Here is a 122,216-nt window from a genome sequence, read left to right on the forward strand (position 1 = left end):
TTAATTGTATTTTTCAGGCAAATATTTGAGACTTCAGCTGTCATACAGAGACTTGCTGGAATGCATTAACAACAAAATCAAAAGCGACAACAATTAAAATTACAAATTCAGTGGAAATATTTGTCCATCTTTCCACCATCTTGTCAATGTTGCGGAAATTAAAGTGATTTATTAAAGGGACTGTGTGAAGTAATTTGTAAGTGGTTCCTTTTTTATATAAAGTAATGTGAAAATATTTATCATTATGTGTTACAATACGGCAAAGTAACAGGGGTTCTTCACTCCAGAAGGAAACTTCAATCTTCAATACATCAAAATTACTTCTGTCACTTACATATAAAGATTTTAGACAGAGAGCTATTCTTTAACAGGGTTTAAACACAAAATGCACTGACAACTCTCTTCAAACTAAGATTACCTATTGTATATCTATTTGGGTACATGGAGCTTGTCGGCCTGAGAAAGCAGTCCATCTAAGAGAGGGAAAACTCTGATTTCAAACCTCCGCTGCCTTGCGGCCATACCCACTCATGGGAAAGGCTTCGGGAGTAAACCCTGAGGACAAATCCAGAGCTGAAGTCCCTAGGGCAGTCCGACGTTGCCTTCAACCTCGCTCTGGCAACTCCTGCGATGACACTGGTGCCAAGCTGTATCGGCCCTTGCCCTTCCCTTGGATAACATTGGTGGCATGGAGAGGGGAAACTTGCTGCATGGGCAACTGCCAGTCTTCCATACAAACTTGCTCAGGCCTGCGCACTGGAGAGGACGCAGATCCATGGTTTCATGAGACTAATAGATGCCACACACATCTATTCATTCATTTAACATTACATGCCAGGAAGGAGGAAGCTGTGGTTGTGTCTATTTAAGTTGACTGTGTTTTTTACAGAGGGAGCTGGGGTATATTGTTGAACCAAGTTTAAAAAGTAAAGAACAATTGCTGCATAAATGTATTAAGGTCATTTGAATGATTTTGTATTTTTCAACACAAACAAAGAGCCAAGCAGTACAGAGACGTGAGTGGTCGACTCATGCCTTTGGTGCTATTTAGCCAGTCATTTAGGTAATGGTTCATCAGCATCTTAACTCATCTTCATTCCAATCCCTTAATTAGTTAACTTATCAAAAAGTCGATCAACCTCCGTTTAGAAAATTTTAATTCAAACCCCCACCCCACCCCCAGCCTGGCCAGTTTACTTGGGAAGAGACTTCCTGAATCCTGTCGTACATGGCCTAGAGTTAATTTAAAGGTTAAAGCTGAGGCATTCTCCGATATTGTAAAAGGCAATTTAAGCCAATGATGCAAGGTCTGCCTGCTGCTACAAAGTTCGTCATTCCATGGAACCCAAGGTAGGTCACACCTTTGGGACTTGGGTTCTGGTGTAGTTGTGTAAAGGTAAACTGGAAAATTCATTTATTGTCACTTGTACCAAGGTACAGTGAAACATTTGTCTTGCATACTGTCCACTCCAGGTATTCAAGGTATCCAAGATTCTTTAACATCATTTCCAGGTGTAAAGGAGAACAAAATAATTGTTACTTCAGATCCAGTGCAGCACCAAAAAAAAGATAAAGATCACATTAATAAAAATAAATATAAATACATAAGATAGCTGATATACAGTACATATTTTGATCATGTCATAGATAATGTGATTCTATAATTGTCCATAAAGTGATGCTAAGCACAGGAGTGTCTGTACATAAGGTGACTGACAGGAAATGATAAAGTAGTGCTGGTGGGGGGATAGGCTAGAGTGAGTTCATGGGTGGAGGTGTTGATCAGTGTTACTGCTTGGGGAACATAATTGTTTTTGAGTCTGGTGGATCTGGTATGGAGGTTACGTGGGAAACTCCTGATGGGAGTGGGACAAACAATTCATGAGCAGGGTGGGTGAGATCCTTCATGATATTACTGCCCTTTTTCCAGCAACTTTCTGTATATATGTCATTGAAGGCAGTCAGGATAGTGAAGCATTGGGCAGTTTTGACTACCCATTGTAGAACCTTCCTGTCTGCTGCAGTGCAGTTTGCATACCATGCAGTGATGCAGCTTGGTAGAATGTCGACTGTTTACTCCTTTCCAGAGATGCTGCCTGGCCTGCTGAGTTCCTCCAGCATTTTGTGTGTGGTGCTTTGGGTTTCCAGCACCTGCAGAGTTCTTCGTGTTTGTTCTAGATCTATGCCACAGCTTTTGAACCCCAGAATCATTCACCACCATTGTGAATAAGGGCACATTTTCCAGAACATATGGGCTAAACAATCAAGCAGGTAGGTTGCCCAAGATACTACACACCTGAGGTGCACCATTAAATACACATTCGATCTGGTTGGTCAGAATCCTTGCATGGCCCAGGCACTGCTTGGCCAGGATATTACAAGCCTGAAGTACAGCATCACCTGGGCATTGAATATGCAAGATACTGCATGAACACAATATTGAATACCTAAGGAACAACGTCGCATGCAATACACAAGCAAGGCACTGAAGGTCTGAAGAACTGCTGCACAAACACCGAGTGCTCAAGTTAACGGAATGAATGATAAACATACTCAATGGCACTGCAAGGTTAGGATGCAAGTCACTATTAAAGCTGAAAGACAAGGACAACGGATGCCCAAAGCTTCTGCATAGCCAAGATACTGAGCACCCAAAGTCCCAGAATGGTCATGACAATGAATGCTCATTACTCTGCATGGCAGGACACTACAAATCTGAGGCAACACCTGACTGGAGCACTACGTGCCTTATGGTATAGCGTTACCAAAAACCTAGATACCCAGAGCAATCCACATCCCCAACAGTAAATTCTTTACGTATTGCATGGTCAGGGGATTATATACTAAGTGGTACAGCATTACCAAGACACCGTGTGCCCAGTGGCACAGCTTGGTCATGTTACAAAATTACTGGGGGACTCCATGGCTAAGAGGTGAATGGTTAACAGCCTGGTAATGCATGGTCAGGACACATGATGGCTAGAGCTTCACAGACCTGAGTAACTGCATGCTCTGGTCATGAATGATTGAAGGCACAAAATAGTTCAAAGAAGATGTGCAAGGCACAGTATGGTCAGAACACTAAATGTCCAAAGGCCAGGAAACAACAACTTCAAGGCACAATATTCCCATTGCACTCATGCCCAAGAATTGAAACTGAGGCCTCCGTCAGTCAGAGTTTCATACCAGCTGTCTAGATACACAAACCTGGGCAGTACGATATGGAGAGCAAGCTGTTGCCCATGTTGCAAACTCTTCCTCTCCATGCATCTGATAAACCCAAAGGAACGGTAGAGACTGATACAGTTTGGTACCAGCAGCATCGCAGGAGTTGACAGTCAACATTGAACCCAATATAGGACTGCCTTAGGGACTTCATCTCTGGATTTTTCCCTAGGGGATTACTCACAAAGCCTTCACCATGGCTGGGTATAGCCGCAAGGCAGCAGACGTTTGAGATCAGAGTTTTCCTTCTCCTAGATGAGCTGCCAACCATGGCTGATGAGCCCCATCTGCCCTTGGCGATTGCTTTTAAGGTGCCAGTAACCTGCCTTTGCCCCTTCTCTTGTCAGTCAAAATGGTCTGCAAGGCTTAGTAGTTAAGCCACACATGAAGACCAGGAGCTGGACTTAGTTGTCAGAGGCTATTTGAGGTGCACACAATTGGGAGCATTTAAGAGGTAGTGGGAGCTTGTTCCCATTACCACCCATGTCTATAAAAACCTTAAGGAACCAAGATACTATATGTCCAATAGTACAGAGTACCAGTGGAACTGCAAGGCCAGGACAATGCACACCCAAAGTCCTAGAATAGCCTTTGAAATGAACAATCATTCAGAAAGAGCAAACAGTCAATGTTTTGAGCTGAGATTCAGGCTTTCTCTGCTTACTCTTTTCCATAGATGCTGCCTGGCTAGCTGAGTTCCTCCAGCATTTTGTGTGTGTTGCTTGGACTTCCAGCATCTGCAGATTTTTTCATTTGTTCATCTCTTAGTTTAGCATCTGCAACATCCTTCATCCTCTTTAATATTTTCCTGTAAACTTTTCCTGGGACTGACATAACTGTGATGCTTCTGTAGCTGGAGCAGTTGCTAACCTTCTTTTTGCATGGATATCTCTCACAAGGATGTTAATAACTCTCTCAGGATATGCTTCTAGGATGTTCTGGAATATGTTGTAGAAAACGTCTATGGTTTCTTCGTTACTGCCGCTACTTGGCGCATTACTGATGCACCATCAATAACTCTGGGTGACATGAGGCGAGATATAGGCTTTTATCGGCTGGAAGAAAGAACAAGCAGCAATTGACCACCACACTACATCCTGGAGACTGAGGCCGGGGCTGTGTCTCCAATCGCCTTTATACCGGGGTCTGTGGGAGGAGCCACGGTCAGTGGGCGTGGCCACAGGAGCAGTCAGCAGGGGGCGTGTCCAGACAGGTATATGTAGTTCACCACATTCACCCCCACTTTGTTTTAAAAGAGAGTCCCCATGGGGCGAAGTTTCTTACAAGTATATTTACAGGTTAAGTCTATCAGGTGGTCGAATCTGTCGCTGCGATCTACGTAGCACCGGCTGTGATTGCACAGGTGCCGGTGGTGATTGCACCGGAGACGGTGGTTGTGCTGGTTCCGGCCTGACTGGAGGTGTCAGCCCACTAGGCGTCAGTGATCCCTCATGCGTGTGTGAGGCACGCCTGGTATATGCGTGTGCGAGACGCCCGGTATAGGAGTGTCGTGAGGAGTCTGTGTAGGGCTTGGTGTGCGCAGTGTCACCTCGGGTACAGGGTTCATAGTTACCGTGGAGTGTTCGGGGTAGTGGTCTGCTGCTCCTGCGGGCATCAGGTCGCGGACGGAGACCGTGTCCTCCCGCCCATCAGGTAAGACCACGTAGGCATACTGGGGGTTCACATGTAGTAGGTGAACCCTCTCGACCAGCGGGGAGTATTTATTGCTCCTCGCATGTTTCCGGAGCAGCACTGGCCCTGGGGATGTCAGCCAAGCTGGTAGGGTGGTCCCAGTGGCAGACTTCCTGGGAAAGGAAAATAGGCGCTCATGAGGAGTGGCATTGGTGGACGTACATAACAGGGAGCGGATAGAGTGGAGTGCCTCAGGGAGGACCTCCTGCCATCGAGAGACCAGCAACCCTTTTGACTTAAGGGCTAAAAGTGTGGCCTTCCACACTGTGGCATTCTCCCTCTCCACCTGTCCATTTCCCCGGGGATTATAGCTTGTGGTCCTACTAGTAGCAATGCCCCTAGCCAGCAGGTACTGGTGCAGCTCGTCACTCATAAAGGAGGACCCTCTATCACTGTGGATATAGCAGAGATATCCGAACAGAGTGAAGAGCTGGCGCAGGGCTTTTATGACGGACGTGGCAGTGGTGTCGGGGCAGGGGATGGCAAAGGGGAACCGCGAGTACTCGTTGATAATGTTAAGGAAGTAGACATTGCAGTCGGTGGAGGGAAGAGGACCCTTAAAGTCAACACTCAGTCGCTCAAAGGGGCGGGTGGCCTTGATAAGTTGTGCCTTTTCAGGACGGTAGAACTGCGGTTTGCACTCAGCGCAGACTTGGCAGTCCCTGGTCATCATCCTGATGTCCTCAAGGGAGTAAGGCAGATTCCGGGCTTTCACGAAATGGTAAAATCGGGTGACCCCCGGGTGGCAAAGATCTGCATGGAGGGCGTATAGCTGGTCGAGCTGTGCGCTGGCACACACTCCCCGGGATAGGGCATCTGGGGGCTCATTGAGCCTTCCAGGCCGGTACAGGATATCATAGTTGTAGGTGGAGAGTTCTATTCTCCACCGCAGAATTTTATCATTTTTGATTTTGCCCCGCTGTCGGTTGCTGAACATGAACGCAACCGAGCGCTGGTCGGTCAGCAAGGTGAACCTTTTGCCGGCGAGATTGTGCCTCCAGTGCCTAATAGCTTCCACTATGGCCTGGGCTTCTTTCTCCACCGCGGAGTGCCGAATTTCAGGGCCTTGAAGGGTACGAGAAAAGAATGCTACTGGCCTGCCTGCCTGATTGAGGGTTGCAGCCAGCGCGAAATCAGAGGCGTCACTCTCTACTTGGAAGGGAATGGTCTCGTCCACCGCATGCATCGTTGCTTTGGCAATGTCCCCTTTAATGCGGCTGAAGGCCACGCGGGCCTCAGCAGAGAGGGGAAATGTGGTAGACTTGACCAGGGAGCGGGCCTTGTCTGCGTAATGGGGGACCCATTGGGCGTAATAGGAAAAGAAGCCCAGGCACCATCTGAGAGCTTTGAGAGTGGTGGGAAGAGGGAGTTCTAACAGGGGGCTCATACGGTCAGGATCAGGGCCAATGACCCTGTTCTCCATGACATACCCAAGGATAGCAAGTCGGGTGGTTCCGAACACACACTTGTTCCTGTTATAAGTAAGGTTCAGGGCTTTGGCCACTTGGAAAAATCGTTGGAGGTTGGCGTTATGATCCGGCCAGTCGTGACCACAGATGGTGATGTTATCCAGGTAGGGAAATGTGGCCTTCAGTTGGGACTGGTCCACCATCCGGTCCATTTCCCTCTGGAAGACAGAGACACCATTTGTGACACCGAAGGGGATGTGCAGGAAGTGATGGAGCCTGCCACCCGCCTCGAAGGCGGTGTAGGGGCGGTCCTCTGGGCGGATGGGGAGCTGCTGATAAGCGGGTTCCAGATCTATTGTCGAGTACACCTTGTACTGAGCTATCTGGTTGACCATATCCGCGATGCGGGGTAGGGGGTACGCGTCAAGCTGCGTGAACCTATTGATGGTCTGGCTATAGTCCACGACCATCCTATTTTTCTGCCCGGTCTGAACAACAACCACCTGGGCCCTCCAAGAACTTGTGCTTGGCTCAATGATCCCCTCCCTGAGCAGCCGCTGCACCTCTGACTGAATGAAGGCCCTGTCCCCCACACAGTACCTCCTGCTTTTAGTTGCCACAGGTTTACAGTCAGGGGTCAGGTTGGCGAACAGCGGTGGGGGAGGGATCTTGAGGGTGGAGAGGCTGCAAGTGGTGTCAGTAGCGCAGCTGTTGGCATGGTGCTGGGTGGGATGTGTGGGTCGGTGTGTGTGTGTGGTCAGTAGTGGGGTATATGACGAAGTCCCACAAAACTGAGGATTCCTGACAGTGAGTGGTGGGAGAGGCCATATGCCATAGTCACACTTTTGAGGTGGCTCTGGAAATCCAGCCCCAATAGCACAGGCACGCACAGTTGAGGCAAGACCAGTAGCGCAAAGTCCTGATATTCTGTGCCCTGCACCACCAATGTCGCTACACAACCCACCCGGATGTCTGTGGAATGCGACCCAGAAGTCATGGTGACCCTCTGGCTTACCGGCCGTGTCACGAGTCCACAGTGTTGCACTGTGTCCGGGTCAATAAAACTCTCAGTGCTGCCTGTGTCAAACAGGCAGCTCGTCCTGTGCCCCTCCACCAGGATGTCCATCATTGACCTTGCAAGCTGGTGTGGGGCGCTTTGATCGAGGGTTACGGAGGCCAGAGTTGAATCGCCGTCTTGGTGCCCGGTAAGCACCGGTGGGGCGGGGCGAGGTGGCGCCGACAAAGATGGCCGCCCCCATGTCTCATACGAGGTGGGCAGGCAAGATGGCGATCTCCATGCCTCACACGCAGCGCTGCCCAACCCCGCTCGTGGTTCCGACTTACAGACCTTGGTGAAATGGCCCTTCTTCCCACAGCTGGAGCAGGTCACTTCTCGAGCCGGGCAGCGTTTTCGGGGGTGCTTTTTGAGTCGCAAAAGTAACACTGCATGGACTTGCGACTGGCAGCAGCTGTGGTCGGTTTCGGGGAGTTCGTGGACTCACGACTGGCAGCGGCGGTGGTGGATCCGGGTGGCGGCGGGGTCTGAGGTGTCCACAGAACCAGCGGGGGATCGCGCGGCTAGACAGCGTCAGCGTTGTGCAGAGCAGCCTCCAGCGTGTCGGCCGTCTCGATCGCTGAGCATAAGGTAAGATCGGCATTTTCCAGCAGCCGCTGGTGCACGTACACTGACCTGATCCCCGTAACGAAGGTGTCTCGTACTAGCAGCTCCACATGTTGTTCCGCCGTCAGTCCCTTGCAGTCGCAAGCCCGCATGAGTGTCTGTAGGGCTGAGAGAAACTCCCTGCTCGACTCGCCAGGTCGCTGTCACCGCGTCACTAAGCGATGTCTTGCATAGACGGTGTTCACCAGCCACAGGTACTGCCTTTTGAGGGCGTCCAGTGCCCCTTGGTAGGTTGGCAGGTCTCTGATAAGGGAGAATACTTTCGGGCTTACTCTGGATAGGAGGATTTTGTACATTGTGGCAGGCTCAGTCACTGGAATTGCTTCCAAGTATGATTAGAAGCATGCAAGCCAGAGTTCAAAGGCAAGAGCTGCTTCTGGAGCTTGGGGGTCCAAGTCTAATTTTTCCGGACATAAAATACTCTCCATGTTTTAAAACTTTCAGCCAATAAGATTGATGCACCATCAATAACTCTCAGAGACGTGAGGCGAGATATAGGCTTTTATTGGCTGGAAGAAAGAACAAGCAGCAATTGACCACCACACTGCATCCTGGAGACTGAGGCCGGGGCTGTGTCTCCAATCGCCTTTATACCGGGGTCCGTGGGAAGAGCCACAGGAGCAGTCAGCAGGGGGGCATGTCCAGACAAGTATATGTAGTTTACCACAATTACGCTGCATGATGTACTTCTTTATCTTTATCTTCTTTGTTCTAAAGGATGCCTAGGTGATGTGGCGACCAATCCTATCAATGCCTTCTGCACTACCTTTGATAGCATGAATGCTTCTCCCTGTGTGTGTGAGGCATCATCTTCCTCATGTCCTGTTAAAGCAGTAGTTCCCCTGTCATGAGCTGCCTCTGTGCAGACCATGTCCATCTTGTCCCGCTGATGCCGAGCAGGCTCAGAGTGCTGTTCTTCATTTCGGCCACCACTTCTGCTGTCTTTCCACTTTCATACATGGTCTTTACATTCCAGGCTCCAATGATGGCCGTCCTGGATGCTAGCAGGATGATCAGTCCTGTGGCTGCCATGGACTTACAGCTTTTATCACGGGACTTCAAATGTCTTCTAGGCAAAGATCCTTTCTCTCCCAGGATGAGGTCTTTGGAACTTCTGTTGGCATTTCTGCTGCTCTCTGTTTACGGAAAGAGGTTTCTAGCCCCATGCCCAACCTTTCTCCTTTCGCAGCCGGGCTTGGGACCATCCATGGCACAGTTGTGAATCTCATCTTAGAGGAGATAAATGATTTTGACGTAAAACTTGTGGGCCCCACTGTCTATGTTTTGGCCTTAAACAAAGAACCACCAGTACTCCACTCTAGTAACACACTGCATAACTTGAGGCCAAAGAAGACAATTTATTACACAGAACAGATGAGCATGGTGGAGTTTAAACTTCTTATTTGTAACTGCATGCCAATCTATTTGCTCAGTTCCCCAGTAAGTAACCAGGCCTGAGATATGGCACAACATGTTGATCAATCTGCATGACCCAGACACTGCCTGATTAAGACACATCCAAGACTGTACACACTGCTTTGGGCATGAAATGCATTTTTCCCAACACTCAGCCCACATAAAATAAAGGTAATTTGCACATGTCACAATGGAGCTTGTTTTTTCTAAAAACTTTCCAGTCAATATGTCATCCAATTTACAATCAGATTAAAGTTCAAGGTAAAAACTTTAAAAGAAAGTAAATGTTCAAAAGTCTTTATGTTGTTATCTAGCTGTTTAATTAAATATATGGAAATTGGAATTAGGTTTGTTATCTCTCCCAGTCAATCTGACCGAGAGTTAAATTTACAATAGGTTATGCACTGATTTAGCTGAACTAACGAAATGTAAACTATGAGAGATCATTGCATTTTTATTGTGATAAGAATTGTGATAGTCACCGATGGCTAGTTAGGTGTTGAAAGATTTCCATGAAGCTTATGAGAGACTGAGTGTCAAGACAAATTTTTTCCTGATTTATGTAGCTTCCAGTCATCCAAAGGCATGTAAGGAAGTTTTCCTAATCTGTCTTTCAGTTCAGAATTGTGCACTGGTGACTGATAGGCGCTTAGAGCTTGTTTGGAAATGCAAGACAAAAACATGGCATTTTAGCCAGCAGTTTAGGAAAGGAGGTTACATGCCATCTGACATGATTACATTCCCTAATTCTTGGCCTTGTGAAAAACTGTTGCCCTATAGGTTTCGATTTGGGCCACAACTGGATAATTGTACACAATTCTGATCCTAACATTACAGGGACAATTTAAGTACACCAAAAATGAATCAGAGTAGATTTTAAAAGAAGTTGAGTCATTGGGAAAGTTTACCTACACTAGGATTGCTCTCTTTCATACAGAGGGAATCACTTTCTGACAACAGCTAGTCTATCTGCCATCCATATTGCACAGAGGAGCATGATGGAATATTCTCAATTGCCTACACAAATGTAATGCTAACAATTCTCAAGATGTTTAACACCATCTATGGCAAATCAACCATTTAATTGGAGCCTCAATAACCTCTTATTCTCTCCAGAACAGCTGAACAGTGGATGTACTATATACCAACAGCAAAATGCATCACAGTTACTTGCCCAGGCTACTTAAAGAATATATTCCAAACCCATCAAGAAGGACAAGTCAGCAATTACAAAGGAACACCACCACCTGCAGGTTCCTCTCCATGTCACATGTCATCCTGACTTGGAAATACTGTATATCATAAGACTTTCATCATCTCCAGGTCCAGACTTTGGAAGCACTTCTGCAATGGGACTGTGGAGAATAGCTTAACCAGATGGGCTACATACAATCATCATCTCAAAAGCAATTAACAATGGGCACTAAATGCTGATGTCACCAGTGACAGCGGCAAGGCAACGATGTGATCTGGAAATTGGATCAGGAGTTTGGAATTGAGGTCTTGTGAAGTAGCATTTCAAAAGCCCAGATTAATAGCCAAGTACCCACCTCTGTTATCCTATAACCATATACTATCAGATTCCAAAATAATGAGTGCATAACACAGAATGCTTGTCTCCAACCATACTATAGTATCAGGTTATATTGAATTGTTGCTGGGCTGGAATCAGCTATTGAAACTTTGGACGGTCTCAAAACCTCTACACACTTACTGGGCTTAAGAAAGGCCCACCTGCCAACATTACCATTATATGGAGTGCAACAGCAGGATTGATGTTGCTGAGAGTATCCTACATTTAGAGGGAGAATTATCCCAATCACCTCATGCCAGGTGAGATCTAGCACAGGATATGAGAACCTTAGATGAAAAGGATTTTCTAATCTTCAAGTTTGGTGTACCAATAGCAAGTAGTGTTTATTAATTATTTGATTACAGCTTAGTGAAATGTCAGAGACATTTACCATCACTAAAATGCAACAGTATTGACAGAATCTGAAATACTGCCGTCTTTACCTTCCTGCCAAAGCTGTTTGGGGTGCATTGGGTGCCTAACTTCCTTACTATGCTGTCCCAGATCAAGTCTTCATTGAACCCTCCTCACCCAATGAAGATCCAATGTGGAACCAAGATATGACCTTTAGATCCAAGCTAAATAAGCACAAGCAGAGAAGATCCCCTTGATGGCAGCTCCAGGCAAAAGGCTGTGATTAGCAAGTTCCATATCAAATATCCAGCAGACACAAAATGCAATAAATGCCTGGTTATATTACAAACATGAGAGATTCTGCAGATGCTGGAAATCCAGAGTAACACATGCAAAGTGCTAGAGGAACTCAGCAGGTCAGACAGCATCTATGGAAATGAATAAACAGTCGGCATATCAGGCCCAGACCCTTAATCAGGACATCAGGTGTTCAGAAGCTTCCCACATGTTTCTCCAGTAGTCTGCGTGGTCTTGATGTTATGAAGGCCCACCTTGAGACTCAGTCAGAAGTGAATAGGGCAGTGACTGGCAACACTATAAAAGCTGAAGAATTCACATGAAAACTGCTGGGAAATTTTGTCCATCGGTGGAAAATCCATTACTATCTTGTACAGCAGACTTCCAAATAATGTGGGTAAGTAATGCCCTGTAAGAAATGTTCAGGTGAACCTTTCTTCAGTAAGGAACTGCTTTCCTTGTCCAGGTCACACTGCTTCATTGTTATGCTACTAGGTTGCAGCAGCAACTTTCTGCTTTGTACTCCTATTGATGTTGCATAGATCTCACAAACACAGCAACATGTAAACTATGTGATGTATTAACTACTCCAGGAGGTGCTGTTTATACTGCAAACCAATCATATGACATTTAGGTGGCATGGTGACATTGCTAGTAGAGTCACTGCCCCACAACTCCAGCAACTTGGATTTGATTCTAACCTCTGGTTCTGTCTGCATGGAGTTTACATGTCCTCCTCAAATGAAGATCTTAAGCCCGATCTGAATAAGATAATTACAGGCACCCTCACTAAAGGGAGGTTATACTGTCGCCACCTACTCTTCAAAGGATAGACCACTTCCCTGTTTACGCTCCATGATGATTTAGCTGCAAATACCCACTATTTCAGCAGTGGGTCCCTCCTCCCTACCAAGGATGAGATACTTACTGCTAACAAAGTAGTATAAACACAGTTCATTTAATTTTAGTGACACATGTTTAAATTTAGATAAAATTATTCAAACACATTTAAAACTCACGGAAGTTTTCTATCTTATAAAATATTTCCAAATTGCAAATGATTTTTAAAACACAGAGGAATTCCAAAACACAGGTACAATTCTTATAAGCTAAAAGACATGTAAATGAGTCACAGGTGAATATATCACAGAAAGCGAAGGCAGAGGAAGAGATTCTAGTCCCCCATTTTTCTGTCATTCTCTTTAATGTTCTTCAACCATTCCTAACTAGCCTGGCTGTGCTCTTACATTTATACTGGGGTTTCTTTGCCACTTGGGTGACTTCACAACATGAGAAGATTTATCATTTAACTTTTCACACAGATGGTCTAAAAGCTTCTGGGGACAGATATCCCAAACACCAAAAATGAATGCAGTGAATGCTGACTTTCTGAGTACACTTATCTTCCAACTATTGATAGACCAGCTAGTTGATGTGCTATCAATCTGGTCTGCAAGCTTAATAACTTAGCCAATGTTGTCTTGTTTGATACTCACTTGTCCTATACTGCATCTCTTGAGCTATCAACCCCATGCTGTGGGCCAGCACCCTGTACCCTATAAACAGTGCTGTTTGTTTGCAAATCTGTTCTTTTAACTTCAGACTGATTATTGCTTGCAATTTACATTAAGGATTGAAGACCGGCTCCCATTTGTGACAAGAAGCTGAACAAAGAATATTCTGAACAAAGAGTTTAACTTCCTCAAAACAATCCTTTAATCTCTAGAAGTGTCAGTTGATGTTAGAAAGCTGAGGTTGGCAAGAATGCCCTCTGGCTCTGGACAGTGAATATCCACCATAGCACCAAAAAGTTACCATTCAGGCACAGCAAGTAACTAGTAAAGGTAATGGAATATAAAAGGTATGGAGTATGAAAGCAGAAAAATCTTGAAGGGTATTTACAGGGCCCTGGTGAGACCACATGTAGAGGGTTGCATATAGTTTTGATCTCTATGTGAGGAAGGATATACTTTTTAGCAATACTCGATAACTCAAACCTTCTGACATCCTCTAATGCCTCAGAGGATGGCATTTCCAAAAATTTATCAACATCCATTGCTGCTGATTTTCTACTCAAGCAAATCAAAAGGAATATCCCCAATCAGATTGATAATTAATCAACCAATTAAGCCCTCCAAACAATTTTAAAATGGCTCCAAACAATTTGTTTATATCCCAGACAAGCCCCCAATTATGTTACGTACGCACAACCCTGTGAAAGTATCAGCAGCAATAGAACACACCTGGAGTCTGGTGTTGCTGTTAACAAATCACTATTTTATTAGTAACTACATAATACAGTAACTTAAAACCAAGAGTTAGCAGTGTTATGCATATATAGGTGTAAAAATAAAGTTCCCAAACTCATTCAAGCTCAGGTGGCAAGAGTTACAGTCTTACGATGGTATGTAAGAAAGTTCAGTTCAATCCACAGAATTAAGGTGAGAGAGAGGTATTTGTAATCCAAATAAACAGGTGTCATCGATCTTCCCATTGACCTTCGAATCCTTCAAGTCAGCCAAATGTGACTCCACTAAGGGTAATGTCTTCAAATGGTAAAGCTACCAACCCAGGCAAGGGTTAGACACACTGGTAGTTCCCACAAGGTCACCCTTACACACACTGTGTTAGCCGTTGATCCAGTTCCACGATATACGAAGTAACTCCAACAGTGATTTGCCACAGGGGTGCCTTCTTCAGTGAAATACCACACCCAGACAAGGGTAAACACACAAGTGGTATTCAAAAAGGTTTCCCCCTCACCAGAGAACCCATTCCTGTGAATTAACTATGTGACAATCACACTTTTATATTTGAATGGAATCAAACTCACCCTTGCGGGCTACTTGGCTAGAGTCCAGACAGTGATCTCTTTGTCACTAGGTTTCTTCTGTTTAAAACCTTCCTCTCCTCTCCTCTCTGCAAACTTCTTCTAGTTGCAGCACTTGTGAGAGTCATTTATCAATACTCTGGATCGATCTTAACTCACCCCTTTGGGCTACTGAAAGTTTAAACCACTGTTTAAATCACTCACTGTTGTCTTTGATTGATCAAAACCATCTCGACTGTGTGTGTCTTTGTGTCCTTGTATATTCAAAACAAGCTGCAGAAATAAATGTAAACATCCAAATGTATATAAAACTTTAAAGGTAATGCAAAGAATGCTCACTTGGCTGATTAATAGGATGAAGGAATTGCACAAATAAAGTTTAATCAGTTTGAGACTAAACTCATTAGACAAATGAAAGGTTTCTAATAGAAACACATAAGATGATGATTAGGATTGACAGTTTGCAGGCTGAAAGATTACTTCCCCTCATAGGATTACCTAGAATTATGGTAGCTTTAGAATAAAGATAATCCATTTAAGGCAATTAAGGAGGAATTTCTTCTTTCAGAGGGTTGTGAATTTTAGGAACTCTCTTCATTTTTTCATTTTTAGAATCTTTTTATTGGTACATAATCTTCGACAGCTATAAAATGATACAAAAATTCAACAAATTAATATATATACAATTAATAAAGCTGAAGAAAATAGAAGCTGATTGTAATATATAAAAATGGAAAAAAATTATATATAAGGAAAAGAAGGGAAAAAAGAACCCCATCTAACTAAGAAAAAAAACCCACTGACTACAAAAAAGGGGGAAAACCCCATTGGGAATCAACCCCCAGAGCAATACATCTTACCATCATCTATATATATAAAGAAAAAGAATCATCAACCGCCAATTCATATTTATATAGAATAAGATTGGAAGGAAACCATATAAAATAGTTCAAATTAATTGATAATATTTGGCAAAAGAGCCCCATCTTCTCTCAAAATCGAATCAGGGATCAAAAGTTCTACTTCTAATTTGTTTCAAACTGAGACATAACATTACTTGAGAAAACCATTCAATTAATGTAGGGTCAGAGGTATCTTTCCATTTTAATAAAATAGCCCTTCTTGCCAATAATGTAACAAATGCAATTTCATGTTGATCTGAAGATGAAATACCCTGAATATGATGCAGAACTATTCCAAATAGAACAGTCAATCTGTTAGGTTGTAAATTAATTTTCAGAGCTTTAGAAGTTGTAGAAAATAAAGATTTCCAAAACAATTTTAATAAAGAACATGACCAGAACATATGTGACAAAGTAGCTACTTCAGTTTTACACCTATAGTAGTAGTTGTCTATACTAGGAAATATTTTAGATAGTCTCTCCTTTGTTAAATGATAACGGTGAACAATTTTAAACTGAATTAAACAGTGATTGGCACATATAGAAGAAGAATTTACATTTTTCAAAACTCACAACCAATCTTCATTAACAAAGGTCATATTAAGTTCTCTCTCCTAATCTTGTTTAATCTTTAGTGAGAGGTTCTCTTTTTGTAACAAAAATAAATTATAAATTCTGTTAATGGAACCTCTCACTAAAGGATTCAACCTCAAAATGGTATCCAACAAATCAGATTCTTGCAAATATGGAAACTTAGATAAATATTGTTGTAAAAAATGTCTAACCTGAAGATATCGCAGAAAATGTGTATGAGCAAGAGAATATTTGTTAATTAACTCTTCAAAAGTCATCAATCGACATCACAAAATAGATCTGTAAAAGAACGGATCCCTTTATTTCTCCATAGGAGAAAAATGGGATTGGTTATTGAAGGTTTAAATAAAAAAAGTTTCGATATAAAAAACCAGACAACTTAAATTGTTTAAAATTTTAAAAATTGTGAAACTGAAACCAAATCCATAAGGACTGTTTAATAACAGGGTAAAGATATAAATTTGGAATTTTAGGTATTGTAAAGGTAATGGAGCTCCTAATATTGAAGTTAAGTGAAATTGTTTAACAGCTTTTAACTCCAAATCAACCCATAGTGGTTTTTGGCTCTTGTTGAGCCAATATAGCCAAATACATAATTGTCTGATATTAACAGCCCAATAATACAGTCTTAAATTAGGAAGTGCAAGTCCACCATCTTTTTTAGATTTTTGTAAATAATACTTTTTAATTCTTGGTCTCTTATTGTTCCAAATAAAGGAAGAAATAACAGAATCAGTTTGATCAAAATTTTTTTTTAGTTAAAAAGATAGGTATATTTTGGAAAATATATAAAAATCTAGATAAAATCATCATTTTCACAGCATGGATATGACCTATTAAAGAGAGAGTAAATGGACTCCATCTAGAAAATAGTTGTTTCATGGAGTCCATTAAAGTAACTATATTAGTTTATAAAGATCTTTATATTTTTTAGTAATTATAATACCAAATATTTAAAAGTATTAACAATTCTAAAAGGAATATCATTATATATAAAAACAGGAGCATTTAATGGAAACAATTCACTTTTATTCGTTACATTTATATCCTGAAAATTTACCAAAATCTTTCAGTGTTTCCAAAAGATTAGGAATTGACTCCTCAGGATTTGAAATGAAAACCAAAAGATCACCTGCATAAAGAGAAATCTTATGTATGGTTCCATTCATAGAGATACCATGAACTCTCTACCACAGAGAGCTAAACAGATGAAGTCATTGAAAATACTCAAGACAATAATTGCAAGGCATTTATACTTCAGAGAGTCGAGATCTGAGGAAAGAGTGGGAGAGAAGTGTTGAAGTCAAGACCAGCTTAGTAAAAATCCTATTGAATGGCTAGACCCATTGAAGGAGTTGACTGGCAAGCTTCTGTACCTGTCTCTTGTGCTTATATGGTGCACAAATGAACTTCTAGGCTATAGGTGAATTAGGTAAAGTCAAAAGTGGGGATTGATAAATATTACAGACATGAATAAAGAATTCTAGAGAAACATGTATACAGTGAATGATTACAGTGTAGAAATTTCAGCTGGTTGTGGTAGCTAGGATACAAAGAGAGATTTATCAATCTATCGTTCTTATTTATTAAAAAAAATATAATATATTTGATTCTTTAATGTGTGAATCTCAAAACTAAAACAGAGATATAGAAATGACAGAAAACATTTTAATGAACAATTTAATGGATTTTCTCTAGTGTGTCAGCAAAAATAATGCTACTCACTTTAAATCTACAGCTATAGATGATATACCTCAACATAACTTTATTATTTAAAGAGGCTATGTACAAATTATTTGCTAACATAAACTTGTTTTTCTGAACCATAGAGAATTACAGTAAAAAAAACAGAAATCAGATGAAGAATATAAAATGATTGTTCGGAATAAAGAAAGTAAGAATACTTCTAACAAACACCTAATGTTTCAAAAATATTATCTTCATGAATCGCAATATCAAAACATGCATCAAATACACAAAAAAAATTGTTGAACCTGTGGAAGACTGTGTCACATTATTATTAAGGCAGTAAAGGGTACTCGTTTCAAATCCAAGGCAATGGTTTGCAATCAGATGCTCAAACTTACCTGGCAGAGTTACTATTTTTAAATCATCATTGTATTGCAAAATATAATCTAATACGGTGAAGTGATAACTCGAAGTGCTGAGCAGTATTATAGAGAGAATTAAATACTTCCTATCCATTACACCTTCACTGTGTCCAATGTGAAGGGGAAAAAAACAACCTCCTCACCCACACATTACACCTGGGCCCCAAGTTTAACCACTCAAAGAGAGAAGAAAGAGATAGCACCTAAATTGAGAACTTAAGTTATCTTCAAGTTAATTGTGCAAATTTAAGATCCTATATCTGTGAAATCAGTAGATGAAACTTCTAAAGATGAGATGTGTATTAAGTACATAAGCATCATAATTTAATTCTTCTGCTTTGGCAGCTTCATTCAATTTTCAACATTCATAGTGCAATCTTTTGTGTTCTGTAGAGAAATACAGAAAAATATTTGGATGCAGCTTTCAATTAGTTTTATCTTACTTAAAGCTTCACTGCAGAATGTAAACACAAGGGATTCTGCAGATGCTGGAACTCAAGGGCAACTCACACAAAATGGTGGAGGATCTCAGCAGTTCAGACAGCATCTATGGAAAGGAATAAACTGTTGTAATTTCAAGCTGAGACCTTTCATCAGGACTGGAAAGGAAGAGGAAATGAGCAAGAATAAGAAGGTGGAGAAGGGGAAAGAGTATAAGCTGGAAGATGATTGTTGAAGCCAAGTAAGGTAGGTGGGTGTGAGAGGGAGAATGAAGTGAGAAGCTGGGAGATGATAGGTGGCAATTTTGAATAGACAAGTCACCATTACTTGTGATATTACTCCAATTTGCTTCAATTCCCATAATATCATTAATTACTTGTTTAATATTTGGATTTTAAACTGCCTTCATGATTGGCAAACATTATTAACTTGACAATAATCTAAAAAACCATGAAAGATAACAGTCTAAATTAAAACGATGGAGATACACAGCAAGTCATTCAGCATCTACAACAACCCAAGCTAATTTCAACATTTCAGATAAGTTACATGTAATCAGGCTTGATTTTCGTAGATGGCTTTTCTCTTTCCACAATTACTGCTTGACCTGCTGAGTATCTCCAACATCTTGTTTTTTTTTGTTTCAACTTGACCTTTGATTTGAAAAGGCAGTCTTTCCAATCTTGACATCTGCAAAGTAAGATTATAGATTCTGCAGCTTTTTTTCATTCTTTCCTGTAGCTTGGGATAATTTCCTTTGAAAAGGGCATGCTTCACTTTTCATTTAAGTCAGTGAATTTTGCTTTACTGTCTATTATACGGTTGTTATCATTTTATAATTTCATGAAACACTCAGTGTTTCAGGAAAATCTTCCCCTCCACCATCAGATTTCTGAATAGTCAATGAACTCATGAACACTACCTCACTAATTTGTTCTCTTTCTGCATTATCCATTTATATTTTCATATATTTTTATTTGTAACTTATTGTAATTTTTTTTTACATCTTACACTGATCTGCTGCCATAAAACAACAAATTTCACGACATTATGTCTATGATTAAAAAAAACCTTATTCTTATTCTGACTCTTTGGTTATAAATCAGAGATCTTAATTTTTAACCCAGAGTACACTTTATTTTCGTTTGATATATGTATAAACTAAGCAAAATGAAGTTAACTAACAGTATTCCTATTGTTCTTTCTTCTCAGACCCAGCTTGAAAGCTGTCATTATACCGTAATGAGGGACCAATTATCCAAAGACATATTTTTGATGTGGATTCTTGTTTAAATATCCAGGTATAGTAACTTCATCAGTGTGCACATACACTTTACAGTAATGGGCCACATATATCATTCGGGGCACCTTTACTTGCAGAATCAAGTGCATTCTAAATTCCCTATTACCAGATGAGATAGAGGTTCAAATGTGGTAATAAGACTTAACGAGGAATGTCTCCAGACTATTTTGTTTAAAACAGACAACTTTAGAACTATAGAATCATTGCACCATACAACTGTACAGTACAGAAGCAAGCTCTAACCCACCTCATCAATGCTGACCGTACACTACTTCCATTTGCCTGGATTAGTCCCATGTCCCTCTATGCCTTTCTTATCTAACTACCTGTCCAAATAAGATGTTGGACGTATTCAGCATGTAGCAGCTGTGGAGTGAAACCACACCTTTGGGGAAGAAAAGGACTGATCGAAGAAAATAGATCTAAAATACTTACCGTTTCTGTTGTCTTAGATGCTGCCTGAGTATCTTCAGTATTTTAGTTTAGATTTTCATCAGGCAGGTTTTTATCTTCAGTTTTTATGGCAACATCCATAAACTTTGTGGGCCGAAGGGCCTGTATTGTGCTGTAGGTTTTCTATGTTTCGATCCAAGAAGGACATCCTCAAGAAGGATTGAGGTGCAACTGTTGTCATTAGCTTCCACTCTCCAGATGAAAATGAGAAAAGGTATCCCAGAGATTTTGATTTGATCTGGTTCAGCCTTACCAAATTCAGGAATGCATTTTGGCTGTTCAGTAACTCCTGCTCAGATACCCTGCATTTTTCAACATCGCTGCTATCTGAGCACATGTAAAGAGAGTCAGAAGGGTGGAAGTATCCTTATAGAACTGTAATCCAGTACGAGAAACTGTCTTCAGAGAGGGAGAGATAAAAGCAAAAAAATAAATCTCACTTCATACATAGGCAATATGTTCAAGACTAAATGTCACTAAGTTTAAGTAAATAATTCCCTCTAACCAATCAAGTACTTTAATCAAACAGTATTAAAAATCTCATTCCTAATTTGTCTTTGTCAAAAGTATTGGAAAGATTCCAGAATTAATGTTTGGAATCTATATCCAGCTATAACTTTAAAGAAAGAATTCCATTACCTTCCTTTTATCAACAGAGTCGGAATAGAACAGGAGCTAAAATCCAAGTGGCTTACCAAACTTAAATCCACCACTTAAATTAGTAGATTTAGTCCATCAACCTCCAGTCATTCATCTCACTCTCTTTAGGGCAGCATGAACTTCTACAGATAGGAGCTTCAGGACTTTCTGTAAACCAGGGGTGTATGAGAAAATAACTGCAATTTTAATAGTGCCTTTAGCAGAGCATCGACAAAAACCACATAGCAGAGAATCAGAGCTTAAAATTTGTTCAAATGACACTGATAAAAAAAAAGCTTACATCAAAGAAACCAGCAGGGCCAGTTGGGTTACTCAGTGCTCTCAACATCACCAGAGCCATTGGCCTGAGGATTTTGAGCCCGAGTTTTGGAAAAAAACAAGACCAGTCAGATCATTAAGCACTCATGAGGTCATTGAATAATTAGGTGTTTGGCAAGGGCTAATGAAAAGAAGGTAAGTTTAAGCAGAGTGGCCATTGTAAGAGCAGCCATAGTTGGAGTGGGACAATATGAGAATGGTTTAGCTCAAGAGGCTTCAGCAAGGAGAGGCAGGTTTCTGATAAGTTTCTTTCTTCCTTTGTCTAACACTGTGTAGTAGAGTAGTGAGAATGGGCCCAGGGTCAGTAGTGTGTTCTTTATATCAAATGTGGGTGTTCTGGGAGACCTCCAGTCTCCCTGATAACTACACCTACATGAAGTGCATCCAGCTGCAGCTCCTTGCAAACTTTCGACTCATACAGGAAAATAAGGAGGCGTTAGACAGGAGCTAAAGGGAGATAGTCACCACTAAGTTACAGGTTTCAGGTAGCTGGCAGACTGACAGGAGAGAGCCAGGAAATAGACAGACAGTACAGACTATCCCTGTGGCCGGTCCCCTCAAAAACTGTATACTGTTGGGGTGAGGGGGGAAAAGAAGGAAATGACCTAACAGGGTAAAGCAACAATGACCAAGTTTCTGGCACAGAGTAGGACTTTGTGGCTCAGATTGGAACAGGGGAGAAGAAGAGTGTAGTACTGATAGGGAATTCAATAGTTATGGGAGGAGATAGGAGATTCTGTGGACATAAAAGAGAAAACTGGATGGTGTATTGCCTCCCAGATACCATGTTCAAGGACATCTCGGATCGGGTTGACAGCATTCTAAAGGGGGGGGAGGATGAGCAGCCAGAAATTATGGTAGATATTGGGACCAATGACATAGGTAAGAAAAAGGGATGAGGTCCTGAACAGAAATGATAGGGAGCTAGGAAGGAAGCCTAAAAGCAGGATAGTAATTTCTGGCTTGTTCCCTGTGCCAAGAGCCAGCTAAGGTAAGAATAGGATGATTAGGCAGATTAGTGTGCGGCTGAAGAATTTGTGCAGGGCAGAGTTTCAAATTTGTGAATCATTGACATTCTTTCTGGAACAAGGTATAATTTGTACAAGAGGGACGCATTGCATGTGAACTGGAGGGAAGCCAATATCCTTGTAGACAGGTTTGCTAGGCCTTTTGGGGAGGGTTTAAACTAGTTTGGCAGAGGAATAGGAACCAGAGTGATAGGGAAGAGGATGTGGCATTGTTGGTATACAAGGAGATGCAGCATGTAATGAGACTGTGAGGAAGGACAGGCAATTAGTTGGGTAAACTTGCAGTCAGTGAGATGGGCTGAAGTGTGTCTATTTTGATGCAATAAAGAACAAGGATGATGAACTTAGAGCACAGGTTAGTACATGGAACTAAGACATTGTGGCTATTTCAGAGACCTGTCACAAGGCCAGGAGTAGATGCTGAATGTTCTGGGGTTTATATGTTTCAAAAGGGATAGGCAGGGAAGTGTCATTGCTAATCATGGATAGTATCACAAAAAGGGAGGATGTTGGAGAGGGACTGTCTAATCAGTCATTGCAAATGAAAGTCAGAAAAAGAAAGGTAGAAACCACTATACTGGGGCTATTCTACAGACCCTCTCTCCCAATGACAACAGAGACACTGAGGATCAGATGTGAGGCAGATTTTGGAAGAGTGCAAAAATAACAGGTTTGTTGTCATGGTGACTTTGACCTCCCAAATATTGATTGTCACTTCCTTAGTACAGAAGTTTTAGAAAGGCTGGTACTTGTTAGGTGTGTCCAGGAAGTATTGCCGACACAATATGTCGACAGGTCAAAAAATGAAGGGCTTTGTAGGAGCAAAAGGTTAGATTGTTCTTAGAATAGGTTGACAGGTTGCAACAACATTGTGGGCCAAAGAGCTTGTACTGTGCTGTGGTGTTCTGTGTTCTAAAAGCACAGCAATTTCTGTTGCCCATCTACACTCCAGGGGAAAATTAGCCTATCAACCCACAAATCCTATGAGTTCAGGATCAAAACCAGTTCAGTTGAGGTATGCATCTGAATGGTACTAGTTATGTCACTATACTGCCTTAATACCGAACCTGACAGTTCTTGTTTTTATGCAACTTTCTAGACCACAACACCTTTAGTAGCACCAACAAATTAGCATTAAAAAAATTCTAGACCCCAATTAGCAAAAGTCAAGATTTACCTTTGTAGAGCTAGCAGAAGTGGGAGTTAAATTTTACAGTAGCCCAGTCCTATGTAAACTCACGATAACGTTTCCTGTGCCCCATCTCCCCACACCCCAGGCATCCTCCTGTTCACCATACTCCACGTCTTCATTCATATCCTGCAAGTCCCCACTTGCAAATCCGGGCTTACCTCCCTCTGGGTGTCATGATTTTAAAGGTTCTAAGGTAGTGAGGTGTTACAGGTTGTCCATCTCTAGCGCTCAGCTATAAGACTCTCAATGGTAATGAGAAGTGGGTTTTGAAATGGCCCTAAATGCCCAACTCCACCTCCCAGATGGCCATTTCCTTGTGACCCACCAGCTTTCTGCCCAGGTGTAAGGACTACATCCTGTGTGCTAAAGGAATATGATTTATTCCACTGAGTCTACAACTTTCACAAGAATCTGCAAAACTTCAACTTTATGTACATTTAAACCTCTGGATATAATTTGTCCATATTGTGGCAGAGACAGAGGAGATGGTTGAGAGGGGAAGGAAGAAAAAAAAAATTCCAGACTAAAACTTAGTCTCCACTGTTCTGTGGGCAGGGGTTTTTCTACCTCAACATCACCATTCAAAACTCTATCTCAAGAAATGACACTTTTGACAAAAATATCTCTATTTTTGATCATCCTGATCTGCAAAATCAAGTAATCATACAGGAACTTCCACAAAAATAAGATTCAAAACATAAAATTGCTTCTGATTTTGATATATTTAAATTACATTACCTTTGAATTTCAAACAGAGGATATTTGCAGATTATTGTGCTCCTGTGTCTTGATTATTTGAACTGTGTGAGCACAGTAAGTGGAAAACTTTCAGGTGGTGAAGGCTGCCAACACAAGAATAAGTCCACTTGATTTTCTCTTTTATTAACTTAAATAGATGGATAATTGGGAAGGTTCCCATACAAACGTTCCTAACACTTCTTATATGATTTGTTTTAGTCAGGTGATCCAGTTCAATGAGAGACACAAACAGGAAAACCCACTTCCTTTTTTTGCAATGAATTGCAGTCAAATCCAATTTCCAATATGAAAACCAACCATTGCTCTTTTCTGAATCATGAACCAGCTAACTTTCAACATCGAAGGATCAATTGTGGTTTAAAACTTCAAAACTACATCAATGCAAAAAAAATCCTCTTCTTTTTATCATCTGAATGTGACTCAGCTGTAGGAAATTTGATTAATAAAGATGAAAACAAAACATTGCACAAATTTGGTTGCACATGCAAAGTTTTGGGGATTATCTTGGAAAAATATATCATTACTTAAAGTTGATGGAACTCGAATGGACTCTGATCGCTGGCTTAGTTCCCTTTTCAGACAGTGGAAAAGTGGATGTCATTCGGTTTAAAAGTTCATCTAAAGAAGTGTGGCTTTTGTTTCCCAATACCAATCATCTTGCTAGCAAATGTAGTCTCTGGTAAATAAAATTGAAGATCTCAGAACTAGATTGCTGTACCAGAGGGACATTAAGAAACTTCCCCTGCCACTCCAAATGAAGCGATACAGCTTGACGGGTTTCATAATACATCAGCAAGATAGGACTGCTGAGTCCTTCAAAGGCAGAGGAGGTGGAGTATGGTTCATGATCATCTCCTTGTGGTGTACAAACATTGCAGTGCTGTCTCAGCTGTGCTCACCCAACCTGGAATATCTTGTGATCAGGTGTCGTCCATTTTATATGCCACTGGAGATTTCACCGACCATCTTGGAGCGATATACATCCCACCTCAGGCCAGTGTGAAAAAGGCTCTATGCAAACTGAGCAACATAATAAACAAACAGGAAAGAGCGCATCCTAATGCCTTCCCTATCATCTTGGGGATTTTAACCAGGACAGCTTGAATAAATCTCTAAATAATTATTACCAACAAATCACTTGTAGTACCAGAGGAACCAACTCATTGAACCACTGTTACACCACCATTAAGAAAGCTTACCGTGCTATCCTTGACCACAGTTTGGAAAGTCTGATCACCTGGCTGTACTTGTACTCTCTATAGGCAGAGACTGGCAACTGCAGCACTAGTAGTGAGGACCAGGAAGGTATAGACAAGAGAAACACAGGAGCACTTACAGGACTGCTTTGAACCAGTGAGCTGGATTGTATTCAGGGATTCATCTTTGAGTTTGAATGAGTACACCACGGCTGTAATTGACTTCATTAAAAACCTGTGTGGATGAGCATGCGCCTACTGTACATACCCAGATCAAAAGCCATGAACAAACCAGGAGTTTCATTGTCTGCTGAGGGCTATATCTGTGCCATTCAAAGTGGGGCAATCCAGGTCTGTACAAGAAAACCAGGTACGACATATGGAGGGCTAACTCAAGAGCAAAGGTACAATTCCAAATGAAGTTGGCAGTAGAGTCGGATGCACGTCAACTTTGGCAAGGTTTGCAGGCCATTACTTGCTACAAAGCAAAACCTAACATCCTGAATGGCAGTGATGCTTCACTTCCAGATGAGTTCCACACCTTTTATGCATGCTTTGAGAGGGAGAATAACATTACAGCTGAGGATCCCTGCAGTACCATGTGATCTCTGTCTTGGAGGCTGACATCAGGATGTCTTTTAAGAGGGTGAATTCCCTGCAAGATGACAGGCCCCGATGGAGTACCTGGTAGTGCTCTGAAAACCTGCACAAATCAAATAGCGGGGGTGTTCAAAGTAATTTTCAATCTCTTGTTGCTACAGCTGTAAGTTCCAACCTGCTTCAAAGGGGCAACAATTATACCAGTGCCCAAGAAGAGCAGGGTGAGCTGCCTTAATGACTATTGTCCAGTAGCATTCACATCTACAGTGATGACGCACTTTGAGAGTTTAGTAATAGCTAGAATTAACAACTTCCTCAGCAAAGACCTGGATCCACTGCAATTTACCTATCACCACAATAGATCTACAGTGGATGCAATCTCATTGGATTTTCACACAGCCTTGGTTCACATGCACAATACAAATACCTATGTCAGGATACTGTTTATTGACTATGCCTCCACGTTTATAACATCTCCAAATAACATCTGCACCTAGCTGACAATCAGCACTAGCTTAGCCCACTGTTCTGCTCTCTACACCCACTATAAATTTGCTGATGATACAACTAATGTTGGCAGAATTTCAGATGGTGACGAGGGGGTGTACAGAAGTGAAATATATCAGCTAGTTGAGTAGAATTGCAGCAACAACCTCACACTCAATGACAGTAAGACCAAAGAACTGTTTATGGACTTCAGAAAAGGGTAAGATAAGGGAAACACGCACCAGTCCTCATAGAGGGATCAGAAGTGGAAAGGCTGAGCAACTTCAAGTTCCTGAGTGTCAACATCTCTGAGGAGCTAACTGGACTCAACACATCGATGCAGCTACAAAGAAGGCACAACAGCGGCTATATTTCATTAAGAGTTTGAGGAGATTTGGTACGTCACCAAAGACACTCACAAATTTCTACAGATGTATCATGGAGAGCATTCTAACTGGTTGTATTGCCATCTGGTTTGGTGGGGGGGGGGCACTGCACACGATCGAAATATGCTGCAGAATGTTGTAAACTCAGTCAGCTCTATCAGAGAGGAGGTACAGAAGCTTGAAGGCACACACTGAACATTTCAGGAACAGCTTCTTCCCCTCTATCATCTGATTTCTGAATGGATATCGAACCTATGAACACTACCTCACTACTTTTTTAATTCTATTTTTGCACTATATGTTTAATTTAACTATTATACTGATATACACACACATTTTTTTCTCTTATGGTGTATTGCAATGTACTGCTGCCACAAAGACAACAAATTTCATGACATATGCCAGTGATATTAAACCCGATTCTGATTATTTTTAAACAAACTACTCTGAAGAGGTGTTCGTACAGCTAAGATAAGATATAAGGGAAAACATAACCTGCATGATGCCGTGTATGACGAAGCAAATGTTGTTGAAGACTATAAGAGCTGCCTGGCAAGAAACTATTGCAAGAAAATTAATAAATGCAATGCAAAGGTTTTCTATTAAAATGTATCGGATGTGAACTTGTCTGTGCATTGTCATGTTTTACTGAATAATCACACTAACTAAGCGTACATTGATGGTCACATGCTGATGCTCTTCAGACATCATTTAAAAAGAATAGGTTTCATCGTTGAAAGGAAACCTCAGAAATATCTTCAAAGCCTGTAATGGGTTACAGCTGCTTATATTTTATTTGAATTCTCAAAACATCTGCCATTCTCTATGTAAGAGATTCCATGCTGAGGATGAATGTCTAAGTGATTGAGAGATTTAAGGAAAATACACTAATGCATTAGTTCTCAACTTCATTAACCATCAACTTTACAAAGATGTATTCAACTTATTCTAATAAACGATACTTTGGTTGTTAATCTCAACTTCCTACTATCACCAAGAGAACATATTGGCTCCTGCAATTAAACCACCACCAACCAACACTACATCACATATCCTTCCCTATTCTTCAGTTTTAAAAGGAACTAGTCCTTGACGTAACACCCCTAAATATAACACAAACAGAAGTCCAAGATATCTGCTGAAAGAACTCTGCAAATCAGGAAGCATCTATGGAAGAGAATAAACAGTTGACATTTCAAACCAAGACCTGACGAAGGTCTCATTCTCCTCCATAAATGTAGCCTGAATTGCTGACTTCCTCCAGTATGTGTCTGTTGCTCAAAATTTAAAGCATCTGAAGAATCTACATCTTCCACAACACCCCCCCAAACTATTCAACCTTTCTCAGTCAGAACCATAGGAGGAATAAATATCCCCTAGATCTTTCTTGAATGTAAATCTAGGGCATTAATCCTTTGCTCTTGCCACCATTGGTTGTCCAAGATTTTGTGCATTTAAGGTTGCCACGCGATAGGAAGGATGCCATTATACTGGAAAGTGTGCAGGAAGGGTTCATAAGAATTTTACTGAGACTGGAGGGCTTGAATTATGAAGACAGGCCAGATGTTCCAGAGCTTTTTACCCTGGAACACAGGAGGTTGAGGGGTGACCTTACAGAGATTCATAAAATCATGAAAGGTACACATAAGGTGTATGGTCACAATATTTTCTCAGGCTGGAGGGGTCTAAAGCGAGAGAGTAGAGGTTTCAGCTGAGAGGGGAAGTTTGTAAAGGAGACCAGGGGTAAGATTTCACACACACAGGATGGTGGGTTGCCAGACCCATCTGCCTGTTATGGGAAAGAGCTGCCAGAGGAAATGGGAGAGGAAGGTACAATCACAAAGTTTAAAAGACATTTAGACAGCCACATAGACAAAAAAATATGCAGAGCCATACAGGAAACAACACACACAAAATGCTGGTGGAACACAGCAGGCCAGGCAGCATCTACAGGGAGAAGCGCTGTCGATGTTTCGGGCCGAGACCCTTCGTCAGGACTAGAGCCATACAGAACTGGTTTCAGTTGTTCTGCATGGACAAGTAGTGCCAAAGTGTTTGTTTCAATGCAGTATACCTCTTCAACATTACAGCCAAATAAGGACGCAGCAATAATACCAAACTATCACAATACTATTATTACCTATTACCCACTATATAAACTGGATTTTCACATGCTATGCCCGGTGCTCCATAGTAATTATTAGATCTATGGATCACTGTGGATATTGTGCTCCAGATATCATGCAACCCATATCACAAAGAGAGAGATATCACCCTAATCACTGAGAAATGGGCATACTACAAGGCAGATAAATGTATCTATTTGTTCAGAATCTGAATAGTTGCTTGAATGTTAGAATGGTGCAACCATTTAATAGATCTGATTGATAACTAATGCAAAAGAAAACATATAAAACATAGTTATTCACTTCCAGCTGTTTAGCTCTACACCTCTGTGAAATGTAGAAATTAAATCATCAGATGTCAAAATGCGCTCAATGTGCAGTGTTCCAATGCATAGATTGAGTCAGGTTACTGCTACATCTAGTGGCATACCAATACACTGCATCTATATATCCCTGTCGCTTAGTCACAGAGTTATACAGCATAGAAACATCACTATCAGCCCAACTCACCCATTCCAACCAAAGTGTCTTCATCATCTAGTCCCTGTACACTGTTAGAAATTTTATTTGTGGGCAGGACTAGACTGAGGTAAACTTAAATGCCAAGAAACTGGGGTCCATTAATGTCCATGTTCATAGGCATGTAAATTATTTTACTTGAATGAGATCATTAACGGCTGAAACTGTGACCATCAGGAAAGAGTGGCAGCACATGTCAGTTATCTTGGCACAGCCGATACTTGTTTTCCCATCATCAGTCATGGAATCACAATTCACACATTATCTGTTTCCTTCCTTTAACAAGATCCTGAAACTTTTTGGTGCAACCTGTGATCTTCATTGAGTATACAGAATCAGAATCAGGTTTATTATCACCTGCATGTGACATGAAATTTGTTAACTTAGCATCAGCATTTCAATGCAATACATAATATAGAAGAAAAAAAACAAATTAAATAATAATCAATCAATAAATAAATAGATAGATAGATAGATAAGAGTATACATATATTGAATAGATTAAAAATGGTGCATATATATTTAAAAAAGTAAGGTAGTGCCCAAGGGTTCAATTCCCATTTAGGAATTCAATGGCGGGGGGAAGAAACTGTTCCTGAATTGCTGAGTGTGTGCTTTCAGGCTTCTGTACCTCCTACCTGACAGTAACAGTGAGAAAAGGGCATGTCCTGGGTGCTGGAGGTCCATAATAATGAATGCTGCTTTTCTGAGGAATTGCTCCTTGAAGATGACATGGGAACTTTGTAGGCTAGTACCCAAGATGGAGCTGACAAAATGTACAACCCTCTGCAGCTTCTCTCAGTCCTGTGCAGTAGCACCCCACCCACCCCCCCCCAACAATACCAGACAGTGATGCAGTCTGACAGAATGCTCTCCACGGTATATCTATTGAAGCTTTTGAGTGTATTTGCTGACATACCAAATCTCTTCAAACTCCTAATGAAGTATAGCCACTGTCTTGCCTTCTTAATAATTGTATCGATATGTTGGGATCAGGTTAGATCTTCAGAGATCTTGACAGCCAAGAACTTGAAACTGCTCACCCTTTCCATTTTTGGTCCCTCTATGAGGATTGGTATGTGTTCCTTTGTCTTACCCTTCTTGGAGTCCACAATCAGCTCTTTTGGCTTACTGATGTTGAGTGTCAGGTTGTTGCTGTGGCACAACTCCACTAGTTGGTATTTCTCACTCCTGTATGCCCTCTCATCACCACCTGAGATTCTACCAACAATGGTTGTATCATCAGCAAATTTATAAATGGTATTTGAGCTCTGCCTAGCCACATAGTCATGAGTATATAGAGAGTAGAGCAGTGGGCTAAGCACACACCCCTGAGGTGCACCAGTGTTAATCGTCAGCGAAGAGGATATGTTATCACCAATCCACACAGATTGTGGACTTCCAGTTAGGAAGTCGAGTATCCAATTGCAGAGGGAGGTACAGAGGCCCAGCTTCTGCTACCTCTCAATCAGGATTGTGGAAATGATGGCATTAAATGGTAAGCTATGGTTGATGAACAGCATCCTGACATTGGTGCTTGTGGTGTCTAGGTGGTCTAAAGCCATGTGAGGAGCCATTGAAATTGCATCTGCCGTTGACCTGTTGCGGCAATAGGCAAATTGCAGTGGATCCTGGTCCTTGCTGAGGCAGTTCAGTCTAGTCATGACCAACCTCTCAAAGCATTTCATCACTGTAGACGTGAGTGCTACTGGGCGATAGTCATTAAGGTAGCTCACATTATTCTTCTTAGGCACTGGTATAATTGTTGGCTTTTTGAAGCAAGTGGGAACTTCTGCCCGTAGCAGTGAGAGGTTGAAAATGTCCTGAATACTCCCGCCAGTTGGTTGGCACAGGTTTTCAGGTACTCCATCGGGACCTTCCGCCTTACAAGTGTTCACTCTCTTTAAAGACAGTCTTACATCAGCTTCTGAGACAGAGATCACAGGGTCATCAGGTGCAGCAGGGATCTTCACAGCTGTAGTTGTATTCTCCCTTTCAAAGCGGGCATAGAAGGCATTGAGTTCATCTGGTTGTGAGGCATCGCTGCCATTCATGCTATTGGGTTTCACTTTGTAGGAAGTAATGTCTTACAAACCCTGCCAGAGTTGTCATGCATCCAATGTCACCTCCAACCTTTTCACCCTTGACGTAGCCCTCAGCAAATCATACCTGCTACAGGCCTGGGTCGCCAGACTTGAATGCCATAGATCTAACCTTCAGCGGACAATGTACCTGCTGGTTCATCCACAGCTTTTGGCTTGGGAATGTACAGTAAGTCTTTGTAAGCACACACTCATCCACACAGGTTTTAATGAAGTCGGTAAGAACTGCAGCATACTCATCCAGGTTCAAAGATGAATCCCTGAATACAGTCCAGTCCACCAATTCAAAGCAGTCCTATGGGCACTCCTGTGCTTCCCTTGTCCAGACCTTCTTGGTCCTCACTACTGGTGCTGCAGTCTTCAGTCTCTGCCTGTACTCAGGGAGTAGAAGTACAGCCAGGTGAATACATGCAAATACTAAATGCAGATCAAGGAAAAGGTGCCAATAAAAGCATCCACTATAACATTTTTGTCTTGCATATGGCAACCTCTGTCTTTAATGTTCAGGGTAATGGAACTAGTTATTAGTTGGACAACTCATCATTGGTTATTCCTTCACCAACTGCAGCCCTTTTTAATTCAATGCACATCAAAGCAGCATGTAATGATCTCTGCCTGCAGGTCACCCAACAACACACTGTGATATGAGGACACTCATGACATAAGACTTAGTTGGAGAAGACAATCACATGGAGTGTTGTGTATATGCCTAGGAGGTAACAATGTCCCCGCTCTCCTGGTCTTTTGTTCTCCTTATACAGTTGTTCAATAATTGTCATAAGAGAGTTCCTTTAAGGTGGATTAGCCCTTCCCAGTGATTACTGCACCAATAGGAATGGGGAGCTTCTCCTGGAAGCTGCACATTTTTTAAAATTCTGGATCCATAGGGAGTGGTTTGCAATCTCTAGCTATAGATCTCAACCATAAAGATAGGCTTTCAGTTTTATTGCTCAGGCAGGGAATTGAGCTATCTTCTGTAGACTTCACCCAGTTTTCACTCTACTTGCTGACCATCAGGCATTGAAAGCATGAGAAAAGAAACAGAAATTATATGATTCTAAGGTAGATTTCCAAGCTAATACATTAGGAAAGGATCAGATCAGCCTCATAGTTTATGCTCTTTGCAAAATAACTCTCAGGGAAAAGTAGAGTAAGGAGATTGATTGTAACAGTTCCCTCCTAAGAAAGATGAGCTACAACCAAACTTTCTGTTTCCAATTTAATGATATGTCCATGTTGGGGCAGCATTACAAAGGGAACCTAACAATTCACTTTGCAACTGAAGTCTCATTTTTTTAGTTCAAAAGAGCAACCCACAATGGTCACTCTTAGGGTGACCTACTATGCTGTTTTAATGCTCCCTTTATATGCCAGTCCAAACATGGGTTACTTTTCAGAATCAGGTTTAATATAACTGGCATGTCATAAAATTTGTTGCTATGTGGCAGCAGTACATTGCAATACATCATAATAATAACTATAAATTACAGTAAGCACATATATTTAAAAAGTTAAGTTAAATAAGTGGTGCAAAATGAGAAAAAAATGTAGCAAGGTAGTGTTCATGAGCTCAATGTCTATTCAGAAATCTTATGGTAAAAGGGAAGAAGCTATTCCTGAATCATTGAGTGTTTACCTTCAGGTACATCCTTCCTGATGGTGGCATGTCCAGAAACATGTTCAGAAGAGGGCATGTCCAGGGTGATGTGGGTCATTAAATATGGATGCTGCCTTTTTGAGGCATCCTCCTCGAAGATGTCCAAGATGCTGGGGAGGCTAGTGCCCATGTTGGAGCTAAGCTTACAACATTCTGCAATTTATTTCAATCCTGTGCTCTCCCCACCCCCATACCAGACAATGATGCAGCCAGTTAGAATGCTCTCCACAGTACATTGTAGAAATTTGTGAGTGTCTGTGGGGAATACCAAATCTCCTTAAACTCCTAATGAAATATAGCCACAGTTGTGCCTTGTTCGTAACTGCATCGATTTATTAGGCTCAGGATAGATCCTCAAAGAACCCAGGAACTTGAAAATGCTCATCCTTTCCACTCCTGATCCCTCAATGAGGACAGTGTGTGTTCCCTCATCTGACACCTTCTGAAGTCCACAATCAATTCTTTGGTCTTACTGACGTTGAGTGCAAGGTTGTTGCTGCGACACCACTCAAACAGCTGATATACCTCACTTCCGTATGCCTTCTCATCACCTTCTGAAATTCTGCCAACAATTGTTGTCACTTTTGTCACCAACCCCTGTAGTAGCCCACTACTTACGGTCTTCTAAACAGAAAGAACCATTTATTGTTTTCCAACATATTTGGGTCCTGCTTTCGTACACATGAACAGTGACAAGCATTAACTAATCCCAGTTTAGGGAAATAGCTTCTCCCTGCTCCCATTTTTCATTAGTTTTTGGTTGGGTATTTAACAAATTTTGCTGGTGTTCATTCCTGTCCAATCACCCCTTTGCAGCCTATGTCCCATGCGCTCCTAACACCTTTTGCCACTCCCTCAGATATCTATCACTGAATGCTCAATCCCTTACATCCCCATCTCTCAGTCTGAACTTGCGTACCTTCCCAATTGCCGCTCTATTCAGCATGTCACCTTGCAATCAACAGCCTACTTTATGATGGAGCCACAAGGAAGGACCTTTCTGTATATTCTCCCATGAAATGCTGGTTTATTGTATGTCATAAAATATTTACAAAAATGACTTTACAGTTGTGAGAAGAATTAGTGTGAGATTAGTCTAAATGCATGTTTGGTGATCAGCATGAGCTCAGTAGACCAAAGGATCTGTTTCCATGTTACAGTGTATGACTCCAAAACAAAACTGGCACAAAACTTCCACACAGAATACATTTAATGTGCCTTTTTAGGCGCTATAGAATCTGAAAATCATTATACTCTCCCAGCTTTAAAAATTGTATGGCAGGGATTTAAAATATATTGTCAGTTTAAATTTATTGCAATAAGTATTTGTGCCACCGATGAAATCTACCACTGCATTTGAAATAAAGTGATGTAGAAATAAAAAAATTCTCCAATTTTCAAATCTAATGGATAAGAGAATCCTTAAGTTCCTCAGAAATGAAACTATACCGAAGGCTTGTTTTGAAGAAAATGACAGATTCTTAAAGATCTTTTGAATAAATTGTGACACAAGTAAATCCAATTAAAGGTGAAGATCACCCAGAAGGTAGGAGCCTAGTTATGTTTTTACCTGTGCTCACATATTGCAGTAAAGGTCACTGCCTGCAGCAATATTCTGCAACCATTGTCCCCTCTTGTCTCACACAGTCATTTCACCTATCAAAGCCAAGGAAAGATTTCTAGTTCAAACTCGTGCACACTGAAGCCACAATAGAACTGAAAGGTAAATAAAAAAAATAAGAGTTAAGATGTTCAAATGATGTCGAAAGCAGAAAGAGTCAGTCAAACCAAAACTGCACTTTTCCTTAGAAATTTTGGTAAGCATTTAGTCTCTGAAACTCCACATGACTCCAATACTACAAGGGGACTACTGGAACCCGAAATGAACAGTGCAAGTAGGTGAACGTCCATCTTACACCACTTCTTTGGGCTCATGTTAGTCTCCTTGTGATGATACTGAAGCTGTACCCTTGCAGAATTTCAGAGTCAGAAATATGAATCATTCTCTGAACTACTGTATTTCATTAGATCAATACAGCCTGCTCAAAGTAAAAAATTCAAGCCTTTTCCCTATCTGAAAGTGTTATTGCGATGTTCTGTTGATTACTGTGTAACTAAAGGAACTATTTAAAATGTTTGTTTTGTTTGCTTTGAAATGCAGTGGTGCACACTGGGCATTGCTGTTATAAATCAGGATGTAACCTCTTTGGCAACTGTTCTCTTGTCGCTAACAACAAAAATCCAAAACCACTCTCCCTGATTGTTTCATTTAGTGCACGTTTGTTGCAACATCTCAAGTGCATACTTGGATATTGTTCATTCGTCTCAGAAACATTGAAGTTCCATTCTGTAAGTAATATCTGCTGTGCTGTTACTATTTTGTTAAGCCAGATATGTTCAGTTAGAAGGTAAAGCCTGGATTTGAGTGAATAGGAGGATAAATCTAAATGTTGGAGCTTAAAGCAACCAGAAATTAGGCACCAAATTTTCCACCATCAGTTTATAATCCCAAATGTTGCCCGACCTACCACAGATACACAGAAGCAGAAGGGTGGGGCCCTGCTCCCATGATAGTCCCCAATCCGCAACGTATCAAATGTAGAAGAACGGTATCTAAAATTGGTAAAGGGGGACCGTCATGGGGAACTTTGTTCACCTTTCTAAAACTTTCCCAAGCTGCCATTTTAATTGTTTTGTCTCCCTTGCGTCAGTGAAAAACTTGAATTTACTTTAAATGGTAGTCCTAACAAAACTAAATGTTGGATATGTTTTGGAAACACTTTTTTATGTTGAGGAGAGGATGCAGATCTCAAAAAAAAAATTAAATATTGGTGTAAGCTAACATAGAGAAGTGATCCTTTCCAAGACACACCAGAGAGATTATAAAGTTTACAAAAAACAAGCTGCCAGAAGAACTCACCAAGTCAAACAACATCAGTGGAGGTGAACAAATGGTTGACGTTGCTCTATATTCCAGTGTCTGCAGTCCCTTGTATCATCACACAGCTTTTTCAGTTCTGATGAAACAGCCAAAATATTGACTGTTTCTTTTTCTGCAGATATAGCCTAACCAGCTGAGTTTTTCAGGTATACACGAGGAAATCTGCAGATGTTGGAAATTCAAGCAACACACACAAAATGCTGGTGGAACACAGCAGGCCAGGCAGCATCTATAGGGAGAAGCACTGTTGACGCTTCGGGCCGAGACCCTTCGTCAGGACTAACTGAAAGGAAAGATAGTAAGAGAGTTGAAAGTAAGAGGGGGAGGGGGAGATCCGAAATGATAGAAGACCGGAGGGTGTGGGGTGAAGCTAAGAGCTGGAAGGGTGATTGGCAAAAGGGATACAGAGCTGGAGAAGGGAAAGGATCATGGGACGGGAGGCCTAGGGAGAAAGAAAGGGGGAGGGGAGCACCAGAGGGAGATGGAAAACAGGCAGCATGATGGGCAGAGAGAGAAAAAAAGGGGGGAGGAGGGAAAAAACTAAATATATCAGGGATGGGGTAAGAAGGGGAGGAGGGGCATTAATGGAAGTTAGAGAAGTCAATGTTCATGCCATCAGGTTGGAGGCTACCCAGACGGAATATAAGGTGCTGTTCCTCCAACCTGAGTGTGGGTTCATCTTGACAGTAGAGGAGGCCATGGATAGACATATCAGAATGGGAATGGGAGGTGTAATTAAAATGTGTAAAATGTAGAATTAAAATTTCAGCTATTTTCTGTTTCTGATCCAGTTATTAATCATGGATATTGATCAGCAGAAGCCTAGTAATGGATTGTCTAAAAATACCTTTTGAAAAAGTGGTAAATACAGAGTCAAATATTTTAATAGATGTTATATTAAGTGATTTGCACAGCAATAAATTAGTTTAGCATGTCAGTTCCTACAGACATTTTTAAAAATAAGCAAACCAAACAGCTTTTTTATTTTTCAGGTATGAAACAGATCAATAATAATGGACTCATTTGAAGCCTCAAAACTCAAAGAAAAGCGAGTGAGAATAATGCATAACCTACAAGTGAAGTTCTGCTAAAGACAGGACCACTGCTAAAGTGTCACAGTGGATTAGGTATGGTGACAGTGCAGCACTTGAGTCATCTATCACAGGAAGCATCACAAATATGTCAAGATATTAAGAATATTGGAAACCTTGCTCAATTCCATCAAAATGAGTTCCTGTATAAAATTGCAAACCCATATGGTGATAGTTCTAATGACTTAAGTGGTACCATTGGTGTTTGGATGGGACTATTTATATTGTTAGTGTCAGCTCACCATGGGTCTGTGTATTGAAGCAGTCTGATCAAGTATTAAAATCGCTGTACTATGTTCAGCACCAGGGAAGAAGTAAAAAGCCTTTCCTACCAGAAGACATAACTCTTACTAGGAGTGGAATGGTGGCAGTTACTGATATGATGGGTGGAGCTGTTCGAATCTTCAATTCACATTCAAGTTTCTCCGAAGGAGAATGAAAAAATATTGGGAAAATTGATTGTCCCAAAGGTATAGATATAGACCCTTCTGGAAAGCTCTTTGTGGCTGATTATACAGCAAAGTTCATTATTTTGCTATTGATCATGCCTTCAGGCTGCTGAAAGCACAAACTATCACAGGTCTAAGGGAGCCCAGATACATATGTTCAACATATGATGAGAGAATAGTAGTGAGTGAAGAGTGTGATGATGCTAAGGTGTATGGAAGAAACCTAAAATTCATGCATTCAATTGGCCTAAAATATCTTCAGTCATTTGGTAATCCTGCTGGGATATGTGCCAATACTGAAGGGAACGTCATGGTCGCAGATGAGCAGAAATGAAATGTAATGCTTTTTCCAAAGAAATGGATCTCCCGTATGTATTGTGTCTGAAGGCCTCAAAAAGCCTACAATTTTGTCCTGCTCAAGCAATGGTCAAGTGTTTGTTGTGGATACTGGAAACAACTGTATAAAAGTCTTCAAGTACAAAGTAACTCCATATTATGGTTCAGCAAAAAATTAGACCACTTAACTGTTCTCATAAAAACAGCGAGAAAATAATGATAATCTGCTTGGAAATTTGAAGAAATTTGAAGAAACATACATCATACATAGTAAAATATTCAAAGCTACTTTCTCAGAACAATATTAAAAGCCAACTTGGGATTAAAATACACATAATTGAGACACAGTTATTAATATTTGAACTAAATCTCATAAAACTAAATATCAATGCCAATCTGGCAATCAACAAATCTATCATTTTCTCTGCATGAATAATAGTTTTGCAAATATCAATTACAATTTATAATTCTTGTAATACTTCCAACAACCGAACTTAAAATGCCCTTAAATACATTGTATTTCCCAATTCTCTCCCCTCATTGGTCTGAATCAATAAGTTAACTTAATTCTCAAAGCATGATCATCTAAACACATAATTTTGCATGTTGTGTCAAGAACATTAAAAAAAAAAGCAAAAATAGCCATGATGATTGAATGGGTTTCTTCTGTACCAAAACGATTCTATGCAAAATGATATTATAATAAAAATATACTTTACAAATTACTATGTTTTTTTCACTGCATTGGTATTAAACAGCAAAAGAGTCCTTAATATTTCATGAACAGGATCGATCTCAGTAAGTGCTCTATTAGTAAATAGGTTTTAGGAAAGGGGTTTCCTGATAGTCAATTTTAGAGTAATGTTTATGAATGAATCATGTGAATATCCTCTCTGATACATTAATTAAAGTAGTGGGTATAAAGGCATACTGACCAACAAATTTCCACTCCTTAATTTTGCCTGCCATCTTAATGTCACTTTAAAGCAATAGGAACTATCCTACAATTGTCATCAAAGCAACTTACCTAATAGAATATCTATCAGCAGTTGAAGTCTAACCACTCTCTTGCTGGGAGTGTAAGTGGCAATCAAAAATTAGTCACAAACAGATGGGGAAGCTGATTGTCACACACCCTAGTTACAGTCAGATTAACCCACAAACACACATGCGAATAACTGTGTAACCCAAGCTAAGATGGAACAATAAATGAACTTGAACATCCCACCATAATCCCACAAAAGCATTTTAACACAAGAACAATAATGCTGCGAGAAGCTGTCAACCACGCGCCCCCCCCCAACTGGAGTGCCACACTGCCCCCACTTGTGGAGTCAGCTATCCCTGGCAATTACCGAGTCCACAGCAAAGTCTGGAAGTCTGGGTGCTGTCACCTGGGGCACTGGGCAATTTATGGAGACCCCCAAAGGACACACTCTTTGGTGAGGTAAGAGGCAGGGCTCCCAGAGTGTCATTTTCTTCCTACAGCCTCGCTGGGTTAGTGGTGGCCAAGGGGCAGACATGGTGTCAGCAGGTCCCTGTGCAGCATGACTGCCTTCCGCCACTCAGGCAACCGCACCTGGTATACCGCATCAGAGATGTGGTTCAGCACCTCTCCCGGCCCCTTCCCATGGCTTTCCAGCTTGGGGGATAGTCCCTTCTTCCAGAATGGGCAGTAAACTCCTACTGAGGCCCCCACCATGTACTCCTGCATTGGCACCCCAGACTGTTGGCCGGCCATCCTCTGGGACATGCAAGCATCGCAGCAGTGTATGAAGAGCTTCACGTCCTGCCTGTACCCACGCCAGTAGGAACATTTGCATAGCTTGCCAACATTTTTGTGACCCTGAAATGGCCGGCCCCCACCGGACTGTGCACCAATCGCAGCATGGTGGCGCAGGGCCCCCAGGGGCGGGGGGGGGGGGGGACCACCAGCTGCAGGAGATGTCTGTCACCATCGGAAAACTGCCACCACTGGAACAGCAGTCCGCTGTGCACTTCCGGTGTTCCTCACTGAGAGTGTAAGGCATTGGCCTCTGGATCCAGGACAGAGGCCTCTACCCACACAAGCCACCGTCCCAAGCTCAGCCATCCCCTCACCTGGGCCGGAACAGGAACGCTCACCTGCTCACTGCCCAGCTGCTGGACAATGGTGAGGAGGTCTACCTCGCCCCCAGCTACCACTGGAAGTGGCGCTTGCCCCTAGTTTTGCTGTGTTGCATTCGGCCGCTGCAGGGTGTGCTGCCCTGTGGCAGGACACTGTGAGACCAGTGGTGGTTGTTGCTATGCCCACCTGGTCCACTTCCTGGAGCTGCCCTGCCGGAGAACCACAGCTTCGGCACACCCACACAGGCCCTCCAGCAGGACAGCAGGCCCAGGCCAATGATGCAGGACTCCCAGATGTCAGTCAGCCATACCTCATGCTGCACTGTGTTTCTTCAGTGCAATATGCAGCCACCTCTTCCCTACAGTCACTGGTGACCGTAGCCAGCTGGACTGCCATCATTGTCCAACCAGGCAGGGATGGCTGGTCCGTGTTGAGGCCAAATGATGGTTGACCCTGTGTCCACCAACGCACGGCATCTGAAGCCCTCCACCATGCAGTCCACGTATAAGCCTTGCTCTTCACCCAGACGGCTCACCTGCAAACGCGAGAATGGAAGAGTTTCGCTGGAGGTCTTTGACAGCACCGCCCTCTCGGCATTTCCCAATGGCTGCACTGGCCTGTGGCACGGTGGAGCATCTTGGGGGACTAAAACTACTTCTGCCCTCTCCACCTCAGCCAACGATGATGGTGATGTCAGGCGAACATGCTGCCGAAGACACTCCGGCGTCAATGCTTTTAAAAAGGCCTGGAGGGCAAGCTCTTCCTGCACCATAGGAGGGAACTGAGGAGGGCCATACTGAGCATAATGGCAGAGATCTGCCTCAAATGCCCCCAGGCTTTCTCCCACATGGCGCTGTCTGCTGTCCATTTCTTCCCTCAGACACCATTATGAGGGCCCTGTAGTCACACTGCTCAGTCGGCATTAGGTTGAGGATGTCCATAGGGCATCTCCCTCCAGCGTCAGGGCAAGATGCACCACCGTCTCAATAGAGCTCTGCCAGCTGTACCATGCAGAGTTTGACTTGCGCCAGGTAAGGCTTCAGGCGGCCGGGACCATTGTATCTGGAGAGCTTCAGGGTGGACCTTGAACTGTGAATTGCTGAGGCCCATTGATCTTCCTCTTGCTCCGGTGGCTTCAGTGGTGCCTGCCATGTTGCCCGTCCTCCCATGGCTGTGGCTTCTTGGATTCCCCGATGCGGGTCGCAACAGAAGTGGGTGATGCACTCCGCCTTGTCCCCCAGGTTGGGGAACCTGGGTGCGCTTGCCCTGTTGGGGTTCCCTGGGAAAGCACGATGCTCGGTTCCCAGGTTCTCCCTCTTAATTCTACATTCATGGGCCAGGCCTGGCGGTGCAGGGAGACATACTGCTCCATCTCTCGACATCATTATGATAGATTTTATGGGAGATTTTAACACACAGGTAGATTGGGAAAATCAGGTTGGCAATGGATCTCAAGAGAGTGAGTTTATTGTATGCCTAAGAGATGACTTTTTAGAGCAATTTGCTGTTGAGCCCACTAGGGGATCAGCTATACTGGATTGGGTGTTATGTAATGAACCAGAGGCAATTAGGGAGCTTAAGGTAAAATAACCATTAGGAGCCAGTGATCACAATATGATTGAGTTCAACTTGAAACTTGATAGGGAGAAAGTAAAGTCTGACATAGCAGTATTTCAGTGGAGTAAGGGAAATTACAGTGGCATGAAAGAGGAGTTGGCCAAAGTAAATTGGCAGGGATGTCAGCAGAGCAGAAATTGCATGCATTTCTGGGAAAAAATGAGGAAGGTGCAGGACATGTGTATTCCAAAAGTGAAGAAATACTCAAACGGCAATATAGTACAACCGTGGCTGACAAGAGAAGTCAAAGCTGATGTAAAAACAAAAGAGAGGGCATACAACAAAGCAAAAATTAGTGGGAAGATAGAGGATTGGGAAATATTTAAAAACCTACAGAGAGCAACTAAAAGAACCATTAAAAGGTAAAGGATGAAATATGAAAGGAAGCTAGCAAATAATATCAAAGTGGATAGTAAAAGCTTTTTTAAGTATGTAAAAAATAAAAGAGAGATGAGAGTGGATATAGGAACACTAGAAAATAAGGCAGGAGAAATAATAATGGGGGACAAGGAGATGTCAGATGAACTAAATGAGTATTTTGTATCAGTCTTCACTGTGGAAGACACTAGCAGTGTGCCAGAAGTTGTAGTGTGTGAAGGAATAGAAGTGGAAGCAGTTACTATTACAAGAGAGAAGATGCTCAAAAAGCTGAAAGACCTAAAGGTACATAAGTCACCTGGACCAAATGAACTGCACCCTAGGGTTCTGAAAGAGGTAGTGTTAGAGATTGTGGCAGCATTAGAAATGATCTTTCAAAAATCATTGGACTCTGGTATGGTGCCAGAGGAGTGGAAAATTGCAAATGTCACTCCACTCTTTAAGAAAGGAGTAAGGTAGCAGAAAGGAAATTATAGACCAGTTAGCCTGACCTCAGTGGTTGGGAAGATGTTAAGAGTCAATTTTTAAGGATGAGATGATGGGAGTATTTTGTGACACAGGACAAGCTAGGACAAAGTCAGCATGGTTTCCTTCATGGAAAATCCTGCCTGACGAACCCGTTGGAATTCTTTGAGGAGATTACAAGTAGGATAGATAAAGTGGATGTTGTACATTTGGACTTTCAGAAGGCCTTTGACTAGGTGCCTCACATGAGGCTGCTTACTAAGTTAAGAGCCGATGGTATTACAGGAAAGTTACTAACATGGTTAGAGCATTGGCTAATTGGAAGAATTGAGCAAGTGGGAATAAAAGAATCCTTGTCTGGTTAGCTGCCAATGACCACTTCTTTTTATGCTGTATATAAATGATTTAGATGATGGAATAGATTACTTTGCTGTCGTGTTTACAGATGATACAAAGATTGGTGGAGGGGCAGGTAGAGTTGAGGAAACAGGTAGGATGCAGAATGACTTAAAAAGATTAGGAGAACAGGCAAGAAAGTGGCAAATGAAATATAATGTTGGAAAATGTCATGGTCCGGTCCACGCTCCTTATTCCCGGTTTTCCAGTTTTCCCCAGTTTCTGTTGAGGCAGCTGATTCTCATTTGGGCTGGCTTCATAACTAGCTTCAGGATTCAGCCTCTGGTTGCTGGATTGTTCCTGTCCAAACACCCTGTCTGTATCCCTTCCCTTCACCTTCCTCCTGGAGCATCACCTCACCTTGCCTTCACCGCTGTCTAGTTTTACCACTGGAGCAAGGTAAGGAATTGTCTTTTGTTGTTTTGAACTGTCTCTGTGTCCATGCCTTCGCTGGAGAGGTCTGGCTGTTTGCTGCTACCTAGTGTTGGGAACTGTCTGTGACAATGCCTTCGCTAGGTAGGTCCGGCTGTCTGCCGCTACCTTGTGTTGGGAACTGTCTCATCGTATTCTGCATTCTGTGTAATGTCCTGGCCCTATGTCCTGTACCCAAGGAGGGGTCCTGGCTCTGTTTTCTGTGTATGAGTCCTGGCCCTACGTCCTGTACCCAAGGAGGGGTCCTGGCTCTGTGTTCTGTGTATGAGTCCTGGCCCTACGTCCTGTACCCAAGGAGGGGTCCTGGCTCTGTGTTCCATGTTCCTGTCTCTCCCTCAACCAAGGCTTTGTGTTCCTGTTTCTCCCTTGACCAAGTCAAGGCTTTGGGGTCTCGTCTAGTCCTAGCCACGTCCAAGATCCTTGTCCTGTCCAAGCCACGACTTTGCGTTCTCGTCTTGTCCAGGTGCCTCGCCCAGCCCAGGAGTACCTTGCCCAGCCCAGTGCTGGGGTTCCCTCGTCCTGTGCTGGGGTTCCCTTGTCCTGTCCAGGAGCCTCACGTCCAGTCCTGTTGTCTCTCGTCATCCTGTCCAAGCCTAGTTCTGGAGACCGAGCCCGAGTCAAGACCCAGGTTCTGGGTCCTTGCCCAGTCTCTGGCTCGGAGTCCATACTCAAGCCTCGTCATGTCCTTGCCTAGTTCTGGGGTCTAAACCCGAGTCAAAACCCAGGTTCTGGGTCCTTGTCCAGTCTCCGGCTCAGAGTCCAAGCCCAGGCTCCTAGAGAAATGTCGACAGGTCTTCTTCCTATGGATGCTGCCTGGCCTGCTGTGTTCCACCAACATTTTGTGTGTGTTGCTTGAATTTCCAGCATCTGCAGATTTCCTCGGGTTTGCCTTTTAAATTCACTACTGCGAAGCCTCTGCCAGTGATGCCTACACTGAAAAAGTTTAAATCTTCTCTTCAACGGGAGTTCAGTGAAACCCTCTCTCGCTGCTCCCCATCTATAATTTCTTCGGCCCTTCAACTTTTTGATCATATTTTGACACAGACCCGTTATTACAGCCATATATCCTTCCTTGGAACATGTCTCCGCCACCAACTGACTCCAGTTGGCTTCAGGATCCGTTTTTGAGCTTCTCAAATTGGACCCTCTGAGGATCCCAGGTACTCACATTAAATTGACTCTGCCTCCCGTTGTTTCTCCCGTCGAGCTCTGAGGGCGACACTCTCCGCCATGAGAAGGTACCTGGCGTCCCTATCACAATCCCTTCCACACCTCCGGGACACCTTTTTCTCCGTTTGCAATGGACCTGCCCGTTATTTCATCCTCCATCGGATCCATGCGTGCAATTGCTGTTTCTTTGACTTTATCACGTCCTGCAAGGATCGCAAGATCTTCCATCTGCAGACCCCAGAGCACGGACTTCGTATCGTGGCACTGGGCCCAGCCATCAATCTCGGCTGCTCCAGCGACCCAGGGCATGTTCACAACCCGGACTCCAGCGCCATCACCGCGGGTTCCAACGGCCATGGATTCACCCCGGCCATCGATCTCGGCTGCTCCAGTGACCCAGGGCATGTTCACAACCCGGACTCCAGCACCATCACCGCGGGTTCCAACGACCATGGGCAGCTTCAAAGCGATTGCGCAACCACCGACTGCGACTCCAGCCTTGAACTCCAGGCCGGGTCTTCACGTGCTGCGATTGTGACTCCTATCTCCCCTTCCCCCACCACCACCATGCAATCCCCTCTCCCTCAGATCCCATCGTCAGCTCCTGGGCCCTCAGAGGCTCCATCTTCCACTCAACTCAACCCTCCCCACTCCACCGACACCACCAGCCTCCCTCCCCACTCTGATCCCATCTCTCATCCGTGCCGGGTCTTTACCATTCCCTCCGACCTTCAACTCTCTGAGGCAGAGCACTCTGTCCTCAGTAAGGGCCTCAGCTTTGTCCCCCTTCGCCCACACCTCAGCGAGTTCCATGTATGCCATGACGCTGAACTCTTCTCCCGCCGGCTCTGTCTCCGAGCTTACTCCTTTGACAAGGACTCTCCTACCCCCACCGATGACCCCTTCTCCCGTCTTTAACCCTCCTCCTCTTCATGGACACCCTGCTCTGGTCTTCTGCCTGCTCTGGATCTCTTTATTGCTAATTGCCGACGGGACGTCAACCATCTCGACTTCACCACACCCTGTTCCAATTCCAACCTCACTCCTTCCGAACGCTCTGCTCTCCGCTCCCTCCGCACCAATCCCAATCTCACTATAAAACCCGCTGATAAGGGGGGAGCTGTTGTAGTCTGGCCAACTGACCTCTATGTGGCTGAGGCACAGTAACAACTCTCTGATACCTCCTCTTATTTACCCCTTAATCATGACCCCACTAAGGAGCACCAGGCCACTGTCTCCTATACCATCACCAACCTTATCAGCTCTGGGGATCTCCCATCCACTGCCACCAACCTCAGAGTTCTCACACCCCGCACTTCCCGTTTCTACCTCCTACCCAAGATCCACAAACCTGCCTGTCCAGGTAGACCCATTGTCTCAGCTTGCTCCTGCCCCATCAAACTCATTTCTGCATACCTTGACACAGTTTTATCCCCCCTTGTTCAATCCCTTCCCACCTATGTTCGTGACACTTCTCACGCTTTGAATTTTTTCAATGATTTTAAGTTCCCTGGCCCCCACCGCCTTATTTTCACCATGGACGTCCAGTCCCTATATACCTCCATCCCCCACCAGGAAGGTCTCAAAGCTCTCCACTTCTTTTTGGATTCCAGACCTAACCAATTCCCCTCGACCACCACTCTCCTCCGTCGAGCAGAATTAGTTCTTACACTCAATAATTTCTCCTTTGGCTCTTCCCACTTCCTCCAAACCAAAGGTGTAGCCATGGGCACCCACATGGGTCCCAGTTATGCCTGCCTTTTTGTTGGCTTTGTGGAACAGTCCATGTTCCAAGCCTATACGGGTATCCGTCCCCCTCTTTTCCTTCGCTACATCAATAAACTGCATTGGCGCTGCCTCCTGCGCGCATACTGAGCTCGTTGACTTCATTAACTTTGCCTCCAACTTTCACCCTGCCCTCAAATTTACCTGGTCTATTTCTGACACCTCCCTCCCCTTTCTTGATCTTTCTGTCTCCATCTCTGGAGACAGCCTATCTACTGACATCTACTATAAGCCTACAGACTTTCACAGCTACCTGAACTATTCCTCTTCCCACCCTGTCTCTTGCAAAAATGCTATCCCCTTCTCACAATTCCTCTGTCTCCATCGCATCTGCTCTCAGGATGAGGCTTTTCATTCCAGAACGAAGGAGATATCTTCCTTTTTTAAACAAAGGGGCTTCCCTTCTTCCACCATCAACTCTGCTCTCAAACGCATCTCTCCCACTTCCCGCACATCTGCCCTCACCCCATCCGCCCGCCACCCCACTCGGGATAGGGTCCCACTTGTCCTCACCTACCACCACACCAGCCTCCAGGTCCAACTTATAATTCTCCGTAACTTCCGCCACGTCCAACGGGATCCCACTACCAAGCATATCTTTCCCTCCCCCCTGCTTTCTGCAGGGATCGCTCCCTATGCGACTCCCTTGTCCATTCGTCCCCCCCATCCCTTCCCACTGATCTCCCTCCTGGCACTTATCCTTGCAAGCGGAACAAGTGCTACACCTGCCCTTACACTTCCTCCCTCACCACCATTCAGGGCCCCAGACAGTCCTTCCAGGTGAGGTGACACTTCACCTGTGACTCAGCTGGTGTGGTATACTGCATCCGGTGCTCCCGGGGTGGCCTTTTATATATTGGTGAGACCCGACGCAGACTGGGAGACTGTTTCACTGAACACCTATGCTCGGTCTGCCAGAGAAAGCAGGATCTCCCACTGGCCACACATTTTAATTCCACGTCCCATTCCCATTCTGTTATGTCTATCCATGGCCTCCTCTACTGTCAAGATGATGCCACACTCAGGTTGGAGGAACAGCACCTTATCTACCAGCTGGGTAGCCTCCAGCCTGATGGCATGAACATTGACTTCTCTAACTTCTGTTAATGCCCCTCCTCCCCTTCTTACCCCATCCCTGATATATTTAGCTTTTATTCCCCTCCCTTTTTTTCCCTCTCTCTCACTGCCCATCACTCTGCCTGTTCTCCATCTCCCTCTGGTGCTCCCCTCCCCCTTTCTTTCTCCCTAGGCCTCCCGTCCCATGATCCTTTCCCTTCTCCAGCTCTGTATCACTTTCGCCAATCACCTTTCCAGCTCTTAGCTTCACCCCACCCCCTCCGGTCTACTCCTATCATTTCGCATTTCCCCCTCCCCCCACTACTTTCAAATCTCTTACTATCTTTCCTTTCAGTTAGTCCTGACGAAGGGTCTCGGCCCAAAACTTTGACAGTGCTTCTCCCTATAGATGCTGCCTGGCCTGCTGCATTCCACCAGCATTTTGTGTGTGTTGCTTGAATTTCCAGCGTGTGCAGATTTCCTCGTGTTTGCCAGGCTCCTAGTTCCCAGTTCCATGTCCTGGTTCCCCTATCTTAGTCAAGTCCTAGCCCAGGCCCGGAATCCTTGTCTCATCCAGGGCCTGTGTCATGTCCAGTGTCCTTTCTTCCCCACTTTCCTTGCTTCCTTCTCATGCCTAGTCCTGTTCATGGTAGTTCAGTATCTGTGTCAACGCCCCCATTATGACAGAAAATGCACGGTCATGCACTTTGGTAGTAGAAATAAATGTGTGGACTATTTTCTAAATGGGGAGAAAATCCCAAACTATGAGATGCAAAGGGACTCCGTTAACCTGCAGGCTGAGTCAGTGGTGAGGAAGACAAATGCAATGTTCGCATTCATTTCAAGAGGTCTAGAACACAAGAGCAGGGATGTAATGCTCAGGCTTTATCAGGCACTGGTGAAGCTTCACCTTGAGTACTGTGAACCTCCTCGTCTTAGAATAGATGTGTTGGCATTGGAGAGGGTCCAGAGGAGGTTCACAAGGATGATTTCAGGAATGAAAGTGTTATCATATGAGGAACGCTTCATGGCTCTGGGTCTGTACTCACTGGAATTCAGAAGGATGGGTTGTGGGTCTCATTGAAACCTTTCGATTGTTGAAAAGCCTAGACAGTAGATGTGAAAAGGATGTTTCCTATGGTAGGAGAGTCTAGGACAAGAGGGCACAGCCTCAGGATAGAGGGGTGTCCATTCAAAACAGAGATGCAGAGAAATTTCTTTAGCCAGAGGGTGGTGAATTTGTGGAATTTGTTGCCACGTGCAGCTGTGGAGGCCAGGTCATTTGGGTGTATTTAAGGCAGAGATTGGTAGGTTATTGATTAGACATGAAATCAAAGGTTACGGGGAGGATGCCAAGAAATGAGGCTGAGGAGGGAAAAAAAAGGATCAGCTATGATTGAATGGCGGAGCAGATTCAATGGGCCAAATGGCCTAATTTGCTCCAATGTCTTATGGTCTTATTCTTTGGGTCTTAAGGCGCTCTATTCAACACTGTAGTTCTTCATCTTCACCGTCAATGTCTAATCCCAATCCTGACGCATAATGACAAACAAGAAAAACTCAACAGCCATTTTTATTGCAAGAAGCACAAAAACAGAGCGAGCACTATGATCCAGGGAGAGAACCCACTCAGTCACATACAGATGAGGGAGCTGATTATCATACACCCCGGTTACATTCAGGGTGACCCACAAACACATGCAAATAACTATAAATCAAGCTAAAATGTTCCGATAAATGAACTTGAGCATCCCACCATAATCCCACAAAAGCATTTTAACGCAAGAACAATAAATAGCACTGGTCATTAGGAATGCTAGGGCGCGCTGTCGATCATGCCTCCCCCCCCCCCCCCCCACCCCCCCAGAGTGACACGGTAGCTTAGTTTCAAATGAGGATGATTATTACCTATGGACTTGCAGCCCAGGAGAGTAGCTACTCTCTCAGGAAAGGAAAAGGGAAGGGGAAAAACAAAAACCTGACTAACATGCCTTTCGATTAACACTAGCCAGGGCAGATTGACTGTTCATCTATTTCCACGACCATGGTGTACATAAACTGGCTGTTATGTTCACCCACATAGGAAGACAGCCTTCAATTCATATACAACCATAGCACCAAGAACACTATGTTCTATAGTAGCAGCAGGCATTCTACTTTGAAGAAGAACTTCTTGCTGATGCATTACAGTATGATGAACATTCCATTAGGGGGCAGTATTGACTTACAAATACAAATGGACATACAATTCTCATTTCAATAGAGGAGTAACATTCCTTTCATTTTCACTCATTTCAAAGAGAATTTATTGAATGCAAATTACTCCTTTCAGACATTAAGCATAATGTGTTCCTTAACAGAAAGAATTATTCAGCATTTTGATGAGGTTGAGCATCATTTTAGCAAGAGTATTATGCCTAATTTCCAGCTACATTTTCACCAATATGTTTACATTGAAATAATATTGTTTTTTTTCTAAAAAAACAAAATCATCAGGCTAACACTGAGTAACAAGGGCGGTGCTGAAAACCAGTTTCTTCAGTTTGACCTTTTTATCACCCCACCCATAACGATTTTAACTGCTGCACCAAATAACCACCTCAAAACTCAATAACCTGCAAATATTTTCATCATAGATAGTGAGATTGCACAAAAAGCAGAGTTTGAATACATAAAGTACAAAAGAATATAAATTATTATATCCAGAATTCAGAAAGACCCAGTGTTTGGCAATACAACTTTGTTATCTTGTATGGAATTATCATTTGCCACTCCACACACAAAATACCACCCTTTCTATCTAGGGTCAGCACTAACCCTTGTATTAAAAAGAGATACGGCCACAATTTCCTGACCAGATGTGTGCTTGTTAAGACAGATGCATTTGCAGACTCAGCTTCCTTCAGTCACTAAAGGTAATTTTACATTCCAATTTTTATATTATCGTCTTTAGTTAATGTCCAAAACAAATATCTATACAGTAAGAATGTTCTTTAATATATAATCTTAAACTTGTCTCCATTTGTAATTAGATATTTTTGCAACATAACAGGATCAATGCAGTATTTGAAGTCGTTCTCACACCCTCCTTCATTAAACTATAGTAGATAATCAATGATAATTTATGAGCCCAAACCAACTACAGTACTAAATTAAATCTCACACTAGTAATATGTTTTCTTACACCTTAAGTTAATATAGAGTCAGTTAACTTTCCAGCACATTACTTTCTGAAGATGAAAATTTCAATAATAGCACTTATCTTGTTACAGTGGACTGTTGTTAACACTGAAAAAGAAATTGAGTTACCAGAAGTCAAAGGTTTAAACTAACTGGATTAGGTTGGTGATCTTACCCTAGAATGTCAATCTGTCTTAGATACTTAATTCTTTGATTCGCTAATGATCCAAGATTTGACTGAATTGGATTATTTCACTTCATTTGGTGGAGCTTCCCCTTCAAAAATCTCACCAAGAAATTCTTGTACTGCAAATGCCTTTATCCGAACTTAGAACAGGGGCAACTGTGAACATGGGACCTTGATGTACAACAATACCATAAGACCATAAGACAAAGGAACAGAAGTCCGCCATTCAACCCATCGAGTCTGCTCCGCCATTTCATCATGAGCTGATCCAATCTCCCCTTTAGTCCCATTCCCCCGCCTTCTCACAATAACCTTTGATGCCCTGACTACTCAGATACCTATCAATCTCTGCCTTAAATACACCCAATGACTTGGCCTCCACTGCCACCCGTGGCAACAAATTCCACAGATTCACCACCCTCTGGCTAAAAATTTTTTTTTCGCATCTCTGTTCTGAATGGGCGCCCTGCAATCCTCAAGTCATGTCCTCTCGTACTAGACTCTCCCACCTTGAGAAACAACTTTGCCACATCCAGTCTGTCCATGCCTTTCAACATTCAAATTGTTTCTATGAGGTCCCCCCTCATTCTTCTAAACTCCAAGGAGTACAGTCCAAGAGCGGTCAAACGTTCCTCATATGTTAACCCTCTCATTCCCAGAATCATTCTAGTGAATCTTCTCTGAACCCTTTCCAATGTCAGCACATCCTTTCTTAAATAAGGAGCCCAAAACTGTACACAGTATTCCAAGTGAGGTCTTACCAGTGCCTTATAGAGCCTCAACATCACATCCCTGCTCCTATACTCTATTCCTCTAGAAATGAATGCCAACATTGCATTCGCCTTCCTCACCACCGACTCAACCTGGAGGTTAACCTTAAGGGTATCCTGCACGAGGACTCCCAAGTCCCGTTGCATCTCAGAACTTTGAATTCTCTCCCCATTTAAATAAATGGTCTGCCCGTTTATTTCTTCTACCAAAGTGCATGACCGTACACTTTCTGACATTGTAATTCATTTGCCACTTCTTTGCCCATTCCCCCAATCTATACAAGTCTCTCTGCAGACTCTCTGTTTCCTCAGCACTACCGGCCCCTCCACCTATCTTTGTATCATCAGCAAACTTAGCCACAAAGCCATCTATTCCATAATCCAAATCGTTGATATACAACATAAAAAGAAGTGGCCCCAACACGGACCCCTGTGGAACACCACTGGTAACCGGCAGCCAACCAGAATGGGATCCCTTTATTCCCACTCTCTGTTTCCTGCCAATCAACCAACGTATGTTTCCTGCCATATCCACGTATGTAACTTTCCCGTAATTCCATGGGCTCTTATCTTGTTTAGCAGCCTCATGTGCAGCACCTTGTCAAAGGCCTTCAGAAAATCCAAATTCACAACATCCACTGCATCTCCCTTGTCTAGCCTACTTGTAATTTCCTCAAAAAATTGCACTAGGTTTGTCAGGCAGGATTTTCCTTTAAGGAAACCATGCTGAGTTCTGCCTATCTTGTCATCTGCCTCCAGGTACTCCGTAACCTCATCCTTGACAATCAACTCCAACAATTTCCCAACCACCGATGTCAAGCTAACAGGTCTATAATTTCCTTTTTGCTTCCTTGCCCCCTTCTTAAATAGCGGAGTGACATTTGTAATCTTCCAGTCCTCCGGAACCAGGCCAGAATACAATCGATTTCCTCAACTAATGAGAAAAGAAAATGAAATCAGGACAATGATAGAGATGGAAACAGGGAGAATTTAGAGGAAATTAAAGTACAGAACGAGAGGGGAAGAAAATGAGAGGGAAGAAAGGAATGTTAAGGAAAATCAAACAAAATGCGACATTTTATCTTTTAAACAGTCTGAAGAACAATTTATTACCTGCAAGAATGAAACCTAGCAATTTCAACTGTCCCTTTTTGAACATTGAATGTTTTATTTATTTCTTATTGTATTATTAATAGGGTCCCTGTGCTGTTACATTTTTTTCTGGGGTTCATAAGTGGTAATTGAAAGGCTTTTCATGATATTTATGGAAATGCTAATACTGCACATTTATAAGTCCTACAATTAATAGTTCAAATAATTCAATAACTTCCACCATGATATGTTTTACAACATTAATTTGCGCATTCATTAAATTTTCTGTACATTTTGGTCCAATATATTTAAGACAAATGCGCAATGATAGTGTATTTATGCCTTATATACTTACACGCTAGATGTTTAAAATTAATTTACACTTGAAACCAAGTATCTGTGGAGTGAAGTTTGCCCAATCAAATCAGCAGTGTTCTGAATCATGTACAGAAATGAAGAAGAGCAAAAGAGTTATTGACAGTTTCTAGTCAATATCACTAAACAGATTACTTGTTAACTTGGAATCTTTGTATTTTCTCAAGCATATCTGGTAGTTTATGAAAATTATGACTCAATACAGACTTTGATGAACTTTCTGGGTCATTCTGTGCTCACACTTCTTCCAAAAGATGTGCATTCATAGACTGTTTTAGATTTTTGCTGCAATGTAGAACTGGTGGCCTGGTCATAAAATGTATCTGAGATAAAACTTGTGTTTGAATGTTACCTAGCACCTAGTCAAACATAAGCCATTTGTTGAGCTCTCCTGCACTCATTCTATTTCCATTTACCACATGGATTTAATGCCTGGGAGACCAGTGGGCAGCCAATACATTCAGATGTTTTTGGTGCCTTTTCAACCCATAAAAAGATTAATGAAGAAGAAATAGGTAGGATAGAAATTATGTGTGAAAAGGTGAAATCTCTGCTTGAGGCTGTGCTTAGTATTTGTGATTTCAAGTTCAAGTTCAAAGTTCTTGTCATCTCTCTGTACATATGTACTATACAACCAAACAAAACAATGTTCTTCTGGACCATGGTGCACCCACAAAATATATATCACCCACAGCACATAAACCAAAATATTACCATGAATAAGTTAATAAAATTAGTCAAAATGCATGTAATGTGAAGCACAGGTAAACTGTAAGCAGTTTTCTCTCCTCGTGACAAGACCTTGGTGGTGGCAGGGTATTCATTAGTCTCACAGCCTGAGGGAAGAAGCTGTTACCCAGTCTGGCAGTCTTAGTCCTGATGCTTCCTGTCAGTAGTGGGTCAAAAAGATTGTGAGATGAGTGGTAAAGATCCTCAACAATGCTTCGGGCCTTTTGTCTGCAACGGTCCTAGTAAATGTCACAAATGGTGGGGGGGGGGAGGGGGGAGACAGACCCCGGTGATCCTCTCGAAGGCTTTTACTATCCTCTGTGGGGTTCTGTGGTCTCATGCCTTGCAGCTTCTGTACCACGCAATGATACAGCCAGGCAGGACACACGACAGTGCTCCTATAGAAAATTGTTAGAATGGGGGTGGGGAGCCTTGCAATGCCCCAATCTCCTCAGAAACTGTAGGCGCTGCTCTGCCTTCTTGAATAGTGAGGAGGTATTGTGGATGTAGGTTAGATTGCCTATTATATACACACCAAGGAACTTGGTGCTCTTCACTCTCTCCACAGCAGAGCCATTGCTATTCAATGGAGAGTGGTCGACCAGGGCCTTCCTGAAGTCCACAATCATCTCTTTTGCCTTGTTGATAATGAGACTTAGGTTGTTGTTCTCACACCATTTGACAAGTCTCCCTACCCCCTCTCTGTATGTCAATTCATCATTGAGGAGACCAGCTACAGTTGTATCATCAGCAAACGATGCAGTTCGAGACGGATCTGGCAGTGGGAACAGCAACGAGCTGAGTACACAACCCTGGGGGGCACCAGTGCTCAGTGTGGTGGAGTTTAATATGTTGTTGCCAACTTGGACCAAGTGGGGTCTTTCCATCAGAAAGTCCAGGACCAGTCAAAGAAAGGGATGTTGAATCCCAGTGAGGGCAGTTTACCTACCAGAGGGGTGATTGTCGAGCTGAAGTTGATGAACAACATCCTGGTGTATAAGGCATCCTTTTCTAGATGGGACAGGACAGAGTGAAGGTTCGAGGCTATGGCATAATCAGTGGACCAGTTTGAGTAGTAGGCAAACTGAAAGGGTCCAATATAGCTGGAAGGTAGATTTTTATATGATCCATTACCAGCCGGTCAAAGCACTTCATGATTGTTGTCAGTGTTGCTGGGCAGTAATTGTTTAGGCCAATTACTGTCACTCTCTTGGAACTGGAATGATGGTGGCTACAAGGACAGTGGACTGATCAAAGAGATATTAAAGATGTCCATTAAGACCTTTGTTAGCTGGGCTGCACAATCCATCAGCACCAGGTATGTTGTCTGGCCCTGCAGCTTTGCATGGGTTTTTACTGGTTAGGATCCTCCTCAACTCAGCTACAATCAGAGAGGGTTCCTGTACCTCAGGAGGAGAGGGAGCTTTCCTCAATGTCACATCATTAAATGTGAATTCTACATCTACATCTAAGAGGTGCACAATGAGATAGTTCTGATAAAGCAGCCTCAACCTAAAACGTTAATTTGGTTTCTCATTGTACATTTAGATGGAGACATAACGTAATGATTTTCACTCCTCATGTATGTGAAGGATGTAAGAAGTAAAGTCAATTCAAATTCAAATTCAATTCAAATGTTACCTGGCCTGCCGACTGCTTCCAGCATTTTCCATTTTCCATTTTAATTTTAGAGCAATATGGTGATTGGTAGTGCCAATTCAAATGAGTGACACATATGATAGCAAATGTCGTACTTTTATTCAGGAAGGGTAATGGGGATAATCCAAGTTATTATAGGCCAGTTAATCTAATATCAATAGTAGGAAATTATAGGAAAAAATATGTGAAATAGGATTAACCTACACTTGGAAAAGGCAGGAATTGGTCAGGGATGATAGGAGATCTTGGCTAATTTAACTGTATTTTTTGAAGAATAACTTACTGAAAATTAACTAGTTTACATGCATTTCAGTAAGACCTTTGATAAGGTCCCTCACAGAAGGCTGATTAAAAGATTAGAGATCATGGGATACAAGGTAACAAGGCCAAATGGATCAAAAATTGATTTGGTAAAAGTAGAAGAGATCAATACTCAGACTGTTACTTTTGTTATATTTTATAACAATGTAAATGTAAATATAAGAGGTATATCAGGAAGTTTGCAAATGGCATGAAAACTGGTGGTATTGATAGGGAGGAGGATAGTCTAATGCTATCGAATGATATTGATTAGCTGGGCAGGGCAATAACAAATGGAATATAATCCTGATACATGTATGGGGATGCATTGTAGGGTCTAAATATGTGATGAGAGGCCTCGAGGATGGTTAGGAACCCAAGTGCTGGTGAATCTGAGCCTAGAATTGAGACATGATTTCAAAACTGAAATGAGTAAAGGGTTCCTGACTAGATTCTAGACAACAATGCTGACAAGACTGGACAAGAATACAAGTGAGACAAAAATCCTAAACACAATCACAGACTGAACCAAAGTTGAGCTGATGACTGAGCGCCGAACCTGAGTTCAGGTGCTCTGTAAATATCCAAACTGTGGTGCCAAAACATGGCCACCAATTAGCAGAGCGGGCCTAAATCTTTATAGGGACTGCGTCAGTTATTCATACTCTGAAAAATCTGAACATCTAAACACTGGTGTGGTTGGGTGTGTACCATAACAAAATACAGATAGAATATCTATCATCAATGAGAGTTCATTTCATTTCATTTAGGTTCATTTAATATCAGAGAGTGTACACAGTATACAACCTGAAATTCATACTCTTTACAGACATCCACGAAACAAGAGACCCCATAGAATGAATGATGGAACACCAAAGCCCCCCTCCCCAACCCTTCGCAGAGGCAGCAGCAAAAACATCAACACTCCCCTTCCCCCCAACTCATGCCAGCAGAAGCACCTACCCCTCCCACCCCCCCCCCCCACCATGCTAGCAACAGCAAAGGCCCCCAAAAGAGACCTTGATCCAGAGTCCATCAAAACTGCAGTCCACAACGCAGCACTTTTGGCATCTCAGACAAGCTTTCTCTCTCCAGCAAAGGAGAGGTCGCTCCTGTAACAATGAGAGCAGAAGACTAGCAGGTCACTGTTCACATGTTACAACCTTCCATGTTGCTTTTCCAAGCATCCCCCCCCCCTCTCCCAATCTCAAGGATCAACTGCTTCTCACTCTCCACCAAAAAAGAGGTGGGGGGGGAATCACTCGAGTATGGGTTCCTTCTTCCGACAGCAGCCATCAATTAGCAAACATACTGCCCGCTGTCTCAATGTTTTGATATCCCACAACAACTCAATTGGCAAAGTCTGCCAGGAACTGGTTTGGCCACAGGGCTGCAATCTGAGGATGCACATCTTCCAGGCCATCCCTGGAGATAGCAAAGCACTATGCCACAGCCCCGGTCCGAAAACAAATGAACTTAAGTGTACAAAATCTTTCAACTGGCAGCGCAGATTGATAGGGTAAGGAAGAATGTATACACCATGTTTGCTTCATTTCTAAGCATATAGGAGCAAGGAGGTCTTGGTTCAAATTTATAAAATGCTGATTAGGCCACAGCTGGATATTATCTGTAGTTCTAGTCACCACACTATAGGAAGGATATGATGCTACTGGAAATTGCCTCTGCAGTGGAGATTCTCTGAGAAGTTGCCTGGGATGGAAAGGTTCAGTTATGATGTACAGGGTAGCCTGAGCTTGTTTTCATTGGAAAGGTGGAGGCCAAGCAAAAAGCCATTTCAAGTATATAATATTGAGAGGCATGACTTGGTATGATATAGATTTAAGATGAGAAGTAAGAGATCTAAGGGAATCTGAAGAACATTATTTTCATACAAGGCTATTTGCAATTTGCGATGCATTTCCTGAGAAGATATTACTAACAGACACTCTCATAATATTAATGAAGCATCTGGCTGAGCACCTGACTGCCAAGTCAAAGTAGGAAATGAACCAAGTGCTGGGGTAAATGGGTTAATATATGAAGGAATATGTACCTTTGAATACGAGTGAAGCATTAGTTTTACATTGCACATAACTTGGTTGAGGTGCCTTTTAAATTGAATAAAATGTTTTAAAACTAATCAAGAGTTAAGCTTGATTAAGAGTTAAGAGTCAAGCTTCCTTAAAGCTGATCCAGCCTGCCTTGTGAATTTTATCAAAAGGCTTACTAAATCTGTGGTAGATTACATAAAATATTTTGCTCTCATCAATCTTTCTTGCTACCTCTGAGAATTAAATCAAGTTAGAAAAATCTTTCTCTTAGCAAAGCCATTTGGACTTGACCAAATAACCTCACTTTTCTAAAATGCTTATTCATTGGATTCCAATAATTTTCCCACTATCAAAGGTAAACTAATTGATTACCTATTGTGTCCCTATTTCCCTTATTAAACAAATATTTAATTTGGGTGGCAGGGTGGAGATACGTTTCTACCAAAGGTGTAAGGGTCTCCTTCCCTCTTCTAGCCTGCAGGTCACCCTTGGGCAAGGTGTAGCACCTGCTTAACCCCCTGATCAGGGTCAATGTGAAGCCATGGGAGCAGGTGGTGGATGGTCGTATAACCAGCTGACACATACACAAGTCTTGGTTATGCGACCACTGTTCACCAATGGCTGAGGTCACCCATCTTGTAAAGACACTCCCCAGAAGAAGGCAATGGCAAACCACTTCTGTAAAAAAAAATTGCCAAGAACAATCATGATCATAGACCGTTATCACCCACGTCATACTGCACAGCTCATAATGATGATGATGACTGTGTCACTATACTAGAAACCCAAGTTCAATACGATTGAGTCAGTCAAATGCAATGTTAGCATTCATTTCAAGAGGACCAGACTATAAAAGCAATAATATAATGCTGAGGCTATATAAGGTATTGGTCAGGCTACATTTGGAGTACTGTGGGCAGTTTTGGGCCCCTTATCTAAGAAAAGATGTGCAGGCATTGGAGAGGGTCCAGAGAAGGTTCACAAGAATAATTCAGGAATGAAAGGGTTAATGCAAGAGGAATTTTTGATGGCTCTGGGCCTGCATTCACTGTAAGGTAGAAGAATCAGGAGAGATTTTTATTGAAACCTACTGAATATTGAAAGGCCCAGATAGAGTGGATGTACAGAGCGTCTCTCCTTGGATCAGAATGTGCAGCCTCAAAATAGAAGGATTTCACTTTAGAACAGAGATGAAGAGTAATTTCTTTAGCCAAAAGGTGGTGAATTGGTGGAATTCATTGCCACATATGGCAGTGGAAACAAGTCATTAGGTAAATTTAAAGCAGAGGTTGCTAAGTACTTGGTTAATAAGGGTGTCAAAGGTTATGGCGAGAAGGCAGGAGTTTAGGATTCAGAGGGAAATAAATTAGCCATGATCAAAAGGTGGAGCAGAGTCGATGTGCCAAATGGCCTCATCCTGTCCTTGTGTTGTCTGGGCTTAATATTGACCTTTGCCGCTGCGCATGAGTTTACATGTTCTCTCCTTAACCTCATGGGTTTCCCGGGATGCTCTGGTATCCTTTCACTTACCAAAGACACGGGAAGGTTAATTGCCACTATAATTTGTCTCATGTATTTAGATGACTCTAAATCTGGGACGAATAGTTTACCACAATTGCCCCGTGGGCTCATTTCAGTTTGACGGGCCGAATGGCCTTCTATGTTGTATGTTAACATGAATTATCGCCTTGCTGTTCTTGCGAGCTTGCTCGTTGCCGTACACTGCCGGAATGACTGGTGTTCAGTGTTCCTGCGGGTCGTACGTACTGTGGTGATACAACTCCACCGCCAAAGCACGCTCGACATTACCCGGGCCTCACGGTTGGGCATGTGTTTCCAGTCGGGCTGGTTTCGGGTTGCACTGCTTAGTGGCGGCTGCTTTAGCGACGTTGTCCCCTTGGCTGCTGACTTTCTGGTAGTGATGTATTGCTACTCGCACTCCTGGCGTTGATCGCAACCATCGCTGGTCATCTACATTAAGGGCAGCCTTAATGTCTCGGCGCCTCTCGCAGCGCCCGGCTTGGGCCGCTCCGTTTCCATAACAACCGACCTCTCACCTCAAGGGAGGAGAGGACACTCGACCTTCAAAGGCAGCTGAGTGCCGCTCCCTCGGTCAGGCTACTTGAGTTGAATTTGGAACCGGCGCAGACGGAGGCAATGTGGCTGGTGTGCAGTGATCTTGTAAGTTAAGTCGGGTTTACTGCCATATGCTCAAGAACGCGTGTACACAGATTCACTGAAAAATTTACTTTTACCTGCATTAGCATCACGGGTACATTGCATCAAAGACACAACATTCACAAAAAAAACGTAAATCATCCAATAAATAACACAACCAGAATAAAAGTATAGAGTCTGTTGTAGTACAAATAAGTCATTATATTGTCATACTGAAATTGTGGCTACTGTTGTGCAAATTGCTTCAAGAACCGAATGTTTGAAGGAAAGTAGTTCTAGAATCTGGAGTTGTAGAACTTTCGGTTTCTGAAACTCCTACGATGGTAACTGCGATGAGATAGTGTGACTCGGATAATCTTTGATAATTAATGCTACCTTTTGGCAGTGCCTCACGTGTATATTTTTAGTGACGTGCACTTGATGTATTGCGCTGAGTCCACTACTCTCTACAGCATCCGAAGAAGGCAGCATACTAAAGGATGCTGTGTCAGATGTCATGAATGGCATGTGGTCTCTGCGTTTCCCTGAGAAAGCACCTTGGATTGCCAACACTTACTATTTCATCTCGGGTCAAGTAAATCAGAACCTCAAATAGAGTAAGGACACAACCAAGGAGAACGTGCTGCAGCAGAAAAGCAGAGAGTGATAAATGGTGACAAATTAGTTGTAAAGTTTTTCTGAAAGTGGATCTGTCAGAGGTTAAGGGAAAGGAGATATAGAACATTATGGTACAGCACAAACACAGGTCTTTCTACCCAGGATGTTGTGGAGAACTAATTAAGCCTAAGTTAATTATTCCCTTCATCCTGCACTAGTCCATGTCCTTCCATTTCCTGCATATTTTGTGCCTATCTAAGAACCTCTTAAGAATGATTACCGTATCTGCCTTCACCACCACCCCTGGTTTCCCCTCAACCTCTGCTACAACAGAGCAAGCAACCCAGCTTTATCCAATCTTCCTTATAGTCCACACTCACTAATCGAGGTGGCATCCTGGTAAACCTCTTCTGTACCCTTTCCAAAGCCTTCACATTCTTCCTATCATGGGGTCATCAGAATTAATTGCAGTACCCCAGATGCAGCCAAACCGGAGTTTTATAAAGCTGCAAAATAACTTAAATTCAATGCCTAAACTCTAAATACCTTCTTTATCACACTATAAACTTATGCAGACATGTCCAGGGAGCTATGGACGTGGACTCCAAAATTCCTCTGTACATAAAAAGTACAGTTAACTGTGTAATTTCCCTTTATATTTGATCTCCCAAAGTACATCAGCTCATGCTTGCCCAAGTTAAATTCTATCTGCCATTTCTCCAGCCAGCTATAATAGATCCATAACCCACTGTATCCTTTGACAGTCTTACTGTACCATACTATCTATAAACCAATCATTGTTTCATTTACTAACTCACCCATACACATTGTCATCCAAGTCATGTGTGTGTGTGTGTGTGTATGTATGTATATGGGCAAGGCAATTTTGGATCCAAATGCTGATGTCACTATGGATCCTATGCATCTTAATCTCTACATTTAGAAAAATAAATATTTGGCACAAAGAATTGATTGGCCTGGTTAAGAGGAAACAAGAGTGTGGATGATACTTTTTAGAACAAGAAAGCTTAATAAACTCAAAATCAGAAACACACAGCAAGTCAGGCAGTGTCTGGAAAGATATGAATTTGATAGTGCTTTTGGCTTTCTATTGTCACATGCACTGAGATAGTAAAAAGATTTTTGTGTGTCATCTGTACATATGGAATTACATATGTAGTAAATATATTGAGGTGAAAACAATGGAATGCACAATGTAGTGTTGTAGCTATGGAATATGTGCACCTTTAGTTTATGAGGGGTCCATTTAAGAGTATGGTAGCAGCAGGATGTGTTGGTGCGTGGCCTAGTGGGCAAGGCATCAGACTAGTAACCTGAAGGTCACTGGTTCGAGCCTCAGCTGAGGCAGCGTGTTGTGTTCTTGAGCAAGGCACTTAACCACACATTGCTCTGCGACGTCACCGGTGCCAAGCTGCTTGGGTCCTAGTGCCCTTCCCTTGGACAACATCGGTGGCGTTGAGAGGGGAAGGCCTGCAGCTTGGGCAACTGCCGGTCTCCCATACAACCCTGCCCAGGCCTGCGCCCTGGAAACTCCAGGCGCAGATCCATGGTCTCTCGAGACCGACGGATGCCACCACCAGCAGCAGGATAGAGGCTCTACTTGAGTCTGGTGTTAGGCGCTTTCAAGCTTTTGTATTTACTGCTTGGTTGGACAGGAGAGTAGAGAGAATGACTGAAAGACATGGGCAGGGAGATCCTTGATTATGCCTTCCAGAGGCAGTGGGAAGTGCAGATTGAGTCAGTGGAGGAGAAACTGGTTTTCATGATTGGAAACTGGACTGGCTTGATGCATCATGCATCATGGCTACATTCACAAATGGCTACAAATTATTGTATCCATGGCTACAGTCATGGTTAGAGCAGTTGCAATACCAAGTTCTGATGCATAGATATGATTCTGTAAAAGCTGTAACGGACAACAGGAACATGCTGAATTCTATAGGGTTCTGAAAAAGTAGAGGTATCAGTTTTCAAACCCTTAAACTCCTTGTCCTCCCTCTTATAAGAAGGATACAGGCTAGGGAAGGTCATTTAAAAAAAGGAATGAGAAAGTCTTCAGGGAGATAATCTTTCCTATTTCGGATGAATTTAGGACTAAATTCATATGAAAGACTTGTAGGACTAAAATTGTCTGATTATTTGACATTGGCTGGATGGCATGGCTTCACAGCCAATGTTATTTTTGTCATACGTACACAAGAATCATTAGGTAGCTGTCAGGAACAAATTGCCCAGGCTGGTTTTCCCTCCCTGGGCATTCAGGGTAATTGTGCAAACGTTCTCCACCATCTAAAAACTTGAAATTGGAATTGGTTTATTATTGTCACATGTACCGAGCGAGGTACAGTGAAAGGCTTTCCTTGCATACTGTTCATACAGATCAATACATTTTCCAGTACATTGAGGGAGTACAAGGTAGAACCATAACAGAATGCAGAATAAAGTGTAACAGCTACAGAGAAAGTGCAATGCAGGTTGACAGTAAGGTGAAAGATCATAATGCAGATTGTGAGGTCAGGAGTCTATTCTATCATACTAGGGAATGATTTAATAGTCTTAAAATATAGAGAGATTATTTGGGATCTTTAATTATGCTATTTAGATAGTGAGAGGTATAGCTAGTGTCAATTTTATTAGTGAAATGCATATATGTCACCGTATACAACCCTGAGATTCATTTTCCTGTGGGCATACTCAGAATAGTAACTATAACAGGATTAATGAAAGATCAACCAGAGTGCAGAAGACAGGGAACTGTATTAATGCAAATAAAAATAAATAGCAATAAATAATGAGATCATGAGATAATGAGTTATAGGTTCCTTAAAGTGAGATCATTGGTTGTGGGAGCATCTCAATGGATGGGCAAGTGAGTGTAGTTATCCTCTTTTGTTCTTGAACCTGGTGGTGCAAGTCCTGAAGCTCTTATACCTTCTACCTAATGGCAACAGCAAGAAAAGAGCATGGTCTAGGTGGTGGGTTGATAAATTTCACTGCACTTCCTTTGGATGGTAAACCTAGATTAAAATTTGTGAAGGTCAATAGGAACATGCTAAATTTCTTTAACCTCATTAGGAAGTAGAGGTGTTGGTGAGCTTTGTAACAGTGACATTATTTGGTTAGACCATGGCAGGCTATCGGTGATGTTCACATCTAGGCTCCAATGTACACATTGAGGCCTCATGTTTCAAGTTCAGCAACTTCTATAATTGTGCTTTGAATTATTTTACAGACACAAAGTGAAGAATCTGTGAAATCGTAACATGGTCATCAAGGTGTTTTTTCCAAGCTGCTGTCCAGAAGCAGAAAGTGGCTTACTGCTAGGTCGTTGGATTCCAGAGCAGAATGCTGCAGTTGTACTTGCAATTATTCACTACCCTTTCATCCCAGGCCAAGTTAAGCAGTATCTCGAGCAGATTAAGAACGTGACTACCGTAGATGTCTCAGTGCTCGGATCCTGGAACAGCTATAGTTCTCAGCCAAAAGAAAACCTTGATCAATTCCTGCAGGATCTGAGCTCCATCTTTCCTCATGAGTTGTGGTTCCAGTTAACGCAAGATAAAGAAAACAAATCAGTATTCGACTGCCATGTAGTTCGACAGTGTAGTAAGAACGACAAGGAAAACGTTATCTTAATTCACTATGATCAACGCAAGGTGATGCTGTCAAAATTGCATGATCTGGAAACTAAAATCTTCCAGGAAAACCACATCACTGGACTGGAGTCAGAAGTCAGTACCTCAGATTTTGCTGAAATTTTTGATACTGTTGCTAAATGCGAACTTTTGTTTATGATTGATAAATATGATGAAACTCCAATCAAATTTACTCACTGGCAGTCTGAAGGACGAGAGGCTAGTGTTGTTGTGGAACTTACAAAGCAAGCATCTGTACCTGTGTGTATGGTTCTTTCATTCCTGGTGAATTTTGTGTTGAATTTCTGCAAAAGCAGGTAATTGATTTAGAAAAAAAAACCTCATATAGTCAAAACTAAAGTTTTTGTAGCCTAGATTAACAAAACATTTACTATTTTAATTTATCTTGCATGTGAAACAAGACTGAAATAGTTTATATAGCAGACTTTGCAGGAGTAATTAGTAAACTCTTTGAAGTTTTGCACTTTGGTCTTGGCTTTGCCAGGTAGCTATTATAGATTGGTTAATTATGAATAACCTTTTGAGGGTATAGGTTGTACTAGTAAAAAGCATGTCATTTTTGCTCCTTAAGTATAATTGTAGCTTCTATTTTTTTCATGTCACTACTAAGCATTGTTGTTTATAGAGGGAATGAAAATTTAGCAAAATATAAAAACCCTGAGTTATTTTCAAACTAATTTTATCTAAAATAGTTATGAATACAAATACAGCCTTTTTTTTTATTAAAGTGCTTAACAAGGGTGCCAAGGAACAAATTATAAAATTGGGGAAAGTGAGAAATTTATGGCAAAGCAATGGAGGTTTTTATCAAATGTTTACATGTTGTATTTAATTTACATAACTTGGTTGTGTCTCTTGGCCTCAATTCAAAAAGATTGACACTTCATCTCCCACTCAAAGTGTAAATAATTCAAGTTCCAGCTCATGAATCAGTGTAATACTAAGCGAGTGCTGCATTGTGGGAGCTGTCATCTTTCAGATGAGAGAGTAAGCCAGGGATTCATTTACCTTCTCAACTGACTTTTAAACACACCCATTGGCTCTTTTTGGGGAAAACCTAGGAAGTTATCTTTGCATATATTTATCTTTAACTATTAAAAAAACGTATTGCCTAGTCATTAGCATGACGTTATTTTGGTAGTTGTTATACATAAATTGGTGCTTTCATGCACACCAAGAGAGAACATTTATAATGCATTCAAATTGCTGACTCCTTCTTCCATTTGCAAAAATATACCCATTCTCAATTATGGCAGAGCTGAGCATTTGAGTCCTGAAAACAAGACTAAAGCATTAGCAACCAATCTCAGCTTCCTTCCATGATCCCAACAATGACAGAACAGTTTTTGGCCAATTAAATTCACTGTACATGATATCAGATAATGGCGCCAGATGATAAAAAACAGCCAAAAATGGAAGCCTTTACTCCAGAACAGCCCACACCTCTGTCAAGGAGTTCCAGTACAATTACAACCTTGGCATCCACTAGACAATCTGAAGGATTGCTCATCACAGACTTGATTCAAACAAATACAAAGAGCTGAATTGCAGAGGTAGATAGCAGTGATCGACTTCCATATCAAGGCAACATTTGACAGGGTAGCATTGAGATGTGCTGGAAAATATTTGTCATTGTCATGGGATTCTATGTTCTCTGGTAGGCACAGGCATGGTGTGCAGAATGGCTCATTCTATAGAGTCATTCTATATTCAGAGTCATTCTATATGACTCTGACTTTCCCAAAGCCTTTCCACTATCAATGCAGTGCAAGCCAAGTGTCTGGCATTTTCTCACTTACCTGGATGAGTGCAGCTACAATAACACTTGTGATTGTACGTGATCCTGCATGAAGCAGCCCATTTGATTTGTCAACCATTCCATCACCCTGATGCTTTAAATAGACCTTAATAAGTTTGATATAAACATGAATTTTTGAAATTGACAGTATTTTTAAACAAATGTAGATGTAGACCTTTGAACATAATAGATTTACTGAGTTATTAACATAATATTCATTGTGAGTGCTTAAATATTTCTGGTGATTAAAAAGGGTTTTCTAAAAGAACCACACTTCGGCTGAACTGATGAGATTTGGATAGAGTTGTTTGAATATGTTGAAGATCGTGGAGACTCAAACTTTATTGCTAGTTGTCTAATAGCACAAACTTGTTTCGCCCTTCCTCTGTGACTGTCTCCCTGTGTTGAAGAAGACTGCTATTGATATACTTGCATTGGTGGTTATGTACTGATGACAATGCAGAGTTCATATGGCTTCATGACCAAAACAAAACTACAGATTCTGAAAATCTGAAATACAAATAGAAAATACTGGAAATAATACCTTGGTAACATCTGTGGGGAGAAAAGCAGATTTTATGTTTCAGCTCAATGATCATTTATTAGAATGAAGAAAGCTTAGAAATAAATTGGTTTTTCTTTAGTTGGGTCATTGGTTAGTCAGGACAGCTTATTTAGCACAACTCTTAAAAACTCTTCGGTCTAAATGCAGTGTAGTGTCTAGCAGCCACAAAAGTGCACATGACTGATGCTAGGTAGAAAATATTTGACAACAGTCTCCTGTCCTAATTAATCGGCAGAGTCCCAAATAAACAAAGGGAATTCTGGCTATTTTCTCAATTAGTTTTTGTTCTTTAAAATTTATCCCAATTAATTGATCACCCAATTAAACAGAATCCATTGTATACACATAACATATAAACATGAGCATAAAATAAAAATTATAAGAAAGCCAAAAAAAAACAAGATTAAAAAAAATCCAAAATACCGTGCATTGATGTCTTCTCCATCCTAAAAACTGATATGACTTCAACTCTTAATTATAACTTCAGCTCACATATGTCTCTCTCTAAATTTGATTCTGAACAGAACTACAGCAATTACTCATAGAATTCATTTCCTGTTTACGTGGGTGATCATCCTGTCCATAGTCATTTGCAACTTGCCCTTGAATATTGTTTTCCATTCCTCAAAGTTAATTAGTCTGAACAAGATCTGAAATAGTTTGTCCCAATTTTCCCGCTGTCCAAAATGACGTATTGTACAAAGGACACTAATCAGCTTCAGCAGTTACATCATCGTTCAACATTATTCCGGAGAGGAGTGCCATTGACCAGTGCCTGGAGAAATAAAACAAAAGTTTCTCAGCAGCCCTAGGTATTTAATCTAGGCTACTCAGATCCAGTTTGTAAATGAATAATTCATTTAACAGAGTTTATGTGCAGGTTTTTGACTTAGATGACTGCTTAAAGCATGCACACAGCTCAGTTCCCCAAAAGCTGATAGCCTTTGTGGCCATCCATGCATCTGTATTAGCAGGAGAATGTTAGTATTTTCCATGGGTCCACTATTTTATTACTTTCTTATTTTCTGGCAATGTCCAATGCAAGGACTGAACATGTGGTATATGCCCTCGTAGCTCATTGGTGCCCATCAACTTGAGACCTAAACATTCCTACAAATGAAGCAGCAACCCTTTTGTACTTACGAATTTATAACTTTCAGTGTGTTCTCTGCATTGGAGAAACTGGATGCAGATTGAGTGACCATTTTGTAGAACACCACATTTCAATTGGCAAAGATTCCAGTTGTCTTCACTTTAATTATGCCTCTCATTCTCACTCTAATCTTTTGCCTCATGCCTCTTACTCTGTTCCTGCAAAGCCCAACGTAATCTTGAGAAGTGTTTGTCGAGTAGGTCTTGGGATTTAACATTAAATTCGACAATTTCAAAACCCCAATTTGTATCAGGACTGGTGAGTTCGAAGAAAGATCATCAGTGATTGTGTTAAGTCAGTATTTTCTCTTTCCAGATACTAGGTGGCTCCTGAACATTTCAATCATATCCTTTTTTTTCTCCAGAATTCTGGTTTATGTAGTTTATCTTTTTCTTCTTCTCCGTACTCATTCATCTCTCCCTACCTGATGAACCAGCTATGACTAACAAAGCTTCACCACATTCTGCCAGCACCATCAGGTTTTGTGTCTTTCAGTCTCTCTTGCCTCCACCCTTTCATAGATATTTCCTTTGTTCTCTACCTTCTCCTCCTTTTCAATTTAAAATATGTTCTGTTTCCCATTTTTTTTTCCCATTTCTGATGGAAAGTCATTGACCTGAAATATTAACTTTCTCTACCCACTCTATAGAGTTGCCTGGCCCAAGTATTTTCAGTGTATTATGTTTGAAATCAATTTTGTGATAATTGTTTGGACTTTACCAAATATATAACAGGCCATGTCCCCCTCGTCATTTATGCAGAAATCAACCAGCACATTCCAAAGAGGAAAAGAAGTGTAATAATGTGCTGGATGTTACAGTCAAAAACTGAGGGTGAAATGCAGTTATAATGTTTTTCATTATAAATGCAGCTGCATTTGAACCTAAATTGCACATTAAACTTGACAGAATTTAATTCACATGTGTGACCTCTTAATGAAGTAAGAATTTTAAATGACCACCAATTGTAAATATCCCTTAAGTGAACATTTCCAGGATATTCACTTTTCTGTTTATGATTTGCTGAATACTTAAATGTTATTTTTAAAGCAAAGTTTTTGTTTTGTTCCCTCTCTGTTCGTCCTTTATTTTCTGTAACTGGCATTGAATTTTCCCATTCTAATTTATGTTCCTCAGTCCTTTCTGTATTTATTTCTCAATTCTTTATCTGCTTATTGCCTAGGAGTTCAGTGTGTCTTGCTCAAGCCCTGTTTTCCCCACTTCCTCTTTCAGAGTGTTAAAATCAAGCCAACTAAATGTTTGATTTTGGTATGACAGGAATTTACATACTTGATACTTCTGAATTTTATGAGATGTTTAGCCCGGACACAAATTCATTCTTTAAAACAGTAGCTACAAAATTCCTAATTATTGTAATAAAGTCCTATTTCTGAAATTTTAAGGGCATGTAAACAGTTTTTAATAAAGGTTATAGTGCGGGTAATCCACAGCCTTGATTGAACAACTTGGAGTCATGGGTTGATATCTCCACCATAGTAACTGAGCAATTTGTATTATAAATGTATTTAATTGATTCAATTAGAAGCTGATATTAATTATCATGAATTTAGCTGATTTTTATTTAAAATATGATTCCATACTGTTTATTGAACAAATTGAGCCATCCTCAATATGGTTAATCATTAAATGCCCAGAGAGGTATCTGCCTCATGCAAGTTGCTAAACCATGCTGACCAAAATTAGTAATTTAAGAAGGTAGTGTCACTGCTGTCTCATGGCAAATCGGGGTTGGGTAATAAATGCTAGTATTGCTAATGATAGCCATATCGCACTGATTAGATACAGAAATTGATAAACTCTTCTTGTTTTGAATGCAAGAAAAAGTAATGTTATTTTTGTTCTTTTGCTCTAGAGTATTAAACATATGGCCTCTGCATATCTTATGGAATAGGCTTTCAACATGTGCACAGCTTGCACATCGTTTGGATCACTTGCAGACGATTGCAAGTACTACAAAAGCACAGAATCATGCTGAGTTTATGAGGTACAGTAGTTTTGCCATGATTTTCCAACTAGAAATAACCTTAAAAGAAAAATTAATAGTCAATAGATTTATTTTAGTAAGTTCAAAATAAATGTATTATTAATGTACATGTACCATATACAACCCTGAGATTAATTTTCTGTGAGCATACACATTAAATACAAGAAACATGATAGATTCAATGAAAGACTGCATCCAACAGGACAGACAAGCAACTAATGTGCAAAAGATAACAAACTGTGTAAAGGCAAAACTGAAAAAAAAATATTAACTAAATCAGCCATGAATATCGAGAATATGCATTGAAATGTCCTTGAAAGTTAGCCTATATGTTGAGGATTAGGAGAATGGATAAAGAAGTGGCAAATGGAATAGAGTGTCGGGATATGTGGGTCGTGCACTTTAGAAGAAATAAAAGCATGAACTATTTTCTAAATGGGGAGAAAATTTAAAAATCCAAAGTGCAAAAGGACTTGGAAGTCCTCGAGCAGGATTCCCTAAAGGTACATTTGCAGGTTCAGTTGGTGATGAGGAAAGCAAGTGCAATGTTAGCATTCATTTCCAGCGGACTAGAATATTAAAGCAGTGATGTAATGCTGAGGCCTCACTTGGAGTATTGTGAACAGGTTTGGGCCCCTTATTTAAGAAAGGATGTACTGACATTGGAGAGGGTTCAGAGGAGGCTCATGAAAATGATTCTGGGAATGAAAGGGTTATTGTATGAGGAGCAATTGATGGCTCTAGCCTTTACTCACTGGAATTTAGAAGAATGATGGGAGAATCTTGTTGAAACCTTTCAAATGTTGAAAGACCTAGACAGAGTGGATGTGGAGAGGGTTTCCTTTGGTGGGGAAGTCTAAGACCAAAGTGAACAGCCCCAGAATAGAAGGACATTGCTTAAGAATGTAGATGAGGAGGAATTTCTTCAGCCAGATGGTGGTGAATCTGCGGAATTGCCACAGACGGCTGTGGAGGCCAGGTTATTGGTTGTATTTAAGGCGAAAGTTGATAGGTTCTTGATTAGTCAGGGCGTGAAAGGTTAGAGGGAAATGGATCAGCCGTGATGAAATGGCAGAGAGGACTCGATGGGCCAAATTACCTAATTCTGCTCCTGTGTCTTATGGTCTTATCAAATACTGTAATGAAATTTGCCAAAACTGAGGAGAAGCTCATTCTTCTTTGTTCTTTGACCAACCTTCCACCCGTGAGTCAATGTCCAGGCTTAAAAGTTTGTTTTTATCAGTTAGATTGGAATTTCTACATAAATAGATGATAATTTGCACACATATTAAAAAATATTGAATAGGAAAAAAGTCATATTGAGTTTTATTTTCTGCTGTTCCTTTATTGAATTTTAAGTTAGAAATATAATTGTTTTACTTTGTGGAACATTCCATATCTAGACATGCTGTAAGGATATTTACTGTGCTCTTGCATTTCCACAACCAGCCTGTTTGCTATAGTTGCAGCTATACTGAATTGAATTACTGGAATTAACTGCCCTGTGGTTACCCCATTTGAACAGTTTAAAAAAATGTATTACTTGAAATAAGTGGTTGTAAATGGAATGTCAGCTTGCACCATTAAATTGTAATTTTAGTTGAAGTTGGAGCACATTGAAAATTGTTGCCCATATTGGCAGGTGCCAAGGCAGAAATTGGCACTCCTTCACATCAGTTGAGAGAGTTTGGGGGATGAAAATTAACCCACAATGTCTTGCACTAAATCTATAGCATTACACTGATTGCTGCCTTCGTCTGAATGTAGTTGGAGCTACATTTTGGAATTTGAATACCGGCACATAATGTTTTTAATACAAACAACGGAGAATTAATTTCCATCTCTGTGACTTAAGAGCATGAAAAAGGTTAGATGAAAACAAACTTTAGTGAGTGATTAAATAAAGTTGTGGTACCTACTAGATTCAGGAGCATGAGGAGTTACAGGAAAAATATATTGAGAAATAATCTGTCTGACTGGGTGTGAAGTGGTAACCCAGTGATGGCAAACTTAATTATTTTTTTATTTGCCAAATTGTTCTCAGTCAGGATTTAAAACTACAATGTCAATTTGCAGATGTTGTCAGTTTGGAAAATAGCAAATATTGAGAAAGACCGATAAAATAAAAACACCCTTTAACAAACCCATATTTGCCAAATTAAGATCAATGTGGATTTTTGTCAAGTAGAGTGTTTTGGTGTGAGGATAAGGAAGGCACCTTAAGAAATAGGACTTGAAATGGGGTAGAGGCACAAATGGGGTAGGGCTGGTGACAAATACATAAAGTATAAGTAACTCAGGTTATGCAAACAAAACAGGTTCAATTTATGAGAATAAAATTTGAAGACAATTACACTTGTACCTATACCTAGCCATATTTGGACTGCTGTGCTGAATTGTATTCTCTGTTTTAGAAAAGGCTGTTATAGGCACTATGAAAAGTGAAAAATAATAATCATGTGAGCAAAACCAGGAGAATGCGACTATTGGGAAAGTCTCAGCAGTATATGTTAAAATAAAATTATAATGGATTCGATAGGGTAACTACAATTTTAGTAAAATTAACTAGGATACACACATTTTATTCCTTTTCATTCCTTAAGGCAGTGGTCTCCAACCACCGGACCACTGCCTTAAGGGTTAGCCACTCATTAATATCTTTAGATGGTGATTGGTCAGCCATTGAGCTTTGGGGATGCAACATTAAAGCCTGATGGTGATCTTATTTTCATCATGGTTTATTTTCAACATTCAAGATTGCTTAATGTCATTTCCAGTTCACAAATGTAAAGGAGAATGAAATTGTTACTCCAGATCCAATGCAGCACAGGAAAAAAAAACGCAATAAGAAAAGGTACACAATAATAAAGATAGGTGGCATGGTAACATTGAGGTTAGCTTGACCCTATTACTGCTCGGTGTGTCGATGTTTGGAGTTCAATCCCAGTGTCCTTTGTAAGGAGTTTGTACGACCTTCATGTGTAAAGCATGTGTTTTCACAGTTTAAAGGCATACCGATTCGTAGGTTAATTGGTCATTTAAATTGTCCACGATTTGGCTAAGGTTTGGATTGAATCGGGAGTTGCTGGGTGGTGCAACTTGGAGGGCCAGAAGGACCTATTTTCTACTGTGTCTCTTAAAATGTCTAAACACAATGAATATAAATACATGAGATAGTTTATATACTTTGTATGTCCATAAAGTGATGCTAGGCGCTGGATTCTCTGTACATAAGGTGGCTGACAAGAAATGATAGAGTAGTGGTGGTTGGAGATATGGTGGGATAGGTGTTGATCAGCCTTACTACTTGGGAAAATAAAGGCAACACGAGTGAATCTGCAGATGCTGGAATTAAATAAAAACACAAAATGCTGGCAGAACTCAGCAGGCCAGACAGCATCTATGGGAGGAGGGAGTGACAACGTTTTGGGCCGAAACCCTTCATCAGGAGTCATCCTTCTGCCAGCATTTTGTGTTTTTACTTGGGAAAATAACTGTTTTTGAGTTTGGTGGTCCTGGCATGGATGCTACATAGCCTTCCCGATGGGACTGGGATCCTTCATGATGTTATTGACTTTACCAGCACTTTTCTATATATAAGTCCTTAGTAGGCTGGTGCTAGTGATATGTTTCCTGATTATGTATGATGTGTTCTGGGACAATGAAAGGTTGTGCAAGGTGTGCACTCCCAAGAATTTGAAACTGTTTGCAGTTTCCTCTGCTGTGCCACAGAAATAAAGAGGGATGTGAGTGGTGAGAGTTTTTCCTGAGTTGAGAACCATCTCCCTGGTCTTGTTGACATTGAGGAAGAGGTTATTTGCCTGGCACCAGGACTTGAGCTGTTCCACCTCTCTGTAGGCAATCTCATCATTGTTAGTGATGAGCCCCACTACTGTCATGTCATCTGCAAGCTTGACAGTATGATTGCTCGGGTGTTTGCCTGTGCAGTCGTACGAGCAAAGTGTATGGCAATGGGCTTAGCGTGCAGCTCTGGGAGGCACCCGTGTTGAAGATGATGGGTTTGGTGGAGCAGTCGTGCAGCTTGACTATATAAGGTCCATTAGTTAGGAAGTCCAACACCCAGCTCTACCCAGCTGTTTATAGGCCAAGGAGTGGGAGTTTGTTTACCAAGGCCTGTGGAATGGTAGTGTGAATACTGAACCAAAGTCCAGAAATGGCTTTCTGACATAAGTGTCCTTGTTTTCTAGGTGTGTCAGGGCTAGGTGTATAACAGATGCTATGGCAGATGCCATATGCTTACCAACAGATACTATGGCATGTGGTAGAGCAGTTCTGTTGATAAGCTTATTGGTGAGCATCTTGTGTGGCAGGAATGGAGCTTTTGATACCATTACCAGCCATTCAGAGCACTTCATGATGATTGGCGTCAATGTCACAGGGCGATTGTCGTTTAGTTTGAAAGTGTGGAGTTCATTGGTACAGGAATGATTGCGGCTAATTTGATGCATGTGAGGACAGCAGCCTGAATGAGTGATGTGTTGAAGGGAGGCTTCACTGATACAGTTAACACTGTTTTTCCTTGCATAGTCGGTAATGTCACATACACCGGGGATTGTTATGGACAGGTATTCCTGAATCTTTTGAGCATAGTCAGTTCTAGCACTCTTGACGCGCAAGATGAAGTTTCAGCTGTCTGCTCCTGAGCTGTTGTGTCACCAGATTTGTAGGCAGCATTCTGGGCTTTTAGTAGGAAGCACACCTCGGCACTCAGCCAGGGCTTGTGGTTGGGCAATGAGGTGCCAACAACATCTACGCACCTCATACAGATGAGGCATATTCCTCAATGTCTGTGTCTGCTCTGTTTCTGGCAGCCTCCTAGAACATCTGCCAGTTAGTCTGTTCAAAATAGTTCTGAAGAATAGAGATGGCCTCATTAGGCCATACAGAGTTGGTCACCTTGACTGATTTTTTTCCATTTTCAGCAATGGTCTATATATAGGGAACACACACAAAATGCTGGTGGAACGCAGCAGGCCAGGCAGCATCTATAGGGAGAAGCGCTTTCGACGTTTCAGGCGGAGACCCTTCGTCAGGACTGATGAAGGGTCTCGGCCCGAAACATCGACAGCGCTTCTCCCTATAGATGCTGCCTGGCCTGCTGTGTTCCACCAGCATTTTGTGTGTGTTGCTTGAATCTCCAGCATCTGCAGATTTCCTTGTGTCTATATATAGGGATTAACATTCTAGAGGTGTGCTCAGAGAGGCCAAGATGAGGGTATGGTGATTAATATCATGCTTATTCATGCACACACATTAACATTTTATTTCCTCTCACAAAATTGGGACCAGTTATCTTTGTCATCATAGATAATATTGAATAACTGAGCACCTGAAAAGGAAATCATAAGCAATTCCAAATATTCTTAAACCTCTGTAAGGGAAAAATAAACTCTACCTTAAATTGATATCTGCTTATTTTTCAACAAAAGGAAGCACATCCACCCTGCCAAGATCCTTCAGGATCAATAAAGGCCCTCCTCAATGCTTTATTCTCTTGTGGATAGAAACATTAATTGGTCTAACCGTTCTTCATTAGGCAGCATTCTCATTCCAGCTATCAGTCCAGTAAAAATTCTGAGTTGCTTAAACTTCTTAAATAAAACCATTATCTCAAGCAGTCTCAGTATACTACACTATAACTGAAGTGTAATTTCTCTGGTTTTGTATTTAGTTCCCCTAGTATTAAACAACAAAATTCTGTTACTTTTCCAATTTACTTGCTGTAATTTATTTACTTACTAGCCTTTTGCAAACTATAAACTTGAATTGCTCTGTATCTCAGTGCTGCGTAGTCTCTCCATTTAGAACTTCTTAAACTTTTCTTCCAAGATGGAGAATATGACATAATGCACCATTTGCCCAGTCTTTGGCCTCTTACCTAACTTACTGTACTTGGACCCTTTTTGTAGCCTTGTTATGTCTTTTTAACAATAGTTTCCATGCTATCTTTGTATCATCAGCAAATTTAGAAAACAATAACTTTATGTAAATGGCTTGGTAAAGAAGTATTGAAGCACCACACCGATCATTGTGGCACTCCGTATGCTGTATATTGGCAGCCATAAACAGACCCTCCTAAGCCTATTCTGTTTCTTGTTCATCAGCCAAACCTCTGAACCACACCTCTTCCACCATGAATTTTAATTTTCTGTACTGTTTTGATGTAGAACTCTTTTGCATCTCTGCTGCTGTGAGGCTTCTTGTTCTCAAAAATCATTTGCCACTGTTTTTTTGGCTTTAATAAAAAAAAGTTTGTAAACATATGAGTAAACATCGATTTCTGTTTTCTTAAACTTACAGAAAAGCCAACCTCTTTGTTTCATTCCTAATTGACGTGGGCCTTGGAATGTTGCTGATCTCGTGGCTTTATCAGCAGAATCGTATCGGCCATTTAGCAGATGCTCTCATTCCAGCTGCTGCTGTAAGATATATCCTTTAAGGGTATGAAAATTGTGATCTGTTGAGAGAGTTTTTACACCACTTTTATTGTTGGGTTGGAGTGGGAGAGGAAGAGAGAGAAACACAAAAAATTGTTATAACATTCGATATCACTTTCATTTTGTCATTGAGCCAATGCATATTTTGTAATAATTATATTACAGTCATCCTGTCATTTGAGTTCAATTGATTTTTAGTTGAAGTATTTCTGGCTTGCTATTTCATAATGGAAGATAGTGATACTTGATGTCATTTGTGCATTGACATTACCAAATTTGACTTCATAACCAGAGCATAGAATCATAGTGCAGAACCAAAAAGGGGCATTCAGCAGACTGAGTCTATACTAGTTATTCTCAAGAATATTCTGGCTGTTTCTCTATTTTCCCATAATTTTTTCTCTCTCCAAGTACATATTTATCTAATTCCATTGCGAAGCGTGCCATTGAAGCAGCTATATGTTGTGTTTAATTAATTTTAAAATGTTACTTTTTCACCTTGCCTTCAGCTCTTTTGTCAATATCTTTTATACCCTATAGTTTTTGACTCTTTAGCATTGGAAATAGTTGTCTGCATCTATTTTATTTAAGCCTTAATGATTTGATATAAACCTTTTAATCACCTTCTTATTCTTTACTCAGTTCCAAGAATATCTTCAGTTCTTTAGATAGATAGATAGATACTTTATTCATCCCCATGGGGAAATTCAACTTTTTTTTCCAATGTCCCATACACTTATTGTAGCAAAACTAATTACATACAATACTTAACTCAGTAAAAATATGATATGCATCTAAGATATGCATCTAAAATCACCCTCTCAAAAAGCATTAATAATAGCTTTTAAAAAGTTCTTAAGTAGTTTACTTAAATACATTGAGTCCTAACCCTAGCACTTTAACATATCTTACTCCTGGCAGTTGAATTGTAAAGCCGAATGGCATTGGGGAGTATTGATCTCTTCATCCTGTCTGAGGAGCATTGCATCGATAGCAACCTGTCGCTGAAACTGCTTCTCTGTCTCTGGATGGTGCTATGTAGAGGATGTTCAGGGTTTTCCATAATTGACCGTAGCCTACTCAGCGCCCTTTGCTCTGCTACCGATGTTATACTCTCCAGTACTTTGCCCACGACAGAGCCCGCCTTCCTTACCAGCTTATTAAGACGTGAGGCGTCCCTCTTCTTAATGCTGCCTCCCCAACACGCCACCACAAAGAAGAGGGCGCTCTCCACAACTGACCTATGGAACATCTTCAGCATCTCACTACAAACATTGAATGACGCCAACCTTCTAAGGAAGTACAGTCGACTCTGTGCCTTCCTGCACAAGGCATCTGTGTTGGCAGTCCAGTCTAGCTTCTCGTCTAACTGTACTCCCAGATACTTGTAGGTCTTAACCTGCTCCACACATTCTCCATTAATGATCACTGGCTCCATATGAGGCCTAGATCTCCTAAAGTCCACCACCATCTCCTTGGTCTTGGTGATATTGAGACGCAGGTAGTTTGAGTTGCACCATATCACAAAGTCCTGTATCAGTTTCCTATACTCTTCCTCCTGTCCATTCCTGACACACCCCACTATGGCCGTGTCATCAGCGAACTTCTGCACATGGCAGGACTCCGAGTTATATTGGAAGTCTGATGTGTACACAGATATTTTCCCTCAACTCTGAAATCATTCAAATGAAATTCTACTGTTCTCCAGTCTGCACGTCCTTCCTAAATGGTGATGCCCTGAATTGGCTATAATACCTCAAGTGCAGCCAAATTAGTGTTTCATATTACTTTACCATAACTTCTTGAAGTTTGTATTATATCTCTCTATATAGCCCAAGAACCCATGTGCTTTATTAATTGCTTTTGTAACATCTCCAACCACTTCCAAGAAATTGTGTGCTTTAAAGATTCCAATTAGCTTGCAGTTTTGTTCCACATTCTTTCCAACAAAATGTTACTTCACACCAAAGTCCATCTAGTTTCAGTTGTCAGATGTGCCATTCCACCAGCCTGACTTCGTCCTTTTGAATTTTATTATCTTCCTTTGTGTTCATTTCCATGTTTTGTGCCATCTGTAATTTTTGACCCTTTTTCCTATTGCCCCAAGTCTAAGCATTAATGTATATCAAAAATAGCAGTATTTTTTATACTGAACTGTGGAGAAAACAGTCCCTTTAATACAATGAACAGCCTTTTACTAGCACTGTGTTTCATCCCTTGAATAATCTGTGATGCCAGTGCCCCTTTATCCCATCAGTTTCTGTTTCAGTTCTGCCAGTTTTATTAAACACCTTTTGAAAGTCCATCTACAGTACAATAACTGCTGTCAGATTCAGATTAAGATTCTTTTATCACATGTACATCAAAACTTACAATAAAATGCATCATTTGTGTTAACCAGCAACACAACCTAAGAAAGTGCTGGGAGCAGTCCACAAGTGTCACCACACATTCCGGCACCAACATAACATGTCCTTATCCATCCTCTCTATTATCTCATTAATAAAACATTCATTGTGAGTTGCCTTTGGCTGCTTTGCTTTCAAAGATACTTGGATGACATTTGACAATGAAGGTTAAACTGGTAAAGAAATCCTACATGTAAATGGGCAAAATAACAGGAATTTGTGAAGGATTTTAAAACTCTGATTAATCTACTAAACGTATTTAAACTACATTATATGAGTGGTGTGAACATTTACATGTAAAGCAATAAGTGGAATATGATACATGATAAGTAGCCATAAACCAAACTCAGTAGCAGACATCGCTGCTATGCTTACAGCAAAAGCATTGAAAATAAGTTCATTATTCTTGTTATAAAATAAATTATCTGTAATATGAAATCTAGAATTTATGAGTACCTTCAATGCTTAAAATCCATGCTGATGTGATATTTTGTGACAACAGCATATTGCCAAAGAGTTGGAGAAATTGCTAGAGTGGCTGATGGGAGCTCCTGCTGGCTTGAAGATGAACAAAGCGCTAGATGAAGTACTGGGACATTTCTTTCTTTATCATATTCATCTATGGATAAGTAAGTTACCTTTTTCTGTCAACACTTCTGAACTGATATGCTTGGAAAGGGTCTGGAATAGATTAACAAGAATAATCACAGAACAAAGGAGTAACATTTGGAAGTAGGCTGTGGGCCTGTTCTCTGTAGACTTCAGAAGAATGGGGGGGGGGGGGGGGGGGGGGGAGGTAAGAGTGTCAATGAAACCTCCCAAAAATTGAAAGCCTGAATGGAGTGGACATGGACAGAGTATTTACAGTAGTACGAGAGTCTAAAACCAGAGTAGGGATGAGGGGAATTTCTTTAGCTAGAGGGTGGTGAGTCTATGGTGAGAGGCATTGATCGTATGGATAGTCAAAGGTTTTTTCCCAGGGCTGAAATGGTTGCCACAAGCGGACACAGTTTTAAGGTACTGGGGAGTAGGTACAGAGGAGATGTCAGGGGTAAGTATTTTACTCAGAGAGTGATGAGTGCGTGGAATGGGCTGCCGGCATCAGTGGCGGAGGCGGATGCGATAAGGTCTTTTAAGAGACTTTTAGGTAGTTACATGGAGCTTAGTAAAATAGAGGGCTATAGGTAAGCCTAATAATTTCTAAGGTAGGGACATGTTCGGCACAACTTTGTGGGCCGAAGGGCCTGTATTGTGCTGTAGGTTTTCTATGTTTCTATGTATTCATAGCTATAGATGGTGGTGGAAGTCACGTCATTGGGTATACTTAAAGCAGAGATAGATTGACTCTTGATTATTAAGGGTGTCAAAATTTACAGAGACAAGGCAGGAGAATAGGATTGAGAGGGAAAAAATAAATCAGCCATGACTGAATGGTGGAGTAGATTCAATGGGCAAAATGCCCTAATTCTGCTTCTATACTTATGGCCTCATTCTGCTTCTGTTGTAGGGCCCTGTATGCACTGAGTTATCCAGAAACAGGCCTTTGAACAAAATGTTAGTTGACAATCCAACTGTTTAATCATTCTTAACAGACATTGTATTGAAGGTTAAAATGATTTTTGAGTAGTCTCGAGTCAAGAGAGGTGATGTCAAGAAGACAAGGGGCCAACCATTTCTTTTTTTGGTGAGGTAATCATCATAATCATTTTGTGCCATGTCATTTGCCATGGGTGGACATGATTTTTGACCATGATAGTTTTGGGCAAATTTTTCTACAGAAGTGTTATGCCATTGCTGCCTTCTGGGCAGTGCCTTTACAATATGAGTGACCCCAGCCATTGTCAATACTCTTCAGAAATTGTCTGCCTGTTATCAGTGGTTATAAAACCAGGACTTGTGATATGCACCAGCTGCTCATACAACCATCCACCACCAGCTCCAATGACTTCATGTGACCCTGAGCCAAGAGATGCTACACCTTGCCCAAAGGTGACCTGCAGGCTAGCAGAGGGAAGGAATGCCTTACACCTCCTTTGGTAGGGACGTACCTCCACCATAACACTCCTTGGTGAGGTAAAGCGGGAGTAAGTAATGTTTATGGCTGTCCAAAGCAATTTCTTTCAGCAAGGTTGTGATAAATGACAACTTTACTTGTTGAAAAGGGGAAAATCAAACCAGTAACCAGTATGTACAACAAACAGAGAAAATTTTGGTAAAGGTGCGGTCTTGTTCAGAATTTTGGAGTTTCTTTGATCCTGATACCAATTCAGTGCATGTTTACTCCATAGGTTATATCCATCTGATGTCTCCATTTATTGAAATGATCCTGTGGTACGTTGGACTATCAGCATGTCTTGGCTTGACTGTGGCCTTGTCCATTGTTTCTGACATTATTGCACTCCTGACATTTCATATCTACTGTTTTTATGTATATGGGGCCAGGTAAGATATCAATCTTTTCTGAGAACTTAGAACAGATTAATAGCAAGGAACACACAATTGAAAATGAAAGATCAGAAAATTTGGATTGAGTAAACAAAAATATTAGTTATGTTCCTGGATGGTAAAAAGTAATTGTTTACAACCCAGGTAGACAGCCAACATTGTTTTGTGCACAAGAAGCAATAGCATTCCGAATTTGCATTTTACCAAATAAACAGGCCAAACGTATCTCATAAATGTCCCAAAGCATTCCATGTGGACATAATTGTCTGTCATGTCATCTTCGTCACAGGAAGGTTTGATTTGCTGTCACCACCACTATCTAGGGAAAGGCACTATATGATTACGCCAATTCTACCCATGGTGGTTGAAAAAAATCCTAAAAAAAACTGTCTTAAAATTACTTGAATTTCCAGTTTCTGATAGTGTTCATGACAATATACACTTTGTTGTGATTCAGGTGTAACTGATCTCAAAAGGCTAATTTAATGCGTGGGACCTTTTTGACCTTTTACAGTGCTGTGTTCTTTTATCGGTGTATGGTGTGTTAAGAAGCATTAACTCCATAACTCAACATGTGGTGGTTCAGTGGGGGTTTAATGTTTATGAATGATTTGTCACCTCACTACATATCAATAACGGTTTAGCGTTAGTTTGGCATTTCCTATATCTAAAAGTATTCATAAACATTCCTTTAAATAATTTAATATGTTTTTGAATAAAATCATAAATGCAATTCCAACTATTTCTACAGGAAATTTAAAAGTAGTAAGTACTGCTAGAATACAGTTTTGTATTCATAATTTATGTTTAATTCGATTAATGCTCTAGCCAAAGATGACTTTAATCTTTCTGGCCTGAATTTTAAAGGAACAATTCTTCTGTAACTGGATATTGTATCACTGGGTGGCGCTAAAGGTCTTCATTTTTCTCTCCCTCTCCCTCTCCCTCTCCCCCTCCCCCTCCCCCCCCCCCCCCCCCCCCCTATGGTTGGAGTGCATCTTTCTTCAAAATTAATGTGTTTTACTAAGAAACTATTCAACCTATATTCGAGATGATTCCTTATCTGGTCTCTCATATTTAGCATTAGTTCAGAATATTGTTCTGATTGGTTCTTCAGTCATAAGTCTTTAATTATCTTTAATCTGTACGTGAGCCAACAGGGATTCCTTGATGTTACAATTGTTAAATACAAAACTATTTCATTGAAAAAACATAATTATTTGCTAAGAGATTAGAATATTCATTGTCACATCTGCTAATGCCATTTGTTTAAAAGATCAGTGAGAGGAAGATGTCCATTTAACTCCATTGGTAAGTACGATTAGTAAATTTGCAGATGACCGAGAAAAAAAGCTGGTGTCTTAGACAATGAAGATGTTCATCAAAAATTACATCAGGATCTTGATCAGCTGGATAAGTAGGCAAGGAATGGAAAATGGGGTTAAATTCAAGGTGTTGCACTTTGAGAAGCCAAATCAGAGTTGGACTTTTACGATGAACAGTAGGGCTGTGGGAGTGTTGTAGAACAGAGAGACCTAGGAATACCAGTACATAGATCGCTGAGAGTGGTGTTGCTAGTAGACAGGAAGATGAAGAGGGCTTTTGACACACTGGTTTTCGGTCAGGCAATTGATTATTGAAGTTGGGATATTATGTTGCAGTTATACATGATTATGGTGAGAATGCATTTGGAGTATTGTGTTCAGTTTTGGTCACCCTGCTACAGGAAAGATGCCATTTAGCTGGAAAGAATGCAAAATGATGTACAAGAATGTTACCCAGATTTGAGGAAATGAATTATAGAGAGAGGCCGTGTAGGAGTACACTTTATTTATTTGGAGCATAAGAAACTGTAGAGTGATCTTACTCATGTATAAAATCAGGAAGGGCATAGATAGGGTGGATGCACAGTCTTTTTCCCAGATTTGGGGAATCAAGAACTGGAGGATTTAAGTTCAAGTTGAGAGGGGGGAAGATATAATATGAACTTGAGGGGCAGTTTTTTCTACTCATAGGATGATCATGGAATGAGCTTCCAGGGAGAGTAGTTGAGGCAGGTGCATTAAGAACATTTAAAAGATACATGGACCAGAAAGATTTATAGGGACAGAGGCTAAGCCATATAGAATGAGCTTAGATGGGCATCTTGGACAGAAAAGACCAATGGGGCTGAAATGTCTGTTTCCATGCTGTATGACTCTTCTTGTACGATAAAGTAGATAATTACTTGGTCCTTGAAATGGAATGATTTTTAAAATGTATCTTATTTATAAACAGTTGAAAGATATCAATGTTAAATTTAAAAAGTTACGTAAGCTGTATTTCAGTGGTTTCAGGAAAGTAAATGGAAACTGGTATGTTTAAGATCAGCTGAAAGTTGTTTGAAGACAAATTTCCACAATATTTAAAATATAAAAATGAAAATTGGAAAAATGAGAAGATCTTTCAGCCCTAATTGCTTCCTTCTCAGGTTTATACTTGAGACTAAAACAGGACAATCCTTCCTTGGTGTTTTCCTTAATTGTCAGTATAATTGACAGTGCCAATGATTTTCAATGATCATCTAGTGCATTTAGTGTCAATGTAGTTTCTTGGATGTTTTAGTGGGTCTCCTTCCAAACCCTAAAATTCTATGTATAACATCCACCGTACAACCTAACATTTTTTGGTGTTTCCTCATTTGAATTTGAGTTTGCTTTCAATAAATATTTTTTTTAAATGATGAAACTGAATATCCAAATTCTGGTTTAAAACCATGTCAGTTTTTCTTCATTTTGTATCAGTAGTGCATGCTTCATATGACAAAAAATATCAAAGAAAATACTGTCATTCTATATTTCTTCAGCTTTCATTTTTGGGATGTAAATGCTATTAATAAGGCCAGTGTTTATTCCTATCTCTGTTTGCTGTTAAAATTGTTTGCCTCTCTGTATTCTTATTGATCTTCAGTTCATCAGCCAGTCCTGATGCAGGGTTTGAACCCCAAACCTCATCAGTTCCTTTCCTCTCACTGATGCTGACTTCTTCCATCAGGTTGCTTCTCTCTTGTGTCTCTATTCTTATTCATCTTCGGTTTACATCTTCTCCATATAAATCAGCTGTAATTAACAGGTCTTCATACCCTTCTCAGCCATTCTGTCTGTCATGGTATCTGCCTTACGAACAGACATTCTCTTTGGTCTCTTCATCCCCTTTTCTCTGCAACTTACAGTAAAACCCTTTTTTGATTTCTTTCTTTTCCTAGCTCTCAATCTCAAATGTATGTACTCCTGGTATTTTCCCGAGTGTAGTGTAGTTAGCATGATGGTGGTTATGCTCAACAAGTTGGACGATGTCCATGGCATGGTATGAAGATGTGACTTTTTGCAAGGACAGTGTACTGAATATCCTACCAGTGCTATTGTGTAGAAATGTTTCTGGAATAGATAGACTAGGGAAGCTGAGGTCAAGTAGGGTTTTCTGTCATGTTGGTTTCTTCACTCTGTTACTGACCTAATTTGACAGCAATGTCCTTCAAGGCTCAGCCAGCTTGGTCAATGATGGTGTGACCTAACCATTTCTGCTGACAGATATTGATGTTCTCCATCTAGAATACATTATCTGTTCTTGTTACTGTACCTGTGGTTGTTAGATTTTGCCCAGTATGGAGAAGCATTAATTCAGCAGCTTAGGGAGGATGGTAGATGGTATTTGGGAGAAGATGGTGAACATGCTGTTATTACTATACTTCATGGGGTCTGGAATCTATGTCGAAGACTCCCAGGGCAGCATCTACATCCTGTACAGAATGACTGCTTACCCTCTGGCAGGATAGGATATTCCCTTAGATTCTGATGGAGCAGTCTGGCATTCTATCTGTAGGGATGACCTGATCTGGATCTGATCATGGAGTGGTCTCAGATATATATATTGCATATATGATAGATAATATGCAAGATTACTTTTGATGAGAGGTACTTTGGCATTGATCTAACCACTGAATTCAGACAATGTTCCATCTGATTTTATTCCTGTTCTCAGTAATGCAATAACAAAATGCTTTGCCTGGCCAGTTCAGGGGGCTGTTTGAAGTAAACCATATTGCTCTGAGTCCAGATTCACATTTAGACCAAATCAGCTGTGGTAGTAGATCTGTTTCTCTGAAGGAGATTAGTGAACCAGATGCATTTTTCAAACAATCCACTGGTTTATGTTTTAAATTTCTTTTTTTTGTAAACAAAACTAGATTTAAATTTCACAGCTGTCATGTTGGGATTGGAACTTGATTCCCTAGATTGTCAATTCAGAACTCTGGATTACTAATCAAACCACTGTGCTAGAGTTAACAGAAGTTACTATTGAAGTTGTAGGATACTTGATGAGCCAGCTTTTCTGAATCCCTTTTGTACATTTTTGTAATGAATGCCTCCTTAAGTAAATACTGTTTGTATTATACTTATTTATCTTGTATCCCTTTTAAACCACATAATAACCATCTACTAAAGTATTTTAAACTTAGTTTTCTTTTGTTAATCATAAAATGCCACTTCCTGCTGAGCTGCAGTTGTAGAAGTATCAGCAGTCCTTCAACTGGCTTGACAATTTAGTTCTGAAATAAAATCATAAATATTAACTTGCTAAATTAATCAAAGCATGCATCTCAATTGAGCTTTATCCAGCTTTCCCTTCCCCAAAATACAATTGTACACTTTTCACAGAAAACTGTGGAAAGTTTTCACTTACATTGTTATTGGGGAGAAGGAACTATCCTGTGCAACTGAATCTTTGTAAACTGGTAGCTTGTTTTAACATGGTGTGGTGAACTGCATATACCTGTCTGGACACACCCCCCCCCCCCCCCCCGCTGACTGCTCCTCTGGCTCCTCCCACAGACCCCTGTATAAAGGCAATTGAGGCCTGGGCCCGGCCTCTCAGTCTCCAGGATGTAGTATGGCGGTCAACCACTGCTTGTTCCTTCTTCCAGTCAATAAAAGCCGATATCTCGCTTTTACGCCACAGAGTGAGTTATTGATGGTGCATCACATGGCTTGTTAACAAACCTGACTGAAAATACTTAACAATCGTTGTAGAGGAATGCTTGTTTTCAAAGTTCTGTGCAATAAGTTTTTCAAACACATTTTTGGGATGATGGCAATAAAAACACAACTAAGTAGCAAATAATTTTATATTTAAACTGGCTACCACTAAAGTTTAATGGAGATGCATTGTAAAAAGGAAAATTACTTTTTCTTGTAATGATTTTAATACTAAATTATTATTGTTAAAGAAATTCGTCAATGAATGCTTGAAATCTTTGTTTTAAGCAGGCTCCCTTCATAGTTTTAAAATTGTCATTGGTTTCCAGACTCTCTACTAGAATTAGCCCTGCATCCTTAGCAAGAGATACAGACCTGACTTTCTGTACCATCTGCTTTCTAGTAACTGATGTGGAGTATCCACTTGTAGATCACGTGCTACAAGTTTGATTTTTATCCCCACTTAACCTTCCCACACTGTTGCTGTTGTTTTCCTGCACCTCACAAGTTCAAGGTCTTAAATACATGATTAATGTACACTTGGGTAACGTATGGAAGTCACCAGCTCCTTGAGAAACCTTATGACTGAGATATTTGAAAAGCAGTAAACTTGATACTATAAATCTGAAAACAAAATCACAAAATGCCAAAAATATCAGAAGATCAAAGCTGCATTTTTGGAGAGAAATGGAGAGAGCCTGATATACAAATCTATACACAAATGCTGCTGGATATACTTATTTCCAGCATTTCTGTTTTTTTAACTGAAATATTATTGCTTCTGAAAGTAGAGAAAATAAAATTGAGTTACTGCGGAAAAATACCTTCTTTACAAAATCTTAGAAAGAGTTCACAATTATAGTTCAAAATCTATCGCCATCACTAGAGCAGCTGAGTTTGAAATTGTGAATTATTTGCCATGATATGTTAATGAATTTGTTTTATTTTTTTGTTTTAAACCTTCAATACAGATACACATGAGATAAATATGCATGCACAAATAATGTGAGTTGTTATAAACTGGCATACATGATCCAGAATCCTGGGCTAATTATCCTGTTTCAATTCTTGTCACAGCAAATGAAGAATTTTTTTTGAAATTAATAAGTCACATAACTGCATCTTATTCACTAATGTCCTACTGAGGAAATCATTCTTAACCTAAGCTTGCTTGTATATGATTACAACAATGTGGTTGACTATTATGCCAAGGCTAGGTTGAGGTTTCTGTCAAGTGTCCATTTCTTTCTTTATTAGCCCCTAGTTAGAGCAGCAAGAATGGATCCCTGGTCAGTGGTGTACTCCTCTTGTAGATTCTTAGAGCTGGGAGACCACCAGTGTCCCTGATGGTGGCTCTGTGAGAAGTACATCTGGGTGAGTTCCCTCCAGACTATGTTAGGGAGCTGGAGATGGATGACCTACAGTTCATTTGGGAGAATAAGGAGTTAATACTTGGGAGCTACTGGGAGGCAGTCACACCTGAGTTGCAGGTGACAGGTAGCTGCATGATGGTCAAGAGAATAAAGGAGAATGGACAAGCAGTAAAGAGTACTCCTGTAGCCATTCCCCTCAATAATAAGTTTACCACATGGGTGCTGTTAGAGGAATGACCCACTAAGGGGAAGCCACAGCGGCCAGGTCTCTAGCACTGAGTTTGGCTCTGTGGCTCAGAAGGGAAAGAGGGAGGAGAGAAATTGTGTTAGAGGATTCAGTAGTTAGGGGAACAAAACAGGAGATTCTGCAGATGTGTTGAAGACTCCTGTATGGTATATTGCCTCCCAGATGCCAGGGGCAGGAGTGTCTGAGAATCAGAATCAGTTTAATATCACCAGCATATGTCATGAAATGTATTGTTTTGCAGCACATTACATTGCAAGGTTGGGTTCACAACATTCTTAGAGGAGAGGGTTAGCAGCCAAAAGTCAGAGTACCAAGGGAGGAAAGGAGATAAAGTCCTGAAGGGCAATTATAGGGAGCTAGGTTAGAAGCTAAGAAGCAGACAATGCCATTTGCCAGTGAGTGTAAGAATAGTACAATATGGCAAATGAATGTATGGCTGAAGAATTAGTGCAGGGGTCAGGGTTTCAGTTTTGTGGATCATTGGGATCTCTTCTAGGGAAGTTAATGACCTGATCTTAGAACTTGAAGGATACCAATATTCTTGCAGGCAGGTTGGCTAGAGCTGTTGGCTCGGGGTTTAAGTGAGGTTGGCAACAGTGATATGCCATAGGATGGAGCAGTTGGTGTAAGAGTAGATGCAACTTGTAGCAAAAAAATATAGATGGGTGGGTTTGTAAGATTACAGGTGATACAAAGATTGGTGGTGTTTTAGATAGCATAGAAGAGTTCCAAGGGATACAGCAGGATATAGATCAGTTGTAGGTATGGGCAGGGAAATAGAAGCATTCAAGAAGCACATGCATATGTGGGAAATGAAAGGATATGGACATTGTGTATGCAGAAGAGATTGGTTTAGTTGGGCATTTGATTCCCAATCCTCATTATCTTGACTACCAACCAGACCCAATGAAACATCTCACCCCAAACATTGACAGCTCATTTCTTTACAAAGCTGCTGCCTGACTTGCTGAAGTTCATCCAGCATTTTGTGTGCGATGCTCATGATTTCCAGCATCTGCAGAATCTTCTTGTGTCCCATATTACCAGTTTAATTGGTTTGGCATGACAATGTGGGCAGAAGGATCTGTTGCTCTGCCCTACTGTTCTACACTCTAAAATGTTTCAACCCAACTCGGACATGTTTGTGAGCATATTGCAGCTGCAGCATTTGTAGCTTGTACAATACAACCTTACATAATTCTGACTACAAATTAATGAAAACATCAGCTATTATGCACCACTGAATATTATTAGCTTTGTTTCCAGTATTTACATTTCTTGTGAGTGCTGTTACAGCATTTCTTTATCCTGATCTAGAAGGCTTATACTGGAGAGCAGAAGGCCATTATTATTTGTATTAAGTTCAATCAATGTGTACCAGTTGGAATTTTTATTTCCCAAACAAAGGTACTTTTCAGTCACAGTTTCCAGGAAAAAGATATGATCCTTGCAAGCAATTATTGCATACTATAAAGAAGCATTGTTTGACAGATTTTGCAGTGTTATAAACTGTGTGCATGTTGAATATTGAAATGCTTCCTGTTACTTTATATTCTGTATGCTCATGTTGTCATAAATTATGAAATTGCAATGGGTGCAAACATTGAGGATGTGCAAATGTTGTACTGAATAGTTTACTAAAATGAAATTTTATCCAACTTTTTTTATATGTGTGCCTGACAGTTTGTAAAACAGATGGGAATCCATTTAAAGACAATATTGCAATCAGAAGATGGATGTTTTCTAGTGCTTTAAAGAACGTAGCTTTTGAGATTCTTCTGAACAGTAAAACTTTTAAAATTGTGTTTCTTTTTTTTATTCCATTTTCTTTCCATCTTTCAGGTTATGTTATCTGACATTCTTTAGTCGATAAGGGAATTGAACTGGAAGAAATAATCAAACACAAAAAGTTGATAGATTTAGGAACTAAAACACCACAATCATAGGCATTAATCATTTCTTTAATCATCGCTGTTTCATTTTATAAAAGTGAGAAATGGACTTGGAACTTAATCCAGTTTTTGATCAATTGTAGTGTACTATAAGTATGAATATTTTCTCCTACTGCATAGCTTTAGGCAAAGCAAGAAAGAATGCATTTGTTCACTTCAGTTTCTCTTTTTGTTTGATATTATTCCCCTTAAAAGTTGGCCCCATGCAGTTTCAATTGACAGCTTTAACTTTTTGTTTAAGAGGAATGAAGGTTATTGATCTTACACCCTGCAAGACTGCAAATGGTTGAGTTGGTAAAACCAGAAACAACCTGCTGGTTGCTGATCCATGAGTAAAGCCGCAGTAATTATTCTTCATAAATAAAATGTGTTGGAACCAATCTAAACTTTACTGTGATATCAGTTAAATTGTGATTATATTACCTAACAAGTTGTCTAAGATGTCCAATCCATTTTAATAGTCATGCTTTATTTACATCAGAAGACTCGTATTTGAACTATCAATCTCTGGTGGCTCACTGATAAAGCTAAATCAAAAAATGGTGGTAAAAGAGTTAAAGGAGTATTTGGTACAGTCAAAAGAAACTAAATGAATTAGTAAAAAAATTGTAGGCTAGGAACATCATTCATGCTTCACGGTGTTCCAAAAATTAGCTGCATGACTTGCAGTCTGAGGCTCTGAGTAGCCTGCATTGGTCAATTGAAAGAGTATAGATGCACCACTATAACCATTGTTACATAAAAATCACATCCTGGAACTGCATATCTCTATTTTCTTGCCTTGGTGTGGCATCTACTTAAAAGATGTGGGTACCCTAGGCACCTCAAGTTTCCAGGAAAATGGGAACTATGAGTTTCCATAGAGGGCTATAGGTAACCCTAGGTAATTTCTAAATTAAGTACATGTTCGGCATAGCATTGTGGGCCAAAGGGCCTGTATTGTGCTGTAGGTTTTCTATGTTTCTAAATTGGTAAGAGGTGGAAAGTGTCCGGTAAAGTGCTACGATTTTCAAATGTGATAGTGAAAATTTGTGACATTATTTTATTATTGAGCTTCTGCAGCATTACTGTTGAATGTTTATTTTATTTAAGAATGGCTTGTAACTATTCTTGGTTCTTCACTCAACCCTGGAACAGGATGCTCTTCATTAACTACAGCTCTGCATTCAGCACTATCCTCACCTCAAAACTAATCAATAAGCTCCAAGACCTAGGCCTCAATGCCTCCTTCAGCAACTGGATTCTCAATTTCCTCTTACAGACCCCAGTCAGTTCAGATTGGCAACAATATCTCCTCCAAAATCACCATCAGTGCAGGTGCACCACTAGGCTGTGTGCTTAGCCCCCTGTTCTACTCACTTTATACTTATGACTGTGAGGCTAATTACAGCACTAATGCCATATTTAAGTTTGCTGATGACACCACTGTTGTTGGCCGAATCAAAGGAGGTAATGAATCAGTTTATAGGAGGGAGATTGAAAATTAGGTTAAATGGTGCCACAACAACAACCTCATGCTCAATGTCAGCAAAACCAAAGAGCTGATTATTGAGTAGGAGGAAACCAGAGGTCTATGAGCCAATCCTTTTCAGGGGATCAGAGGTGGAGAGGGTCAGCAACTTTAAATTCGTCGGCATTATCATTTCAGAGGATGTTGGCGCGTGGCCAAGTGGTTAAGGCTTTCGTCTAGTTATCTGAAGGTCGCTAGTTCGAGCTTTGGCTGAGGCTTGTGTGTGTGTCCTTGAGCAAGGCACTTAACCACACATTGCTCTGCGACGACACTGGTGCCAAGCTGTATGGGTCCTAATGCCCTTCCCCTGGACAACATCAGTAGCGTGGAGAGGGGAGACTTGCAGCCTGGGCAACTGCCGGTCTTCCATAAAAAAAATCCTTGCCCAGGCTTGCGCCCTGGAAACTTTCCAAGGTGCAAATCCATGGTCTATCGAGACTAACTGAGGCCTATATTTCAGAGGATCTGTACTGGCGTTACAGAGAAGTTATGGCAGCACCTCTACTGAAGTTTGTGGAGATTCACATGTCATCTAAAACTTTGACAAACTTCTACAGATGTGTGGTGGAGAGTATATTGATTGGTTGCATCACAGCCTGGATTGGAACAGAAAAGCCTACAAAAAGCAGTAGATACAGCACAGTCCATTACAGGTAAAGTCCTCCCCACCACTGAACACGTCTACAAGGATTACTGTTTCAGAAAAGCAGCATCCATCTTCAAGGATCCCCACCATCCATGCCTGTAAAGAATCTTAGGGTAATATATGGTGGCATATATGTACATTGATAGTAAATTTACTTTGAACTTTGTTTCAGTTCTCTTACTTTTTCTTGTCCTTTCTGCCTTTGCCTCTCCTGACACACTTTTCTGTAATTTGTCTAAAGTTCCTCCTCACGGACTTCCACTGTACATCTTTATATTTGTGGAGTCAATATTCTTGCACTTCTCTCTACATCCCGGAATAAGGCATTGTGCATTCATTGCAGGTCCAATAGAAGAAGGCAGATTGTAAGTCACAGTCAACACCATCATTGTTCAAATAAAGTTTAAGAAATTATTTTGATGTATAAACAAAAGGGTTGGATGTGTATAGATCTGTTAATGTTGTACAGACTGAATAGGACTCTATTGCAATTGAGTAACAGATTAAATTCCATTGAAGTCCAACTAGTTTTGTGAAATGTTTGCAAGTAACTGACACATAATTATGCTTAATTCATAACTATTTGATCTGCACAGACACAAAGTATTTTGAGACTTGCTAAAATAACCTCCAATAATCTTTATTTAAACTTACATTTTACCGTGTAATAATGTTCTAGGTGAAAGTTGTGTGAGTAGGTCCAATGAAAAAATAATATATCACAGAACAAAAAATTAAAAGGTTTGAACATTAAATGATGCAGAGTTTTAAGAGGTTAAAAGCATACATACAAATTATCAAAATTTCAGCCTGTTTCTGGCAGTGTTTTTTAATTCTTGTAACCTGTGATGAAAATCAAAAAGGAAACAACATTTGAATACTCTTAATAGAATTTTCACAATGCAAATTTTACTGTCTCATAACATTGTGAAATATATTTTTATAGTTCAAAGTAAATTTATTATCAAGTACATATGTCACCATATACAAACCTGAGATTCACTTTATTCCAGTCACACTCAATAAATGCAATAATTATGATAGACTCAATGAAAGGCCACACCAACAGGGCAGACAACCAGTGTGCAAAAAACAACAAATTGTGCAAATACAAAAAAATAGAAATAATAATAAATAAACAATATATATTGAGAAGAGAGGTGAAGAGTCCTTGGAAGTGAGATTGTGGGAACAGTTCAATGATGGGTCAACTGAAGCTAGCTCCTCTGCTTCAGGAGCCTGATGGCTGAGGGGTAGTAACTGTTCCTGAACCTGGTGGTGTGAGTCCTGAGGCTTCTGTACCACCTTACTGATGGCAATACCAGGAAAAGACCATAACCTGGGTGGTTGGGGTCCCTGATGATGGATGCTGCTTTCCTGCAACAATATTCCAAATAGATGTGCTCGATGTTTGGAAGGCCTTTACATGTGATGGACTGGGCTGTATTCACTACTTTTTGCAAGATTTTCCATTTAAAGGCATTAGTATTTCCATAGCATCTATGATGCAGCCAATCAATATACTCTCCACCACACATCTATAGAAGTTTGACAGAGTTTTGGATATCATGCTAAATCTCCGCAAACTCCTAAGGAAGAAGAGGCTCTGCCATGCTTTCTTCGTAATTGCATTTGCGTGCTGGGCCCAGGAAAGGCCCTCTGACATGATCACTAAGGAATTTGAAGTTGTTGACCCCCTTCCTCTGATTCCCCAATGAGATCTGACTCGTGGACCCCCTGTCTTCTCCTCCTGAAGTCAATAATCAGTAAAGGATTATGTATGAAATTATTGCCATTGTTATTAATAATCAAATTGTACATGTACAAAGGATTTTGTTTTAAAAAATCTCATGTTTTTAAACAGATTTTTTATAAACTGCCCTCCATGAAGATATTTTTTCTGTGCTGTAAAGTTTCCATATGTATAGTAAAACATGAAATTTTAATACATTTTGTACGTAGAATCTATTGTTTGAAGATCTACGGCTTGTCATCTCTCTGGCGATTGTTCAGAGGGAAGAAGTGGAATGTTCTGAGGCAGCGTGTGGACTCCTGCAGTTATGACTTGGATCAGGTGGAGTGTTTTTACCGATATCTACACTTACTGAGTGATAGAGCTATTGGGGGAAATAAGTTTGTATCTTTTTGTAATAGTAATTTGAAAAGTTTATGTACCCACCGGGTAAACATTCCTAGTTAGCTTGTGACATCTTATTCATGAGCCATATTAAATCTCATTAAATCCATAAAGGCAAATTTAAAATTATACCCCAATATAGATGGGTACAGCTAGGTGAAGAAGACAGGGTTTCTGGGGAAAAAAGAAGGCTGCACTGAGTCTATAAAGAGTACCTACATATATACTTTGGTAGTTAAATGACAAAGATCTTCAAGAAAACAGTGAAAATGCTCAGTAGGTCTTAGTGCATCCATGGTAAGAGAAATGGTATTACCATTTATCACATATTTTGGTACTATCTTATCTTGTAGTTATCCATGCAGCCATGTAATTCCTATTTAATACAAAAAGAACTTGTCTACAAGATTGTAACATTCCAAAATGTAAAATTCCTTATTGCTGCATGTACAGCAGCAGGCCACTCAAACAGTTGATTCTTAAGGGATACTTTCTCATAGCCTTTTCTAGAGGAAAAGTACAATGATACCAATAAAAATCTTCAGTCTATATCAAGTGAAACTGGTTGAAGTTTCTTTGCATTGACATAGTCAATTTTTTAAACTAGGAAGTCGACTTCTAAAGCTGTGCTGAAATTGCAGACAGTTTTGCCTTCCTAGTTCCATCGGTAAGGGGTGATGCCAGGTCATTTTTCTTTCTACTTCTTAAACTTTATTGTTATCTATTATTATAAAGGGCAATGTGGAGGAGAGGTTTGATATTTAAAGTTGCTTCAAGAGACTAAGTGCAAGAAGTCTCATTTGTGAAATTTGAGATTTTATCTATTGATGAAAGGTTGCCCTGCAGATTGGGTAAATGGTACTTTACCAACCTTTCTGCACACTCTTATTTTCCAAACCATTGCAGTATGCATTTTTATTGAAAGCTGTTCTCCAGAGTAATGCTTCCTCTGCTGTAGTGTAGCTTTGACCTCAAATGCTCAATAGTTACAGGGCTTAGATTAGGAAATAAAACAATAAGCAACCCTTTCTCCTGTCCTATTGGATCACGGCAGAGCCTAATCCTCAAACATGCTTCCTATACTTTCCCAAATCCCTATATTTCATTGGAATCCAATCTCAGCCTTGAATCTTAAATGTGAATTAGAGTATTCTGAGCTGCATGGTTCTATAACCTTCTTCACCATAAGCTTGAACTTCCAAGGATCTGATTATGGGAGCTCTGGGTTTGTAAAAGTGGAGAGTGTTCCATAATCTTTTTAAAGTTATTAAATGCAGATTTTTACATAACAGCCACTAATCTCTTTTATTTTTGTTTGCAGCTGTTTATTGGAACATTGCTCTTCACTGTTCTCCTATTCCTCTTGCCAACCACGGCACTGTATTACCTTGTCTTTACACTGGTAATGAACTTTGGTTGTACTTCATTAAGCCTGATCAAGATGCACAAACTGCAATATAATTAGTGTGAATGATCTATGAAAAGTAATCTTCCGTACTGTATCTGTAACTGTAGTATATAAAATGTAACTGTAGTATGATTATCTATATTTCTGTGGTTAGACCATGGTTAAAAGGATGCTGCTTATGTGTTTATGGGGTAGATTTTACATTCCTTCTTGTGCAGTCCCTCAGAATAAAGAATGATTTATGTCCATTTCAGTTCTTTGGGTTGTGAGGTAACAGAAAGTACTTGAGTAGTGCCTGGTGAAATGTTCTTCCATTTTCATTTCCAAGGGCTTTTGACAAAGATTTGAGGTTATGGTGCCTTGTCAATTTTGATTGGTCATGGATCAGGGTTTCTCCAGAGTCAACCATTCCAGTTAGATAGATAGATATATATATATATAGAGAGAGAGAGAGAGAGAGAGAGAGAGAGAGAGAGAGAGACCTTTGACCCTCATCACTGCGCTGTGGGCACTAAGCCACTTTTTTATAATGCTGTTTCCATTGTAAATATATACTGGTATTTATTCACGTTTTATTCCATATCTGTCCTTTAACCTCAAACTTTATTTTTATATAATTCTTTATTCTTTATAGTTTTTGACTTTTTTGTTGCATGTCGTGTCCTGATGATCATACCACATCAAATGCCTAATACATGTAAATGTATATGACCAAATAAAGTTGACCCTTGAGTGAGTGAAAATGTTGCACTTATTTCAAGGAGACCTTGAGAACATTCTGGAAATGTCTTTAATATCCTCCTACTGATCTCAGGCTATGACAGACTTTGGAATGCTTCTTGTGAGCCAGTTGTCAGGTATGTCATCAGTTGTAGGACTGGACAGGTTCACTAACATTGCTTATGCTGCTAGTGGATTTGGAGGATTTTGCAGTGATAGTATCCACTGCTTTGACAAGCCCACCTATGTTCCTGAAGCAAACAGGAGGCTGAAGGATAGGTTTTACACCAACCAAAAGAATAGATGAATCATAAACAATTTATGTTTGAATGTTGTATTCACTCACTGACCTTGTCTTTTTACTGTCTTTCTTTAACAGTTACGATTGGTGGTGGTAGTTATTCAGGGTCTCATTCACTTGCTCATGGACTTCATTAACACCCTCCCATTATTTGCATTAGGACTCAGACTGTGCCGGCCTTATGTCCTTGCAGGTATTGTAAAATCTGAATAAATTGTTAGATGCTTTAAGCTGTTAAAAACATTGGCATTGATTTTGATTATTGTCAAAGGAACAGCACTTATCATTTATTCCACTAATACTGTTTTTTTTTGCAATAGATCATTATCCTTTTCAGTACAGTGTACCTAAGAGGGCATCTGTGGAATTTTTGAACAGGGGAAGCAATATCCCGCTCAGTTCCTCACTGACGCAGGCTGAATCTAAACTAGGAGATGTAATTTAGAACCTTTAGTTAATTATAAAATTGTACTATAACAAAATAAAGAAGAAAAACATAAATAAAGTCAACAATTTTATTAAACTCCAAAGTATTTACATTTTGAGAGAATGAATCACTTGTAAATGTAAATCTTCAATGTCAGTATTTAAGATTTTATGCATTATGAATTTGTTTAGAATTGAATTCAACTGAATATTTTCAAATGTCTCTAGAGGTGCTATAATGGAACTTACTGCTGTAAGGGAGAGCTGGGCAACATCAATTGTAAATTGTACACTTCTATATTGAAGTGTATGTTTTCAGGCTTTGGACGTCCCTTACTGACTTATTTTACATTATTGATTAGATTAGCCTGTATTTCAGACTGCTGGCTGTTTCCATTTTAAATTTGAGATGCTCTCATGCTTAAATATCTCTACAGACAGATACAGAAAAAATCAGAAAATTACCAGCAAAATTTGTAAGATGTGTGATAACATATGTTGAAACGTTATCCAGGTATAAGTAAAATTACAATAATCTGTTACCTGACTATTCAGAATTCCAAATGATTTGGGAACTGGGTCATTGGCTAATGATTCTTTCATTCCCTTTCACTCACCAGAATCCCAAAGCCAGTACATCCTTTCACACATCAGGACCCCAGTTTCCCACTCTATATTCAAACTTAACAGGTTCACCTGAAAATTTATAAATCTATAATTATATATACATGCGTCACGCAGTCCAGAAAATCCACTTGCCTGACACCACTAAATCTCTGAGCGTGCCAGAGTAATGGAATTTTACTATAGTTTGATAACTGTAGAGGACTGTTAAAATTTCATTCATAATTACATTTGTATGTTGTCCCCACCCATTTATTAAATCAAATTGGTACATAATGTATATTGGTAATTGATAAATCATAATGGCCACGATGACTTTATTCCAAAGAAGTATGGGTTAGGGTTAGTAAGTTGTGGACATGCTATGTTGTTGCCAGCGGCATGGGACACTTACGGGCTGCCCCCATCATATCCTCAGATGTGTTTGTCGTTGACGCAGAAGATGCAGTTCACCCCTTGTTTTAATGTATATGGTGACAGATCAAGCTAATCTTTAAGATAATCTGTGTATACTCGTTAATTCAGCTACCAAATTTTACTGGCTTAGATTTGTTTACAAACCTTCCCTGCCACCTCTCTCCTTTGAAACGTCCATACCAGATCCAGATCAGATATTTACACTGCTGGCCTGGAGCAACCTGCCTTCCAGCAACCAGCCCTGGAGAGCAGCACGGTTTCTAATAATGGGTTGAGGAAGCCTCATCTCCTGCTTCTTCCATTGTCAAATCTGTGTGGGTTATTTAACTTTTTAAAATATCTCTCACATTCAATAATAATTTTAAAAAATAACATATCTAAGAATGTTTGAGAACAATGTTTTAATATGATTTATTTTAAAAATAGAACTTGCAGCTCTTACAATCACCATAGGTATCGATGTGGTTATAGATCCTGTGCTGGGTCTAGCTAGGCGCGATCAGCAGGACAATTCCCCAGCCCTCCCCCACCATCCCTAACATAAAGAAACAAACTAGAGGTCCAGCAGGTTGGGCATATTAACAGGTTTGAATTCCAAATATGTCTGGAAATTCTACATTTGATAACATATGCAGGAAAATCTCAGATTTTCATTTAAAAGGGGTGCATCACAGCACTAGTGATTTGGGGTCATTTTCTGCTGCTGTCTGTGAAGTGTTTGTATGTTCGCCCTGTGACCACATGGGATTCCTCTAGGTGCTCCAGTTACCTCCTACATTCCAAAGGTTGGAGTTAGTAAGTTGTGGGCATGCTACGTTGGTGCCAGAAGCATGATGACACTTGCAAGCGGCCCCCAGCAGATCCTCGGACTGTGTTGGTCGTTGAAGCAAAGGACGCATTTCACTGTATGTTTCAATGTACATGTGACAAATAAAGCTAATCTTTCTAATCCTTAATGCCTGAGACAGCTTAAAATTTGCTTTATGAAAATAATTATTCTATCTATTTACGGAAATGAGGTTGACTGCTGAATGACTTTTTCTTTGTATATCTACAGTTGGTGTTAAGTTTCAAGTTTTCCAGAAGGTTGCTAGTAAACCTCTTCACTTATTGATGCAGGTAAGTTATCCTAAACGGCCTTATTGCTTTGCCAGTAAGTAGAGATAAGCTTTTACAATAGTTATGTCACAATACTCATTTCAAAAAGTTTACTTTGTAAATTTAATGTATTCAAGGATAATCAGTTTTGTATTTATTTCCATTTTAATTCAATTGATTTCACCTATTTCTCCCTGCAAACTCTTCTAGCTCATTTACTATAGACACTGAAAGGATTGCTTTTGATGCCTCCCAACTTGAATGATGTTTGCCTTATGGTGCATCATCCCACTTTTATAACACTGTTAATCTCCTCCCCTCCAGTGCAATAATAGACTTTGCTACCCTCAGTCATTTGTAACGCTGCTGCAACTTCATTTAGGCTGACTTACTGCTGTAGTTCTGAAGCTGACTTTATAGAAATCCATCATTCCTCCCCTCCCCCCCCATATTTTCAGATTAGATGTTTTGGATGTCTTAATTACTCATTGCAGGGCTCATTCCAACTTGTCCATATTACATAGAACATGGAATACTACGGCTCGGTACAGGCTCTTTGGTACACAATGCTATGCCAACCTTTTAACCTACTCCCAAGATCAACCTACGGTAATCCTTCCCTCCATGTGTTTATCTAAGAGTTTCTTAAATGTTCCTAATATATCTGAATCTAACACCATTCCTGGTAGTGTATCCCATACACTTACAACTCTGTTTTTTTTAAAAAAAAGCCTTCCTCTGTCATCTCCAATATACTTCCATCTAAACACCTTAAAAGTATGTCTTTCCGTTGACATGCTGGGACAAAGGCACTAGCTGGCTCAGCTCTTTGTCTCTTATCATCTGATACACCTCTATCAACTCACCTCTCAGCCTCCTTTGCTCCAAGGTGAAAAGTCCTAGCTTGCTCAACCTTTCCTCGTAAGATATGTTTTCCAATCCAGACAGCATCCTGGTAAATCTCCTCTACATTCTCTCTAAATCTTCTGCATTCGTTCTATAATGAGGCAACCAGAAACGAACAAAATATTCCAAGTGAAGTCTAACTAGAGTTTTATAGAATTGCAAAATTACCTCACGGCTCCTGAACTCAATGCTCAGACTAATGGAGGGCAACATGCTTATACACCTTAACCATCTTATCAGATGCGTGAGAGCTTTAAGGGATCTATGGACCTGGACTGCAAGATCCCTCTGTCCTTCACATTGCTATGAATCCTGCCATTAACTTTGTACTCTGCCATCAAGTTGAACTTTCCAAAGTGTAACATTGCATAATTTTTTGGTTTGAACTCCATCTGCCACTTCTCAGTCCATCGCTACATCTTGTCAATGCCCATTGTAACGTACAACTTCCGACACTATCCACAACACTGCCAACCTATGTATCATCTGCAAACTTACTTACACCCCCCCCCCCCCTTACTTCCTCATCCAAGTCATTTATAAAAATCTCAAAGAGCAGGGGTTTCAGAAAAGATGCCTGTGGAACACCACTCATCACCATCATCTTGGCAGAATATGTTTCATCTCCTACCACCCCCTGCCTTCTGTGGGCAAGCCAATTCTGAATCCACGCAGACAAGTTTCCCTAAATCCAGTGCCTCCTGACTTTCCGATTGAGCCTACCGTGGGGAATCTTGCTGAAGACTTACTAACTTCATATACACCATAACCCCTGCTCTATCTTCATCAGTTGCTTTTATCACATACTTAAAAAAGTCAACGAGGCTCATGAGGCATGACCTGCCCCTCCCAAAACCATGTTAACTATCCCTAATCAGACTATGCTTGTCCAAATGCTCAGAAATCTTGTCTCTAAGAATCCACTCCAATAGTTTGCTCACCACTGATGCATAATTCCCAGGATTATCCCTATGACTCTCCTTAAAAAAAAGAAAATCAAGGCCAGTGAGGACTCAGAGATCATCGCCAATGGTGCAGCAATCTCATCCCTTACTTTCTGTAGTAACCTGGTGTATATCCTGTCCAGCCTCAGAACTTGTACATTCTAATGTTTTTCAAAAGATTCAACATAACAGGTCTCTGCACATTACCTTGTTCTACACTAACCTCACATTTGTCAAGGTCCTTCTCACTGGTGAATAGTGAAGCTACGTACTCATTCAACATCCTCCCTACCTTCTCCAAAAAGAGGCAAGTTTCCTCTTTTATCCCTGATCGGTCCTACCCTCACTCTTTTCATTCTCCAAGTATGTGTAGAGTTTACCTTACCCTTTTCATTAAATGTACTACTTGCATGATACCTTCTGTCACAGGTACTAATATTTCTCCAATCATTTTGTTTTTTTTTTGCCTTTGTAATAACTCCAGGTAACTTCATAGCATTAAAGGCAGCTTATGTTATTAGTTCTAGTTTTTTTTTAATATGTATCTAATAATAGCTGCCAAGAAAGGTCAATTGTCACTGACTGAAGTAACCTTAACCAGAGGGTGGCGAATGTGTGAACTTCATAGCTACAGACAGCTATGGAGGCCAAGTCATTTGATGTATTTAAAGTGAAGGTTGATAGTTTCTTGAGTAGTCAAAGGTTACAGGGAGAAGGCAGGAGAATGGGATTGAGAGAAAATAATAAATCAACCATGATTGAATAGTGGAGACAACTCAATCAGCTGAATGACCTAATTCTGCTCCTATGTCTTATGGTCTTTAAACACAGTCATCGAGCTACCCTAGCAGTTTTATTTTATTAATAACTGGCAAGCCAGTTGGTAAAGAAACAACTATATTGGGTTGTTACATTAACGCTGGAATAATAGACAAGGAGGTTTCCACAATCAATTGTTTATTTATTTTTAACCTATTACAGGCACTATGATCTTTTAGTAAATATGAAATTGATTCATTCTCTCATGTTTGCTTTCTCCAATGCTACAAATTAAGAAAGAAATATTCAATGATACCCAAGAAGACCTGACAAAAATTTTTTTAAACATATGCATTTGGTTAAGTAATGGCTGTTATTGTAGAGTACTGTAATTGGTGGAAACGTACATAATTCACAACCACCAACATTGAGTTGTTGTTTCATTTTAAGAGGCTGGTCTGGCGTGATGACCTAATTACGTAAAAGCTTTTAGCGTGCTTTTGTGTTCAAGGTTTTGGTGTTCAATAAATGAGTTGCTATGGCTTTTCTGAAACATGAAGCACCTCCGCCGTTTTATTTGTGAAAACCTACACTGTTTTCAACAGATTAACCCATTGACCTATGGGATGATAATCAAGTGCTACAGACTTCCAACCTACAGATGTTATCCAAAGGACTCATGGGCAGCGCTTTGTAAGAAACTGTTTGTTGGGAAATTGATTTATCCATGGAAACGCAAAACTGGAAAGAAGACTCAGTAAATACGCTAAGCGGGAGCAGTCTTCATGTTCACACTCAGTTTCCTGCATTGCTATATGTTTTAAAAATGATAAGTTTTTCTTTCAAATAAGATTGAACTGCTATATTTGTTGAAGAATGAAAACTTTAAACAATTACCAAAATTATGGTGCCAAATTGCCAGTAGATTAACATAATGCCGCAGTTTTTTTTTAATTGTGAAATATAAAAATATTAAAGTATCCATATCCCAGAATACTTTTTCATACTTTGCCTCTTCTATCAGAACAAGTAAGCTTTTCCACTAACTGGGTAGGTACAAATTCTGCAATTTATAAGAATGCACTTCAGTTTGCTATAGAAATGCAATGTTGTTGCACTGTTTGTAAATAAAATCATGTTTCATTCATTAAGGGCATGTGTTTCCTTTCTATATATAGTGACATGTGGTATGTCATGTATATTGGTACTTTAAATGCCCTATAAAATGCTCATTTTACCAATTATTCTGAACCATTTTCTTAAGATCTCATCAAATTGATGCAATCATCTCTAACTTGAGAAAATCGTATACTTGCATTTTGGAGTAATTTAAAACAGAAACTCTACTTTTTTTAAATGAAAACTAAATTTCTGCTAATTTGATGTAATAACCATGTGTTGCCCTGTAATGGAACAATTTAACTGCTTTGTATTTTCCTTACCTCCTTGATTACAATGTGGTTTTCCAGATGTACTGAGGAAGGCCTCAATGTTAGGCATTCTATACCAATTACAATGCCTATAAAATATTTCAGAAATATACAATATTTTAATATTGTATTTTACAGCACAAACCTATTGCTATTTTATTGTTCAAAAATACATTGTTGCTTCTCTGTGCAATGTGACATCTATAGTTCTTGGCAACTGCCTGAAAGAGATATTTCTCGGCCAGTCATTAAATTTTGTAGACAAGCTTTTATTGTCTTTTGATCTTGTAATGTACCTAACAGATTGTAATGTGAATAGCTACATTGGCCTGGGATTTCCTGAAAACTCATACTGAAACAATAACATCAGAAATGTTGTTTAATAATGTAAGAAATACTTACCTGGATTTTCTGCAAAAGCTCTTCCATAAACTTCAGTCATTTACCAAACACAGGTCATGCAAAATTCTTGAATTTTTAACAGGTGTTAGTAACCAATTAAAACCTGAAGAACTTAATGCAACAAAGTTCTGTTTCTGGTGTTTATTAGCTTGGAATTAGTTTTTTCCTTTCTTGTGCTAAATGCACAATATAGTAGCTCTATGTTATACATCTCTTCCAAAATTTGGTTTCATTCACTTCATTGTGACAAAACTTTTGAAGAAGAATATACTGTAATGGACAGTCACTTTCACGGTGGTCCTTTGCCAGATGTGTATAAACAATGTGCTGTGCACGTTTCACTAACTTCAGTTTTCATGAAGTGATTGGAACAGAGAGAGTGTGGTGTAAGTTTTGCAGCCTCCATCAGCCTAATTATTCATGAGGATTTTCCTTTATCCGCCTTATTACATTCTGTTTTTAAACTTAATGGCAGATGGAAATGAGGTTCTCTGAAAGTTTTATGATGCAAATTTCCAATGGGAACATCAATGTAAATTGTCTGATTTTATGCAATTCCAGTCCATTAATGTAATCAAAATTATTTTTCTTCTGAAAATGTTACTTTCAGAATTGTACTACAAGGTTTTGTAAAAGTCAAGTTGGTGCCATAAATTAAATTGATTAGTAACCATAATGAATAAAATCTCTCAATGTCATTTGTATGTGCATTACGGCTTCGTTAACAGTTCCAAAGAAAATTCACACATCAATTAGTTTGACACATCAGTAATAAACCTACAATTTGAATGCCAAGATACATAGCATACAAAGTGCATTGCCATGACTAGCATTTCATTATTTTATTCTAGTTGGGGGCAAATCATATTTCACATTTCCTTTATTCAAAAAAGAATTAGAAAACAATTTACCACAGGCTTATCACCCGTCTAATGAAAAATGTTAAAGGTTATGTTAAATATTATAATAGGGCAATAGAAAAATTCAAGGTAATAAGGCAAAATTGACATGATTTTTTGAAAGGGAAATGAACTTCGACCAACTTATTAGAATGTGTTGAAGAAGTAACGAGTTGTGGATAAATTACAGTTAATAGACATACTAAGATTTCGAGAAAGTAAAAGTTCATGTGATAATGTAATTGAATGCATTGAACATCAGCTGGCTAACAGGAAACAGGAGGCATAAATAGATCTTTCTGGTTGGCAAATGTAACGAGTAGAATGTCACAGGAATCAGTGGCTGAGGACACAACTTTCTTTTAAAAATTCATGATAGGTGACTTGTATGTAGGGACTTAGGGTATGGTCTCAATTTGCTGATGATAAAATAATAGATTGTAAAGTAAGTTGAAGAAAACAAGGAGTCTATAAAGAGATAAATAAAGATTAAGTGGTTGGGCAATTATCCATGAAATGATGTGTACTGTGGTAAAGTGTAAAATCATTTTGGAAAAAAAACTAAAAATTTATCATCTAAATGGCTAGATGAGCACTGAGGTACTGTGGAATTTGGAGATCTAGTGCAAAATTTATAAAAGATTTGTGTGCAGATAGTGCAAGAAATTCAAAATGTTAATGTTATGCTATTGTTAGAGAGATATGATCCATATATGGGGGAAATGCTTCAATATCCAGGATGTTGGTGAGACCACATCTGGATTATTGTGTATTGTTTGCCTTATTTAAGGACGGAAGGTGAAGTGTTGAGAGCAGTTCAGAGGTTTCCCAGACTAATATTAGGAATGAATGAACTGCCTTATAAGAAAAGGCTGCTCAGACAACAACAAGAAAAATAGGTGTAGGAGAAGGTCACTTCAACACTCAGGCTTGTTCTGCCTACAGTATGATTGTAGCTGATGTACTCCAGGCCTCAGCTTCTCTGTATTATGTCCTGGTAGTTGTCAAACGCTAATCTATCAAAACTTTATCTACTTCCATCTCAGATGTGTGTAAGATAAAGTTTAAAAGAATGAGAAGAGAACAAACATACTAAATTCAGAGGTGTCTTGGAAGATGAAGGGGATACATTTTTTAATTGAAGAATTGAAAATTACAGGCTTGACTCAGTTATTTGTCTGGATCTGTATTTTGCACATATCAAAACAACTGATTCAGCTATGATGACTTATGCAGTCTAACCGCAAGAACACAGAGCACCGTCTTCACTTTAGTTGTCTTTTCATTGAAAAGTTTCTTGACAACACAAAAGATGTCAATATTAAAATAAATTTGAAAAAATTGATCTGTTATGTTTACTCTTTACTTCCTTATTTATTATTTATGTAACTTTTTCAGTTGATACCTTTTTAAGAAGTGGCTACATTATTCAGATACCCCTGTAACTGCTCAAAAGTTTTACACAAGCACATTAAATATACCATTATTTTGATTTGCTTCCTGTTTGATCTTATAATATATCCTATGCCGATGAAACACTTATTACAATCCAACATCTATCAGCAAGCTCAACCTACTCTCCACATTAGCTTTATCTAATGTGCTGCTCGCCTAAACACTAGTAAAGGGAATGACAGATAGCAATATGTCTACACTTAAATTCTCCTAACTGACACTGTTTTCCCATTTTCAACCCACTGTTGCTGGTAGATCTACTATACCAGAAACTCGTGATCCCTTTGACATCAGATTTTTTTGAGGGTGTTGCTGCTCTTAATAACTGCATATGAGGAATCTTTTCTGGTTGGCTCAGCAAAATATTCAACAGGATGAAAGTGCAGTGCTATATTGTTCTTTCCACCACCAGTGCATAGTGACTGCAGTGTGCACCACTTACAAAATGTACTGCAGTTACTCACCCAGGTTACTCCGATAGTATCCTCCAAACCTGCAGCCTCTACCTAATGTTGATAACATTGTGCTGAAATAATTAAAATAGATCAGGAACACAAGACTTTTATCCAAGAATAATCTGTCGCCCTGCAGACTAATCTACAGGGCAACAGATTACTATATATAATTTCCTGGAGATATAACCTCCAAATTGTTATATTCAAATGCTATTAAGATGAACTTTAATTTGTTAATTGAAAAATTTGTACAATTAACATGCAAATTGGTATCAAGAAATCTCTTTCCATTTACTCCAGTAGGATTTCAACCATTTCATAGTTTATAGCGATACACTGAATTTTACTAATTAATCTATTCCTAAATTTTTAATCCAACAAATTACACAAACCAACCATTTAAAAATATACCATTCATTTATAGACAATCATTTTTCATTTAGTTATTTATAGGTAAAACTTCATTAAAATTCTAACATTTAAACACTTACTTACCACCAGAAAATTGCTGCTTAATGAAGTATTATTTAGGTCATAGTAACTTCTTTAATCTCCAAACCTGTGCCTGCAATAAATTGAGTATATTCTGTATTTAACTAAAAATTTATGAAAACCAGTCTCCTTTTTTTTGTAATTTTTTTTATTGAAGTTCATCATCAAACAAACATTTCCATAAGATAACACAAAGTACACTGCAGATGCTGTGGTCAAATCAAGACATACAAACAAGCTGGATGAACTCAGCAGGTCGGGCAGCATCCGTTGAAATGAGCAGTCAACATTTTGGGCTGAGACCATTCGTCAGGATGCATACGAGTATTTCAGTCATTGTACATATATAATCATGTATGTCACAAATCTCCACATAGTATTTATCTGAGGTATACACTTATAGAAAAGAGTGGAAAGAAAAAAACAAAAGGAAAAACTATGTACAAGTAGGTAGTAATCTTTTTTTAACAACATATTCATTGATTTGTGAGAATAAAATCAGGCCTATGAGGCATTATGTAGTTAAACCATTTTTCCCAGTATGAATCAAATTGTTCCAGCTTATGATTAACAGATGCTGTTATCTTCTCCTGTGATATCCATTTCCTAGTAAGAGTCTTTTTACCAGCCACCAACAGTATATTCATTAAATATTTATCTCTTTTCAACCATTCTTGAGGTACATACCCAAAATATATGGTCTTGCTCTCTAAGGGTATTTCACATTTAAATATGTCTTGTACAGTCTCCCTTCCTTAGACTCTGTCTACAGTTCTTGCTACCTCAGTAAAGCAGCCAACATAATCAAAGACCTCACCCATCCTAGATATTCCCCACTCCCTTTGATAGAAGTTACAAAACCCTGAAAGTGTACAGTACTGTGCAAAAGAGTTAGGCACCCTAGATTTTTTATATAAATTTTGTTTTAGATGGTTTTTATGTCTTCAGCATTAGTATGTCAGAAAAAAGCAAATGTTAGGTTTCCAAACATTCATTTTTCAAAAAATTAAATGTTACAGAGAAATATTTCCATCTCATTAAAGGAAGTAACATAGGTCACTTTTCAAATAAAAACTTGATTACTTTGTAGGTATATAGCCCAGTGCATGTCGAAACAAAGATAACTAACAGGAGCTGACGATCAATGACATAATGAGCTGAATGAACTAAACTGATTAACTGAAACAAAAACGCAAGTGGAAGGAATCAAACCAGGCGAGGGTTAACCAAACTGAAAAGGTGAGGATGCGGCAGATGTGACAGTTAAATTTTCCAATCATTAGTTCTTAGAAACATAGATAACTACAGCACAATACAGGCCCTTCAGCCCACAAAGCTGTGTCGAACATGTCCTTACCTTAGAAATTACCTAGGGTTACCCACCTAAGCTCCATGTATCCATCCAGGAGTCTCTTAAAAGATCCTATATTTCCGCCTCCGCCAGCAGCCCATTCCAGGCACTCACCACTCTCTGCGTAAAAAACTTATACCTGACATCTCCTTGGTATCTACTTCCAAGCACCTTAAAGCTATGCCCTTTCGTGCTAGCCATTTCAGCCCTGGGAAAAAGCCTCTGACTATCCACACGATCAAGGCCTCTCATCATCTTGTACACCTCTATCAGGTTACCTCTCATCCTCTGTTGCCCCAAGGAGAAAAGGGCGAGTACACTCAACCTATTCTTAGTAGACATGCTCCCCAATCCAAGCAACATCCTTGTAAATTTCCTCTGCACCCTTTCTATGGTTTCCACGTCCTTCTTGTAGTGAGGTGACCAGAAATGAGCACAGTATTCCAAGTGGGGTCTGACCAGGGTCCTAAAAAGCTGCAACATTACATCTCAGCTCTTAAACTCAATCCCACGGTTGATGAAGGCCAATGCACCGTATGCCTTCTTAACCACAGAGTCAACCTACGTAGCAGCTTTGAGTGTCCTATGGACTCAGACCCCAGATCCCTCTGATCCTCCACACTGCCAAGAGTCTTGCCAATAATGCTATATTCTGTCATCATATTTGACATACCAAAATGAACCACCTCAGACTTATTTGGGTTGAACTCTATCTGTCACTTCTCAGCCCAGTTTTGCATCCTATCGATGTCCTGCTGTAAACTCTGACAGCCCTCCACACTATCCACAACACCCCCAAACTTTGTGTCATCAGCCAATTTATTAACCCATCCCTCCATTTCCTCATCTAGGTAATTTATAAAAATCACAAAGAGTAGGGGTCCCAGAACAAATCCCTGAGGCACACCACTGGTCACCAACCTCCATGCAGAATATGACCCGTCTACAACCACTCATGCCTTCTGTGGGCAAGCCAGTTCTGGATCCACAAAGCAATGTCCCCTTGGATCCCATGCCTCCTTACTTTTTCAATAAGCCTTGCATAGGGTACCTTATCAATTGCCTTGCTAAAATCCATATACACTACATCTACTGCTCTTCCTTCATCAATGTGTTTAGTCACATTCTCAAAATATTCAATCAGACTCATAACGCACAACCTTGCCCTTGACAAAGCCATGCTGACTATTCCTAATCATATTATGCCTCTCCAAATGTTCGTAAGTCCTACCTCTCAGGATCTTCTCTATCAACTTACCAAACACTGAAGTAAGGACTCAATAGTCTGTATAATTTCCTGGGCTATCGCTACTCCCTTTCTTGAATAAGGGATCAACAACCGCAACCCTCCAATCCTTCAGAACCTCTCCTGTCCTCATTGATGATGCAATGATTGTCACCAGAGGCTCAGCAATCTCCTCCTTTGCTTTCCACAGTAGCTTGGGGTATATCCTGTCTGGTCCCAGTGACTTACCCAACTTGACGCTTCCCAAAAGCTCCAGCACATCCTCTTCCTTAATATCTACATGCTCAAGTTTTTCAGTCCACTGCAAGTCATCCCTACAATTGGCAAGATCCTTGTCTGTAGTGAATACTGAAGCAAAGAATTCATTAAGTACCTCTGCCATCTCCTCCAGTTCCATACACACTTTTCCACTGTCACACTTGATTGGCCTATTTTCTCATGTCTTATCCGCTTGCTCTTCACATACTTGTAGAAAGCCTTGGGGTTTTCCTTAATCCTGTCTGCCAAGGCCTTCTCATGGCCCCTTCTGGCTCCTCTAATTTCATTTTTAAGCTCCTTCCTGCTAGCCTTATAATCTTCTAGATCTCTATCATTACCTATTTTTCTGAAACTTTCATAAGCTCTTCTTTTCTTCTTGACTAGATTTACAACAGCCTTTGTACACCACAATTCCTGTACCTTACCATCCTTTCCTTGTCTCATACCTACGCAGAACCCCACACAAATATCCCCTGAACATTTGCCACAGTTCTTCTGTACGTTTCCCTGAGAACATCTGTTTCCAATTTATGCTTCCAAGTTCCTGCCTGATAGCCTCATATTTCCCCTTACTCCAACTAAACATTTCCCTAAATTGTCTGTTCCTATCCCTCTCCAATGTTATGGTAAAGGAGATGGAATTGTGATCACTATCTCCAAAATGCCCTCCCACTGAGAGACCTGACACCTGATCAGGTTAATTTCCCAATTCCAGATCAAGTACAGCCTCTCGTCTTGTAGGCATACCTACATATTGTGTCAAGAAACCTTCCTGAACACACCTAACAAACTCTACCTCATCTAAACCCCTCACTCTAGGGAGAGGCCAATCAATATTTGGGAAATTATAATCTCCCGCCACAACAACCCTGTTATTGTTACTCCTTTCCAGAATCTGTCTCCCAATCTGCTCCTTGATGTCCCTGTTACTATTGGGTGGTCTGTAAAAAACACCCATTAGAGTTATTGACCCCTTCCTATTCCTAGCTTCCACCCACAGAGACTCAGTAGACAATCTCTCCATGACTTCTTCCTTTTCTGCAGCCGTGACACTATCTCTGATCAACAGTGCCACACCCCCACCTTTTTTGCCTCCCTCCCTGTCCTTTCTGAAACATCTAAAGCCTGGCACTTGAAGTAGCCATTCCTGCCCCTGCACCATCCAAGTCTCTGTAATGGCCACAACATCATATCTCCAAGTGCTGATCCTCCAAGTTTAAACTGAGTGCAGCAGATGAGAGATACATCAAACTCTCATCCCTTCGAAATCAGAAAATGTCCAGTACTTCTATCAGCTCTGAACTCAGAGAAACCACTGAAACCCAAGTATACACACAAAATGCTGGTAGAAAGCAGCAGGCCAGGCAGCATCTATAGGAAGAAGTACAGTCGAGGTTTCGGCTGCAACCCTTCATCGGGACACCTCTACAGTCAAGAGAAGTCTTGTCAGAAGTGGTCTCCATAGAAGAGTTGCTGTCATACAGCCATTCCTTCAAAGTCATGCAATACCATTAGGGAGACTTCTGATCAGTCACAACTTCATTCTGTGGCAAGGTAATGGCCCCAAACACATGGCCAAGGTAATAAAGAACTACCTTCAGTGAAATGAAGGACAAGAAGCCCTGCAATAGATGGTATGGCTTCCACAGTGCCCTGTTCTCAATATCATTGAATTGAATTGACTTTATTTTTTACATCCTTCGCATACATGAGGAGTAAAAATCTTTATATTGCATCTTTGTCTAAATGTGCAATGTGCAATCATAGTAATTTATAATAAATAGAGCAGTCAATGTAACACAGAAATATATTCAGATCAGTATGAGTTAATCAGTCTGATGGCCTGGTGGAAGAAGCTGTCCCAGAGCCTGTTGGTCCTGACTTTTATGCCGTGGTACCGTATCCCAGATGGTAGCAGTTGGAATAGATTGAGGTTGGGGTGACTTGGGTCCCCAATGATCCTTTTCTCACACCTGTTTTTGTAAATGTCCTGAATCATGGGAAGTTCACAACTACAGATGCACTGGGCTGTCCGCACCACTCTCTGCAGAATCCTGCGATTAAGGGAGGTACAGTCCCCATACCAGGCAGTGACGCAGCCAGTCAGGATGCTCTCTATTGTGCCCCTGTAGAAAGTTCTTAGGATTTGGGGGCCCATACCAAACTTCCTCAACAGTCTGAGATGAAAGAGGTGCTTTTTTGCTTTTTTCACCGCACAGCTGATGCATACAGACCATGTCAGGTCTTCAGTGATGTGGATGCCAAGGAATTTAAAGCTGTTTATCCTCTCAACCCCAGATCCATTGATGTCAATGGGGGTTAGCCCATCTCCATTCCTCCTGTAATCCACAACCAAAACTTATGTTTTTGCGACATTGAGGGAGAAGTTATTTTCTTGAAACCACTCTGTCAGAGAGATGACTTCTTCCCTGTAGGCCACCTTGTTATTGTTTGAGATCAGGCCAATCAATGTACAAACGTTTGTAGTATCGTCAGCAAATTTAATTAGCAGATTAGAGCTGTGGGTGGTGACACTGTCATGGGTATACAGGGAGTAAAGGAGGGGACTTAGTACACAGCCCTGAGGGCTCCTGTTTTGAGAGTCGGAGGGGTGGAGGTGAGGGAGTTCACTCTTACTACCTGCCGGCAATCTGACAGGTAGTCCAGGATCCAGTTGCACAAGGCAGGATCAAGGCCGAGATCTCTGAGCTTCTTGTCGAGCCTGGATGGAATTATGGTGTTAAATGCTGAACTGTAGTCCAAGAATAGCATTCTCACACAAGCACCCTTTTTCTCCAGATGTGTAAAGACAGTATGTAGAGCAGTGGTTATTGCGTCGTCTGTGGATCAGTTGTGTCGGTAGGCAAATCATAGGGGGTCCAGTTTGGGTGGTAGCATGCTGCAGATGTAATCCTTGACCAGCCTCTTAAAGCATTTGCTTATTATTGAGGTGAGTGTGACAGGATGCCAGTCGTTCCTGCATGTTACCTTGGTCTTTTTTGCAAGTGACAATGGTGGATAATTTGAAGCAGGAGGGCACTGTACACTGGGAGAGGGAGAGATTAAAAGTGTCTGTAAACACACCTGCCAGTTGTGCTGCGCACATCCTGAGTACCCGCCCTGGGATGCTGTCTGGTCCCACAGCCTTGTGATTGTCCATTTGTTGGAAACATCTGCATACCTCAGCCTCAGAGATTACCAGGTTGCTAGTTGTGGCAGTGGCTTTCCTCGGAGGCTTGGAGTTAGCGACATTGAACTGAGGGTAAAAGCAATTGAGCTCATCTGGGAGAGAGTCTGTCTGGGATTACCAAGAGAGACAGCCAAAGTCTGCCGAAGAACTGTGGCAAGTTTGCCAAGGTGATTGGAACAAAGTACCAGATGATGTTCTTATAAAACTGTACAACAATGTACCTAAGCTGCAGTTTTAAAGGCAAAGGGTGGTAACACTAAATATTGACTTGATTCAGTTTTTTTTTTATTGTTTACTGCCCTTCATTGTAATTCTTTTTTGCTATTTAGAAACTTTTCACTTAATTATTTTTGAAAGTATATTCACTTTACAGAAGTTGTTTTCATGTGCTTAAGACTTTTGGACAGTATGTATTCCACCAGGATCAAGGACAGCTTCTATCCTAAGAATATTGAACAGTTCCCTAGAATGATAAGAACAGACTTTTGACCTCAGAATCTACTCATTATGACCTTGCTCCTTATTGTCCATCTGCAGTGCACTCTCTGTAATTGTAACATTTTTCTGCGCTCTGTATTGTTTTACCTTGTACTCAATGCACTGTTGTAATGAATTGATCTTTACAAACAGTGTGCAATACAAGTTTTCACGGTACCTCAGTACGTGACAATAATAAAAAACAATTTACCAACAACTGAATTATTGTATTTAATGGCAATACAAATAATTCACAAGTGCATTTGAAGATGAAATTTTAAAGCAATTTCATGTAGTAAAAAGTCAAGAAAATGGTTTGTGAATCTAAGTATATTGAGATGGATTTGCTGTTCGGAATAGAAGTAGAATAAGGCCATCTGGCCCCTTCCCCTTGCTTTGTTATGTAGTAGGATATTGGATGATCCTTTACCTCAGCACTACATGGAATGAATCACACTTTCTGAGCCTGAGACGCTGCCAATAAGATCAAGGAATCGCTACTTGTCATACACAAGCAGGATTTAAAAATATAACTCAATTTTCACCTTCACAGAGTCAAATTTTTTGAATAGGCTACTCAGCATCATGGAGAGCATCTCAAAGGTTAAAGCAACTCACTGCCGCCTTCTCTAGGACAATGGCTGATAAACCTTAGCCTAGGCATAAACATTCAAATCAGAAAAACGTAAGAAAAGGAAACAGAATTTCATTACAGTTTCATTTCTCCATAAAGCTTTGATAATGTTCACAACAGAACTTTCTGGGATTAGAAATCCATTTCAGTCAAAAGCTACTTCAGCAGGAAGCATCCTCTGTGGGATTTATAAGGAATGGGAACATGAGACAAACCTAAAAATATCTGGTGAAACTGCAACACAGGATTAACTAAGGTGCCAAACAATAAACAACACACATTAGATAGAGCTATATGATCTCACATTCTACAGATGAGATGGAGGCTCCATAGTCTTGCCTTGAAACATCTCCAAGAACATTCCCATCCTCACCATTGGCAAGGCCTAGATGTGACAGCTAAAGACAGGATTAACATATTCACAAGAATGTTTAACTAGTGGTCAGTAAAATATTTCAGCTTTCTCCTGATTATCTATATCATTACAGAAGTCAATATGAGTTACCCCACATATTATCAAGGAATATCTGATAGTATTGGAAACAGTAAAGCTTATTGACAAGATAACATGCTGGCTGCAGTACTGAAGACCTATGTTCCTAAACCAGTTGCCCTTCTAGCCACACTGTTCCATTACAGTTATGTTACAGGACAATGTGGAAAATTATAGACTTGGGAGGAGTCCCTCAGCAGTTTTGATTTGTTGTCAGGTAAACACTATATCATTGATGTCTTATATAACTGAAACGTAACACCCTGGTAATAAAAATAATATTCTTTTGCTTTCCTAATTACTTGAGGTATCTGCTTACTGTTTAGTGAATCATGCACTAGGACACCCAGATACCTCTGCACCTCAAAGCTCTTCAAGCTCTGAGTTTACTTTACTTTTTAACAATGTGGTTAGACAATGTGTTTCATTTTTGGCATTTCCTTCCAATGTTGCACATTACAATCCATTTGCCAGAATGTTGTGCTTTTAATTACCTCTCTATAACCCTTAGCCTTGTTGGGTTTTATTCACAAAAGTCAGGACAGATCCAATCTGGCTAATTGTGCCCCCATCTCGATCAATATAGTGATAGAAACTATCATTGTCAGTGCTAACAAGTTGTAACTTTCTCACCAATAAATTACTCAGCAGTACCCAATTTAAATTTTGTCAAAAACACTCAGCTCCAGATATTATTGCAGCCTTGGTCCAAAGACAAACAAATAAGATGAAATCCAGAATTTAGATGAGAAGGACTGCCCTTGACATTCAGACAACATGTAATCAAATGTTGCATCAAGGAACTGTGTTAAAATTGACATCAATGGTATCAAGAAGAAGACACACCAAATGTTGGAATCATACATTGTAGAGCTTATTGAAAATCATTTATTGCAGCCACAGAACATCACTGCATCGGTTTCTCAGGGCAGTGTCCTAAGCTCAAACATCTTCAGCTGTTTCTCAGTGACCTGCTTTCCATTCATAAAACCAGAAGTGAAGGTACTTGATGATTGCACATGTTCAATTCCATTCACAATTCTTCTGAAAATGAAGTATGTAGGAAGCACTAGACAATGTTCATGCAAGAGCTGATGAATGACAAGTGGAAACTGCTCACCTGTTTGTCATGAAAATATGCTACCGTTCTTTAAATATTCCTGTCTCTAAATCCTGGAATTTCCTCCTCAGTAGAAGTGTGGGAGTACCTTTGACACAAGGAATGCTGCAATTCAAAAAAGCACGATTTGTCTATACATAGATCATGAAAAATGAATAAAACAAATCAAAGCACATTGTAAAATATTAAATAAGCAGCTTCGGGGTATAAGGAATGAGCAATGAAATTGCAGCATTTTACAATATGCTTTAAAGTGCTGTTGTCATTTGAACATAACTAAGAAAGTAGTTGTGATCTAATACGGAATTAAAGAGTTTTGTAGCAAACAAGGAAGCACATGAATCAGCTCTTAAAGGACACTCAATCCTTTGCATCACACTTTCATTTCATCTGGCTTTTAGAGTCATAGAATCATATAACATTACAGCACAGAAACAGGCCCTTTGTTCCGTCTAGTCCATACCAAACCATTAATCTGCCTAGCTCCATCAACCTGTACCCAGATCATAGCTGCCCATACCTTTCCCATCCATGTACCTATCCAAATTTCTCATAAACGTTAAAATCAATGGTGCATCCACCGCTTGTGCTGGCAGCTCGTTACAGACTCTCTCCACCCTCTGAGTGAGGTTGTCCCTCATGTTCCCCTTAAATATTTCACCTTTAACCTTTAACACATGACCTCTATCTGCAATCTCACCCAACCTTAGTGAAAAACGCCTGCTTGCATTTACCCTATCTATACCCCTCATAATTTTGAATGCCTCTATCAAATCTCCCCTCAATCTTCTATGTTCCAGGGAGTAAAGTCCTAACCTATTCAACCTTTTCTTAAAAACTCAGGTCCCCAAGTCCCAACAACATCCTTGTAAATTTTCTCTGCATTCCCTCAATCTTACCTGCAGGTAGGTGATAAAACTGCACACAATTCTCCAAATTTGGCCTCACCAATGTCTTGTACAATTTCTACATAACATCCCAACTCTGATACTTAATACATTGATTTAGAAGGCCAATGTGTCAAAGCTTTCTTTATGACCCTATCTACCTATACAGCCACTTTCAGGGAATTATGTATCTGTATTCACAGATTCCTCTTCTACTGCACTCCTTAGTACCCTACTACTCACCGTGTAAGACCTACCAAGGCTGGTCCTCCCAAAGTGCAGCACCTCACACATGTTTGCATTAATTCTATCTGTCATTTTTCACTCCATTTTACCAGATTCTGCTGCAAGCTTTGATAGTCTTCCTCACTGTCCACTAAATCTCCAAGCTTAGTGTCATCTGCAAATCTGCTGATCCAGTTTACTACATTATCACCCAGGTCATTGATATAGATGACAAACAACACAGACCCAGCACCGACACCTGAAGCACTCCACAGGCCTCGAGTCAGAGAGGCAAATATCTACTACCACTCTCTGGCTTTTCCCACAAAGCCAATGTCTAATCCAATTTACTACTTTACCTTGAATGCCAAGTGATTGAGCATTCTTGGCCATCCCCAAATCCATGTAGACAACATCCACTGCCTTGCCTCCTTCAATTTTTCTGATAACTTCCTCAAAAAACTCTATATGATGGGTTAGATAAGATTTACCATAGACATGTTGACTATCCCTAATCAGTGCCTGTCTATCCAACTACTTATATATCCAGTCCCTTAGAATATCTCGCAATAACTTCTCCACGCCGGAGGTCAGGCTCACCTGCCTATAATTGCTTGGTTTATTCTTAGGGCCTTTCTTAAACAGTGGAACAACATTAGATATCCACTAATCCTCTGGTACCTCACCTGTCTCTAAGGATGTTTTAAATATCCCCGTTAGGCCCCTGCATTTTCTGTACTAGCCTCACACAGGGTCCGGGAGAACACCTTGTCAGGGCCTGGGATTTATCCACCCTAATTTGGCTCAAGATGGCAAATCCCTCCTCTTCTATAATCTGTATAGGATCCATGACTTTGCATCTATAAACTCTGTGTTTGTCTCCTGAGTAAATACAGATGCGAAATTTTCATTTAAGATCTCCCCATCTCTTTCAACTCCACACATAGACTGCCACTCTGATCTTCCAGACAATCAATTGTATCCCTTACTATCCTTTTGCTCTTAACATATCTGTAGAAACCCTTTGGGTTCTCCTTCACCTTGTCTAGTAGGGCAACCTCATGCCTTCTTTTAGCCTTCCTGATTTCTGTCTTAAGTGTTCTCTTGCATTTCTTATACTCCATAAACGCCTCATTTGTTCCTACCTGCCTATACCTGCTAGGCACCTCCTTCTTTTCCTTAACCTGGGCCTCAACATCTCTTGAACACCAAGGTTCCCTAACCCTGTTATCCTTGCCTTTTATTCTGAACAGACCCATACATGCTTTGTATTCTCAAAATTTCACTTTCAAAAGCCTCACGCTTGCCAAATACAGCTTTGCCAGAAAACAACCTGTTGCAATCCACACTTGAAAGATCCTTTCTGATTCCATCAAAATTGTCCCTTCTCCAACCGAAAATCTCAACCCGAGAACCACAAATACCTTGAAACTAATGGCATTATAATCAACACATGCAAAGTGTTCCCCTACACAATCTTCTGCCATCTGCCCTGTCTCATTCTCTAATAGGAAACTCATCCCCATCCACCCATTTTACAGTTTGTGAGTCCTAATCAACATGTGGAAAATTAAAATCACCTACTATCTCAACCTCATGTTTCTTGCAACAGTCTGCAATCTTTCTGCAGATCTGTTCCTCTAAATTCCATGGACTGTTGGGTGGCATATAATCCCATTAGCATGGATATACCTTTCTTATTCCTCAGTCCTAGCCATTAAGCCACACTAGACGAGCTCTCCTGGCCTTCCTGAGTACTGCCCTGACTCAGCTCAGAACATTAGTTCCACCATGTTCAATTTTTCGATTCCTGTGACTTTGTATGTAGGTTTAACACAACATCTTTCTCCATAACCACTGTTCATAACATAATCTGTTCTGGTGCACTGGTTCCCATCCCTCTGCCACTCTAGTTTAAACTACTTCCCCCACCATGTGCAACACCAGCAAACTTTCTCCCTCCAGTTCAGGTACAAACCATCCCTTCTGTACAGGTCCCACCTTCCCTGGAAGAGAGCACAATGATCTAAAAACCTGAAGCCCTCCCTCCTGCAGTAACTCCTTAGTTACATGTTAAACTGCATGATCTTCTATTTCTATCTCACTATCACATGACACTGGTGGCAATTCTAAGATCAAAACCCTGGAGGTCTTGTCCTTTAACTTAGCACATAACTCCCTGAAACCACTTTGCAGGACCTTGACACCTCTCCTACCAAGTTATTGGCACTGACATGGACCACAATCTCTGGCTGCTCACCCTCCCACTTAAGAATGCTGAGGATTCAATCCGCGATGTCTCTTATCCTGGCACCCGGGAGGCAATGCAACATCAGTGAATCTTGCTGTCATCCAGAGAACCTCCTTTCTGTTCTGCTAACCAATGAATCCCCTATCACACAGCTCACCTTTTCTTTCCTCTTCCCGTCTATACCATAGAGCCAGACTCAGTGCCAGTGACCTTACCACTGTGGCTGCCAGGTCATCCCCCCAAAAGTATACCTGTTGTTGAAAGGAATGGCCACAAGCCTACTCTGTACTGGTTGCCCATCCCCATTCCCCCTTTAGACCTGTGTCCTGCTGTTTGGTGTAACTACCTCCCTGTAGGTCCTGTCTATCAACCGCTCAGCTTCCTGAGTGATCCCAAGTTCATCCAGTTCAAGGTCCAACACGGTCTGTTAGAAGCCACAGCTGGATGCACTTCTTGCAGGTGTATTCATCAGGGACACTGGAAGTTTGCCTTCCCACATCCCACAAGAGGAGTATTTCACTATTTAGCTAGGCAGTCCCACTGCTCTCAATGTGCAATAAAAATAAAGGAAAAATAAATAACAAAAAAAAATCTATCCATGGCCTATCCTTTCCGTGCTAAAGCCTTGAAAAGCCAAAGCCTCAAATCCCCACTCCAACACTGGCCCAGTCACACAATGCCCACTCCACTTAAACCTAACTTTGTTTTATTGCACCTTGCCAAGTGCCTAATTATTTTATTTCTCAACTTTTTGTAGTTACTCACTTTTATAGGATGTGGGCATCAACAGACCTTTAAGGGAAGAAATTTCTTCTCTGCCTAGACATTTGGAGTTTATTTTCCTAGTTCTGGACTTTAAGCATTGGCAAACACAGCAACCTTAGAATTATAAATGTTTCAATGTCATCATACACATGGATGTAGACCCTTCTGCCCACCACATTATTGCTGACCCATCTGTACTGCTCGCATTTTTTCTCTTGCATCCCCAACAATATACCTCCCAACCAGTTCTTCTGCAGTTTCCAATCACAACCTACGTATTCACTGCTGTACTGGTAGAGAACGGGAGGATCCAAGGGAAATCATTGCGGGTGGCCACCAGGAAAGTGTGCAAACGCCGTACAGACATTCATCCAAATCAGGATGAGTTCTTGAAATCTGTGAGGTAGCAGCACTAACCACTGCACCAAGTCTTGTGTACATGATTAGATCAGTAATACAGACAAAATTAATATGTCATCCATTGCTAAACAATAATTAATTGGGTCTTAATCTTGTAGTGACCACATACCGCAGTCTTTTGTGTCAAGCAGAATTTAGAAATGCACTGGTTTACAAAACTTCATTATGAAACTCATCAAATGCTATGACTTCTGAAAGATGTATATAGCACACCATCATCAATATAAAGAAATATTCTCAAGCATTACAAGGCTTCAGACAGATTCTGAACTGTAGGAACACCCTAGCCCTTGTTTGTATATTGCACATTACTAGAAATATTTGCATTTGAGCCAATTATTATAAAGGGTGTGACACATCTGGCTGGAGCTTCGATTCTAGCTGGAAGACTGGAGCTCAATACTTTTAGGTACTCAGTCAAAAATACTTTCTCTGTGGTGGTCTTCCCACAGTGAATCTATGGCAAATGGGAAGCTTGATATGTTTCTGGCTTCATTGCTTGCAGGGTCCCTGTAGAATAACATCACCCCATCCTCAGATTAACAGCAGATGGCTATCTCTCCAGAGAGCCACTCCAGGCCTCTTAACAGCAAATCAGAGTGTGTCTGCACAGCCTGCTCACTTCCTATTAGCATTTTAATCTGTTCATTATTTTTCAAAGCATGCCCTGTAGCCTCCTTTTCAAAGCAAGCTCTTAAGGCAACAAAAAGATGATTGTGTACTGATCAGCTGCATTGTTTCAACGTGATGGGAAATATAGCTTAACACATTATTTTAATAAAACAGTTCATATCTGTTTCATCAACAACAGACACACAAACAAAATACTGACTAAGTTTTACTAGGCCCTTAGGAAATGAAGTTAATGAGCTTTCTTATAGATAATGATAGCTGACAGAACAGTAGCCATGGTTAGAAAAATGCTTGATGAGCTTTTTTATTCAAAAATCCTTCCTCCAGAGTGTGATTGTTGCTTAATATTTGTGCTATTTCATAAATAATGTGTCAAATCGTCCTCACATTGGCCAGGAATATGTTTTATTGGATATTGCAACAGTAACAGCTGGTTTGTTCTGGCCAACACCTTTAAAATGCCAATGATGTGCTTGAAGTAAATTCTCTTAATATATCGTTTGCCAATGGAAAAGACTATCATTTGCAAATCTTTTCTACAGCACTGTTACTCAGTAAAAAGGGGAATGCCTTCAAATAGTTTTCAGATTTGCAGAGTTCCTTAAAGCAACAGCAAATGTGTACTTCTCTTTTTTTTTAAAAAAAGCATGGTAGCTTTATATTTTTATTGAATTTATTGTATAAGTTTCTTTAAAGAATCTAGCTGACAAAACAGTTAACTGTGTGCAGAGATCTTTTTTAATAATATGATATATTAATTCCCTTGTTGCTCAGCAAGGGGAAAACAATTCAGCCAGATTGCTGCCAGTTCCAGAAAATATTGAAGCAGCAGCAGCAGAAAGCGAGAGAACATGGGCTAATTCCATCTGACTTCTTCCTCCCTGTGGGAAGTGCCTCGCTTCTACTCAGCACCTCTCCAAAGGACAGGTTAGCATGGGAGCTGAACTTGGATCCTTAATGATATATAATGTTTGTTTACATTTAGGAAAGCATGGGGTTTCAATGAACCCTGTTAGTGTGCATGAGCATTACAACAAAGAACACCAAGTTATGCTGCAATAATGAGTTTGAGCTCTGAAAAAAAAACACAGCAATTGCTCTGCAGAGGGTTTCAATGATTTATCTGCTAAATAACATTTCAATTATTTACTGGTATAGCTTTAAAGTTAGTTATGAATGGCATTTTTAGATTACTGCATATCAATTTAATATAACTTCTTGTAAATAAACACCTACTGTATAATGAATTATCTGGTCATTATCACATTGCTGTTTGTGCAGACTTATTCTGGAGAACTGGTTGTTCTGTTTTCTACATTACAATGGTAATGATATCAGGGCTGAAAAGCTTTGGGGATATTCTAAGGTCACAAAAGGAGCTGTCTAAATGCATTTAAAGAGCAAACACGAAGAAATCAGCAGATGCTGGAAATTCAAACAACAACACACACAAAATGCTGGTAGAACACAGCAGGCTAGGCAGCATCTATA

At 40.5% G+C, this 122,216-nt stretch overlaps 2 protein-coding genes across 3 annotated transcripts; both read left to right on the forward strand.

The window, feature by feature from the left end:
* The first annotated feature begins 35,560 nt into the window (after positions 1–35,560).
* On the forward strand, positions 35,561–38,442 carry LOC140735100 (NHL-repeat-containing protein 4-like). Its single transcript, XM_073059896.1, is given in 3 exon segments — positions 35,561–35,659; positions 37,244–38,143; positions 38,145–38,442. Coding segments are annotated over 2 exon segments (282 nt in total). The 5' UTR covers positions 35,561–35,659; positions 37,244–38,023; the 3' UTR covers positions 38,307–38,442.
* Positions 38,443–50,422: 11,980 nt separating this feature from the next.
* pigq (phosphatidylinositol glycan anchor biosynthesis, class Q) lies at positions 50,423–104,150 on the forward strand. Of its 2 annotated transcripts, none has more exons than XM_073060770.1 (11): positions 50,423–50,448; positions 63,905–64,624; positions 69,717–69,848; positions 76,170–76,290; positions 79,217–79,343; positions 81,003–81,156; positions 93,865–93,976; positions 95,361–95,441; positions 96,547–96,661; positions 98,993–99,054; positions 102,248–104,150. In XM_073060770.1, the coding sequence occupies exons 2-11, from the start codon at positions 63,936–63,938 to the stop codon at positions 102,401–102,403; spliced, it is 1,749 nt and encodes a 582-aa protein (XP_072916871.1). In that variant the 5' UTR covers positions 50,423–50,448; positions 63,905–63,935; the 3' UTR covers positions 102,404–104,150. The 2 variants fall into 2 exon arrangements, with proteins under 2 accessions (XP_072916871.1, XP_072916870.1); XM_073060769.1 differs by lacking the exon at positions 50,423–50,448 and adding an exon at positions 59,680–60,057.
* The last annotated feature ends 18,066 nt before the right edge of the window (positions 104,151–122,216 follow it).

This window comes from Hemitrygon akajei, chromosome 11 (genome assembly GCF_048418815.1).
Source record: "Hemitrygon akajei chromosome 11, sHemAka1.3, whole genome shotgun sequence".
NCBI lineage: Eukaryota > Metazoa > Chordata > Chondrichthyes > Myliobatiformes > Dasyatidae > Hemitrygon > Hemitrygon akajei.

Bases quoted from the DNA above. Each gene is read 5' to 3' on its own strand.
- pigq (XM_073060770.1), top strand. From the start codon at position 63,936: ATGGTCATCAAGGTGTTTTTTCCAAGCTGCTGTCCAGAAGCAGAAAGT. The intron at 79,344-81,002 runs GTAAGTTACCTT...TTTACTCCATAG, and splicing joins TCATATTCATCTATGGATAA to GTTATATCCATCTGATGTCT. The intron at 93,977-95,360 runs GTGGAGTGTTTT...TTTTGTTTGCAG, and splicing joins GCAGTTATGACTTGGATCAG to CTGTTTATTGGAACATTGCT.